Source organism: Macaca fascicularis, chromosome 9 (assembly GCF_037993035.2).
Source record: "Macaca fascicularis isolate 582-1 chromosome 9, T2T-MFA8v1.1".
NCBI classification, from domain to species: domain Eukaryota; kingdom Metazoa; phylum Chordata; class Mammalia; order Primates; family Cercopithecidae; genus Macaca; species Macaca fascicularis.
Window position 1 is genome coordinate 142431390 of NC_088383.1, and position 137145 is coordinate 142568534.

The window sequence follows — 137145 nt, forward strand, 5'->3', positions numbered from 1 at the left end:
AAGGAAACAGGGTGGGCTCTCGTGAGGAAAGGGCTCTACGTAAGTGGGCAAGGAAGAAAACCACAGTCCATGCCTGTGCACGTGCGCAGGGGTGTGTGTGTGCGCACAGAAGTCTCTAGGAAGCCACGAGCCCAGCTGTTCACAGTGGATACCCAGGAAGTATGATGTGGGGCGACTTACTATACAAACCTTTTTTCTTTGAATGTTGTTCCTTACAGTGAAAAAACAAAAAAGTTAAAAAAAAAAAAAACTAACATGACAGAATACTCATTCCAGACATGACCTACGAGGCGTGGTGTCACCTGAATCACTGTCACTTTAATCAGCAGAGCATCTGTGTGAAGGCAGCAGTGTTTCCCTCAGAGCAGCCCCTCTCCAGCCGCAGGGACACAAGGACCTGCAGGCCCTGCTTTCCGCCCAAGCACAGCATGCCCAGAGGGACCAGCAGGGGCTCCTCAGCAGAATCTTAACATTGAGAAGAAGGTGCTCCAATCAGGACGTGAACACGGACCCTCACAGGCTGGGTGAAGAAGGCAGTCATGCCGTGAGAGCTCGGGCCGTGACCACGCAGCAGTCAGAGAGAAACTGCGCACCACGGACGCTGCTCTCGAAAAGAGGATGATTTACTTGCTTCTAAAACTGACAGCAGGCTGCATTTGCCCTCTCCAAGCAAAGGTGTGAGGGAGGGGCGGCTGAGTCTCACTGGTCTTTGAAGTTGGCCTTTCTCTTTTCCACAAACGCAGTCATCCCTTCTTTCCGGTCATCCTGGTAGGAAAAGGGGCAGAAACAGAGCTGGACGCGCAGTCTCCTCACAGAGCCTGATGCCACTGTCCGCCCGTGTCTCCCTGGTCCTGCCTCACTCCTCATGCCCACAGGGGCCCAGGGGGCCAGGCAGGGGACTCAGCGGCAGGGACACCTGCCCAAGCAGAGCTGGGCCTGGGTGCGGGGATTTTCACTGCCTCTTTCTACCAGTCTAGGTGATGGTCATTCAGGAGCTTGTGTATGTCAAACAAGCTCACATCTAAAGAGCCTCAGATGCACCTGTATGGGTCACTCACCAAGTCATCAAGTGGACGATGGGTGACCTGTATCAGGGGCTACCCTGTGTCAGAGCAGGACATGAGAACTCAATTCTGCATCTGCTTTTCTCAAGTTGTGTGCAAGCGTCCCCAGGCACGCACGCATCTGTACCCCTTCCTCAAGTGCCCAAACCACTTTTAATTTTACCGAACAATTAAAATGAGGCGCCTGGCCTCATTTTTTAAAAAAGTCTTTTTTTTGAGACGGGGTCTTGCTTTGTTGACCAGTTGGACGCGAACAACCCGCCTCAGCCTCCCAGGAAGCTGGGACTACGGATGCACGACACCCAGCTGAAACCGCATTTTAAATAAAGTAGCCAGGCCGGGCATGGTGGCTCACGCCTGTAATCCCAGCACTTTGGGGGGCCGAGGCGGGCGGATCACGAGGTCAGGAGATCGAGACCATACTGACTAACTCGGTGAAACCCCGTCTCTACTAAAAATACAAAAAATTAGCCAGGCGTGGTGGCGAGCTCCTGTAGTCCCAGCTACTCGAGGCTGAGGCGGGAGGCGGAGCTTGCAGTGAGCTGAGATCCGGCCACTGCACTGTAGCTTGGGAGACAGAGTAAGACTCCCTGTCAAAAGAAAAAAAAAGGAGCTGCTGCTTGAGGGTGCAATTCCTAAACCTCATATAACAGGAAAGACAAGAAAAGCACCTGTAAGATTTCATACTTTTGAACTTCCACATGCTCTACTTTTTTTCTAACATCAAGACCCACTGATAGAACAAATCTGATCCTGCTGAAGGTGAGGCTGGCAGTTCTGACCAGAAAGAAACGACACTTAATGATAAGATGTAAAAGGAAATTCCCAGCAACTTGTGTGACTGAAATTTGCTAGATTCTCCGCTGTTTACTCACGGTGGCAAAGGTTGAGTAGAAGAGTTTCTTCTCTAACTTACTTCCTTCTGTTAATGTCATTTCAAAAGCTGAAAAACAAAGTCCTAGAGTTATGAACGGAGCTATTCCATGCAGAACTTCTCCTCCCTCCTCACCGACCCACGCACAACTGTGCTTCTGACGTGGCCCGGCCCTGCGCAGGCTTCCACGGCGCTGCCCTTCTCAAAGGCACTGCCCCAGCGGAGACCTGGCAAAACCAACAGCTCTCCTATGGCCCCACACGTCACACTCGGGTGGCCCAGGGCCCCAAGGAAGGGACAGGAACTGGATGAAAGGTGAGATGGCAAACTGCGCCCTTGAGGAGAGGCTGTGAGGCAGCAACAGGGCTGCAAACAGAGAAAAGTAAACAAGGATGAAAACCAGGAAGGACAGCACGGGAGCCAGAGCTGGGCGTGGCTGGCACCAAGAACGCCTTTGGCTCTGCTCATTCCAGGCCCTTCTTTGCACGAGGCCAAGCAGGGCAGATCTGGATGCACAGATGGAGGCAGGCGCGGTGGTTCCAGGGCTGCAGCCAGCATCCTCTCCGAGAGGAGCCCGACCTCGCCAAACACCTTGGGCAACAGCAGCCTCCCTTTTTTTCAAAATGCTCTCCTCACTGTATCCTGCCTCAAGCCAACGGCAAGCCCGGCGGACGGCCACACCCTCGAGGTATACATACTCAGAGAGGTTAGGGGACCTGCCTGGGGCCACCCACACCTGTCCGGACTCAGCCAGCTAACCACCATCTCATTCTCATGCTGAGAATAAATTGTGACAATAAAACTTGAGCATTTCTGAGGAGGGGGAAGATCAGATCCACTTCTCTGGCAGAGGGAGACTAAAAGGGATCCAGGCCAAGAATGAACAGCGTGGTGTTGGCCTGCAAGCCTGCGTAGCCACCTGCCAGGCGCAGACGCGGCCGCCAATCCCAGGTCCCGGGAGGTGAACCGAGCCTCCCCGTGGGCGAGACCATTTTACTTTTGGGACCTCGGCTCCCTTCTCAGCCTTTTCCTGCCATGGTCAGCTCTGTACTGCCCTCACCTCCCAGGCCTGGCTCAGTTCTTGGGCCCTGGTACAAAGGGGAGCTGGGAACATCTCAGCGGAGTTCCTGAGGGCGTGACCAGAAACCACAACTCTAGAGACAGCAGAACTGAGACACTGAGAACCATTTCTGCCCAGGAGGGCTTAAGGCATATCCATTCGGAGCCAGAAAGCCTGCCGCTCAGGAAGGTTCCCCACAGTCACAGAGACGCCTCAGGGATACTCCTGACAGCCCTGGAGACCTCTCTACCTTGTCTTCCTGGCAGGATCCCCTACCTGCATTCACTGATTCTTTGGCCATGGCTACTATAATTTTAGAATTGCTGGCAATTTTTTCTGCACACTGGATGGCTTCTTCCACCAGTGTCTCAACAGGAAAAATCTTGCTTACGAGACCTGAAACACAAGAACGTCGGTGAGTGAGTGCAGACAGAGCGCTTGTCTATTCCTTTTCGAGGGAGTGGCCGCTGGGGAGCAGCGTGCTGGAGCATCCCAGCCTCTGAGCATTAGCAAGGGTGGCTCCACACGGTAAGTGCCGCACGTGCCCCTTCCTGAGTGCTGAGCGCTCTTGGCACCGCAGTCCCTGTGCTCTCAGACACACAGGTCAGGCTGTCCATAGCTCCGACGGCAGAGGCAGCCAGACCCGGGGACCATGATCCCCAACAGGGCAGTGGGAGGACTGGCCAGTGAGGGCCCGGAGACGCCCGTTGCTTACACCGGACTTTGGGGACGTAATTGCTGGGCTGTTCTTCTGCACCAGATACTTATGCGTGGCTCCACTTCTGTGCGTACAGTACTTCAAAACGTAAAAACTAAAGGCAGTCAGTCTTCTCCCAGGTCCTCAGGACCCAAAAACTCATGCAACCACTGTGGAGACACCTGGATGCCGCCCCGGGTTTCCGTGTGGCTTCCGTGGGCAGCCCCAACCCATACCTGCTTGCTTGGCGTCCTGGGCTGAGATCCGGTCACCGGTGAGGACCATCTCCATTGCCAGCGACTTCCCAACAGCACGCGTGAGTCTCTGGGTGCCACCCGCACCTGCGGGGAGGGGCTGGTCATGGCTGGCACCGCAGTGAGTGAACCCAAGAGGACATCGCAGCTGCGCAGCCAGCAAGTTCCAAGGGGCTTAAGATAGGCCCCGAGACAAGGTCCAGGGGTCAGAGGCCGAGCAGCACAGGAGCCCGGCAACATCAGGGGCAGCAGCCCCTTTTCAAGCTCAGGTCCCACATCTGGCGCTCCCCTGTGGGCAAAGGATTACCCAGGTGCCGAGGGAAGAGACTGAAGGCACAAACTGTTTCAGTGTAATAAAGAAAATAGTGGCCGGGCGCAGTGGCTCAAGCCTGTAATCCCAGCACTTTGGGAGGCTGAGATGGGCGGATCACGAGGTCAGGAGATCGAGACCATCCTGGCTAACACGGTGAAACCCCGTCTCTATTAAGAAATACAAAAAAAAAACTAGCCGGGCGAGGTGGCGGGCGCCTGTAGTCCCAGCTACTCGGGAGGCTGAGGCCGGAGAATGGCGTAAACCCGGGAGGCGGAGCTTGCAGTGAGCTGAGATCCGGCCACTGCACTCCAGCCTGGGTGACAGAGTGAGACTCCGTCTCAAAAAAAATAAAAAATAAAGAAAATAGTTAGAACAAGAATAGTCATAATACAAATTAGATATAGAGATGATCATGGACAACTATCAATCATTATTATAAACATTAATCATTAGCTTTTATATTACTCTTTGTTCCATTACTATATAACCCAGGAATAACCAGTGGGCATAGGGTCAGGTGCTGAAGGGACACTGTGAGAAGTGACGAAGAAGGCAAGAGGTGAGCCCTCTGTCACGCCCGCATAAGAGCCGCTTGAGGACTCCTTGGTCAGGTGGTAACACCAGTGTCTGGGAAGGCACCCGTTACTTAGCAGACTGCGAAAGGGAGTCTCCTTTCCTTGGAGGAGTCAGGGAACACTCTGCTCCAGCAGCTTCTTGTGGAAGGCTGGATATTATCCAGGCCTGCCCGCAGTCATCCGGAGGCCTAAACCCCTCCCTGTGGTGCTGTGCTTCAACGGTCACGCTCCTTGTCCACTTTCATGCTCCTCCCGTACTCCTGGTTCCTCTTTGAAGTTCGTAGAGGACAGCGGTAGAAGAAATAGTGAAAGTCTTAAAGTCTTTGATCTTTCTTATAAGTGCAGAGAAGAAAACGCTGACATACGCTGCCCTCCCTCTCTACTTCGGCTACTTAAGAGGGAAGGGCCCCCGTGTCGTGTGATCATGTGACTTGCTTCACCTTGTCAATCACTTAGAAGATCCACCCTCCTTACCCTGCCTCCTTGTTCTTGTATGCAATAAATATCAGCGCGCCCAGCCGTTTAGGGCCACTACCGGTCTCTGCGTCTTGGTGGTAGTGGTCCCCCAGGCCCACCTGTTTTCTCTTTATCTCTTTGTCTTGTGTCTTTATTTCTTACAATCTCTTGTTTCCGCACACGAGGAGAACACCCGCTAAGCCCCGCAGGGCTGGACCCCACACTCCCCCAACACCCTGATATTGGATCAAGGTGTGTGGCTCCGTGGGGCCCTCCCCAGCCTCTGTGGTCAACATCTTAGAAGCTTATAGGCCTCCCTGACCCCAGGCACTGGTCCCTTAGAGCAGCAGCTCTTTTAGGGATCAGAACCTGAACAACGCACCAAGCTCGCAGCTCAAGGCCTCAGAATCTGCCTCTGGTCAAACTCAGAGGGCGGCGAAGAGCGTCCTGAGTGCAGCTGCTCCCCTCAGTGCCCACCCTTCTACCAGGCCCGCCCTCAGGGTCTCAGCTCCCTCCTGGCTGCCCGGCCTGTGCCCACCCTTCTACCAGGCCCGCCCTCAGGGTCTCAGCTCCCTCCTGGCTGCCCGGCCTGTGCCCACCCTTCTACCAGGCCCGCCCTCAGGGTCTCAGCTCCCTCCTGGCTGCCCGGCCTGTGCCCACCCTTCTACCAGGCCCGCCCTCAGGGTCTCAGCTCCCTCCTGGCTGCCCGGCCTGTGCCCACCCTTCTACCAGGCCCGCCCTCAGGGTCTCAGCTCCCCCCTGGCTGCTTGGCCTGTGCCCACCCTTCTACCAGGCCCGCCCTCAGGGTCTCAGCTCCCTCCTGGCTGCCTGGCCTGTGCCCACCCTTCTACCAGGCCCGCCCTCAGGGTCTCAGCTCCCTCCTGGCTGCCCGGCCTGTGCCCACCCTTCTACCAGGCCCGCCCTCAGGGTCTCAGCTCCCTCCTGGCTGCCCGGCCTGTGCCCACCCTTCTACCAGGCCCGCCCTCAGGGTCTCAGCTCCCTCCTGGCTGCTCGGCCTGTGCCCACCCTTCTACCAGGCCCACCAGGAAGACCCTGGGGGTAGAGGGTGTTGCTCTTTGCCAAGAGCCCAGGCCCTTCCCACGGGCATGGTGGGGGGTCTGACTCCCCGCTCTGAACTCAGGCCACGTGACCTCCAGGCCAGTGAGATGGCAGTGGGCAGAGCTCCCAGTGCCACCCAGGGTCACCATGTTCTCTCTCTGGACACGAATCGCAAGCAAGAACTGCCATGGTTAGAAGCCAGTGTTGGCCGGGCGCGGTGGCTCAAGCCTGTAATCCCAGCACTTTGGGAGGCCGAGGCGGGCGGATCACAAGGTCAGGAGATCGAGACCACAGTGAAACCCCGTCTCTACTAAAAATACAAAAAATTAGCCGGGCGCGGTGGCGGGCGCCTGTAGTCCCAGCTACTCAGGAGGCTGAGGCAGGAGAATGGCGGGAACCCGGGAGGCGGAGCTTGCAGTGAGCCGAGATCGCGCCACTGCACTCCAGCCTGGGCAACAGCGTGAGACTCCGTCTCAAAAAAAAAAAAAAAAAAAAAAAAGAAGCCAGTGTTACCCATGACCTGCCTCTCCCAACACCATCAGACGTGCGACCCGGGCACAGTCACAGGAGCCAGACATGGTCCTGGGACTCTGAGGCCACGCCAAGCTCTGTCACAACCACTCCAGCCTCTGTGGCTGTCCACAGACAGACCACTGACCAGACACGGGGCTGTCCATCCAGGGCCTCTGGTCAGATACGAGCTGTGGGCCCTGAGACACAGGTCGATTTTGAGGAATTACCTAAGGCATCTATGCCTATCAGAGACAGTGTTACCCTTTACCTGGGATGGTTCCTAGTAAGATCTCCGGCTGTGCAAACTGGGCCTTCTCGCCGGCATAGATGATATCACACATCATGGCAAGCTCACAGCCCCCGCCAAACTGTAAAACATTCGGCATCAGGACAGTCTTACGAGGGGAACCCAGTCAGAAATCACTCTGCTTGCTTATTCAAATTTTCCATTGAAAAGCAACAGTGTCAGGTGTATGACAAAGACTAACATAGTGGCACCAAACTAGATAATCGTTGTGATAAGTTAACTACAGATGGCTGATGCTGTTTACCAGCGGCCGGCAAACATTCCGTAAAGGGCCATGAAGGTCTTACAGGCTCTGCTGTGACGACTCAGCTCCGCTGCTGGGTGCCGGGCGCGGGGCTCACGCCTGTAATCCCAGCAATGTGGGAGGCCAAGGCGGGCAGATCACAAGGTCAGGAGATCAAGGCCATCCTGGCTAACACGGTGAAACCCTGTCTCCACTAAAAGTACAAAAAATTAACCAGGCGACGTGGCGGCCCCTGTAGTCCCAGCTATTCGGGAGGCTGAAGCAGGAGAATGGTGTAAACCCGGGAGGCGGAGCTTGCAGCGAGCCGAGATCGCGCCACCGCACTCCAGCCCAGGGGACAGAGCGACACTCCATCTCAAAAAAAAAAAAAAAAAACCTCTGCTGCTGTGGCCGAGACGCAGCCACAGAGACTGGGGGGTGTGGCTGCGCCGAGAAAACTCCACCCGCAGACCCCTGGCTTCCACGGAAGGGAGCGCCATGAAATGATCACACTGCTTCCCTGTAAGTCAAGATCAGCCTCAGCACTTCAAACAGTCCCAGGACACAGCTTTTAAGGGCAGCAAAAGAAGCCAGTTTATAGACGTAGCCAAAGCCAGCACCTCTCTTCCACCGCCCTGGGAGAGAAGCTTGCTGGGGAGAAGCTGTCAGGTGAACAGCCATGAAAAAAACAGATGCCAGGAGGTGTCCTCTCTGCACGGTTCCTGGCTCTTTAGCACCATGAGGCAGGAAAGGAGGCTACTGGCCTGGGAACTAAAGGCCTCTTCAAAATAAAAATCTGTTATGCTGTGTATGCACAGCACAGTTCCTTCAGCCACAAGAGGAGACCCTCGGCAGCAATACTCACGGCATAGCCATTGACAGCAGCGATGACTGGCTTCTTCATCTGGGTGAGGTAGTCCCAGTGCTTCAAGAACTTGTTGGAGTAACAGTCCTGGAAACTCAGGTTCTGCATTTCCTTGATATCAGCTCCAGCTAGCAGGAGTGGAAAGGAGGTTCCAGTTACCAGACAGCAGAGAGCCCATGCGTCCTGTATCCCCCAGACCAACAGGCAGCTTCGGAGCACACCAGACACGGGCACTGGGGTTGCTGGGCACGGGTGACACCAGGCCACGCGGACAGCTGTAGGAATGCTGTTATGCCAGCTCTAACAGAGGTCATGAAGAGGGGTTCCGGGGCAGGTGGCAGGTGCGAGGGAGGTGCCCACAGAGGCGGGGCATATTCATCAGGGCGTAAGCCCTTGACAGGCTTTGTGTAAAGCCTGACTGCCAAGGACCTGAATCTCTTTGAAGAAGCTATTTTGCTGGGGGAGCACATGCGGTTCTCCAGCATACGCAAAGCTGCTCATGCAAGCTGTTCCCATGCCCGTCTTCACTGGATATGTGAGGAAGTCCGCACGCGCGTGCCTCCGCCATCACAGGGGTACAAGTCAAAGTCTGGAGGCTTCTCCCAAGGCCACACGTGCCTCCCACATCTGCCCAGACACAAAGGCCTCCGCTGCTGCGCACACCTGCAAAGGCCTTATCCCCGCCGGTGAGGACAATGGCCCCCACGCCCGTGTCCTCCTCGAAGGTCTTCAGTGCCTGGTTGAGCTCCTCAATCAGGCCATCGCAAAGTGCATTGAGGGCCTTGGGGCGGTTCAGTTGGATCAACCCCACGGTGTTATTCTTCCCTCTTTTTTCTGCGATGATGTACTCAAAGTTAGCACCTAGAGCAAGAAGGCAAAAAGGGGTATCTATTCACACAGGTATCAAACTGGGGAGAGTGGGGGAAGGGATGTGGCCCCATCAGTGGATACAGTGTGACCCCAAGAGGCCCTCTGAGGGCTCCCTGCCCAGTCCTCAGTGGCTCCAGGTGTAGCTCTCAGCCACAGCGATAGATGGGTAGCCTTGGTACCTTTCTCTCTGCTTTCACATGTGTTTGAACATGTCCTAAAGAAAATCCCCAGGCCGGGCGAGGTGGCTCACGCCTGTAATCCCAGCATTTTGGGAGGCTGAAGCGGGCAGATTACGAGGTCAGGAGATCGAGATCATCCTGGTTAACACGGTGAAACACTGTCTCTACTAAAAATACAAACAATTAGTCGGTTGTTGTGGTGGGCACCTGTAGTCCTAGCTACTCAGGAGGCTGAGGCAGGAGAATGGCGTGAACGTGGAGCTTGCAGTGAGCTGAGATCATGCCACTGCACTCCAGCCTGAGCGACAGAGTGAGACTCTGTCTCAAAAAAAAAAAAAAAAAGAAAAGAAAAATCCCCAGCACAGAACGCAGACCACGGCCGCTCCCCTTCTCCTAATATGCCTTGGGCAGCTCTTTCCAGGACACCACACTGGAGACAGCCCTGGACTCTGCTAAGGAACCAGGAAACGCCTTCTTTCAACACATGCCAACAGGTGAGGGGGTGTAAGCCTCAAACAGGATGGAGCGCCAGCTCCTTGTACTTGGTGCCTCCCCATTGCCAAGACCTCTGGCCAAATGGACACTGGGTGGGGGCTGTGAAAATCCTGGGTGTTCCTGCGGCATTAAGATCAGGCACAGGTCAGGTCTGGTGCAGCAGGCCAGCCCGAAAACGGGAGACGCAAGTGCATCTCAGCTTGGCCTGCTGCACAGGACCCGTGCCTGCTGGGTGGACAGCAAGATGGGAAGGGGACAAAGGACAATGGCATTCAGGGTGAGAAGGTGAACCTGAAAAGACAAAGGTAGCCTGCGTGTTGGATGCTTGGCTCTCTTGGTGGCAAAGCAGGGATCATAGTCCCTGTCCTGTGGGTTTCTTTTTTTTTTTTTTGAGACCGAGTCTCATTCTATCGCCCAGGAGTGCAGTGGTGCAATCTCGGCTCACTGCAACCTCCGCCTCCAGGGTTCAGGGGGTTCAGGTGATTCTCCTGCCTCAGCCTCCCGAGTAGCTGGGACTACACACACCACCACACCCGGCTAATTTTTGTATTTTTAGTAGAAATGAGGTTGCACTACGTTGGCCAAGGTGATCTCGAATTCCTGACCTCAGGTGATCCACCTACCTCAGCCTCCCAAAGTGCTGGGATTACAGGCATGAGCCACTGTATCCCACCTTATCCTGTGGGTTTCTAGGGGTAACTGGAAGATCACAGGTGAAGTGTCTGGCAGCTATGCAAGATCCAGGAAAGGGCTGCTGTGAGGGTGCAGAAGCCGACGGCCAAGGAGAGCTTGGGGATGAAAACAACACAACTCAGCGGTCCACTGGAAACACAGGGTGAGGGAGGAAGAGGAAGCAAGAGTTCTTCCCCAGCCCAAGGCATGGCCCAAGATTCCTCAGATACTAGAGCGGGTGATGGCCACTGATGAGTGGGGCCCCGGGTGAGCCCCGAGGGAGGAAGAGGGCAGCTCCCTGTGGCTGGGGAGAAGGTGTCAGCTTTTTCCTTAGGACCGTCTGAGGGGCAGCCCTGGTCAGGAGGCACCCAGGACAAAATGAACCTGCATCTCCTGTTCTTGGGCTGGCCTGCTGCACAGGACCTATGCCTGCTCTTAGAGCCGAGGGAACACCTGGGATTTTCACAACCCTCACCCTGCACCCAGTTGGCCAGAGGTCTTGGCATTGGGGCAGTAAGAGCCAGCGGCCAGGCCTCCTGGGCCTCCCGCAGGACGCAGCCTGGTGAGAGTGGCCTCCTGCAGAGGTAGGCGTGGGGGGGGGATGGGGTGTGGGCCAGGGTCAGGTGGATGGTGTTGGTTGCGGGGGGGCGGGTGGTGGGGGGTTGTTAAGGCTGGGTCAGGCTGTTGGTGTGGGCCAGGTTGGGGGTGCAGCACTAGGCGAGGGGGGTAGGGTGTTGCAGGCCTGGGCCAGGCAGGGGCTGCGGGTTGGGGTCAGGTGGTGGGTGCTGGGTCAGGCAGGGGACTGCAGAGTCAGGCCATGGGGCTGCGGGATCAGGCGGAAGAGGGGTGCAGGGTCAGGCCGGGGGTGCGGGGTCAGGTGGGGGGGGTGCGGGGTCAGGCGGAGTGGGGTGCAGGTAGGGGTCAGATGGGGTGCGGGGCCAGATAGGGGTGCAGGATCACGTGGGAGAGGGCTGCGGGTCGGGGTCAGGTGGTGGGTGCGGGGTCAGGCAGAGTACTGCGGAGTCAGGCCACGGGGGTGCGGGATCGGGCGGAAGAGGGGTGCGGGGTCAGGCCGGGGCAGCGGGGTCTGGTGGGGGGTGCAGGGTCAGGTGGAGTGGGGTGCGGGGCCAGGTAGGGGTGCAGCGTCACGTGGGAGAGGGCTGCGGGTCGGGGTCAGGTGGTGGGTGCTGGGTCAGGCAGGGGACTGGGGAGTCAGGCCATGGGGGTGCGAGGTCAGGCCGGGGGTGCGGGGTCAGGCGGAGTGGGGTGCGGGTAGGGGTCAGATGGGGTGCGGGGCCAGGTAGGGGTGCAGGGTCATGCGGGAGGGGGTGCGGGTCGGGGTCAGGTGGGGGATGCGGGGTCAGGCGGGAGGGGTGCGGTCTGGGATCTGGTCGGGGCGTGCAGGTCGGAGTCAGGAGGAGATTCGGGCCGCCCGCTCTCACCGCGCACTCACCCGAGGCGAAGGGACGCCACGCAGGACAGCGAACCGGGGGCCTCAGCGGGCCGCGGAGCCGGGGCAGCAGGACACGCAGGGCGGCCATGGCGCTCCAGTCTACTCTCCCCACCCCGCGGAGCCGCCCCCTCGCCTGGCCTTTCAGGGCTCACCCCGCCCACAGGCAAACGCCGCGAGATCAGGCGGCCCTCGCGAGATCAGCCCGCGCAGAGGGAGCCGGGACCGCCCTCCAGGCCCCGCCCCCAGGTCCGCGCGGCCGCTCGCGGATCTAAGTCCCAGGGGCGCCCCGGGGACCCCGCGCTGGGCTGGGGCCAGCCCCCTCCAGGCCCCGCCGCCTTCGCCCGCGCCCCAGCCATTGGGGCCCCGGGGAGACCGCGCGGATGCAGAGGCAACGGCGGCGCCTGCCGGGCTCTGCGCGGCCTCCCGCGCGCCCGCATCTAAGTCCGCAGCTGCAGACACAGCGCGCCCGGGCGCGGGGCCAGGCACGGTGGCAGCGGCGTGGGCATTGAACGCCACATTAGGAAGAGTTTTATTTTCATGTACACAGTCAAGACTTCAACAGATTTAAATAATAAAATTTTGATTCATTAAAATTATTTTGTTTATAACTTTTATCTATATATGTAACTTTTATATATATGTCTATATCTAGACAAGTATTGTGGAGCATCCTTTCGTGTACTTGCCCGGATTCTGCAAATGCCAGGGTGGAGATAAAACTACCCTGGATAAAATGGAGTGGAAAGCGAAACTGCTATTGTGACCGGTGGAGGGTGTGCAGGTTCTTGACGTCTTGAACAAAGAAGTGGACAAGATGCAAGGAAGGAAGGAAGTAAATAGGCCGGGCGCGGTGGCTCAAGCCTGTAATCCCAGTACTTTGGGAGGCCGAGACGGGCGGATCACGAGGTCAGGAGATCGAGACCATCCTGGCTAACACGGTGAAACCCCGTCTCTACTAAAAAAAAATACAAAAAACTAGCCGGGCGAGGTGGCGGGCGCCTGTAGTCCCAGCTACTTGGGAGGCTGAGGCAGGAGAATGGCGTGAACCCGGGAGGCGGAGCTTGCAGTGAGCAGAGATCCGGCCACTGCACTCCAGCCTGGGCGACAGAGCAAGACTCCGTCTCAAAAAAAAAAAAAAAAAAAAAAAAGGAAGTAAATAAAGCGAGATTTATGGAAAACAAATGTATGACCGGGCTCGGTGGCTCACGCTTACAATCCCAGCACTTTGGGAGGCCAAGGCAGGCAGATCACCTGAGGTCAGGAGTTCGAGACCAATCTGGCCAACATGGTGAAACCCCCCTCTCTACTAAAAATGCAAAAACTAGCCGGGCATGGTGGTGCACACTTGTAGTCTCAGCTATTCGGGAGGCTGAGGCAGGAGAATTGCTTGAATCCAGGAGGTGGAGGTTGCAGTGAGCCAAGATCGCAGCACTGCACTCCAGCATGGGGCGATAGAGCGAGACTTCTTCTCAAAAAAGGAACAAGAAAAGGAAAGTAACTCCACAGTGTGGGAGTGGCTGAGCATAGGGGCTCAAGAGCCCCATTACAGATTTTTTTGGGGGTGTAAATACCTTCCAGAGGTTTCCATTGGTTATTTGGTGTAGCCCTATGTAAATGGAGAGGACAGTTCCTGTCAGCGGGAAGTGTTCCATTCGATTTAGTTCTAGGGAGTCGGCGTGAATTGGCCTCCAGACCCTGTTCTCCTGCCTATGTTCAAGAAAATAATTCAAACCAAAAATGAACACGCACCAAAATTTTATTTCAAGACTGAGGGTAAAATGAAGACATCTCATGTGAGTAGAAACAAATCAACAACAAACCTTTACTAAAAGATGCTCTATATTAGTGTAGTTAAACCTCTGGGACAGACAGGCCCAAAATGAAATGGCTCAAACAGAAAAGAGGTTTATTTCCTTCCTTCCTTCTTCTCCTCTCCTTTCCTTTCTTGTCTCGCTGTCACCCAAGCTGGAATGCAGCGGTGTGATCTCGGCTCATTGTAGCTTGCGCCTCCCGGGTTCAAGTGATTCTCCTGCTTCAGCCTCCTGAGTAGTTGGGACTACAGGTGCTTACCATCATGCCCGGCTAATATTTGTAGTTTTTTAGTAGAGTCGGGAGTTTTGCCATGTTGGCCAGGCTATTCTCGAACTCCTGACCTCAAGTGATCCACCGGCCTCGGCCTCCCACAAGTGCTGGGATTACAGGAGTGGGCCACTGTGCCCACCAAGAGGTTTCCTTTCTAATGACCCAGGAGGCCAGGCAGCTCCCATCCTCCATGAAGCAATTGAGCAACAAAAGCACAAGCAACAAAGGGAGAACATATGTAAATTGGATTTCACCAAAATTTAAAAATTTTATGTCTGAAAGGACACTACCAGGATAGTGAGAGCACTGAACAGACATTCCTCCAGTGAAGATAATCAATGTCAGATGAGCTTAGCATCACGAATCATTAGGGAATGCAAACTGACACCTCAATGATACGACGTCACACCTGCTGTGGTGGCTGCAATAAAAAGCCCAACAGTCACAGTGTTGTGGGGGATGTGAGCAGCGGAACGCTGGTGCACTGCCAGTGGGAAGGGAAAATGGTGCAGTCACTTTGGAAAACAGTCTGTTGTTTCCTCAAAAGATCAAACAGCAACTCCACTCTTAGGCGTATGCCCCAGAGAAATGAAGACAAATGTCCACAAAAACTTAGACATGAATGTTCATAGCAACATTATTCACAATAGCCAAAAAGTGGGAAAAAGCCAGTTGTCCATCAACTCATGAATGGACAAACAAAATGTCATATATCCAAACAACGGATACATTAGAATGAATGAGACTATACAATGGACCGTATTCGGGAGTAAAAAAGAAAGAAGCGCCGATACACATTAAAAAATGGACAAGCTCCAAGATGGTAAGTACCAACCCAGCCACATGTGACAGTTGAGCATTGGAAATGTGCCTACCGTTACTAGGCAACTAAATTCTTAATACTATTTAATTAGTTTAAATTTAAATGTATATAGCCACATGTCACTAGTGGCTACCATACTGGACAGTGTAGTTCCAGAAGATCACATTTCCACCTACACATTAAATCACCTAAAGAGTTTCAAAATATGTCAAAGCCCAGATGCCATTCTAGACCTACTAAATTAGGACCTCAAGCTGCTGTACCCAGGCATTGGGCTTTTTTGTTGTTGTTGCTTTTGTTTGTTTACCTTTTAATTATGGGAAGTTTACTTTTTCTTTCTTTGTCTTTTATATTTAAAAAAAATAAACAAGAAAAAAAAAAAATGGACAAGCCTTGAAAATGTTATGCTCAGTGAAAAAAGCCAGACACAAAGGCCATGCATTGAATGATTCCATTTCTATGAAATGTACAGGACAGGCAAATCCATACAGACAGAGACTAGATGAGTGGTCACTAGGGGCTGGAGGGAGGGGGCAGTGGGGGTGACTGCTGAGGGGTATCCCCATTTGCTTTTTAGGGTGATGAAAACGTTCTAAGCTTGGGGCTGGGTGCAGTGGTTCATGCCTGTAATCCCAGCACTTTGGGAGGCCAAGGCGGGTGGATCACCTGAGGTCAGGTGTTCGAGACCAGCCTGGTCCAACATGGTGAAACCCTGTCTCTCCTAAAAATACAAAAATTAGCTGGGCATAGTGGCATGCGCCTGTAATCCCGGCTACTTGGGAGGCTGAGGCAGGAGAACTGCTTAAACCTGGAAGGCAGAGGTCGCAGTGAGCCAAGGTAGTGTCACTGCACTCCAGCCTGGGCAACAGAACAAGACTCCATCTCAAAAAAAAAAAAAAAGTTCTAAAGTGGATGATGGTGACAGTTGTACAACTCTGTAACTAAACTGAACACCATTGGACACTTTAAACAGGAGAAGTCTTACAGCATGATGTCTGTATCAATAAAGCTATTTTAAAAAATCAGCAAGCTTGATTCAGTCAAAGCCACATGGGTAGTTCCCACCTTGATCACCATAGGTGGCATCACCCAAGGCGCTCTGGAGCTAGAAGCAGCACATACCTTGTACCAATCAGATGGAAAAGAGGTTGTGTCCGTGTATTCCAGCTGGTGGCTCTGGCATGGCAGGATTGTCCAAGACTGGCTGTGGTCACATGCGCTCTCCATTTCAGAGCAAGGGGGACAGGTGACTGAGCCAGCCCTAGGTCAGAGTGCCAGCAGCAGGTGCTATTTGATTCAGGCTGTGGCACTATGTCTAGGGGACAAAGAGTACATCGGTTGTCCCCGACCTGCAGCTCTTGCGGTCCATGTCTTCTCTCCGCGCCATCAAGCCAGAGTTCCCATTTCAGTCACCACAATCACCCCTCCTTGCACCAGGCCTTCTGGCTGTGGGGCATGGGCATGTTTACCTCTGGCCTGTGTGGGCCGCTGTGGGGAGGCTTGGCCAGCAAGTTGCTGAGCCAAGTAGTTCCTGCTTTTATGGGATCCTGCTGCTCCACAAGAGGATCCGGGAGGCTGAACTAGAATTAAGTTAGAATCTCTCAGGTCCCCTTCGGGCTGGGCTCCCTGCAGGAACCAGGAATGGGCTGGCCAGGAGGACATGATGGACCAGGAGGAGGTGAAGCCAGAGGCAAAGCCAGACCCTTCCTGTTCCATCTTGCAGAGGCTGTCCCAATGCAAGGTGAGGCCAGGTTCCTGGGGGACATCGATGCCTGACCAGAGCCCAGACTGGACGGCCTTCCAGCAAAGGCTGCGCCCTGGCCGACCGCAATGGCCCAGGAGAACGAGGACACGGGAGTCTTGGTGCTGGAGGAGCTGGCTGACCGGTGGTCCTGACACTGTACTGAAAACAGGGCAGCAGTCCCCAGAGGCTGAGGGGCCAAAGTAGCCTGTCCACCCAGAGTGGGGAGGCCCAAGCCTGTGCAGGAGGCCCGAGGCACGGGGTGGCATCCCTCACAGTCGTGCCCACCCAGTCGTGTGCAGGGCGATGTGCTCCTGTGTCTGGGCAGTGAGCTGGGCCCTGCGGCCAGAGAAGCAGCTTGATTTCAGACGGTGCCACCAGGGAATGGGCCGTCCCCTTGGCCATAGCCGTGGGGGACCCAGTTCATCTGTGGAATTCAGGACCCCAGAGTATTTAATCTGCCATCTCAGGACTTCCACTGGGGAGCTGGGGCAGGTGGGTGGGTGGTCCTGCTGTGCTTCCGTGGTGCACGCCAGGGACCTCAGAATGAAGCCCTCACTGAGCTGTTGGCTCTGCTTCAGGCCCAAAAGCAGTGAGTAAGAGAGAGGCCTGCTCAGGCAGAACATGGGACACTAGTGGCGGGGGCTGCAGCCCAACACTTGCCATCCGACTATGGGGGTGGGGCAGCCCTTTTTTCCTTAGCCTGGGGATGTCAGGTGGGTCAGCCTGGTGGAGAGCTGGCTCTGCTGACCCGGGAGGCACCCTGGGTTCCCCCTGGCCTGGTGGCAGGAGGAGATGGCCACTGCATCCAGTGTCTCCTCCTGGCGCTGGGGGCCCCTGATGGACAGAGGACGCTCGACCACTGACCGCCACCGCCAAGGGAGTCAGCCCGTGTCCCAGGCACCCGCACCTCTCCCTGCCTGGAGCTCAGCTCGCGGGGTTGGCTAGGGAGGGATGGGGAGTGGAATCCAGACACCAGGTCACCCTTCCGGGAGCCTTTTTTCCAGCTGGGAAGAGAGGGAATCAAAGGAAAGGAAGACACGGCTCTGGGGGTCCACGCCGAGAGCGAAGGGTAAAGCTCACACTGGCAAACTTGAGTGCGCGGCCCCTCCGCAGAGGACCGGGGCTCAGGAGGCGGGGACGCCCCTGAAAACAGGGCAGGAGCGTTTCCAACCCCTGCGGACTGCGATGCAGTAGAAAACGCGGCCGCCTGCACCGGGGGAAGTCTCCAGAAATACAGGCATGCCTGGGTGTGCGCTCAACTTCTCCGGAAGCTGGGAGGGGCCGAGAGACTCAACTTCTCCGGAAGCTGGGAGGGGGGCGAGGAACGTTTCTGCACTTGCCCTCGGCTTCTGAACTTTGTACTTTGCGTGTGTACTTTGTGCTTTGGTCCTGTGTCCCTGCAGACCTGTGACCACACACGCACACGCAGGCGCGCGCACACGCGAACTGAGGGCTCGCTGGCGTTGCTGGAGGCTCTCACAGCCCCTCCGGACGCGTTAAGCTAACCCAGGTCCCATCCTTGACACCGTGGCACCCCCAGGCCCACTGCGCCCTCGCACTCGAAGCGGGTACCTGCGGGAAGCGCTCGCTGCGCCCTTGTCTCCCTTGGAGGAGACTCTGGCCTGGCCGGCCGGCTTCTCCCTCCGTGGGGACGCTAGCGCGCACCGCCCGGCAGCGCGGGACGCTCCCTGACGCCGGTCCTCGCGGGCCTTCCCACTCGGGGAGCTTCCCTCCGACACCCGAGCCCAGTCCCGAGGCTCGCGGAGGCCGAGGCGCACTGTGGGGCCCTCCCCGGCCCCGCCCTTTCCCGCCGCGTCCCCGCCCCCTCGCCCCGCCTCCGGCCTCCTACGAGAGCTCGAGACCTCCCGGCTACTCGGAAGCCCTTGGACCGCCCGGACCGGACGATGGAGGCGACCGGCAGCGTCGGGAAGGCTCCGGGCGGCCCCCGGGTGCTGGTGGTGGGCGGCGGCATCGCGGGGTTGGGCGCGGCGCAGAGACTCTGCGGCCACTCCGCTTTCCCGCACCTGCGGGTCCTGGAGGCCACGGCCCGCGCCGGGGGCCGCATCCGCTCGGAGCGCAGCTTCGGTAACCGCCCCTCCCGGAGCCCCTCCCGGAACCCAACCGGTTGCGCGCGAGCTCGCCGGCCCCCACCAGCCCTGCGCGCAGCTGACCGCCCCGGCCGCCTTACCGGGCCCCCCGAGGAAATCCCCGCTCGCTTAATCGGCCAGAGTTCACCGCCCCAAACTCAAGACTCAGAGTTAGTCAGGAGGGCGCCGGCCAGGGAAGGCGACCTACGGCTCCACAAGGCCTCCCTGGTTGTGCCCCACAGACCCCCCACCCAGCCCCGGGGTACGCCCACCCTGCACCCCTCTCTCTGGTCCAGACCGCCCGACAAGTGCTCTCCTGCCCAGGTGCTCCCCTTAAACTGGGTCTGACAGGGCTCTTGGGGACAGTGTGGTCACATCCTACTTGGGAAGGGCAGCGTGGGCGTGGCCCAGGAGAAGGGCTCGCAGTGACCGTTCTGAGAAAGGAACCCCCAGGTGGCATCTGCTGTCCCCTCGCAGGTGGCGTGGTGGAGGTGGGCGCGCACTGGATCCATGGGCCCTCCCGGGGCAACCCCGTCTTCCAGCTGGCTGCTGAGTACGGGCTGCTGGGGGAGAAGGAGCTGTCCGAGGAGAACCAGCTGGTGGAGACCGGGGGTCACGTGGGCCTGCCCTCCGTGAGCTACGCCAGCTCCGGGGCCCGCGTGAGCCTCCAACTGGTGGCGGAGATGGCGACTCTCTTCTACGGCCTGATAGACCAGACCCGGGAGTTCCTGTATGCTGCGGAGACCCCGGTGCCCAGCGTCGGGGAGTACCTCAAGAAGGAGATTGGCCAGCACGTGACCGGCTGGACAGAGGATGAGGAGACCAGGAAGCTGAAGCTGGCCGTCCTGAACTCCTTCTTCAACCTGGAATGCTGTGTGAGCGGCACCCACAGCATGGACCTGGTGGCCCTTGCACCCTTTGGGGAGTACACCGTGCTGCCGGGTCTGGACTGCACCTTTTCTAAGTGCGTGCCTGAGCCCCTGCCGCGCCAGTCCTCCCACCAGGCTCCCCAGGGCCCCGGGGTTGGCCATTCTCTGCTCTTGCTTGGGTATGGGAGGGACAAGAGACCATTTGTCCTCCCCATTCAGACAGACTGGTTGCTCCTTTCTCTAGTTTTGCTCATTTAAGCCAAAAAAGTTATTTCTGAGAGAGGGTGGTTAAAATACGAAAGGTAAGGCCGGGCGTGGTGGCTCACTCCTGTAATCCCAGCACTTCGGGAGGCCAAGGCGGGCAGATCACGAGGTCAGGAGTTCAAGAACAGCCTGGCCAACGTGGTGAAACCCCATCTCTACTAAAAATACAAAAATTAGCCAGGTGTGTGGGCACGTGCCTGTAGTCCCAGCTACTTGTTAGGCTGAGGCAGAAGAATTGCTTGAACCTGGGAGATGGAGGTTGCAGTGAGCCAATGCCATGCCATTGCACTCCAAGCCTGGGGGACAGAGTGAGACTCTGTCTCAAAAGAAAAAAACAAACAAACAAACAAACAAAAACCAGAAGGAAAGACTTCTCTTGCTCCTGTATTTGTGAGGGGCTTCGACTGCAGAGGGGGCCAGACATCCCTGTAGCAGGGTGGCTGCTGGGTACCAGGTACAGGTGAGACCCTCCTTGGGCTGTCCCCTCACTCTCCTAGACGTCACCCCTGGTGTTGTCCTCAAGGCTCCTGGCCAGGCGATGGGCATTTGTGAGTCAGGAACTCTGAGGTGGTAAGGAGGAAGCCCTGGTTCTGGCAAATTGCTTTGGGAGCTCTGTGCCCACTGAACCCTCCCTTATGGCCTGGAGGGCAGGTATGAGCATCCTTGCGGTGGAAAACCACAGAGTGCAGCTGGCCCCAAGTGATGGAGAGCTCCCTGCAGCTACCTTTGATGTGGGTGGGAACTCCGAGCAGGTATTTCCACCAGCCCTGCCCTTCCAGGGACTGGGCCTCTACGAAACCAGCACTTCTGTCTTCCTAGGGGCTACCAAGGGCTCACAAACTGCATGATGGCCTCCCTGCCGGAGGACACGGTGGTTTTTGAGAAGCCTGTGAAGACCATCCACTGGAACGGGTCCTTCCAGGAGGCAGCCTTTCCCGGCGAGACTTTTCCCGTGTCGGTAGAGTGTGAGGATGGAGACCGGTTCCCAGTGCACCACGTCATCGTCACCGTGCCCTTAGGTAAGTCAGGTTTTCAACCCAAATCCCTATCCCAAGTGCCCCTGCCTCAGTTGGCTCTGGGGCATTTGCTTGTGTACGAAGCTCACATTTTCATTCTAATAATTTCCAGATAGGTGGAAGGAATGATTCTGTTATGTTTTGTAGCAATTGCATGCTTTGGAATTAAGGGTTTCACTGTAAGAAAAAACGTGAGTGAATATGTGTCCTGCTTGCTTGGAGGTAACCGTTAGGATTGGGACGACCTTGGAGATTAACCACACTGCACTTTGCTGGAGACAGGAAAAGGCATGGAAAGCCTGGTCTCAAGGTCAGGCCTGGGGTGACCTGTTGAAGGAGCCATGTGTATAGTTCTGTTTAATTCTAGATCTGGTGATTTAGATCTGTCCTCGAGTAGAGGTGGTTTGAAGCTGTTTTGTGAAAGGTGGAGATGGTTGAAAACAGAGTTATAGGATAATTGCTGTCAACTGGACATTTGCTTCACACGGGTTTCACGCTGCCATGGGTCTCTGCCTGAGTTATCTCATTGACTCCTCAGGCAGCCTTGGGAGGTGTCTGTCACCATCCCCCATTTGACAGATTTGAACATCTAGGCAATTAGAAGTTACTTAATTGCCCAAGTTCACAAAGCTAGCAAGTGCCGGCACTCACTTGGAAATCTAGGTGTGATTGAAGGTTGTGATGAAAAGCAAGAGCCTCTGCAGCCCTAACTCCTGTCTCCAAGGGGTGGCTGTGCCCTCTCCAGGGCAGGGATGAGCACTCAGACCTCACTGCTGTTCCCAGAGATGGAGTCATCGTCCACACATGAACATCTGCTGCTGGCTGGGCGTGGTGGCCTATGCCTGTAATCTCAGCACTTTGGGAAGCCGAGGCAAGCGAATCACCTGAGGTCAGGAGTTCGAGACCGGCCTGGTCAACATGGTGAAACCCTGTCTTTACTAAAAATCCAAAAATCAGCTGGTCATGATGGCAGGCACCTGTAATCCCAGCTACTTGAGAGGCTGAGGCAGGAGAATTGCTTGAACCCAGGAGGCGGAGGTTGTAGTGAGCCGAGATGGTGCCATTGCACTCCAGCCTGGGTGACAGAGTGAGACTCTGTCTCAAAAAAACAAACAAAAAAACAAACCCAAAAATCTGCTGCTCAGTTTGCCTCTTTTTTTTTTTTTTCCTTAATAGAACTTGTCAGTTTTTCCAAATCAGCACACAGAGATCTACAGCAGTCTTTTTTGTTTCCCTCCAGTGACTTTGTTCATTCTTGTTTGGAGTATGTAGTTGCAGGGCCTGCTAAGTGCTGATCACTGGGGACATTTTCAGTAGATACATTGTTACAACTGTGAGCATTTTGTTTATAAGGAGCCAATTCACAAAAATTAGCGGTTGGGTGCTTGTAATCCCAGCTACTCAGGAGGCTGAGACAGGAGAATTGCTTGAACCCAGGAGGCAGAGGTTGCAGTGAGCTGAGATCGTGCCATTGCACTCCAGCCTGGGCAACCAGTGTGAAACTCTGTCTCAAAAAAAAAAAAAAAAAAAAAAAAGGAGCCAGTTAATTTGCCATGCAGTGTTTTCTTGTCATTATTTCATAAGTGCAGATGGAAAGTTAGGTGGTCTTCACGTTTCTATTTCATGTAGTTTTACATGTGTACTTAAAAACACTTGTGATAGCCAGGCAGGGTGGCTCATGCCTGTAATCCCAGCACTTTGGGAGGCTGAGGTGGGTGGATCACCTGAAGTCAGGAGTTCAAGACCAGCCTAACCAACATGGCGAGACCCCATCTCTACTAAAAATAGAAAAATTAGCTGGGCGTGGTGGTAGGTGTCTGAAATCCCAGCTACTTGGGAAGCTGAGGCAGGAGAATTGCTAGAACTAGGAGGCAGAGATTGCAGTGAGCCGAGATCATATCATTGCATTCCAGCTTGGGCAACAGAGCAAGAATCCATCTCAAAAAAAAAAAAAAAAAAAAAGAAAACCCAAAAAACAAAAAAACACTTGTGTGAAAGGTGGGGAACGGTGGCTCATGCCTGTAATCCCAGCAGTTTGGGAGGCCAAGGTGGGAGGATTGCTTGAGCCAGGGAGGTCAAGGCTGCAGCGAGCCCTGATCATGATGCTGCATGCACTCTAGCCTGGGCAGCAGAGCAAGACTCTATCTCAGAAACAAGGAAAAAAAAGTAAAACTGCTTGTGTGAATGTGTCTGTAGGATAAATCCCAGTAGGGGAAATTGCTGGGTCCAAGGTCTAGACAGACAGGACTTCCAAGGATGTAAGTAGAGTCCAATTCTGAATTCCAGGTTTTCTTAAGGAACGTCTGGACACCTTCTTTGACCCTCCACTGCCGGCTGAGAAGGCAGAAGCCATCAGGAAGATAGGCTTCGGGACCAATAATAAAATCTTCCTGGAGTTTGAGGAGCCCTTCTGGGAGCCCGACTGCCAGCTGATCCAGCTGGTGTGGGACGACTCGTCGCCCCTGGAGGACGCTGCCCCTGCGCTGCAGGATGCCTGGTTCCGGAAGCTCATTGGCTTTGTGGTCCTGCCTGCCTTTGCGTACGTTTGCTCCCTGAGAGGCTCTGTGAGTAGCTGGCTCATAGGCCTTCATCTGATGGAGGACGCAGCAGTGTGTCCGTTCACTGCAGGGCATTTCTGGGGGTTTAATGGGTAGGGATCCCATGAGCCCCCCCAGGTGCTGGCTGCACCTGGGCCTGACCCCTGCAGGGACAGATGGCGCCCTGCTGTATGCAGGTTGTCAGCATCCCTCAGGGCCCAGAATGTATCTGTGGACTTGCAGACAGGCTCGGTCTTCAGTCAGTGGGAACGCGTTTATTGGAATGTTGCAGGGAGCTGGGGCTTGTAGATACAGAAGATCTTTGAAACACCACCTGCCCATACCTGGGGAGACAATACTTAACCAGGATGAAATAATTGAAGGAAACATTCCTAGAAGTAATGGAATCGTGGACCCATAGAGGAAGGGCTCACTTGTATGGGCTGGACCTCTTAGAAACAGCATACGTAGACCACGTGGTGATTCAGGAGATAATCCCATGAGTGATGTGGGGATGGAGGGACTGACTTTTCCAGCAAGATTAAAACACAAAGACAGCCTGTTGTAGTCAGATGGCAGATACAATTCCATGTTTCCATTGAGAGATGCTGCAGGAGGGGCACTGAGTTCTTGTTCTGAAAGGCCTGGGATGGGGTGGGAGTGTAGGGCATGCCTGCCAGACGGTTCATAGTCGCCGTCCACTGGGAGCAGGAGGCTGCAGGCTGCAGACCAGCCCTGCACCTGTGATGGGGGAAGCCTGTGTGTCTCCTTCACACTGAAGAGAAAACTAGCATTCCGACCAGGCGTGGTGGCTCACACCTGTCATCCCTGCACTTTGGGAGGCTGAGGGGGTGGATCACCTGAGGTCAGGAGTTCGAGACCAGCCTGGCCAACATGATGAAACCCCGTCTCTACTAAAAATACACAAAATTAGCTGGGTGTGGTGGCGGGCACCTGTAATCACAGCTACTCAGGAGGCTGAGGCAGGACAATCGCTTGAACCTGGGAGGCAGAGGTTGCAGTGAGCTGAGATTGTGCCATAGCACTCCAGCCTGGGCAACAAGAGCAAAACTCTGTCTAAAAAAAAAAAAAGAAAAAGAAAAAGAAAGAAAACTGGCATTCCAGGTGTTGAGATAGGCCTGGGTTGCTGGTGGGCAGCCGGGTGGGTGACTGTGTAGCCACCTGCCCCAGCCCCAGTCCTACCTCCTGTGCTCTCTTGCTTAGGACATCAGTGGGATCCTGAGTGCTTTGGTGGGACCCTGTCTGTGGCATGGGATGGTAGTTATCCCATCCTTTTATATACCTGCAAAGGGTTGGGGATCTCAAAGAGCTTTTGTTTATGTGAGTCATATCTGTAAATGTACCCCATGATAAATTAATTATTATTATTATTTTTTTGAGACGGAGTCTCGCTCTGTCGCCCAGGCTGGAGTGCAGTGGTGCTATCTCGGCTACTGCAAGCTCCGCCTCCCGGGTTCACACCATTCTCCTGCCTCAGCCTCCTGAGTAGCTGGGACTATAGGCACCCGCCACCACGCCCTGTTAATTTTTTGTATTTTTAGTAGAGACGGTGTTTCACCATGTTAGCCAGGATGGTCTCGATCTCGAACTCGTGAACTGCCCGCCTCGGCCTCCCAAAGTGCTGGGGTTACAGGCGTGAGCCCGGCCACCACATGATAAATTAAATTATTATTTGAGATGATAGTAACAAACCTATTCCATGTTAGCATAAATAACATTTTTTAATGAACATTTTCTTAAAATTTAATGAAGGGTGGCAGCAGTTTTGTCTTTTCTGCAAAACCTTTTTTTTTTTTTTTTTTTTTTTTTGAGACAAGTTCTCCCTGTCACCCAGGCTGGAATGCATGGAATGCAGTGGCATGATCTTGGCTCACTGCAACCTCTGCCTCCTGGGTTCAAGCGATTCTCCTGCCTCAGCCTCCCGAGTAGCTGGAATTAACAGGTATGCGCCACCATGCCCAGCTAATTTTTTTTTTTTTTTTTTTTTTTTTGAGACGGAGTCTCGCTCTGTCGCCCAGGCTGGAGTGCAGTGGCGCAATCTCGGCTCACTGCAAGCTCCGCCTCCCGGGTTCACGCCATTCTCCTGCCTCAGCCTCCTGAGTAGCTGGGACTACAGGCGCCCGCCCCTGCGCCCGGCTAATTTTTTCTATTTTTAGTAGAGACGGGGTTTCACCATGGTCTCGATCTCCTGACCTTGTGATCCGCCCACCTCGGCCTCCCAAAGTGCTGGGATTACAGGCGTGAGCCACCACGCCCGGCCCCAGCTAATTTTTGTAATTTTAGTAAAGACAGGGTTTTGACATGTTGGCCAGGCTGGTCTCGAACTCCTGGCCTCAAGTGATCCGCCCACCTCGGCCTCCCAAAGTGCTGGGATTACAGGTGTGAGCCACCACGCCCGGCCTTTTCTGCAAAACTCTTTAGTGTTACACTTAATAGAAGACATCTGGGTTCTCAGGCCTCCTCTGCATTCATTCTGTGGTGATGTTTTATTTTGGTTGAAACATAGGAAGAAAATCTGGATCTACATGGATATGTGGTTGGAAGAAGGAGTGAAACTTATTTATTTATGTAATTATTTATTTATTTATTTATGAGATGGAGTTTTGCTCTTGTCACCCAGGCTGGAGTGCAATAGCTCAATCTTGGCTCATTGCAACCTCTGCCTCCTGGGTTCAGGCATTTCTCCTACCTCAGCCTCCCGAGTAGCTGGGATTACAGGCATGCACCACCACGCCTGGCTAATTTAGTATTTTTAACAGAGACGAGGTTTCTCCATGTTGTTCAGGCTGGTCTCGAACTCCTGACCTCAAGTGATCTGCCCGCCTTGGCCTCCCAAAGTACTGGGATTACAGGCGTGAACCACCATGTCCAGCCAAAGGAGTGATATTTAAACAGCTTTTCAAATGATTGTGGGTATTCTTTGATACTACACCAAAAGTCAAGAAGTAGTAGTAGTTCCTTAAAGGTTGACCAAATATGAAATTGGAGAGCACACCGGTGAATTTTTTGTCTTCTGTGACACTGAAATCTATTTGTCTGTCTTGTACTTCAAATGGATCTTTTACCTATCCATGACTTTAGTCATTTGGAAAATACTAGGCTGGGTGTGGTGGCTCATGCCGGTAATTCCAGCACTTTGGAAGGCCAAGGTGTGCAGATAGCTTGAACTCAGGAGTTCAAGACCAGCCTGGGCAACATAGCGAGACCCCGTCTCTACCAAAAATACAAAAAAAAATAGCCAGACATGGTGGCGTGTGCCTGTGGTCCCAGCTACTGGGAGGCTGAGGCAGGAGGATTGCTTGAGCCCAGGAGGTGGAGGTTGCAGTGACTTGTGATCAAGCCACTGAACTCCAGCCTGGGCAACAGAGCGAGGCCCTGTCTTAAAAAAAGAAAAAATATATATACTGGTTCATGTAGTCTTCCAAATGTTGATACATTTCCTTATACGATATAAAAAAACCAAAATTATTAACATACCACTGATCTCAGAAAAGTCTTTCGGTATCGGGAAGCTGTGATGCTGTTGGTGGCAGAAACAAGCTTTTCTAAAAAAGCTTGTTTTTAGAAAAACAAGCAGTTTTTGCTTGAGAGCTTAAACTTTGTCAGTGTCTATAAATCCTATTTGTTAGTTGTTTTCCTGTGACAGAGACACTTTGCTCGTTTTCAAGAAAATGTCGCCAAATACCAGACCATGGTTTGTCTGTCCGGAGCTCCCCTGAGTTCTGAGCCAGCCCCGCCAGGAGTGAGCTTGTGCAGGGCGAGTCCTCCACGGCCACCGTGCACCACGCACAGCAGGAGTGTTCTACGTGGATCCCGCTTCTCCACACAGATTATTATTATTTTCTGAGACAGAGTCTCGCTTTGTCGCCCGGGCTGGAGTGCAGTGGCGCAGTCTTGGCTCACTGCAACCTCCACCTCCCGGGTTCACGCCATTCTCCTGCCTCAGCCTCCCGAGTAGCTGGGACTACAGGCGCCCACGACCATGCCAGGCTAATTTTTTATTTTTATTAGAGACTGGGTTTCACCATATTGGCCAGGCTGGTCTTGAGCGCCTGACCTTGTGATCTGCCCGCCTCGGCCTCCCAAAGTGCTGGGATTACAGGTATGAGCCACCGTGCCTGACCCTCCACGCAGATAGTTAAAAAGACATGAACTCGAGGGTCAAGATTTAATAAAATTAGTAACTTTTACTGCCTATCAAGGACATTCTCAAGTGAAAGCAGCATTTTTATTTATTTTCTAATGTATATATTTTAACTTTTATATTCAGAGGCAGGGGTACCCGTGCAGGTTTGTTATATAGCTAACCGTGTGTCATGGGGGCTTGTACAGATTCGTTCATCACCCAGGAATTAAACCTAGTACCCATTAGTTATTTCTCCTGCTCCTCTCCCTCCTCCCATCCTCCACCCTCCCGTAGGCCCCAGTGTGTGTGCTCATCATTTAGCTCCCACTTGAAAGGGAAAACATGTGCTGTCTGCTTTTCTGTTCCTGTGTTAGTTTGCTGAGGATAATGGCCTCCAGCTCCAGCCATGTCCCTACAAAGGACATGATCTTGTTCTTTTATGGCTGCAAAAAGCAGCATTTTGTAACCTGCTTGTGTGGCAGTGGGAACGCCTGCAGGCGAGTGTGGGTCCCGTTGCTGTCTCGATTCTGCTAAGGGACAGTTCTTGCACAGGTGGAAATGTTGGCGTGGTGGAAACAGCAAATGCTGTCTTAGCATCTGAAGATGGCTGTGACCTTGAGGGTCCCTGGCAGGGTCTTCGGACCCCCAGGACTTTGCAGCCTGAGGGACGCTCCGTGGGGATGGCTCCTTGTGCCCCTGGGGCCGCTGCTCCATAGGGGGCTCCTTGCTGAGAGACGTGGGCAGAGAGCTGGGCTGGACGCCGCCATCCCACGGGTCTCTTTCTCCATGCAGGTCTGTCCACGTTCTCTGTGGGTTCATTGCTGGGCTTGAGTCTGAGTTCATGGAGACTCTGTCGGATGAAGAAGTACTTCTGTGTCTCACCCAAGTGCTCCGAAGAATGACAGGTACTCACCACACACGCCGGTTCCTGCCTCTGCTCGTTACTGGCTGATCTCTAAACAGAAACTAGGCTTTTCAGAACAGAGAAGAACTAAATTTGGCTGACTCTGTATATCTCCAGGGACCATCCTTCCTCATGTTAGTGGGGTCAGTAACAGTTCTTACCTCCGAGGAACTGAAATGACTTTGCAAACACTTCCTACTTCTGCCACTGAAATAAATGCCGTTGTCCTTGATCAGAGTTTTACAGAGGAGGAACCCAAGGCTCGGAAACAGGAGCATGCTGCTGTCACAGGCTCCTGGGTCCCAGCCTGCTGTTCTCCAGTCAGGGTCGGCAGGAAGGGCCTTTCCTGATGCACTCTGCTGCTCGGTTTTTCTCCTGTGTAGCATCTTTCACGTTAAACTGCTCAATCTTTAAAAATGACACAAACAAGGGCTGGGCGCGGTGGCTCACGCCTGTAATCCCAGCACTTTGGGAGGCCGAGGCGGGCGGATCACAAGGTCAGGAGATCGAGACCATGGTGAAACCCCGTCTCTACTAAAAATAGAAAAAATTAGCCGGGCGCAGTGGCGGGCGCCTGTAGTCCCAGCTACTCGGGAGGCTGAGGCAGGAGAATGGCGTGAACTCGGGAGGCGGAGCTTGCAGTGAGCCCAGATTGCGCCATTGCACTCCAGCCTGGGCGACAGAGTGAGACTCCGTCTCAAAAAAAAAAAAATGACACAAACAGTTGCAGACCTGTGGGTGAGAGTTCTTGGTTAACATGCAGTGTCTCTGTGGCTCAGGAAACCCACAGCTCCCCGCGCCTAAGAGCGTCCTGCGGTCTTGCTGGCACAGCGCCCCGTACACTCGGGGCTCCTACAGCTACGTGGCCGTGGGCAGCACTGGGGGTGACCTGGACCTGCTGGCTCAGCCCCTCCCTGCAGACGGCGCCGGCGCCCAGGTATGTGGTGTGCCCCAGTCAGGGGATGTGGGTCCGGCTGCAGAGGCCCCCGCTGAGTCTCAGTGCTGCAGGAGCACCCACCAGTGACGGGTGGGCTGGGACCCCAGACTCAGAAGCCATTTTCTTGTTGAAACTAAGAATAATTTTTAAATGTATTGTTTTTGTGAGAATTATACACACATATAGCTTAAAAAGCACACTCAGAGAATTCTGCAGTGCTAACAAAATAAAATAAAACCAAAACAGCAGGTGGAGCCCCTTTTGCCCTTCCCAGACTGTGCTCCCAGCTGATTCTGACTGCTAAGTTTACCGCATCTCTAAAAACATGTTTCTGCTACCACTTTTTGAGAAACATTTCCTATGCAAAATGTCAAACATACAAAAGTAGGTAGAACCTTTGAGTGCCCACCAGGCTTCCCCTAAGTCAAGCTTGCTCCCCACCTGGCCCCGCCTTTACTTATTAAGCATGTCTCACACAGGACATTCACCTGGGGATATTTTGGTGCCTGTCTCTAAAAGATAAAGACATGCTCGTAAAATACTTAACTGTGATGCCGAGGGCAGTGGCTCACACCGGTAATCCTAGTGCTTTGGGAGGCCGAGGCAGGAGGTTTGCTGAGGCCAAGAGTTTGAGACCAGCCTGGGCAACATAGTGAGAGTCGGTCTCCACATACACACAAAAAAGTAGCCAGGCACGGTAGCATGCACTGTAGTCCCAGCTGCTCGGGCTTGGGTCCAGTTGAGGCTGGAGTAAGCTATGACTGCGCCACTGGACTCCAGCCTGGGTGTCAGAGCAAGACTGTCTCAGAAAACATACAAATAAAACCATATAACTATGATACTATTTACCCACTTAAAAACTAACAATCATTCCTCAATATGATCCAATATTTAGTCAGTGTTCAGTTTTCCAATCAGCTCATGATCACTCTTCAGTGAGCCTGCTTGGAAATGTTGCTGCGTGCGTTTTCAGTTCCAGGTGTTATTAATTGACTTCTCATTACATCAGATAAAGTTGTAGCTTTCTTCCACCCCTCTGCCCACCCGACTCCCAGATCCGTCCCCAACCCTCCCCATATATGATCCAGTAGTTGTGGCCACATCACTATTCAGTGTTTACACCACCTTGTTTTCTCTAAATGCTGTTCACACCTGAGCTGCGGGGAGCAGCGCTTCCTTTCCCACCCATTGGTGAATGTGTGTGGGCGGTTTTCCTGCCGGTTGATAGATATGGGTGAGCCGTTTTCCTGCCGGTTGATAGATATGGGTGAGCTGTTTTCCTGGCGGTTGATGGATACGTGTGAGCCGTTTTCCTGGCTGTTGGTGGGTACGTGCGCGAGCCCTTTTCTCTCTCGTTGGTGGAGGTATGTGAGCTGTGTTTTCCCACCTCTTGGTGGATGCTCGTGAGCCATTTTCTGTGTGTTTATCTGCCCAGACCCTGCTGTCTGAATTGCATCCCCATTCTAACCCTGGCTCTTCTTTGCAGCTCCAGATCCTGTTTGCAGGGGAAGCCACACATCGCACGTTTTACTCCACGACGCACGGTGCTCTGCTGTCGGGATGGAGGGAGGCTGACCGCCTGCTCAGTCTGTGGGCCCCACAGGTGCAGCAGCCCAGGCCGAGGCTCTAGCTGGGTCCAGCCTGCTCTGTTCTTCCTGTGCCAGGGGAGGCTGGGACCCTCGTTTCCTCTGACAGATTTCAATCTGACTTGATATTTGGGGATGTTAATGAGAGTCCTCTGGTTTTTGGTAACTGGAGCCATCTTCTCAGTTCTTGTGTCTGTTATTGGAGTCTGGCCAGGGTTGACTTGAGCTAAGACACCGGATGCTCATGGAGATGCCGGGCACATAAAGCACATTACAGCCGCAGCGTCCAGAGCCGTCCTTCCTGCCTCGAGGCTGTCCTGTCCTTCCTGCCTTGGGGCTCTAGCATCTGCTGCTGTTGTCTTTGTCTTGCTCCAGGCCCAGGTTACACAGGGCCTTTTGTCTCCAATCCCCACAACCACACGTGGCCCCGCACTCTGGGTTCCCTGAACTCTGGGTCCTGTAGTTGCTTCTCGTCCCCCTGCATTCTCACGGCTGCTGCCTGGGATGACGGCGTAGCTGACAACCCTCCTCTTGCTCATCAGCTGCTGCTGCGTCAGACGCCCACTTCGCAGGTTCGCAGGCACTGGGGAGATGAGGGTGCCCTGTCCAGAGGCTGGGGGTTTTCTGGAGGAAGTGAATACCTAATAAGACCTGAAATGAGAAACAGGGTGCCCGGCCCATGGGAGCTGGGGAGTGTGTGGGGTGTGGGCAGTGCTGGGGTGAGTGTGCTGGGGTGCTGGGGGTGTTGGGGTGTGGGCAGTGCTGGGGTGAAGGTGCTGGGGTGCTGGGCAGTGTTGGGGTGCTGGGCAGTGTTGGGGTGTGGGCAGTGTTGGGGTGCTGGGCAGTGTTGGGGTGCTGGGCAGTGTTGGGGTGAGTGTGCTGGGGTGCTGGGGGTGTTGGGGTGTGGGCAGTGCTGGGGTGAAGGTGCTGGGGTGCTGGGCAGTGTTGGGGTGCTGGGCAGTGTTGGGGTGTGGGCAGTGTTGGGGTGCTGGGCAGTGTTGGGGTGCTGGGCAGTGTTGGGGTGAGTGTGCTGGGGTGCTGGGCAGTGTTGGGGTGCTGGGCAGTGCTGGGGTGAAGGTGCTGGGGTGCTGGGCAGTGTTGGGGTGCTGGGCAGTGTTGGGGTGAGTGTGCTGGGGTGCTGGGCAGTGTTGGGGTGAGTGTGCTGGGGTGCCGGGGGTGTTGGGGTGTGGGCGGTGCTGGGGTGAAGGTGCTGGGGTGAAGGTGCTGGGGTGCTGGGGGTGTTGGGGTGTGGGCAGTGTTGGGGTGAGTGTGCTGGGGTGCTGGGGGTGTTGGGGTGCTGGGCAGTGTTGGGGTGAGTGTGCTGGGAAGCCAGGCCCCTCTCCGGCCCCTCCACCCCAGCCTGGATCTGCAGGGCTCCTCTCTTCTCACCCTCTGGTCTCTGTTCAAATCGCCCTTCCTAGGGCGTTCCCTGACCCCAAGCCTCCCGAGCCCTAGCCTCTCTCTGTAGCAAGCAGCCCCACCTGCATTTGCTGTGTCACCAGACTGGTCTCTCCAGAGACACCTGCCCATCAGACGCCTGTGAGAAAAATTCAAATTCCACAGGGTTTTATTGTGGTTTTGTGCTCCTAGGACCATGAGGGAATGCAGCTTCCTTCAAGTACAAAAATCTTTATCGTTGATATTTAAGGTTTCATCAGTTCTGTATCCCAGGGACAAAGACAGCAAGACCCAGGCTGCCCCCTCTGGGTGTGAGGGACCAGCTTGGTGAGGAGGGGGGCTGGGGACATTGACCTAGCAGGAGGCCCTGACTGTCCCACTCAGCCCAGAAACCACCTGGGAGGAGGCTTCTGTCTTCCGTGGAGGGGCCACGTCTCTCACGCCCAAAAATGTTTGCAGCTAGGCGTTAGGGTATTAGGTGGTTTAAGAACATCAGAACCATGGCAATATTTTTGTACTTAGAATTTGAGCATGTTTGGTATTTTCAGTAGCTTGTTTAAAAAATTCCAGTGGAGGCTGGGTGCCATGGCTCATGCCTATAATTCCAGCACTATGGGAGGCTGAGGTGGGCAGATCACCTGAGGTTAGGAGTGCGAAACCAGCCTGGCCAACATGGCGAAACCCCATCTCTACTAAAAATATAAAAAAATTAGCCAGGCGTGGTGGTGTGCACCTGTAGTCCCAGCTACTTGGGAGACTAAGGCAGGAGAATTGCTTGAGCCCAGGAGGTGGAGGTTGCAGTGAACCAAGATCGCGCCACTGCACTCCAGCCTGGTGACAGAGCGAGACTCCGTCTCAAAAATAAAAATTCCAGTAGAGGAATACTCTTGTAATGCAGTGTGCAGTTGAGCAGTTGCTGACTGCTGATTTAGAGTTGAAATCCGACTACATTTATGTCTAGTCTTGGACAGTGGAGAATATTTCAGCCTCGTTGTATTAATTGGTTTAACAGAACTGAAGTCAGTATTTGGAAATGGTTTGTTATATTAAACCCTGAAGTACTTGAGGCTGCGCGTAGTGGCTCATGCCTGTAATCTGAGCATTTTGGGAGGCCGAGGCAGGTAGATCACTGGAGGTCGGGAGTTCGAGACCAGTCTGGCCAACATGGTGGAACTCCATCTCTACTAAAAATACAAAATCAGCTGGGCGTGGTGGCGGGCGCCTGTAATCCCAGCTACTCCGGAGGCTGAGGTGGGAGAATCCCTTGAACTCGGGAGTTGGAGGTTGCAACCAGCGAGATCGTGCCACTGCACTCTTGAGCAACAGAGCGAGACTCTGTCTCAAACAAAACACCACAAACAAAAACCCGTAAGTACTTAAAAAGAAAATGAAGAGATTACATTTATAAGGTAAATTTAAAGTATTTGAGAGATTTTACCAAATTGTAAAAAGAGATTGCTAAATTTTGTTACACTTATACTCAGGATATGCTTAAGGGAGAGCGATGAGTTTTAATATTTAATGAATGTTAATCTGCGAATTTCTTAAACCCACGAGCCCCGCCCCCCCGGGTCCCCGGGGTCTCCTCCTAGTCCCGCCCCGGCTCCCGGCCCACCATTCGCCCCTCCCCCTGGGCCCGGGGCCCGCCCACTCCAGGCTTCGCCAGGGGCGGAGGCGACGTCGTGCGCACGCGCGGGCCGTGCTGCGGGACCTTGGAGCGCCGGAACCTGAGAGGCGGGTCGCGGCGGCGCACAGGAGGTCGGCTGCGGGAGCGTTTCCGGGGACGGTGCTGCCATGACACTGGCCCCGCGCGCGCTGTGCAGCACCGCCCAGGCCGCCTGGCGGGAGAACTTCCTACTGAGCGGCCGCGACGTGGCGCGCTGGTTCCCGGGCCACATGGCCAAGGGTGAGGCACGGCGGGGAGGGGCAAGGTCATGCCCACGGCCGCGGCGCCTGTGCTACCCTCCCACCGCCGTTTCGGCCGTCGCCTGTCTCTCCCGGTCGTCCTGGGCGGGCGCCCCCTTCCTCCCTCGTCTCCCCTCCTTCCCCGGTCTCACCCGCTCCCGGAGCTGCCGAGACGCCTTCTGCGCAGCTGCGGGAGAGGCCCGTTCCCACGAGTGCCCCCGCAACGCAGCCGCGGGCCCGGGGCCTGCTTGACCTCCGACCTCTGGCCCGCCGCCCCGTCCTCTGTTCCCAGCAAGTGCCTTCTGCCCGTTTAATCCCCCGAAGCCTCCGTTTCCACGTGTTCTTGACAAGATAGACTTCTGAGTCTTTTGGGGACTAAATGAAACAGCGGGCATGAAGGACCTGTTCAGCTTTAACTCATATATTGAGTCGTTTTCCTGCTTAAATAAGTCTTTGGTAATTTCTTACTGTTTGTCACAGTTCGGCCCCGAGAAGACCGCTGGGGCCGGCCCAGCCCCTCTAGGTGTGGTGATGGCCACTCCTGCCTCGGCTCTGCGTGCCCTGGGGGCCGAGCTGGAAGAAGGGTCCGTGTGGGTGTCTGAGGCTGTGTCCTCGGTCTTTGGACAACACTAGAGGGGAGGGAAGCTGGAAGCTTTGTTATCTCGGTTGTGTGTGGTGTTCCTGGTTAGGGGACTGGTCATCTTTCCTACAAGGTGGCAGGGGCCTGATGAGCCAGTGTTACTGTTTTATAGCCCAGATTAAGACCCGTGGAAATGGAAAGGCCCGGCGCGGTGGCTCACGCCTGTAATCCCAGTACTTTGGGAGGCCGAGGCGGGCGGATCACGAGGTCAGGAGATCGACACCAGCCTGGCCAGCATGGTGAAACCACGTCTCTACTAAGAATACAAAAAGTTAACCGGGCAGGGTGGCGCGTGCCTGTAGTCCCGGCTACTTGGGAGCCTGAAGCAGGAGAATTGCTTGAACTTGGCAGGCGGAGGTTGCAGTGAGCCCAGATTGCGCCACTGCCCTCCAGCCTGGGTGACAGAGTGAGACTCGGTCTCAAAAAAAAAAAAAAAAAAAAAAAAGAAAAAAACCCCATGGCAGTTAAATATTCCACCCAGAGTCAGCCACGAGTCAGGTGGTGAAGACCGCATCTGGCTTTTGACACATGGCCCACCCTCTGGCAGGGCGCCTCCCCGTCTCCCATTCCAAGGGTGTGGAACTCAGAGGAGGCACTCAGTGGATGTTACCTGTTACTGTTACTTAGTACGCTTCACTCAGATGTAGACTTTGTAGGTTATTTATGGTGGCGTGTCACACTGGACGGTGCAGCTTGAATCGTTTACTCTAGAAAGGTTGTGAGCTCCTTCGCTGAGGCGTCCTCCTGTTTTCCAGGGCTGAAGAAGATGAAGAGCAGCCTGAAGCTGGTGGACTGTATCATCGAGGTCCATGATGCCCGAATATCCTTTCACAGAGCAGGGGAGGCCCCTCTGCCTGAAGTCATATTACATGTTAGAATTACCTGGGGAGGCTTTTAAAAATAGGAATTGGTAGGCCCCTTTCCAGACCAGTTAGTCGGAATCTGTGGTGTGGGGTCCAGACTGCGTGTCTTTGAAACTTACTTGTTTCATACATGTGTCTGGGTCACTCAAGCCTGACAGTAGGCTGCAGCGGTGGCATTCTCTAGGTAGGCTGTGAAACCTCCGTTTAAATGTTCCTGCCAGCTGGGGCTTTCCTCCTGTACTTGAGGAATGAATTGGCAAGATGTGATGACTCGTTCACTGATGTCAAGAAAAATAGTTGGTTGGCTGGTAAAGCTTTGGTGGAATTTTTACCTTAATTTTGCCACATCCCACTTTCAGGCCGCAACCCTCTGTTTCAGGAAACCCTTGGGCTTAAGCCTCACTTGCTGGTCCTCAACAAGATGGACTTGGCGGATCTTACAGAGCAGCAGGTAAAGGCCTTTCTCGCAGATGCCTTCAGCAGTGTGGCTGTGTTTTCCCTAGGTCGGTTGTTCTAATAGAAGAGTTGCTGGACACATACTCTTGTCAGTTTGCCCAGGCAGGCTCTGCTTTAGAAACAGCCCTTTCTTTGCAGAAGTGTGCCAGCATCGTTCCTCATATGGCGTTCCTCCCTCTAACGTGTGGCTCGTGATCCGGACACCCAGTGAGCGCGCGTCTCTTGTGGGAAGTGGCCAGGCTGTGCTGCCAGAGCCCGAGTGGTGGCCGCGGTGGTGCTGTGGACCTTTCCTTGCTGATGGGGTCTCTGTGTCTCACGTGGTGGCTGCCTGTGAGCACCTGACATGTGTCTACTGCCACATGTGACTTTCACATTTTGCTTGATTAGTTTTAGTAGCCACATGCGGCCATTCTGGTCTGAGGTCTTCTGTGGTGATTGTGGTGCCCCCAGGTGTCCGGTGTGCGGCTTTGAACCAAGGGCTTGTCCACCAGCCAGCTTGTGTACACCTTGGGATTTCAGAAGCAGAGAGCGCTGCTGGGAGGCCCGAAGGAGCTAAAGGATTTTTCCAAAGCAAAGAGCAGAGTCAGGGGTGCAGGTGACCCTGGGCAAGGTGTGTGGAGGTAAAAAAAAAAAAAAAAAAAAAAAACCAGACGTGGAACTGGCCCGTTGTCCCACACAGCTGATGTTTATGGGTTCTTTTGAGTAAACATAGACGTGGACCACCCCCCGCCCCCAGTCTTTTTTTTTTTTTTTTTTTTGAGATGTAGTTTTGCTGTTGTCACCCAGGCTGGAGTGAAATAGCGCGATATTGGCTCACTGCAGCCTCCACCTCCTGGGTTCAAGCAATTCTCCTGGCTCAGCCTCCCGAGTAGCTGGGATTACAGGTGTGTGCCACCATGCCCAGCTAATTTTTGTATTTTTAGTAGAGACAAGGTTTCGCCATGTTGGCCAGGCTGGTCTCAAACTCCTGACCTCAGGTGATCCGCCAGCCTCAGCCTCCCAAAGTGCTGAGATTACAGGTGTGAGCCACCACACCTGGCCTGTTTTTTTTTTTAATTTTACTTTTTAAATCATCACAAGTGCTTTCGCTAGTTAGGTACTTTTACATCACTTCAGTGGCTACTTCTGCCTTTGGAAATGCAACTTTTTGTAGACTGGTGGGTAGCCGTCTAGTACAGGGCACAGCAGTGTCTCGCCTGGTCAGAGAAAGGCCAGTGCTTCTGAAGAATCCAGGGAGAGAGGTTGACTTGCCTCTGGGTGGCCCTGCCTTCCACCTCCCTGAGCAGGGACACCCGAGTGCATTTGCTACCCAGAGTGTGTGGCTTCAGGTGTGTGTCTTGTGCTTGATCTCTCCATCCATGTCATCTTGATGGACAGCTCAATAAAACCAGCTGAACCGGTGAAGGACTTGTTGATTTAAGCATCAGTCATATTTTAGGTCCACTGATGAACAACACTGATGTTTAGAAATATGATACAGCTTTGCACTGGTTTCACTGCATGTTAGGGCTAGTGAATTCAAAAATTAACTGGATGTGGTGGCGCACGCCTGTAATCCCTGCTACTTGGGAGGCTGAAGCATGAGAATCACTTGAACCGGGGAGGCGGAGGTTGCAGGGAGCCGAGATTGTGCTACTGCACTCCAGCCTGGGTGACACAGCCAAGACTCCAATAAAAAAAGTCAAATGGAAATGTTTTGTGTCTTTCAGAAAATTATGCAACGCTTAGAAGGAGAAGGCCTAAAAAATGTCATTTTTACCAACTGTTTAAAGGATGAAAATGTCAAGCAGGTAGGCTTTTTGTCTGTGCTCTGACGTTTCTGCTTCAGTAGGTTCGAGGAGTACTATAAACTGTTTTATGCTTTAGTAAGAAGCAGAGCTTTGGAAAAGATCCTGGGTACTGGTTTCTAGCTGCCACACATGAATGTGACCTCCTGGGGCAAGTGCATCTCCCTGTACTGAGGGCACGAGGTCAGGCTGTGAACACATTCCAGGGTTGTAGGTGGTCAGAGTCTTTTGGAGACTCAGGTAGCTCATGTTTCCAGTTGTACGCGGCAGAATTTTCTGGCTTGATGTACTTCTTCATTAGAAGGTAGTTACAGTCACAGCTGTCCCTGAAGCCCCGGGTCTGCCCTGCTTGTTTTTGATAGGAGGGGACGGGCATAGGTGGTCCTCCGGCCCCAGAGCTCAGTCTGACGTCTGAGCTGGACAGAACTCCAGTTTCCCAGCACCGGATACTTGCGTGTGCTACCTCCAGATGAAGGGCAATGCCCAGTTTGCCTATGAAATGTTGGGTAGAATTCCAGATACAAGGTCTCTGTTTTCCTAACTGATGTGTGAAAGTGGAGACCTGGAATCCCTAATCCTGTTCTGAGGTGGCAGGAGTGGGTCGGTGCACAGACGTCCGACCTCGGGTGGCTCCGTGAGTGGGTGTTTGTTGCAGATCATCCCGATGGTCACTGAGCTGATGGGGAGCAGCCCCCGCTACCACCGAGGAGAGGTTGGTTGGTGGGACCCGGGGCTGGGAGGCTGGCGCGGGATGGGCCAGCCCCTCCTGCTTGGCCTCTCCAAGGAGAAGGTGCTGCGCCCCAGGCAGGGAGGCCCCTCCTTTGTCCTCTCGTTCTCTTCAGTGGAAAGGGCTGAGGCCGTCCCCACTGGGTGGGCAGAGCCTCTGCGTTAACCTCCCGTTCTTCCCTGAGCTGGCCTGGCCTGGGGTCCCCTTGCCTGGGTGGGGTTGGAGAATCTCAGACTCTAGTGGCCAGGGTGGCCCCTGTGACCCCTCTCTCTGCCTCCACAGAACCTGGAGTACTGCATCATGGTCATCGGGGTCCCCAACGTGGGCAAGTCCTCCCTGATCAACTCTCTCCGGAGGCAGCACCTCAGGAAAGGTACTGGCGCGTGCGGCTGGTGTGCTGATACCTCCATCTTTCCCGGAGGGGACGTGCCCGAGGAGCACTGCCAGTCTCCTGCTGACCCCACAGCCCCCAGCGCATCTGGGCTTGTCTCGTTCAGTCCAGTTCACAGGAGGGTTGAACAGTGGGACCAGGTCATTCTGCTGTGAATTTCACACTTAATTTTTCTCTCTTTTAAAATCTTTAATATGAGGATGGCTTTTCTAAACTTCGGTATTTTTTCATTTATTTAAATCCCTTTGATCCAGAGAATTCAAAGCGTGTGAAGTAGACAGGACTGGATTATCAGGCAGGGAGGCCGCAAGGCCATTCCTCCGATGGCGTCCGCCTTGCTGTAGCTGGAGGTTTCCTGGACTCTGGAGTCGCAGGTGGTCCTCTCCGCTCCTCCCTCCTAGCTTTTCTCAGACTCTGATTCAAAGCCAAAGCCCCCAGCACCCCTCAATGCCCCGTGTGCTCTTTTCCTTCAGTGTTTTCAAGTTTAATTCAAGTCCTTATTGGCTTCATTTTTCACATTAATAAGGTATTTATTAACAAACCCATTTGTGATGTGCAAATCTGAAGGCTTTAAACTATAGCGAACCATTATTTTACAGAGAGTGTTTTTGGTGCTAATCGGAGAGTTGTTACAGTCATTTATTCTTTTAAGTTTATTTTTAAGCATGTTATTTTTTATTAGTGGCATTAAGTACATTTATAGGGTTATGCAACCAGCACCACTATTTTCAAATATTTTGGTTACCTGAAAATGAAACTGTAAATATGAAGAGTCACTCCCCAAGCCCCGCACACCCCTCGTTCCACTTTCTGTCTGTGAATGTGATGACTGTAACTACCTCCTCCAAGGGGACTCCCAGTACTTGGCCTTTTGTGACTGGCTGATGTCACTGATCGTGATGTTTCTCAAGGTTCATCTGTGTTGAGTGTCAGAATTTTATTCCTTTTTAAGGCTGATCACCTCATTGTGTGTACAGACCACATCCTGTCTGTCCATTCATCTGGATGGACACTTGTGTTTTTTTATTCTTGCATTGTTTGTCCACAGTGGAGTGGCCTCTCCTTGGGATATCCCCTGAGCTGGGTCCTGGAGCAGCCAGCCCCCTGTGGACAGTGCTGTGGGAGGCAGGCTGACCTTGGGGGTCAGGGGTGGGTCCAGGAGGGGGACCGCGTGGAAGGAGCAGCTCTGGTCTGACCGCCGCAGTCTGACAGTTCCTTTCCAGTCCTGGGGAGGCAAGTTCTGGTGCGTTTGTTGAATAATCTCAGCCTCTGTGTGGCTTGGAAAGTGCCGTTGCTGTGAGCTGGTTTGGGACTGACAGTGAAACAAATCATAGCCTTGGGAAGCTCATTTGGCTTTTAGGTTTTTCCATTTTGGCCAGATGTGTTTGTTACATACGTCTCCCTGCTTGTTCTGCAGCTTCTGTATTTAGTATACATTTGAGCCTCCTTTTCTCCTTTTCCTGCAGGAAAAGCCGCCAGGGTGGGTGGCGAGCCTGGGATCACCAGAGCTGTGATGTCCAGAATTCAGGTAGAGTCCTCAGGGGCCAGGCCCAGCACTCTGTCAGGAGCTGTGCAGGCATCTGTCACCTGCTGACCTCTGCGTGGCTTCCTGCTGCTGACCACGCTTCCCTCCCTCCACTCAGTGTCCCCGCTGAGCACCCCCTGGCAGGTGCTGCCCCCATCCTTACTCCATAGTCCTCATAGTCTTTACGCCAAACCTTCGGGGAAGGCACACTGTTTTCCCCATTTCCAGATGAGGAGGCCACTGTCCAGGGCCACGCAGCAGTCAGGGCAGACCTGAGCAGCACGTCCCCCGCCCTCCACTCCCTTCCTTGTGGTTTGTTTGGGAGCAGAAGACAAGCTGTTGGGACCTGATGCTTTTATTTATTCTCCAAATTAATTGGGAATTAGATCCTCTGGGGAGCCTGGAGCTTCGTGAGAGTGACGCTGCCGTGGGGTTGGGTCCCCGAGGCCTTCCTCAGAGCGCTGGGTGTCAGGGGCTGCCCAGGCTTCCTGAGCAGCCCACCTGGGTGGGAGGCTGCCATTGCAGCCTGATTGTGCCCTCTGTGCCCACACAGGTCTCTGAGCGGCCCCTGATGTTCCTGTTGGACACTCCTGGAGTGCTGGCTCCTCGGATTGAAAGTGTGGAGACAGGCCTGAAGCTGGCCCTGTGTGGTGAGCCGGGGCTGGGCTGGGGCTGGGGCCCTTGCCACCCCACCTTTAGGACTGACTGTGGCACAGGGCCCTAGACTGGGGTTGTTACTGCCTTTGACCTGGTTGCTGCCGGACCTTCCTCGGAGCTTAGTGTGAGAGCTGTAGTAGCGCATAGCTGATGGGCTCTGGTCACCATTACGCCCTGCCCCGTGAGTGGCCCCATGAGCGGCCTTTGCTTTCCTTGTTTGATGGACCGGGGCAGAGAGGTGGGTCGCGGATGCCAGGCAGGAGTTGGACCTGGGACCACAGCTGAGTGCCGTCCTCCATGGGAGCCTCTGTCGGTGGGTGGCCTCTTCCTTACGAGCACAGTGTCTTTGGGCTGAGACTGGAAGGGATGTGTTGGAGCTTGGCAAGAGCATAGATGTGGGCTCTTTCCAGTGCTTACCTCGGCTGCTGCTTCCACAGGAACGGTGCTGGACCACCTGGTCGGGGAGGAGACCATGGCTGACTACCTGCTGTTCACCCTCAACAGACACCAGCGCTTTGGGTGAGTGCAGTGAATGCAGGGCAGCCGAGGCCCCTCCTCCTAGTCACCTCATTAAAAACAAACAAACTGGCACTATAAAGGTATTACAAACACAGTAATCTGCACATTATTTAAAGCGTCCAGTTGGACAAGTTCAGGAGTATGGTTACATCTGTGAAAGCAACACAATCAGAAAACGAGTGTTCCCGTCACCCCCAGTCCCCTGTGCTCCCTCGTGATCACTCTTTCCTGCCCCTGCCCGAGCCCAGGCAGCTGTCTTCTGTCCCTATAGATTGCTTGGAGTTTTCTAGAATTCCACGTAGATGGACTCACACAGGATACACACTCTTGTCGAGCTGTCACTCGGCACGATTGTTGTGTGGTCCCTGTGTGTCGTAGCTGTTGTCTGTAATTCCTCCTTTTCATTGCCAAGCGGTGTCCAGGTGCCTGCAGTTTGTCACCCGTTGACGGATATGTGGGTCGTTTGCAGGTTGTGGCTGTTGCAGATAAAGCTGCTGTGAACCTTCGTGTGCCGACAGGTCTTTGTGTGGATGTGGGCTTTTGTTTCCCTTGGGTAAATACCTAGGAGTAGAGTGGCGGGATCATAGGGGAGGCATATGTTTGGCTTTTTAAGAAACCGCCACATTGTTTTCCAAGGGAGTTACACTGTTTTATATGCCCACAAGCAGAGAATGAGTGCTTCCGTTTCTCTGAGATCAGTCTTTTAACTGTCCCCCGTCTGAGGGGCGTGTGGAGGCGTCGCACAGCATTTGAGTGTGCATTTCCCCATTGACAGTGACGTTGGGCATCTTCATGGGCCCATTTGTCATCCCTCTCTGGGGAAATATCTGTTCGTTTTCTTTTTTTTAGCTGAGTTGTTTCTTTTTTTATTGTTAAGTTTTAATCTTTTTTTTTTTTTGAGACAGGGTCTCACTCAGTTGCCCAGGCTGAAGTGCAGTGGTACAATCTCAGCTCACTGCAGCCTGACCTCCTGGGCTCGAGCGGTCCTCCCACTTCAGCCTCCCAAGTAGCTGAGACTACAGGCGTGTGTCACCACACATAGCTAATTTTTGTATTTTTTGTAGAGACAGGGTTTCCCCATGTTGCCCAGGCTAGTCTTGAACTCCTGTGCTCAGGTGATCTGCCCGCCTCAGCCTCCCAAAGCATTAGTATTATAGGCGTGAGGCACCACGCCCAGCCTGTAATGTTTTTCTAATGTATTCTGGATGCAGGTCCTTAATCAGAGATACGGTTTGTAAATAAGTCTGTGCCTTGTCTTTTCAGTCCTCTTCACAGTGTCTTCCGAGGAGTAGAATTGTTAATTTTCATGCAGTCCAGTTTATCAGCTAGACCTTTTCCGGAGTGCTCTTGTCATATCTGAGAAACCTTCGCCGAAACCAGGGTCGTCACAGGGTTTCCTCACTGAAGATAGTTTTAGGTTTTACATTTAGGGCTATGATCCTTTTTGATTTTTTGGTGTATGGTGCAAGCTACAGATTGAAGTTTTTTTTTTTTGCACATGGAGAACCAGTTGTTGAAAAGAGAAACGTTTGTTGAAAAGACTGTCTTTTCTCTACTGAACTGTCTTTGCATCTTTGTTGCAAATCAGTTGTCCATATATGTGTGGGTCTGTTTGTGGACTCTTTCCTGTTTCACTTATCTGTGTGACCGACTGTCTTGGTAACTGCTTCTGATTTAATATGAGACTTGAAATTTTTTGTCTCTTCTTTGTCAAAATTGCTTTATCTATTCCTGGTTCTCATGAATTTTTCAGTCACTTTGTCAGTTTCTGCAAAACTCCCTGTTTTTCTTGGGGCCAGGCGGCAGATTCCATTGAATCTGGAGAAGAATTGACAATATTGTAACATTGAGTCTCTGACCCATGAATACAGTGTCATCTCTTTATTTATTTAGGTCTTCTTTAGTTTTTCTTTGCAGTGTTTTGTAGTTTCCAGTATTAGATCTTTTATACCTTTTGTAAGATTTGTATTTAACTCTTTAAATTTTTAATGCCAAGATTTATCTTTTATTGATACAAAATAGATGTTTTCAGGGTACCTGTGATGTTTTGATACATTCGTGTAATGTGTAATGATCAGATCAGGGTAATTGGGATATCGATCATCCCAAACGTTTATGTCATGCTGGAAACATTTGAATTGCTCTCTTCGGATATTTGAAATATACTGTAGATTCTTGTTAACTGTTGTCACCTGCCGAACTTTCGCACACTGGGCCTTATTCCTTCTTCCTAACTATTCATTAATCAACCTCTATTCATCCCCTCTTCCCCCTCACCTCTGGCAGTCACCAGTCTGCTGTCTTCATGAAGTTCACATTTTTAGCTCCCACCTTTGAGTTAGAACATGCACTGTTTGGCTTTCTGTGCCTGTTTATTTCACTTAACAGAATGACCTCCAGTTCTGTTTGTGTTGCTGCAAATAACAAGATTTTGTCCTTTCTTATGGCTAGTATTTCATTGTGTTTTATGTACCACATTTTCTGTATCCATCATCCTTTTTTTTTTTTTTTTTTTTTTGAGACGGAGTCTTGCTCTGTTGCCCAGGCTGGAGTGCAGTGGCCAGATCTCAGCTCATTGCAAGCTCCGACTCCTGGGTTCACACCATTCTCCTCCCTCAGCCTCCCGAGTAGCTGGGACTACAGGCGCCCGCCACCACGCCTGGCTAATATTTTGTATTTTTTCATAGAGACGGGGTTTCACCGTGTTAGCCAGGATGGTCTTGATCTCCTGACCTTGTGATCCGCCCATCTTGGCCTCCCAAAGTGCTGGGATTACAGGCTTGAGCCACCGCGCCCGGCTCCATCATCCTTTGATGGACACTTAGGTCTATTGCAAATCTTGGCTATTGTGAGTAGTGCTGCCGTGAGCATGGGAGTGCAGTATTTCTTCAGTATATTGATTTCCCTTCTTTTGGGGCTATACCCAGTAGTGGGATTGCTGGGTCCGATGGCAGTTCTATTTGTAGTGTTTCGAAGAACCTCCATACTGTTTTCCATAGCAGCCGTGCTAACTTACATTCCCACCAACAGTGTACGACAGCTCCCCTTTCTCCACATCCTCAACAGCATCTGCTATTCCTGGTCTTTCTCATAAAAGCCGTTTTAACTAGGGTGAGATGAAATCTTATTGTGGGCCGGGCGCGGTGGCTCAAGCCTGTAATCCCAGCACTTTGGGAGGCCGAGACGGGCGGATCACGAGGTCAGGAGATCGAGACCATCCTGGCTAACACGGTGAAACCCCGTCTCTACTAAAAATACAAAAAAAATTAGCCGGGCGAGGTGGCGGCGCCTGTAGTCCCAGCTACTCAGGAGGCTGAGGCAGGAGAATGGCGTGAACCCGGGAGGCGGGACTTGTAGTGAGCTGAGATCCGGCCACTGCACTCCAGCCTGGGCAACAGAGCCAGACTCCGTCTCCAAAAAAAAAAAAAAAAAAGAAAAAGAAAAAAAAAAAAAAAAGAAATCTTATTGTGGTTTTGATTTGCATTTTTCTGGTGATTAGTCATGTTGAGCATTTTTCATACACTTGTTGGCCATTTGTATGTCTTCTTTTGAGAAATATTTATTCAGATCTTCTGTCCATTTTTTAATAAAGTTATTTGTGTTTTTGCTGTTGAGCTGAATTTCTTATATAATCTGGTTATTTATGCCTTGTTGGGTGGATAGTTTTCAGATATTTTCTCCCATTCTGTAGATTGTCTCGTCACTGCTTTGATAGTTTTGTTTCTTGCTTCGGGTCTTGTTGTGTCATCCAGGCTGGAGTGCAGTGGTGCGATCATAGCTCACTGCAGCCTCGAACTGCTGGGCTCGAGACCCTCCTGCCTCAGCCTCCCAAGCGTCTGGGATTACAGGCCTGGCTTATTGATTATTTCCTTTGCTGTGCAGAAGCTTTTCAACTTGATGTAAATTTTTTTACTTTTGCCTATTTTTTTTTCCCCTTTGTTGCCTATGCTTTTGAGGTCTTACACAAAAAAAATCTGACCCAGACCAATTTCCAAAAGAATTTGCATTTCCCCTTTGTTTTCTTCTAGTAGTTTTGTAGTTTCAGGTCTTAGATTTAAGTCTTTTTTTTTTTTTCCTTGAGACGGAGTCTTGCTCTGTCACACAGGCTGGAGTGCAGTGGTGCGATCTCGGCTCACTGCAACACCTGCCTCCCGGGTTCAAGCAGTTCTCTGCCTCAGCCTCCCAAGTAGCTGGGACTACAGGTGCCCGCCACCATACCTGGCTAATTTTTGTATGTTTAGTAGAGACAGGGTTTCCCGTGTTAGCTAGGATGGTCTTGATCTCCTGACCTTGTGATCCACCTGCCTCGACCTCCCAAAGTACTGGGATTACAGGTGTGAGCCACCGTGCCCAGCAGTAAATGGGATTTTCTTAATGTCTTTTTTTCTTTTTCTTTTTCTTTTTTCTTTTTTTTTTTTTGAGACAGAGTTTTGGTCTTGTTGCCCAGTTTGGAGTGCAATGGCGCGATCTCGGCTCACCGCAACCTCTGCCTCCTGGGTTCAAGCGATTCTCCTGCCTCAGCCTCCCGAGTAGCTGGGATTACAGGTGTGCACCACCACGCCGGGCTCATTTTTTGTATTTTTAGTAGAGACGGGGTTTCTCCCTGTTGGTCAGGCTGGTCTCGAACTCTTGACTCAGGTGATCCGCCCGCCTCAGCCTCCCAAAGTGCTGGGATTACAGGCATGAGCCACCGCGCCTGGCCTGATTTCTTTTTCTAATTATTTGCTGTTGGCATGATACATGCTGCTGATTTTTTTATGTTGGGTTTGAATTCTGCATCTTTACTGAAACCTTTTTGTAAGTTCTAACAGTTTTTTGGTGAAGTCTTTCAGTTTTTCCAAATAGAAGATTTTGTTATCTGTGAATAAGGATAATTTTGACTTCTTCCTCTCCAATTTGGGTGACTTTTATTTCTTTCTCTTGCCTAATTGCTCTGGGTAGGACTTCCAGTATTCTGTTGAATAAAAGTGGTAGAAATGGGCTGTGTTGCAGATCTTAGAGAAAAGCTGTTTTTCCTTGTTCAATACACTGTTATCTGTGGGTTTGTCATATATGGCCTTTATTGTTTTAAGGTATGTTCCTTCTATATGCAGTTTGCTGAGAGCTTTTATAATGAAGGGATGCTGAATTTTATTGAATGCTTTTTCAGCATCTGTTGAAATGATTGTTTTTTTCCCTTGGTTCTGTGTAATGTTATATGTTGATTGATATGCATATGTTAAACCATCCTTGCAACCTTGGGACACATCCCACTTGATGGTGGTGAATGATCTTTTTAATGTGTTGTTGAATTTGGGTTGCTAGTCATTTGTTGAGGATTTTTGCATCTGTGTTCATCAGGGATGTTGGCCTGTCGTTTTTTTTTTCTGCTGTGTCCCTGTCTGTTTTTGTAGCAGGATAATGCCATGTACAATGACTTTGGAAGTATTCCCCCCTTCAGGTTTTTTGAATAGTTTGAGTACAGTTGATACTAGTTCTTCCTTAACTGTTGGAAGTTCAGCAGTGAAGCTATCAGGACCTGGGATTTTCTTTGATGAAAGACTTTTTATTACTGCTTTGATCTTGTTACTTATTGGTCTGTTCAGGTGTTTTCCATTTCTTCATGGCTCAGTCTTGCAGGGTGTTTGCACCCAGGAATTTGTACGTTTCTCCTGGTTTTCCAGTTTGTTGCGGTATAGTCGTTCGTAGTGGTTCCTAACGATCCTTTGTATTTCTGTGGTATTGGTTGTAATGTCCCTTTTGTTTTCTGATTTTATTTTGATCTTCTGTTTTTTAAATTTGAGCTAAATGTTTGTGAATTTTTATATATTTATTTATTTATTTATTTATTTTTTGAGACGGAGTCTCGCACTGTCGCCTGTTGGGGAGTGCAGTGGCATGATCTCGGCTCGCTGCAACCTCCACCTCCCAGCTTCAAGTGATTCTCCTCAGCCTCCCAAGCAGCTGGGATTACAGGCGCCCGCCACCACGTCCGGCTGATTTTTTGTATTTTGAGTAGAGATGGGGTTTCACTGTGTTGGTCAGGCTGGTCTCAAACTCCTGACCTAGTGATCCGCCCGCCTCGGCCTCCCAAAGTGCTGGGATTACAGGAGTGAGCCACCGTGCCTGCCTTGTCTATGTTTTTGAAATAATTTTTTGTTTCATTGATCTTTGGTATTTTTTTTAGTCTCAATTTAATTTACTTCTGCTCTGATCTCCTGATCTCTATTATTTCTTTTCTTTTACTAATTTTGGATTTGGTTTGCTCTCACTTTTCTGGTACCTTGAGGTTCATGGTTGGGTTATTTGAAGTCTTCTGCTTTTTTTACTGTGTTTGTTGCTATAAACTTCTGTCTTAGCAACGCTTTTGCTGTATCCCATAGACTTTGATATACTGTGTTTCTATTTCCGTTTGTTTCAAGAAATTTAAAATTTTTCTTATTATTAACCCATTGATCATTCAGGAGCCTGTTGTTTAATTTCCATGTGTTTGTGTAGTTTTTGAGGTTCCTCTTATTGCTTTCTAGTTGTATTTCCTTGTAGTCAGAAAAGATAGTATGATTTCAACTTGTTTGAATCTGTTGAAACTTGTTCCATGGCCTAACATATGTTCTCTTCTGGAGAATGTTCCGTTTGCTGATGAGAAGAATGGGTGTCCTGCAGCAGCTGGGTGAAATGTTCCATAAATGTCAGTTAGAGCTGCTTGACCTAGCGTGTGGTTTCACTCCAGTGTTTCCGTTGATTTCTGGCTGGAAACACCCTACAGAGTGTTGAAGCCCCTACTGTTACTGTGTTGCAGTCCGCCTCTCACTTTCAGTTTCTCAGTGTTTGCTTTATGTATCTGGGTGCTCTGGTGTTGGATGCATAGATATTTATAATTGTTATATCTTCTTGCTGAATTGACCCCTTTATCATCATATAGTGATTTTCTCTGTGTCTTTTTACAGTCTGACCTGTAAGTCTATTTTCTGTAAGTATAGCTGCTCCTGCTGTTTTTACAGTCTTTGACTTTTAGTCTGTTTTGTCATCTATAAGTACAGCTATTCTTGCTCTTTTCTTTTTGGTTTCCATTTATGTTTTTCCACCCTTTGACTTTCAGTCTGTGTGTGTCTTTATAGGTAAAGTTGGTTTCTTATAGGTAGCATAAGTTTGATCTTGTTTTTTAATCCATTTAGCCACTCTGTGTTTTTGCTTGTTTTTGAAACAGGGTCTCACTCTGTTGCCCAGGCTGGTGTGCAGTGGTGTGATCATAGCTCACTGTAGTCTTGAACTCCTGGGCTCAAGCAGTCTTCTCACCCCAGCCTCCTGATAGTTAGGACTACAGGCATGTGCCACCACACCTGGGTATTTTATTTATTTATTTATTTGTAGAGGCGAGGTTTTGCTATGTTGCCCAGGCTGGTCTTCAACTCTTGGCCTCAAGTGATCCTTCCACCTTGGCCTCCCAAAGTGCTGGGATTACAAACATGAGCCACTGTGCCTGGCCCACTGTTACGTCTTTTAGTTGGAGAATTTAGTACATTGGCTTTCAATATTATGGATAAAGACTTAATATTGCCATTTTGTTGCTTGTTTTCTGATTGTAACTCCTCTCTTCCTTACTGTCTTCCTTTGCATGTGGTCAAGAGATTTTCTCTGTTGGTATGTTTTAATTTGTTGCTTTGTATTTTTAGTGTATATATTACATGTAGTGTACCATCAGATGGCTTACAAAAAGCATTTTATATTTATAACAAATTATCTCTGTGACTGTACCCTAGGTACTCAGCAGGCTGAGATAGGAGGATTGCTTGAGCCCGGGAGTTTGAGGCTGCAGTGAGCTGTGATCATGCCATCGCACTCCAGCCTGGGTGACACAGTGAGACCCCTCTTAAAAAATTATTTTAAACACATGACGCCTTATCTTTGATCACAGAGGAAAGTATAGAAACAAAAAACTAAAAAATTCTGTACTTTAGCTGCATCTTTCCCCCAAATTTTCATTTGTTATTTCGATTTATTTGTTTTTATATTGGCTATCTCTTTACAGATTGCTGTAGTTATGATTTTTGGTACATTTTTCTTTTAGTCTTCATACTAGAGATGTGAATGAATGCACACCACATTCACAGTATTATTCTGAGTCTGTGTATTTACTTTTCCCAGTGGGTTTTATGCTTCACATGTTTTCCTTTTGTACATTAGTGTCTTTTTCTTTCAGATTGAAGAACTTTTTTTTAGCATTTCTTGTAAGTTGGGTCTGATGAATTCCCTCAGCTTTACTCTTTCATGTTTGAAAGTGTGTCCTGAGTTGACAGTTGCATTTTTTTTTTCCTTTAGCACTTTGAATATATCATCCCACTGCCTCCTGGCCTATATGGGTTTCCTAGTGAAGTCTGTTGCCAGATACATTGGAGCTCCTTTATAAATATATTTGCTGCTTTTCTCTTACTACTTGTAGGATTCTTTCTTCATCCTTGACTTTTGAGAATTTGATTATTATATTCTGTAGGGTAGTTTTATTTGGATTAAATCTGTTTGGTGATCTCTGACCTCCCTGTACCTGGACATTTACGTCTTTCTGAAGGTTTGAAAATTTTTCTGTAATTATTTCTTTGAATAAACTTTCTGCCTCTTCCTCTTGCTCAGTTCCTTCTTGAACCCCAGTAATTCTTAGGTTTGCTCTTCTGAGGCAGTTTTCTGTATTTTGCACGTGTTCTTCATTCCTTTTAATTCTTTTTTCTCTTTTGTGTTCCCTCTTCTGTATATTTTCAAATAGCCAGTCCTCAGGCTCACTGATTGTTTCCTCTGCTTGATTCATTCTGCTGTTGAGAGCCTGTAATGCGGTTTTCAGATCAACAAATGTATTTTTTAGTTCCAGGATTTCTGTTTGTTTTTTTTTTTAAATTTCAATCTCTGTTAAATTTGTCTGACAAATTTGTGAATTGTTTTTCTATGTCAGAGTTTGCTGAGTTTTTTTTTTTTAACTGTTATCTTGAATTCTTGATTTGAGCACTTGACATGTTGCCATCTCATTAAGGTTGGTCATTGGCTCTTGCTTTGTCTGTTTGAGAAGGTCACGGTTTTCCGTTCGCTGTTGTTTCTTGTGCACATATGTCTGTGGTTTTGCATTCAAGGATTTGTTATCTCGGCTTTCCTGTCTGGCTTGTTTTGTTTTTTCTTGGATGTTTGCTTAGAGGTTCTTTGCAGCTTACTGTCTGCCTGGAGTTTTTTCACTTCTCTGGTCTCATCCTCAGATTTGAGTTCTGGAATATTGCTGGTGATATTCTTGGTGCTGGATGTTTGGTTTTGGTTTTGAGAGGGTGAGTGGAGCCAGATTGCTTCTACTTCTCTATTTGGTCATGTCATTCCCTCTATTAACTCTTTTAATATTTTTGATGCTATTGTAAATGGTATTGTTTTTATATTCACTTTTGATTTTTCATTGCTAGTATATAGAAGTAGAATTGAGTTTTGTATATTGATCTCGTATCTTGTAACCCTGCTAAACTCATTTATTCATTCTAGTAGCTCTTTGTAGATTCCAATAGATTTTTTACCTAGACAATTACGTCATTTGCAAATAAAGATCATCTTACTTTTTCTTTTCCAGTCCAGATGCCATATTTTGTTTTCTTGCTTTATTGCACTGGCCACAGTCTTCAATACAATTGGCAGGTTTTTTTAGTGCTTGAGATGTGGTACATCTTTTTTTTTTTTTGTTCCTGATCTAAGGTAGGAAGCTTTTACTCTCTTACCATTAAGCGCAATATTAGGCATGGGTGTTTCTTAGATGCCCTTTTTCAAGTGGAAGAGAACTGTCTGGATAGAGGCTTATTAATTTTATTTATTTTTCCAAAGAATCAGCTTTTGGTTTCATTGACTTTCTGTTGTCTTTGTTTTTATGTCATTATTTCTGTTCGATATTTATTTTTTTATTTCTACTTTGCTGACTTTATGTTTGTACTACCAATTATTGTGAGGGGGGTATTGAAATTTCCCACTATAACTGGATTTCTCTATTCTTGTTGTTCAATCAGTTTTGGCTTCGTGTATTTTGAAGCTCTGCTGTTAGGTACAGAAATGCTCAGGAGATTGTTACGTCCTCTTGATGATTTGATGCCTTTATCATTATCAAATGATTTTTTTTATCCTTCAGAATATTCTCTGCTCTGAAATCTATCTTGTCTGATATTAATATAGCCATTCCAGTTTGTTTTCTTTTGTTGTTGTTTTTTTTTTTTTTTTTTTTTTTTTTTTGAGACGGAGTCTCGCTCTGTCGCCCGGGCTGGAGTGCAGTGGCGCGATCTCGGCTCACTGCAAGCTCCGCCTCCCGGGTTCACGCCATTCTCCTGCCTCAGCCTCCCGAGTAGCTGGGACTACAGGCGCCCACAACCGCGCCCAGCTAATTTTTTGTATTTTTAGTAGAGACGGGGTTTCACCGTGGTCTCGATCTCCTGACCTTGTGATCCGCCCGCCTCGGCCTCCCAAAGTGCTGGGATTACAGGCGTGAGCCACCGCGCCCGGCTTCTTTTGTTTTTTTGAGATGGAGTCTCACTGTGTTGCTCAGGCTGGAGTGCAGAGGTACAATCTTGGCTCACTGCAACCTCCGCCTCCTGGGTTCAAGTAATTTTCATGCCTCAGCCTCCCTAGTAGCTAGGATGACAGGCATGCGCCATCATGCCTGGCTAATTTTTGTATTTGTAGTAGAGAGGGGGTGTCGCCATGTTGGCCAGGCTGGTCTTGAACTCCTGGCCTCATGTGATCCGCCTGCCTCGGCCCCCAGACTGCAGGGATTACAGGTGGGAGCCTCTGCATCTGGCCCATTCCAGCTTATTTTGATTAACAGTAACATGGTGTATCTTTTTCTGTCCTTTTATTTTTAGCATATTTGTGTCTTCATATTTAAAACATGTTTCTTATAGTCTGCTTCTGTGTATTGTTGGATTTGGCTTCTTACCCAGTCTGACAGTCTCTGCCTTTTAGGTATTTAGGCTATTTACATTTAATCACTTAATGTGATTATTTATGGATTTAAATTTATTATCTTGCTATTTGTTTTCCATTTGTCTCAATTTTTTTTTTTTTTTTTTTTTGAGACAGAGTTTTGCTCGTCACCCAGGCTGCAGTGCAGTGGTGCGACCTCGGCTCACTGCAACCTCTACCCCTCGGGTTCAAGTGATTCTCCTGCCTCAGTCTCCTGAGTAGCTGGGGTTACAGGCACGCGCCACCACGCCCAGCTAATTGTTTTTGTATTTTTAGTAGAGATGGCATTTCACCATGTTGGCCAGGCTGGTCTTGAACTCCGGACCTCAGGTGATCCACCCACCTCCCAAAGTGCTGGGATTTCAGGTGTGAGCCACCATGCCCGGCCTATTTGTCTCAATTTTTGTTTTCTTTTGTCTTCTCTCTTGCCTTTTTAGGATTGGATATTTTTAAATGATTCTACTGTATCTTATTTGTTAGCTTATTGTCTACAACTTTTGGGAGACGTTGCTTTAGGGTGTATAGTATGTCTTTAAGTGATTTTCTATTTTTCTTATCCTGATCCTTGTGCCATCATCATGATGATATATTTTACCTTTACATATTTTATAACCTCCAGATACATGTTTTTTCCTTCATACAATTATCTTTTAAAGAAATATAAAATCCCAGAAAAAAAGTTTTATATATTTTCCCATCAGTTTACCATCCACACCTTCTAATTTCTTTGTGTAGGTCCAGGTTTCCTTCTGGTGTGATTTTACTTCCGTCTGAAGGATTTCCTTTAATATGTATCGTAAGGCAGGTTTGCTGGTGGTGAATTCTTTCAGCTTTTGGTTGTCTGAAGGTGTCTGTTTCACCTTTGTTTTGCAAGATATTTTCTCTATGTATAGAATTCCAGATTGACGGGGTTTTTTAGTGCTTGACAGGGGGTGGTCTCCCTTCATCACTCGCGTGGTGTCTGATGAGCTGTCTGCTGTCGTGTTTGTTCCTCTGCTGCCTCCAGGATTTTCTCTCTTAGTGCTTTTGAGCAACTTGATTACGATGGACCTTGGTATGGTTTTCTACCTTCTGCTTGTAGTTGTAGTTCATTGAGATTTTTGGATCTGGGGCTTTGTAGTTTTCATGAAATTTGGATCATTTTGAACCTTTATATCTGCTGACTTTTGTTCTGTCCCTCTCTTCTCCTCAGGACCTCAGGCACGCAGGTACCAGGCTGCTTGGCCTCGTCCCACCGCGGCTCAGTAAAGCTTTGTGCCTGTTTTGCGGTTTCTGTTGCTGTGTCTTCGGGTTCACTCATCTTTTCTTCTGCAATGTCTAATCTGCTGTTCATCCCACTCAGTGTTTTTCATAGTTTTCACTTCTGCAAGTTCAGTTTGGATTGTTTTAAAAAATATCTTCCGTGTTTCAGCTTAGATTTAATGTCTTGTCTGCTAATTCTAACATTGGGTCAGTTTGAGTTGACTGATTTTTCTTCTCATTAAGGGGTCTGTTTTTCTCCTTTGTAGGCCTGGCAATTTTTGGATTTTATATATATATATAAAATATATATTAATATTTTGGATTATATATATATATATATGTATTTTTTTTCTTTTTTTGAGATGGCATCTCACTCTGTCGCCCAGGCTGCAGTGCAGTGGTAGGATCTCAGCCCACTGCAGCCTCCGCCTCCTGGGTTCAAGTGATTCTCCTGCCTTAGCCTCCCAAGTAGCTGGGATTATACGCGTGTGCCACCACACCTGGCTAATTTTTGTATTTTTAGTAGAGACAGGGTTTCACCATGTTGGTGAACAGGCTGGTCTCAAACTCCTGACCTCAAGTTATCCGTCCACCTTGGCCTCCCAGAGTGCTGGGATTACAGGCGTGAGCCACCGTGCCTGGCTGGACGCCATGTATTTTGAGTTTCACCTTGTGAGGTGATGGATGTCTGCATTCCTGTAAAAATTCTTGAGCTTTGTTCTGGGATAGCTCGGTTATTTGGAAACAGTCCTGTGCTTGCAGGAGTTCTCACCCATTGGCAGGTCTCGGGAGTGGGCAGGGGTCTTCTCCAGGCTTGCTTCTCTCTCCTGGGACAGCTTTTTTGGAGCACCAGGGGCCCTTGAGGCTGCTGATTGAGAGCTCACGCTTGCTGCTTCCCAGAAGTGAGATTTAGAACCGTGTTACTCAGGGTGCTGATGCCCCCGTGGGCTCTGAGCTCACCCAGAAGTGAGACTTAGAACCGTGTTACTCGGGGTGCCGACGCCCCCGTGGGCTCTGAGCTCACCCAGAAGTGAGACTTAGAACCGTGTTACTCGGGGTGCCGACGCCCCCATGGGCTCTGAGCTCACCCAGAAGTGAGATTTAGAACCCGTGTTACTCGGGGTGCCGACGCCCCCATGGGCTCTGAGCTCATGTCTTGCTTTGCTGGGCCTTGAGTCCTGTGTTACCGGGTCATGCTGTGACCAAGTCGAGGGCTCCAGCCTCCTCAAGGTTGAGCCTGTCCTCGTGGGAGCCATGAGACAGGCTGCCCTCACCCCTGGCTGTCAGGAAGGTTGGGAAAGTGTTGGGTCTGGGTTAGTTGGGCTCCTGAGGCTTAGGGTGGTGTCTGTCCCTGTGAGTTGCTGCTCTGTGCTGGCCTTTCCCTCCAGGCCTCTCTGCCCAGAGTCTGCACTGTGAGGAGTCCGAGTGCCCGTGAGAACCACTGGGTGGCGCTCAGCAGTGGTGGGTGCCTAGTCAGCCCGTGCTGGTCCGTGTGCTAGGAAACACCGCTCAAACACCCAGCCGGGGGGAGAGGATGCAGGCGTACTGGCTGCCTGGAAGTCACCGAGTGCCATCCTTAGCAGCAAACAGTGTGTTTGCAGATGGTCTGCTGTGCTACTCTTTTAGTTTCCAGGACCTGGGCCTGCACAGAGGCCTGCCTGTCCCTGCCCCCGGATAGGGTGGATGAAGCCTGTGCATGTGAACAGCTGGTATTCCTCCTGTTGCAGCAAGAGCTCCAGTGGTGGGAGCCACCCTCCATGCTGCTGGCCATGGCCACACAGGACAAAGCTCAGGGATGGTTCTTAGACAGTGGCTCTCCCCCGGGGCTCAGCACCAGTCACCTCCAGTGCCATCTTCGTCATCCACAGCACTGCAGTCACTGTCACCCACAGGAGTTGCCTAGCCATGGCCTTTGTGGCATTCAGGAGGAAGGGCCCGGCCTGGCTGGCTGTGCACCTGGCTGTCTGCGTGGTGTCAGTGCTGGGCCCCCTGGTGCTGACCTGCAGCCTGTGTGCAGGTACGTGCAGCACTACGGCCTGGGCAGTGCCTGTGACAGCATAGAGCGTGTGCTGAAGAGTGTGGCTGTGAAGCTGGGGAAGACACAGAAGGTGAAGGTGCTCACGGGCACGGGTGAGTGAGGTTGCTGATGCGGGCACTGGAGCCTCACCCCATCACCCAGGGGGACCCCGGCCGTCCCCAGAGGAGGCAGGGAGGAGAGGAACGTCTGAAGGAGCATGCGGGCGGGTCTTCTGGGACTGGGTTTCAGGGCAGGGGAGCTACAGAAAGTTCTGGAGAGGAAGGGCTCGTAGTCCAGGCTTCCGAGGGTCCATCAGCCCTGCCGCTTGATGGGCAGTGCTAGGTGGACACCTGCAGGCCTCATGTGCCTGGCCTTGGAGGCTCCAGGCAGCGCAGCTCCAGCTGGTTTCTTTCTGAGTGTGATCCTGTTCCCTGGGCTTCCCTGATGCCACCCTAGAGTCTCTTAGGGCTGGTCCCTCAGGTGGGTAAGGGCTGGGCCCGTGCTGCTATGAAGGCTCCTTCCTCACTGATCCCTCCCATCCCCCAGGTGACGTGAACGTTGTTCAGCCTGACTATCCTGCGGCAGCCCGTGACTTCCTCCATACCTTCCGCCGCGGGCTGCTGGGCCCCGTGATGCTGGACCTCGACATCCTGCGTGGCCACCCCCCGGCCGAGACTGTGCCCTGAACTTGTCCGGGTGGGGAGGGCCACGAGTGGCCTCCCAGACCTCCTCACCTGGGTGGTTGAGGCTCAAGACAGCTCACCTGGTCCAGGAGCTCCATGCTGGCCACTAGGGTGCTGTGCTCTCTGGTGCCCCCACGGCCCGGCTAGCTCCAGGGGCCCCAGTTCCAGGGGCCAAGCAGGTGGGAGTGGACAACAGGCTTCCCAGGTGACGTCCCTGAGCAGCTCCGCATGCTTGGTTCTCCCGGAGCTTCCTGCTCAGGCCTCTTGAGAAATGGATGCTGTCTCAGAAGGAGTTAAAGCTATAACCTGTAACCTTTAAAATCTCCAATTAAAGGGCCTGTTTCTTACTGGCCTGTGAGGTGTACCGTAGTGCCTTGGGCCTGTGTATTAGAGCCGCTCTCACCAGTGGAACCTAAGAAAGGAGCAGGTTGGCAACCAGGGCTTGGTTGGGGGCTTTCGGTCCAGTGTCCTGCAGTCCCACAGCAAGTAAGAGGCTGGCTGCCGGCAGAGAGGTTTATTTCACACTCACAGGCGCACGCAGACACAACAAGACTCCCAGCCAGAGCCCAAGCACTGGCTTCACCCCTCCATGCCCTGGGGCATGTTCCAGGGCAGAGTTGAGGGGGGCGCCCTGCACATGGCTTCGCTGTGCACAGACGGGAAGGCCGCCCGTTACAGGCAGTGGAGACCCCCTGGCCGCTGAGCACCTTCTAGCTCACGGGTAGTGGGTTTCTGTATTAGTGGGGCTGAGAGGTGTGGGGGCCCCTCCAGCCCCATTATCAGTGCACCTGAAGGTCCACAGCCTGTGTCCTAGAAGAGGGAAGAGGAAGGAAGGTGAGTGGGGCTGGGGATATGGACTGAAGTGCTGCGGGGCCTGGGGCCAGGGACATCCTGTGCAGAAGCTCCGGCCGATTTCCGGTCGTGGCCTGGCCTTCCCACAGCAGCCTCCACCGCGGCCCTGGTGGTCAGCGGCCCCTCCTTGCTGGCTGGCTGCCTCTGCTGCCCCGTACCCCACACTCATCAGCCTGAAGTTAGTCCCCGCGTGCCACCTGCATCCTGCCATAACCCTGCCCGCCTGGGCCGGAAGTGTTCAGATTGGCTGTGTCTGAAGTTAGTCCCCGCGTGCCACCTGCATCCTGCCATAACCCTGCCCGCCTGGGCCGGAAGTGTTCAGATTGGCTGTGTCAGAGGCTAATGTACTGAGTACGCAGATCACGATGTGTCCATCACATCTGGAACACTCCACCAGCTTGCAGTGCTGTAGTGTGTGAGGGTCTGGTGCAGCTCAGCCCATTTTCTAGGTGGGCATCTGCGAAGTCGAGGGGGCTCCGCTGGGTCTCCCTGCTTTGAGGAGACTCAGACCACTCCCTGCCTCCTGGGGAAATGGCAGATCTGGGGCAGGGCCTGGCCTTGGCCTGCTGGTCTTGGTGGCACTGAGCTTGGTCTGGAAGGGGTGGGGGAGCGTCTGGGCTCACTGGGCCGGGGCATTGCTGGCAGTGTGGATGGGAGGCTGCAGGGTGCTGCCTCCTGTGGCTTAGTGCCCCGGAGCTAGAGAGCAGTGCTTGGTTGAGTCCTGCCAACAGCTTCCAGATCCTCACCCTGGCCAGCACCCAGGCCAGCTGGGGAAGGCAGAGGCTGGCAGGGCCCATGGGGGGTGCTGTTCTCAACTTTGGTGTCCACTGAGTCCAGAGGCTCCGGCCCGGGAGGGATGCAGCCTGGCAGCGGCGAGGCTCTCACCAGGGCCTGGAGAGGGTGAGATCCTAAGGCCACGGGGGGCCAGGGAGAACCCATCCTACCTCGGATGAGTCGGGTGACCGGACAGCTAGAGAACGTGGTAGACCCAAGACCCCTCAGTGCTGAGCCCATGGAGGATGCCCCAGGCTGGCAGGGCTGGGGAGCAGAGGGCCGGTCTTAAGACAGGTGTGTCCAGTGCTGGTGGCAAGTCCTTGTGGCTGCCCGGTGCCACTCCGTGTGTCTCCTGTCCTTGGGTGGTCAGAGCTCTTGGAGATGTTGGGGGCTCAACCTCTTGCATGGGTGTCCTGCTGGGCGCCGGGGCCCGCCACTGGCCCCTGCTTGCTCCGTGGTCTGAGTTAGCTCCTGATCCACTGAGCAGGCCGTCAGCTGCCGATCTACCACGCCTCGATACCCAGGCCCTGTTCCGAGGCCTGGAACAGCTGCTTCCGAGGAAGGGGCTGCCTGCAGGGAAATCCGCGTGCTGTGCAGCCTGAGCTGTGCCCAGGGAGGGCTCTTCAGTGGGATTGGCAGTTGCCGTGCCCTGAGTACAGGCAGAACTGTGTGATGCCTGAATGTGAACCTAAAGTTCAGAAGATTTGGAAAGCTCTGGAATGTGTTGGGTTTTTTCCCCCAAAATGGGTCCTAAGGAGGGTAAAGTGACATGTTTCAAGTTGTTGGAGCAAAGTGGGTCTCTGACGGATCTCGGCCTGAGGGTGTGGGGCACAAGGCCTGGCAGCCCTTCCAGGGCAGGGTGTGTTTTCCCACCAACTGCAGAGCCAGGATGGACGTTCCTCGGAGGGACAGTCCTGCTTGGGAATGTTCCTGGGCTGTGAGATCCACTCGTCTCTTCTGGGCAGGTGGTTAGCACCTATCGTTTTCCCCTCACTTCCCCCCAAATCCTTAAGTCCTTTGGTCCATTTCATTGCTGCTTTTGGGAAGGGCCAGATTCCTCAGGGCCTCAGTGGCAGAACCAGCCTGAGGTCGCCTCCCTGCCCATGCGTCACCACAGCCCCAGGGCAGGTGAGGGGAGCCGGGGTGGCTTGGGTTCCTGGCCTTGGCACCTCCCTTTGGGCGGCTCTGGAGCGTGGCTGGGCGGTTGGTACAGGAGCCACAGGCCACTGCCTTTCTGATTGGGGGGACCCTAACATCCTGGAGCGGGTTGGGGCAGGATCCATGGTCCCCTCGAGGTGGGAGGTGGGAGGCTGAGGCGGCGTGGGCAGGACACTGGATGGCGGGTTCACAGGGACAGCCTGCAGCTCCTGCCCCAGCTGGGGCCCAAGACCGTGGGCAAGGGAGGAAGGGGGAGCCTAGGCCGGGGGATCCTGGGGACGGCACGGGCCGGGGGCCAGATGTAGTCCCCGAGCCCAGCCAGGCCTAGGGCCACAGCAACCCCAGGGCGCCAAGGGCGCCGCCCAGCACGAGACAGAGACTAGGGCTGCGCGTGGGTCCAGCGCCTGAAGTCCACGCCCGGTAGCTGTAGATGCCGGGGCCGGTCCCGTTGCCTCCAGGCACCCCGTCCTCGTTGTCCTCCAGGCCGCGCTCCCCGGGTCCCGCGGCCCTTCTCCAGCCCGAGCCCGCCGCCAGGCCCGCGGCTGCTCCCGCCGCCGCCCCAGCCGCCGCCCCTGCCGCAGCCACGCGCAGGGAGGAGCCAGGGGCACCGTAGCGCGGCGCCGGCCTCACGCGCACCCTCGAGGTCCCGCGCGCGCCCCCGCGAACCCCTCCCCGGGCACTGCCCCGCGCCCCTCCGCGGCCACCCTTGGCTGCGCCGCTGTCGCAGAGGAAGGCGGCCGCCAGTAGCAGAGCCCAGCACGTTGCGGGTGCCCAGTTCATCTTGGTGGAGCCAAACCTGCGGGAAGAGCGGGAAAGGGCCCTCAGTTTCCATGGAGATCGGGCCCCCAGGGGCGGAGGGCTCGGCGCTGGAGAGCAGAGGGACCCTCGGCTTTTGTGGGATCAGGGTGCCCCCAGCATCTTGGAGGCCCACGCAGGCCTGGGGGGCGCGGTTTAACCTCTAGCATCAGGGACTTAGGCCTGGGGGAGGCGCTGGGAAGTGGCGGGTGGGGCAGGAGGGTTCTGCAGCTGAAGGTTGTGCACCTGGATTGGGGGCGTTGAAGCGGGGCAGGAGCGCCGCGGTGGGAGTGTCCAGGCCTCGGGGGGCGTCCAGGTCCGGGGGGTATGGGGCAGGCCTGGGGGAGGGCCGCCATGCTCCTGGGCTCTGCACGCGTTGCTGGGATGCGAGGTGGGGGGAAGCATGGGGGCAGGGGTGTTGTGTTTGGAGGATGCGGTAGCGGGGACCAAGTGCTGGCTCAGATAAGGGTCTGGAGCGGGGACGGGCCGTGCCTGGGCCTGTCGCCCACCTTTGGGGCCAGAGCCTGGGTGCGGGCCTTGCAGGTGCTGCGGCTGTCAAGCGGCTGCTGACACCGTGCGGACCCCGCCCCAGCAGGCCCGTACCCCAGGGACGGTCCCTCCCGCGCACTCCCAGCGCTCCATGCCGTCCCCGGTTGCCTAATTCAGCACCTGGCGGGGGACAGGATGGGGTCGAGTAGCGGGGTCGCCTTCGGACGCGGCTATCCGGGCGATAGCTGCATCCCCTGCCTGCGCCGCCCCTCGCTCCCCGGCTCTGTACCCGCCCCAGCCTCCCGGCCTTACCCGCCACGGACCTCGGTTGGAACCGCGCGCCGGAGTATCCGCCCAGGGGCCGCAGCCAAGCGGGAAGGAGCGGGCGGGCGGCGGCGCAGATCCTCAGCCTAAGCACGGAGCCGAGGCGCCTGGGTTTTGCGCGAGGCCTCCGCCCTGGGATTGGGGCGGGCAGTCGCGGAGGCGCATCCCCGGTGAGCCGGTGGGAGGGGAAAAGGACGTCCCCATTCCCCATCCTCGCGGCCTCCCGTCCTCCGTCACCAGCCCCCTCCGTCTCCTGCATCACAAGGTCCCTTCCCCGCGATCCCCCGCGACCCCCGCACCCGGCCCCGTTCCACCCGCCCCGCTTCCTTCCCCTCCACACCCTGGTCCCCACCTGGGCCCATCCGCCTGTGAGTCCCGGTGCCCGGGGATGAGGGCCGAGGTCCTGAGAGGAGACGGTCCCTGTGCCGGCCCCACGGAGGCCCGAGCCCACCCCGCGGTCCCTACCCCGGCAGGTGCGGCTTCTCCCCTTGTTGTCAGCTGCGGGGCCGGGCAGGGACCTCCTCAACCTCGGACCTTGTTTCGGGGAGGATGGGATCGACTCTCGCGATCCCCAAAGGCCTGCCCCGACCCCTCCTGGGCCAGCTGCCTCCCTCCTGTGGGTTCTGATGCCACCTGGGCCCACGGCGTCTTCCCAGCCCAGGGCGGCCGCGCCTCCGGTGAGTTTCAACTGAGCCTGGCTCCGGGTGCAGCGCCCGCGTGGGACCTCTGCTGTCCCGTGTAGGGTTGCCCTGCAAATATGTGATGAATAAGTAAATAAATACTTTCTGTCTTCTAACTTGCCGGATATTAGAAGGAAACCAAGCTGTGCTTCTCATTTATAGCTACCGTTAAGGACTGAACAGAAGCTTAGCTTTCTGGGTGAGAGGGACAACAGTGTTTTTAGAACCTCTGGAAAGAACATGTATTTGAAAGTGACTGACAGGTCTTCTGGCCCTAGGGGGCCGCCTGAGCAGGTCCACCCAGCTTCCCTCCAAGACAGAAAATAAATTAACAAGGAGAACAGGAAGGGCCCCGGGAGACTCCAGACCGGACCGGGGGTGCTGCCCATCAGGCAGGACGAGCTTGGAAGGGAGGGGCCGCGGCCATGGGATGTGGAGGTGGAAGTGGGGGTCATCATAGATCTGCACACTCTGGTCGAGTCTCCCTTTCCGGTCACACAAAGAACAGCCAGCAGTGAGCTGCTTACTCTAAGGAGTCAAGGGGGTTCTTGGGCAACCGCTGGTGCTGGAGCCGGCAGTGGACAGCGCCACAGCCAGACCTCGCTTATTTTTGGCTCATGGGGAAAGTCTGTGACTGTTCCCTCCCCTGGCCCTGGGAGCGGATGTGTGACCACTCAAGACAGTGATGCGGCTCCTCTGGCTGTGGGCGGGAGGGGATGTTTCCCAGCACAGGCCCAGGACTGCCAGCTGAGAGGCTGGGAGGGGCGCCTCACCCCTAGGCTCTGTGTGAGAGGCCAAGTGTGGAGTCTCATGGGGAATCTGCCATGGGAGCCAGCGAGGTGGGGGCAGGACCCAGAGGGGAGAAGGGGTCCTGGGGATGCTGCGGGTCTGGATCCAGGGGCAGGAGCTGAGGTTCTGGAGCGAAACACTGCCTTTCATGGAAGCACGTCTTCCTGTCACCCATTGGCTTCATTGAAGGATGAAAAGTATCAGACATTCAAGGAGAGCTGCATCACATAAAAGAAAGACCAGGCAAAGAAACAGAAAATAAATGGATTGAGAAATTTGAATGACTCAGAGGAAAATTAAAAAAAAAACATACTCCAATCCATAGACTCAGACTGGGGACATATATTTATATAATAAGAACAGGAAACTGTGAAGATGGAATAAGACAAAAAAGGCACTTTTAAAATTAAAAAAATTATTGCCAAAAAAAAAAAAAAAAAAAAACCCAGAAGGATGGAATTGTACATTTAAGGAAATCTTTCTGGCAAAAAGGCAGCAAATATGAAAGAAAAGGAGATAGACCCAGGGGATCTGTTTTGGGCTCTAACATCTGACAGTTGTTCCAAGGCTGAGAGCACAGAATGGGAAAGGAAGGGGGAGGCGGTGCTCCAGCTGATTTATGATTCCGGAAGCCTTCTATCTTAAGATGTATAGGATGTATCTTAGGGTGTATAAGAGAAGCACAAGAGAAACATTTAGGCTGTGTTATGTTTGAGTAGAGACATGAAAGTTTTAAATAAAGCAGTAGCAAAATGCATCGAGCGGCGCATCAGAACAAATCACCATGATCAATCATGTTCAGGGTGGTTTTACATCGTAAGATATGTCAATGTGCTTTACCTATTAGTGGACCAAAGGTGAAAAATACGGTTTTCTACAGAGGAAGACAAAGCATTTGATTTCAATTAACATTCGTTTGTGGTGAAACATGTTGAGAAAACTCGTCATAGAAGTGAAATTTTTTCCTTGACAAAGGCTAATCTCAGAAGACATATGTAGTGGAGAGCTTTTAAATGTATTTTAAAAAATACGAACCAATGAAAAGATTGCCTACTTTCACCACTTCTGTTTAACACAGCATTGGCAGAGCTGCCACCAGGAAGAACACAGCACGTTGAAGGCACGGTGGCTCCTGCAGCTGCAGCCCTGAGGCCTGATTCTACCATAGAAGGCACAGTGGCTCCTGCAGCTGCAGCCCTGAGGCCTGATTCTACCATAGAAGGCACGGTGGCTCCTGCAGCTGCAGCCCTGAGGCCTGATTCTATCACAAGTGCTGCAGCTGGCAGAGGCCACAGGACATAGGCATAGCTGGTGAAACTTGCAACTGAGGGTGCCGGGGGCTCCTGGGAGAGCCTTTGTCCCCCCTAAGGCGAGGGGCTGTTCAGAACCTGTGTGCTCTTGTCCTTTCCCCCTTTTTCCTGCTGGGAGTGGGACTGGACTGAGGGTGGCTCCTGCCATTGGAAGCCCCCAGGATGCTGGGTCAGCAGCCAGGCGGGTGGAGGGCAGGGTCGTCCCCGGCACACAGGGTGCTGCTCTGCACTGCTGGGTGTCTCACCTCTCGCCCCTGTTTTAAGTAGGTACTCCCTAGACTTGCAGCCAGATGTGTAACTTAGACTTAAAATGGTAGAATTTCTCTACCAGAACAAAAAATAGCTTTAGAAAATATAAGATAAAAAGCCACTGATAGCCTGGCATGATGGCTCATGCCTGTAATCCTAGCACTTTGGGAGGCCAAGTCAGGCAGATCACCTGAGGCCAGGAGTTTGAGACCAGACAGGCCAACATGGTGAAACCTCATCTCTACTAAAAATACAAAAATTAGCCAGTCGTGGTAGCATGTGCCTGTAGTCCCAGCTACATGGGAGGCTAAGGCACGAGAATCACTTGAACCGTGGAGGTGGAGGTTCAGTGAGCTGAGATTGTGCCACTGCTCTCCAGCCTAGGCAGCAGAGAAAGACGACTCCTCTGGAAGAGAGAGAGAGAAAAAAAAAAGCCATTCACCACAGTCCACAACGTAAAAGACCTCTATGGAGAACATCAAAAAGTTATTAAAGAATATAAAAGAAAATCTGCATAAATGGAGCATGAACAGGATATTGCAAAGGTGACAGTTCACCACAAATTGAGCCATAAATTTAGTGAAATTACAATCAAAATCTTGGCATAATTTTTAAAAGGCTCTGTTATAAGCTGAACTGTGTCTCCCTCAAATTCATGCATTGAAGTCCCAACCCCTAGTACCTGCATTTGGAAATAGGACCTTAAAGAGGTGACTAAAGTTAAATGAGGTGAGGTGAGCTTGATGTCCTTAACAAGAGGAGCATAGGACCCAGACACCAATTGAGGCACAGCCCTGTGAAGATAGGGAGAAGACAGTGTCTACAAGCCAAGAAGAGAGGCTGCAGAAGAAACCAACCCTGCCAAACTGAGAAAACAAATTTCTGTTGTTTAAACCACCCTGTCTGTGGCGCTTTGTTATGGTAGTAACAAAATAGTACAGAACCCAAACGTTTCTAAAGTCTGTATGGAAAAATAAAGGCCTAAAATAGCTATTAATAAAATAATTTTGAAAAAGAAGATCAAAGAAGAGCAAATCACCATGTCATATTCAGACATTGTAGAAAGCCATCGTTATAAAACAACCCAGTCTTGGCAAGGATTAGACAGAGACCAACACGAGAACAAGGATACCATTAAGAAACTTGTGTAGGAACCGGTCCATGTCTACAGAATAAAACAAGATTGAGAATTTTGGTAGAGAATGGGAAACTAAAATGACAAAAAGGAAAGTCTAGAATAAAAAAATACATTTTGAAACACAGAAGATTAGACATGGCTAGAGAGAGAATTAGTAACCTGGAAGATCAGAAAATAATCCAGAAAAAAAAAAAAAGAGCATGCAGAATAGGATGTTAGGAGGCAGAGGGTACACTATAAAAAGGCCTGACGTGCCATGTAATATTAGAACCAATGGAAGAAGAGGAAGAATGAGGTAGAGGTAATATTCAAAGAAGTAATCACCAATAATTTCCAAAAACTGATGAAAGAAATTAAATCATGAATTCTAGAAGCATTAAAAACTCCAAGTGCAATAAATACAAAATGAAGCATACCTAGGTAAGACAGCTGTAAACCAAACAACTTCTAGAAGCAGGGGAAACTCAAGTTACTTGCAAAAGAGTAAAAGTAAGACTGGCAGCTGACGTCTCAACAGAAAGAGGGAGTGGGTGGCAAAGCAGAAATGCAGTTTGTCAAGTCCATGTTCCAGTGTCACAGAGCTGACTGTGAATGGTGGTTAGAAGCTAAGAGGCAGCAGATTAATAATTGGCATGGATAAAAAATAGATACCATGCAAATACTAACTAAAAGGAAGCCAGTGTAGCTATATTAATGCCAAAGTAGACTTTATGACTTAAAAGTTGAGGTAAGGTTTATGACTTAAAGGTTGAGCATTATTAGGGACAAAGAGTAATGCTTCTTAGTAATGAAAGGTTAAATTTTCCAAGGTTAAATGTTTCCAAAACATTTCTAAATCTGTATGCATTTCATGACATAACCTCAACATATACAAAACAAAAATAGTAAGAAAAAAGATTTACAGTGAAAACTCATTGACATAAATTTAAAACTCACACACAACATCATGCATCTGTTGAGTACCTCGCTCTCCAAGTACACGTGCTGAATGCATCACACTGGGTGGCTGTGATGAGGGAGGTGGGATGGGAGCATGGAAAAACCGTGAAATCAAGCGAGGGATACCTCCCCACAACCAGGTGCTGCAGCCCAATAGTAAGAGACGTGCTCGGTCAACTTAGTTTCTGCCTTCAAGCACCAGAGAGAAAAGGCACAGAAACCTGGTAAGGGCACGTCATCTATTCATTAGACCCATCAAATTTTCAATAAATGGACACAAAATGACGTTCTTGTTTCTGAGGAAAGGGGGCACCTATGTGTTTGGTGGTGCTACCTGGATGTGCCGGAGCCCTTTGCTGACCTGGCCTCAGGTTCTGCTCTGAGGAGCTGGGACCTCATGGCAAGGAGACTTCCCTGTGGGCCCGGAGGACCGGGCTGAGTGGCTGGCCTCCACAGCAGCTGTTCATCTGAGAGGGTCAGGTCCGTGAGAGGGGGCTTCCTGTGAGCTCCAGGCCCAGCTTCTCCTGGGCCGGAGGCTCCCGGCTGCCATGGCGAGGCACTGTTCTGGCAGTGCTGAGGCCCAGGTCTGGCATCTCTGCCCCTCCCCTTCTCATGGAGATGCTTGCCTACGGCTGCTCTGTGCTCTTGGCAACTCTGACTCTGGGTGATATGGGCGAGGGTGGGGCTTGCTGACTGCCCTGGTGGGAGAGGGCTGTGGCGGCCTTGGGGGGTCACCAGTGTCTGTGAGCACAGGGAAGGAGGAGGAGCTGCAGCTGGTGCTTTAAAGGCGCAGGGCCTGGAGGAGTTTGGCCAGGGCCTCCCTGCAGTTCCCCAGGCAGATGATGGGTTTGAGCAGAGGATCCCAACCAAGTAGACCCCCGACACTGTAGCAGGATGAGCCACAGACAAAACTCCTCAGACACCGGATTAAAGAAGGAAGAGGTTTTTTTATTTGGCCGGAAGCATCGGCAGACTCGTGTCTTAAAAGCTGAGCTCCCCGAAGATAGAGTTCCTGGCCCTTTTAAGGGCTTACAGCTCTAAGGGGTTCCACGTGAAAGGGTCGTGATAGATTGAGAGCACATGTGGTTAGAGTGGGGGGTTAATCTTTTAACCTCAGGCCTGGTCATCAGTGGCACTGGCTGGTCTCGCCACTGACTTCATTCCTGTTGTTTTTCAACTTTTACTTCCTCCTCTTCAGAGACAGTAAGAGAAATGGCTTCTCTCCTCAACACCAGCTTGATGAGGTCAGAGGAGCCGCCACCCCAGGTGGGAGGCATGGGTGGGGAAGGCCTTTGGCTGCTGGGCCTTCCTGGAATCCTCAGCGACCTGGCCAGGATGTGGGCGTAGGACACCGTGGTTGCCTGCAGGGAGGCCACGAGGATCACCGGGGCTGCCTCAGAGACCAGCATTTCTATGGCAATGGTGCTGGAGCAAGACAGCCATAGTGGGGGTGAGATATCACAGAAGTGGTTGAGGACATCGGGGCTGCAGAGCTTCTGGCTGGAGTTGAGAGCCATGAACAAAAAGAAGCCTGGAGCTGTTGAGCCGGGCACTCTGGTGGGACTCCCAGAGCGATTTGTAAGGTGCTCTGCAGGCCCATGGAGGGACCCACCGAGCTGGGAGGCCTCCCCACACTCTGCTCAGTTGCAAATAGGGCTTTCCACGCAACCTTCCGTCCCGGTGACCTGACCCTGGGGACGCCAACCCGGGACAGGTCGCAGACTCAAGGCCCTTCCATTGAGGTTGGGGGCTGCTGAATGCTACCCAGCAGCTGCCTTTGGAACACCCATTTCATTTTCTTTCTTTTTCGATGCATGGCATTTATTCATCTATTTATAAAATAATACAAAGAGCACATAAACCCCTCAGCACAGGACATAGACAATTACCAAGCGATGAGCTTAGCTCCTCCCCTCTCCCACTCTCAGAGGTACCATTCCTTGGGATTCTCTGGCGGCTTTCTTGAAAGCACGTTGATGACCTGAAATACAGGCGGAGCTTTGCTGGGATTCAAGCTTCATAACCCAGAGCGCTGGGCTGTGCGCTGTCCTCTAGGTCTTGCTCTTTGGTGTCAAGGCTCTCCCTCTTCTCAGCAGCTGCACTCCGCTCACTTGGACACCTGTGTAATATTCCGTGGTGTGACTACACCCCAAGTCATAACACATTCTTTGTTCACCGACACCTGGAACGATCCCCAGTCCTCTGTCATTGCGAATGGCACTGGGTGACGTTCCTGTGCCAGGTTCCTGGTTGTCGTGTGTGAATATTTCTCTTGTAATCCACCCGTAAGAATGGGAATGCTGAGGTCAAACTTTACTCAAAACTTCCTAAGAAAATACCAACTTCTTTTCCCTATGTGGCTTCACAGCTCCTGTGGATCTCCCACCCTCTCCAGCAGGTGGTGTCGTGGAATTCTCAGTCTTGGCCACTTCAGTGGGTAAGAAGCAGCGTCTCATTGTGTTGGTGACTCGTATGTTCTTGCTTGTCCCACAGGTTTGGTATCAATGCGTGTTTCTGCTTCTGTGTGTCTTTTCCAATGGTGTCATCTTTTAGTAATTGATTTGTAGGGATTCTTTAGCCCTGTCTAAATTTCTTTGTGGAGGCAAAGTTTACACAGTAATGTGCTTAGTGTTGAGGTGATGGGTTTTGATAAATGTGTGTGTGCCTGGAAACCAGACGCATCAGGATGCCAACTTCTGTCACCCCACAGACATCCTGCATACCCTTTCCCAGTTAATCCCTGACTCTCGACCTTGAGGCAACCACTGCTGAGATTCTTTTCTTCATAGGTTTCGTTCATTCTAGAATGTAATATAAGTGGAACACACAATGTCCTCTCTTTCAACTCCAGTTTCTGCTCAGCGCAATGTTTTTGAGGCATATCCAGAGTTTGAGTGTTTGTTCCATTATTATATAGTCTCCAGATTATCTGGAAATGTGTTATTTAGTTTCCAAATGTTCAGAGATTTTCTGGAGACATATCACTGTTGTTCACTTCTATTTTAATTCCATTGAGATTAGAGAACATACTTTGTTTTAAATTTGAGATTTATTTTATGGCCTAGAATATGGGTCTCCATTGGTGATTGATCTGTGTTCTCCCAAAAGAATGTGCATTTTCTGTCGTTGGATGGCACATCTTGGAGATGTAAATCAGGGAAGCTGGTTAATAGTGATGTTCAATCTTTATTGAAATCTGTGGTTCTAATTGTGGATTTGTCTATTTTTCCTTGATGTTATATTGTTTTTGCTTCATGTATTTTCAGGTTGTTACTAGGTGCAAACCTCTTTAGGATGATTTTGTCCCTCTAAAGCATTAACCCCTTAATAGTTATGAAATGATTTCCTTTATCACTGGTAATATTTGTTATTCTAAAATCTACTTTGTCTGTTATTAACTCCAGCTTTCTTTAAATAGTGCACGATATATCTTTTACCATTATTTTACTTTAAACTTACCTGTGTCTTTCTTTTTAAATTGTGCTTTTTGTAGGCAGCATATAGTTAGGTCTTGCATTTTTATTCAATCTGATAATCTCTGGCTTTTATTTGGGGTATTTAACTATTTACATTTAATGTGATTATTAATATGATTACACTTACATCTACCACCTTACTATTTGTTTACTGTTTATCCTGTCTGATTTTTGTTGCCTTTGTCATGTTTTTCTTCCCTTTTTATGATCACATTTTATCTCCTTTGCTGACTATGACCTGTAACTCCTTTTGTTACTTTAGTGGTTGTTTTAGGGTTAGTGTATTCCTTTAACTTACCGTCATCTACCTTCAAGTGATATGTTATTTCTTCATGTATATTATACAAGCTATACAATAGTGTACTTCCATTTCTCTCCTACTGGCCTTTGTGCTACTGTGGTCATGCATTTTATGTTCATGTATTATAAATTCCACAATAAATTGTTATTATTTTTGTTTATACAGATACTTATCTTTTAAATAATAAGGAAAAGTGTGGTGTGTTTATTCATATTGGCATTCACTGTGCTCTTTATTTCTTTTTATAGATCCATATTTCCATCATTTGCCTTTTACCTGGAGGAATTCTCTAAATATTTTTTTGTAATGCTGGTCTGTTTGTGATATATTCCTTCATCTTTTGTAGGTATGAAAATGTCTCTATTTACCTTTTGTTTTTGAAACGTATTTTTGACCTGGCATGGTGGATCATGCCTCTAATCCCAGCACTTTGGGAGGATGAGGCGGGTGGATCATCTGAGGTCTAGAATTTGAGACCAGCCTGGCCAGCATGGTGAAACCCTGTCTCTACTAAAAATACAAAAAACTAGCCAGGCAGGAAATCTCTTGAATCCGTGAGGCAGAGGTTGCAGTGAGCCGAAATCTTGCCACTGCACTCCAGCCTTGGTGACAGAGTGAGTCTGTCTCAAAAAAAAAAAAAAATTTTTTTCCTGTGTACAGAATTCTAGACTGACAGTTTTTTTTTTTTTTTCTTACAGTCTTTAAAAGATGTGGCTCCACTGTTTTCTTGCTTGCATTACTTCTCTTGAGAGATCTGTGGTCACATTTATTTTTGTTCCTCTGGCTACTTTTAAGATTTTCCCTTTATCACTGGTACTGAGCAATTTAATTATGATGTGCTTTGGTGTAGTTTTCTTTATGTTTCTTATCTTGAGATTCATTGAACAACTTGGACTTAGGAGTTTGTAATTTCCATCAAAGTTAGAAAAATTTTGGTTATTAGTTTTTCTTGTTTTTTTTGAGACGGAGTCTCGCTCTGTCGCCCGGGCTGGAGTGCAGTGGCCGGATCTCAGCTCACTGCAAGCTCCGCCTCCTGGGTTTACGACATTCTCCTGCCTCAGCCTCCCGAGTAGCTGGGACTACAGGCGCCGCCACCTCACCTGGCTAGTTTTTTGTATTTTTTTAGTAGAGACGGGGTTTCACCGTGTTAGCCAGGATGGTCTCGATCTCCTGACCTTGTGATCCACCCATCTCAGCCTCCCAAAGTGCTGGGATTACAGGCTTGAGCCACCACGCCCGGCCTGGTCATTAGTTTTTCAAATACCTTCTTTGTTGATTCAGTTACATGTATATTAATCTGCTTGGAGTTGTCCAACAGTTGTCACTGATACTGTTTCACTTAAAACATTATTCTCTCCTCTCTCTGTTTTGTTTTTTGGTAGTTTCTATTGCTGTACCTTTAATTTATGTTTCCTTCTGCAATCTCTAATCAGATGGTTTGTTGTTGTTGTTGCTGTTGTTTTCTTGAGATGGAGTCTTGCCCTGTCTTCCAGGCTGGAGTGCAGTGGTGCAGTCTCGGCTCACTGCCACCTCTGCCTCCCAGGTTCAAGCAATTCTCCTGCCTCAGCCTCCCAAGTAGCTGGGATTACAGGTGCCTGCCACCACAGCCAGCTCATTTTTGTATTTTTAGTAGAGATGGAGTTTCACCATGTTGGCCAGGCTGGTCTCGACCTCCTAATCTTAGGTGATCTGCCCACCTTGGCCTCCGAATGTGCTGGGATTACAGGCATGAGCCACTACACCTGGCCCCAATTTCATTGATATTTTCCAAGAACCAGCTTTTGTTTTCATTGATTTTCTCTATTGCTATTTTTGTTTTCTATTTTATTGATTTCTGCACTGATCTTTAATATTTATTTTAATCATTTTCTGCTTAATTTGTTATTATATTTCTAGTTTCTTAGGGTGGAAACTGAGGTAACTGGTTTAAGACCTTTCTTCTTATACGTGTTTGGTGCTATACATTTTCCTCTAAGTACTACATTAGTAAACTCCAGTAATTCTTTTGATATATTGTGTTTATTTTCATTTCAAAACATTTACTAACTTCTCTTTTGATTTCTTCTTTGACTAATGGGTTATTTAGAACTGTATTTTTCCCAAATATCAAAATATTTCCCATATATCTTTTTCTTCTGTTGATTTCTATTTTTATTAATGTGGGCGGCAAGCCACCCAGGCGCCGAGGCAAGAGACTGAGGGCACAAGCTGTTCCAGTATAATAAAGAAAATACATAAAATAAGAATAGTTGTACTAGAAATAGATTATAGGTATAATGACATATGAATATTATTAATCATTAGTTTGTAGCAATTACTCTTTATTCCAGTATTATAATAATCCTCGCTCTACAATTATAACCTTGGAAAAACCTGGCCATACAGAGACGGAGGGGCACGTTGAGAAGTGACCGGAAGACAAGTGTGACCCCTCTGTTATGCCCGGGCAGGGCCACTAGAGGGCTCCTTGGTCTAGCGGTAACGCCAGCACCTGGGAAGGCACCCGTTACTTAGCTGACCTTGGTCTAGCCGTAGCGTCAGTGCCTGGGAAGGCACCTGTTACTTCTCCCTTTCCCCGGGGAAGTTAGAGAAGACTCTGCTCCACCACCTCTTGTGGAAGGCCTGACTCAGGCCCGCCCACAGCCATCCAGAGGCCTGAACGTCTCCCTGTGATGCTGTGCTTCAGCAGTCACGCTCCTGTTTGACTTTCATGTTCTGCCCTGTACACCTGGCTCTGCCTTCTAGATAGCAGTAGCAGAATTAGTGAAAGTACTAAAAGTCTTTGAAATGCATAGAAGAAATAATGGCATAAGCTGTCCTCTCTGTCTCTCCCTGCTTCAGCTGCCAAACAGGGAAGGGCCCACTGTCTGGTGGACACGTGACTCACGTGACCTTATCAACAATTGGAGATGACGCACAGTCCTTACCTGCCCCCTTTGCCTTGTATCCAGTAAATAACAGCGCAGCCTGGCATTCGGGGCCACTACTGGTCTCCGCGTCTTGGTGGTAGTGGTCCCCTGGGCTCGGCTGCTTTTCCTTCTATCTCTTTGTCTTGTGTCTGTATTTCTACGATCTCTCGTCTCTGCACACGAGGAGAAAAGCCCACAGGCCCTGTAGGGCTGGTCCCTACAAATTAGTATGTGTTACTTTCAATTCTTTTAAGTTTGAGACAATTTCTTGGCCTAGAATATGGGTTTATTGGGTAAATGTTCTGTGTGCTTGAAAAGAATGCGCACCCTGCTGTTTTTGGATGGAGTGTTCTGTAAACATCAGTTAGGCCAAGGTGGCCGTGCCGTTCATGCCTTCCATACCCTTCTGACTTGTTGCTTGTCCTGCCTCCTTGGATCTTGTAAGTGCAGCGGTTTTGAGTCTGTCTGTGGTGTCCGATGCCTGCGCTTCCCTGTCTCTAGGCCTGATTATGTTCCGCTGTGTGCTGAGCACTGTGATTAGAGACTGATTAGAGCTTGCTTTGATGCAGCCTTCCTTGAGTATCTTTGCTTGTTTTTACTTCTTCCAGACACATGGTGGGGGTGGTTGTCCAGAACCATGTGGCTCAATTCAGTCTACACTTGATGTTCCAACTGAAGGTTCAGGGTTGTCATGGTCACAGGGGCTGGGGCTTGTCGGGTTCATCCTCGTTCCTCGGGGGCATAGATGTGGGTTTCCAGGGCCACTGTGTTGGGAGGACCTGGGCTGGAGGGGCTGGCACGGGGCCCGAGTGCTGGGCTTGCCTCATTGGTGCCCGTGGGTTCCTGCCCGCAGCCCGGCAGCTCCTCGCTCACGTCTACCCCTGGCTGCTTTTGAGAAGATTAGACTCATCCTGTTGTCCTCCTGGAAAGGGAAGTTGTTTTCTCTGGACGTGTGGAACTCTCTCCTGCTTAGATATTGGATCTACTGGGCTAATTGTAAAACATACTTAGTCTCCATTTTCCATACCACATTTTGGTTTAACTTGTTGAGTGATTTCTTCCAGTCCTTCTTGAGTTTATTTCTGGCATCCTGTTTCCAATGTGTGAGTTATCTGTCTTTTCTTTCTCTGACTGTCTTTCTTTTCTTTTCTTGTAGTGTTCTATCGTTTCAAGGGTGCAAACTACATGTTCTGCTGTCCGTGAGGATATTCACGGATTTCACTGCCCTCTGTCTCCGTGTCCTGCAGCCTCTTCTCAGTCTCTCAGCCTCTGTCTGTCTCCCCTGTTAGGGGCTCTCGTCTGATGTCCGGTGACCCTTGGCTCTCAGCCCACACTGGAGAGATCCAAAATGCTGACCAGGCCCCGGCAGAGTCATCTCACTGGGGAAGCCCCACCCTCGCCTGCCAACATCACGCAGATTCCTTAGAGGAATGTCGTCTGGGGTCCTGCCTGGAGGAGACGGTGGCTGTTGTCCACCATCTAGGGACCTGGTGGGGCTGGGGTCTCTCTGTTCAGTGCAGGGGCCTTCAGGCAATTCCCTGATGTCTGTCCGTCTGCTCTCAGAGGTCTGGGTGAGTCCAAATCCAGGACCCCCTGGCTTCCCCTGAGCTCTCAGAGGTCTGGGTGTGTCCAAGCCCAGGACCACCACAGCTTCCCCTGAGCTCTCAGAGGTCTGGGTGAGTCCAAATCCAGGACCCCCTGGCTTCCCCGAGCTCTCAGAGGTCTGGGTGAGTCCAAATCCAGGACCCCCTGGCTTCCCCTGAGCTCTCAGAGGTCTGGGTGTGTCCAAGCCCAGGACCACCACAGCTTCCCCTGAGCTCTCAGAGGTCTGGGTGAGTCCAAATCCAGGACCCCCTGGCTTCCCCTGAGCTCTCAGAGGTCTGGGTGAGTCCAAATCCAGGACCCCCTGGCTTCCCCGAGCTCTCAGAGGTCAGGGTGTGTCCAAGCCCAGGACCCCTTGGCTTCCCCTGAGCTCTCAGAGGTCTGGGTGAGTCCAAATCCAGGACCCCCTGGCTTCCCCTGAGCTCTCAGAGGTCTGGGTGAGTCCAAATCCAGGACCCCCTGGCTTCCCCGAGCTCTCAGAGGTCAGGGTGTGTCCAAGCCCAGGACCCCTTGGCTTCCCCTGAGCTCTCAGAGGTCTGGGTGAGTCCAAATCCAGGACCCCCTGGCTTCCCCTGAGCTCTCAGAGGTCAGGGTGTGTCCAAGCCCAGGACCCCCTGGCTTCCCCTGAGCTCTCAGAGGTCTGGGTGTGTCCAAGTCTGGGACCCCCCAAAGCCGCCCCTGGTTCACAGAGGAGGTCTGGGTGTGTCCAAGTCCAGGACCCCCTGGCTTTCCCTGGCTCACTGTCTTCAGAGTTCTACTGGGGTCATGGCTGGCTTTGCCACCTTCTGAAAATCCCTACCTTCACCCCACCGGCATCTTGCTTTCAGAGCACCTGGCTGTTTCCTCCCTCTGCTCCTGCTCTGTGTCTCCTGTAGACAAAGGCATCCCAGACACCCCCAGGCCATGCACCACCCCGGGGCAGCCGGGCCACCCTGGGCTTGGACGGCCCTGGCATCTGTCCCTGTACCCGTGTGTCTGTGTGTCTATGCCTGTGAGCCCTGCGTGCAGGGGCCCCACGGCCTGCAGGCTTTCAGTCAGCACGAGGCCCCTCCAGACGTCCGGGCCAATACCTGAGTGTGGAACAACGCCTCAGCCTCAGCCTCTGTGTGTTTCTACTTCGGTCCCGAGAGTGAAGCTCAGGACTCCCGAGCGTCCACTGCACAGGATGAACGTCCTCGGTTTTTACCACCTTGCCAGCAGGATCGACAGTCATTACTGAAGCAGTTGTTGCAGATCCACATGGTTCTGACCTACACGCAGGCTGCGTCTGCGGCTCCCAGCTGTGGGTCCCTGTGACACTTGAAGGTCACCGTAGACACATGGCATCACACAGCTCTGCCAGCCCGGAGCCACTGCCTTCGACGGGGAACTGGAGGCTCCTGCACCTGGTCTGCCGCCCTCCCTGTCCTCACAGCCTCTTAGGAGGAGCAGAGGACAGATTCCTCCGGGAGGCCAAGGCTGTCGCTCCCGTTGGCCCTGCAAGCTGGGCTGTGTTCAGCATGGCAGCCTCGTCCTGTCTCCGAGCCTGGCTGTCCACAGAGGCCCGCCCTGCAGTGGGATTGAAGGATATTTGCCTGGAGAGTGGCTCAGCCTCTCCAGGGGCTCCTTGTGCTACGGTCTGGGGGCCGGTTAGGGAGGGATGCAGGGAGGGGCCTAAGGGTGGGGCACCAGGTGTGAATCCCTGTGGGGACCCCCAGTGCCTGGGACTGGGTTCGTGAGTGCCTGGGTCAGCGTCCATCAGGGTCTAGGTCAGCGTCCATCGGGGCCCGGGTCAGCATCCGTCGGGGCCTGGGTCAGGGTTCATCGGGGTCTGGGTCAGCGTCTGTTGGGGCCTGGGTCAGGGTTCATCGGGGTCTGGGTCAGCGTCTGTCGGGGCCTGGGTCAGGGTTCATCGGGGTCTGGGTCAGCGTCTGTCGGGGCCTGGGTCAGGGTTCATCGGGGTCTGGGTCAGCGTCTGTCGGGGCCTGGGTCAGCATCTGTCGGGGCCTGGGTCAGCGTCCATCAGGGTCTGGGTCAGCGTCTGTCGAGGTCTGGGTCGGGGTCTATAGGTGTCTGGGTCAGTGTCTTTTGGGGTCTGGTTCAGTGTCTGTTGGGGTCTGGGTCAGCATCCATCGGGGTCTTAGGTCTGGGTCCTTTGGGGTCTTGGTTGGCATCCATCGGGGTCTAGGTCAGTGTCCATCGAGGTCTGGGTCGGGGTTTATAGGTGTCTGGGTCAGCGTCTGTCGGGGCCTGGGTCAGTGTCTATCGGGTTCTGGGTCAGCGTCCATCACGGTCTGGGTCAGGGCCCATCGGGGTCTAGGTCAGAGTCCATCGGGGTCCAGGTTGGGGTCCATCGGGGCCTGGGTCAGCATCCGTCAGTGTCTGGGTCAGCATTTGCCAGGGTCTGGGTCAGCGTCCATCGGGGTCTGGGTCAGGGCCCATCGGGGTCTGGGTCAGCGTCCATCGAGGTCTGGGTCGGGGTCTATAGGTGTCTGCGTCAGCGTCTGTCGGGGTCTGGGTCAGGGTCTGTTGGGGCTGTGAGCTCAGGTTCCAGCCTCCCTTACCCACTGGCTCCCAACAGAGCCGGGGACCAGCCGTCCATGGAGACTGGGTCATGGGTGGGCAGTGGGTGACCCAGCAGCTTGGTTTTTGTTTGGTAACATTCTTGGCCACCTGAGTCCTATATCCTGTTTTCCTGTTTCTCCTCTCTCCCCACCCCGTTTTAAAGTAAATCTGTTTGTGTGTAGTGTGGTTGGGCTTTTCCTGCTTATCTGCACCGTATGTGCCTCTGGTAAGCCCTCCATGCATCCTCCACTTAACCTCAAGGTGAAGCTCAGCCAGTTTGATAAACAAGCTGCGTAATTTTGTGAACGCATTTGGGCCAGGAATGGCTGACGACGAAGCACCACAGAGCTGAGCTTGAGGCATGGCGGGTGGTGTGTGTGGAGGGCTCCTCCAGCCCTGGGCCATGGCAGCCTCTGAGGCTGGCCAGCTAGTAGATGCTATGAGGGGGAGCAGCTCTGCCCACCCTGCCACTCCCCAAGGAGGTCCCTGGACCAAGAACCCTGCAGGATGGACTTGGGAGGGCAGCCCCCAGCCTCGGCCCCCACCCTCACCCTGCACTGCTCGTCCACTGCGTCTCCTGCCTCTGCGCCTGGGCTGCCCAGACCCTCTGTGCCTTTCCCTCCCCAGCCGGCTCAGTGCCTATGTGAGGCCAGCAGAAATGTGCAGTTTTGTCCTGAAAAGACTATGGGAGGCAGCAGAGCTCTTCAGAGTGTGGGCTCTGGGACAGGGGCTGGAATTCAACTTCCAGACCCATCCTTGCTTTGTGACCTTGGACCTGTGGATTGGGAGGGGTCAGGAGTCTCTGCGGTGTAGCCCCTGTGCTGGTCCCCCATGGACGAGCTCGCTCTGGGGCTTCGGTTGTCCGTCGGGGGTGGCATGAAGCTGTGCACCAGGAGGTTTTGGGTCAGATCTTAGCGAGGTCAGACCCAGTGTGGCCAAAGCCCTCACCTTTGCACAGCCGCCATCCTTGATGCTGCCATCTCCCTGGTGATCTAGGCCTCTCACTGCCCACGGCTCCTGTGACTTGTGACCACCAGCTTCCTCTAAAAGCTGCCATTCAGCAGCCGTGGGGCTTGAGGTGCACATCTATCTCTTCTGGTCTCAGGTTCCCTCTCGAAAGATGCAGCCCCCGTTGCCTTATCTGATAGAATCTGAGGCGGAATCTGCAGCGGAGACCTTGAGTTCTCGTCATTTAGGTATGTGGAGCACCCTGTGCTCTGCTGCCGTGGGGCCGTGGGGTGTGAGGGACCCCAGCTGCTGCCGAGTGTGGAGCCGGAGAGCTTCATGCCCTATACACAGAGGTGCCCACGGACAGCCTAGCATGCAGGCCCTGCAGAGATGCTCTCACACAGCCCATATGCCCCCCACACCTGCCGTAAGTGCAGAATCGCATCCCCTACCCCACACTTGGCTTCACTCACAGGGCACCCAGGTACCTGCATCAGAACTATACCCATCCCCACCCGGACACATGTGTCCCCAGCACAGGCCCCCATGCAGACAGAGGCTCCCAGCAGGCAGACAAAAACACGCACACAGCAGATCCAGACCCGGCACACAGACATCCATGCAGACATGCTGCCCCTGCCCAGGAGACAGGCAGGCATCACTCACCCCGGCCTCTGGGGCACCGTGCTTCCCACAGAAACAAGTGGATAAACAAGGCCATGAAACAGGGACAAATGTGAAACCACAGACATGCTGCCCCTCCTCATGGCCGCCTGCTTCAGGGAAGCTTGTTGACCAGCCCACCCCAGACAGCTCGCTGCCCGATGTAGTTACAGGCACAGGCATGTGCAGATGTGCTGTGGTGCAACTGCCAGGGCCGAGCAGGCCTCCTCCCTGTTCTTCAGAGGGTAGGAGTCAGGGTGTGGGGGAAGCCTACCTGCCTGGGCAGGTCCACGCAGGTCCTGTACCCTTGATGCAGGGAATGTGGCCATGTACTGGGCAGCCTGGGAGCTGAGGCCCGTCTGGACAAGGCCAGAGTCAACTGTCCTCCACCCTCACTGACACTTATCTCAGAAGAACTCACAGAAGAGAGAAGCTGTTCAGATGGGGCTTCTCTCAGAGAGCTGGGGATGGGCGAGGGAGCAGAGGCTCTTCCCACCTGTCCTGGGGGTGGCGCACACATGTCCCTCTCACCTGCCCAAGGGACCTGCCTCCCCTGTGACCAGGCCCATCAGCCAGAGTGGCTGGAATCGGAACTTGAGGCGGAAGGGAAACCTGCCCACTGGCCCCGCCCCAGCTGCCTCTGTGGGACAGGGCAGGTGTGATCTGGCCTGAGCAGGATGTGGGGCACTGACGGACATACCTGCACACCCCAGCAGCAGCCAGAGGAACAGAGGGGGACCAGGAAGAACCCACCTGGGGATCCTTGCATGCCTCCCAACCCCTACATCCCAGAGCAGAGGGCGCCGGTCCCCCAGGGCCTCCCACAGGAGGGCTCCGCCTGCCCACTCAGAGCAGAGGGTGCCAGTCCCCCAGGGCCTCCCACAGGTGGACTCCGCCTGCCTGCTCAGAGCATTCGGGGCTAAGATTGGAGTTTGACTCATTGTCTGTCCCTCACCTCCTGATCTCTGGCCAGGCCACTGTGAGGGGCACAGGGTTAATTGAGGAAACCTTTTCATGGTTGGTGAAAGGGGCAAAGGCACCTGAACCCTCTGCCCTCGTCACCTAGACCCGTGAGGACCATGGCCCTGGGACAGAGCCCTCTCCCTGGACACCAAGGTCCTCTGACTGCTCCCCGCCTGGTTGGCTGAGCCTGGCTGATGCTCCACAGAGGGGCGGTCCAGGCTGGACAGCTCAAGCTGGCAGAGGGCAGTGGGAGGTGAGGAGAAGGTGTCCAGGACCCACTGTGAGGGGTCTTTGGTCCCCGCCTTCTGTGTGTGCTTGGAGAAGGGACTTTGTTGGCCCTGGGGACAGCAGATCAGTCCATACAGCCTGGCCTGGGGTCCTGATCCACGCAGGCCACAGACCTCCAGGGCTGCTGGAGGCAGATGCATTGGTCTGTGTTCTCGTGCCCCAAAGCCACATTCATAAATGTCACATCTATTCACATTCAGCCATGTCTGCGGGTCCTTCCTGGGTCTCTGCACTGGCTCCCGACCCAGCAGTGGACCGATGAGTTTTTGCCTGGGGGATCAGGTGTTGGAGGGGGACAGACAACAGCTAATGGCGGTCAACTCTGCCACACGTGGGGGTGGAGCGTGGCATGGAGAGGCAGGCACGAAAAGGAGTGGGATCAGGGCCACTGCTTGGACAGAAGACCCAAGGCCAGGTTCCACCCTGGAGGGGTCAGAGAAAAGAGTGCTGGGAAAAGGGACGGTTCCTGCAGAGGCGAAGGTGGGCATGGGCCCTGCGTGGTGGGGGACCCAGCAGTGGGCAGGAAGGGCTGAGCTCAGCGGTGGGGGGCAGCACACAGGCCTGTGGTGTGTCCTTGACTGTCACCGACTGAGCGGCTGCGGGGTGGTGAGCAGAGTGGGGACTGATATGACTTTGTTTTCATGGATCCCCCTCGACCTGTGGACGCTGGAGGAGCATGCGTGGGGCAGGGCCCAGTTGGGGGCAGCCCTTGCGGCTGAAATCATGCAGACCCTGCCGGGGTGCAGTCCGATGGATTTGCTGATGGATCGGATGTGGGTGTGGAACAGAGAAAAGCGGAAGGCTCTGGGGTCAGCGTGGTTTTGGGGGCTGGGGGAAGTCGGAAGTAAGGTTTTGGGGTGCAAGTTCAGAGATGGAGGAACAGTTGGGCAGAGGCGTGGACACAGGCGTGTGGAGCAGGGGCCAGGGCTGGAGGTGGGCATTGGGTGCGTCAGGACCGAGCCGGGGCTCCAAAGGCCGGTGCTGTGGGCTGGGGGAGAGCGGAGGCTGGGTGTCCATCGGTGAAGGTGCCATTCTCATCTCCTCTAGTTTTGTGCCGGGGGCAGCCCGGGAGCTTCACTGGGTCTGTGTCCGCCGCGCAGCCCCGCTCCGCCCTGCGGTGCCCACCAGGAGGCTTTGCCGGGGCGGCCAGGACCCCTGAGGGCACAAACACCGCAGACTCGCGGCTCTGGCCCTGCCCAGTCCCGCCAGCCCTGCCCTGGCGCGGCCGCTTCTCCCGGGGCAGCTTTCGGGGCGACCACCCACCCACAGGCAGAGCCCCCGCGCCTGGAGGCCCCGGGCTGAGGCCTGTGCACGCGCCGGAGGCTCTTCCTGGACGCAGCGCACAGCGTGGCGGCGCCGCCCACCCAGCCCTGCAGCCCCACCGCGCCCCCTGCCTCGGGCGGGTGCGGACTCCAGGTCCCGCCCGTTTCTCGGGGTCTCTCCCAGGGCTCCGGGTCCGCCTCACTGAGAGCCCAAGACAGGGGCGCCACCGCTTCAGCGACCCCCACCCCCTCCCCGCCCCGGGGACCCCGCCCCGCGCAGCGCCCGCATCGCCCCCCCGCCCCGGGCAGCCTCCTGGCTGTGTCCGTGCGCGTTTGGGGTCCCATCCACGCGGTCCCCTCCCTCCCACGCCGGGCTGGCAGGGAGGAGCCCACGCCCACCGCGGCCCCCGGACGCCCCCACTCCTCAGCACCGCCCAGGGAGAACCCGCGGCCGCCTGGCTGGGAAACCCACGGCCTTCTCCGCCCTGCGCTGTGGGCTGGGTTTCCAGGGAAATCTTAAGTCAGTTCGTCAAGTCCTGTCTCCCTCCCAGAGTTTACTCTGGGGGAAATTTCACATCTTTGCAACAGGAAAGCTTCCAACCCAGAAACGTGGTGCGTTTCCGCGTTTGCTTAGATCTTCCTGTGACGCCTCTCAGCTTTCTGCATTAACGCCTTCCACGTCTTTCACTAGATTAATTCCTAGATCGTTGGTAGTTTTGTTGCCTTTATACGTGGTAGCTATTTTTAAAAAGTCATTTTCTGTTCATTGCTTATATGTAGAAAAACAAGTGACTTTTGTCTATGTTCAGTGAACTCGCTACTGTCCCGTGTGGCTAAGTGATCTGCGGTTCCCGTGGGTCTTGGCATTCCCAGCGGCGTGTCTGTGAGTCCTGCTGGTCTTCACTTTCATTCTCCAAGCATCGTGCCTTTTCCTTTTCATCTTTCTGCACTGGGTTTGGCCCCCAGGGCAAAGTGGGCCGCGGGTGGGGCGGTGAGAGCTGGGACGGGGACGCTGCTGTGAGCTGCGTTTCTATGCTCTTGTTATCAGATTAAGGAAGTTCCCTCCTATTTCTAGTTCGCAAACACTTTATTATCAGAAACGGATCCTGAATTGTATATTAAAAATTTTACGTCTCTTCAGATGACAATATGATTGTTCTCCCTTAGCGTTTCAGTGTGGCAAATTACAGTGACTGATTTTCTAGTGTTAACTTTTTTTCTAAATGCAACTTTGCAGTCCTGGAGAAAACCGGCTTTGGCGTCAGTGGTGTGCTTTGCACGCATTGCTGATTCTGTGGGTCCTGTGTCTGGATTCAAGACAGGCAAACATTTAGAGAATTCATCATCACTAGCTCAGCCCTACAAGAAATGCTTAAGGGGGCCGGGCGCGGTGGCTCAAGCCTGTAATCCCAGCACTTTGGGAGGCCGAGACGGGCGGATCACGAGGTCAGGAGATCGAGACCATCCTGGCTAATATGGTGAAACCCCGTCTCTACTAAAAAATACAAAAAACTAGCCGGGCGAGGTGGTGGGCGCCTGTAGTCCCAGCTACTCGGGAGGCTGAGGCAGGAGAATGGCGTAAACCCGGGAGGCGGAGCTTGCAGTGAGCTGAGATCCGGCCACTGCACTCCAGCCTGGGCGACAAAGCGAGACTCCGTCTCAAAAAAAAAAAAAAAAAAAAAAAAAGAAATGCTTAAGGGAGTCCTACATCTAGAAGTGAAAGGATGTTAACCACCATGATAAAAACTCACAAAAAAATAAAAATCACTAGGAAATCAGATACACAAATGAGAACAAGAAAGAAATAAAATCTTATCATTATAAAAACCCACCAAACTGCAAAGATAGACAATAAGAGAGGAAGAAAGGAAAAAAGGATATACAAAATGACGAGAAAACAATTAACAAAATCACTTGAGTAAGTTTACACCTATCGTTAACAACTTTGAATGTAAACAGTTTAAATTCCCCAATTAAAAGATCTGGAATTGCTGAATGGATTAAGAAAACAAGACTCACCTATATGCTGACTATAAGAAACTCTCAGCACCTGTGAAGACACATGTGGATGAAAATTAAAGGGATGAAAAAATATATTACATTCAAATGAAAAACAAAAATGAACAGGAGAAGCTATATTTATGACAAATAAATCAGACTTTAAGACTAAAAAAATAGGCCGGCGCGGTGGCTCAAGCCTGTAATCCCAGCACTTTGGGAGGCCGAGACGGGCGGATCACGAGGTGAGGAGATCGAGACCATCCTGACTAACGCGGTGAAACCCTGTCTCTACTAAAAAAACACAAAAAACTAGCCGGGCGACGTGGCGGGCGCCTGTAGTCCCAGCTACTCAGGAGGCTGAGACAGGGGAAAGGCATAAACCCGGGAGGCGGAGCTTGCAGTGAGCTGAGATCCGGCCACTGCACTCCAGCCTGGGCAATAGAGAGAGACTCCGTCTCAAAAAAAAAAAAAAAAAAGACTAAAAAAATAAAAAGAGACAAGGTGATTAAATAATGGCAAAGGGCTCAACTCAGGAAGAGGATATAGCAGTTGTAAATATAGATGATCCCAACACCAGAGAACCCAGATATATAAAGCTAATATTGTTTGAGCTAACAGGAGAGATAGATCCCAATATAATAATTGTTGGGACTTCAGGACCCCACTTTCAGCATTGGACAGATAGTGTAGACAGAAATTCAATAAATAAACATTGGATTTAAATTGTACTATAGACCAAATGGACCTAACAAACATTTACAGAACATTTTATCCAGCAGCTGCAGAACACACATTGTTCTCATCAGCACATAAAACATTCTCCAGGATAGGTCATATGTTGTGTCACAAAACAAGTCTCAACAGATTTTAAAAAATAAAAATCACATCAAGTATCTTCTCAGACCACAGTGAAATAAACCAGAAATCAACACCAAGAATAACTTTGGAAGCTATACGAACACCTAGAAGTTAAACAACTTGCTCCTGAATGACCGTGGAGTCAATGAAGAAATTAAGGAGAAAATAAAAAATTTCTTGAAACAGGCCAGGCGCAGTGGCTCAAGTCTGTAATCCCAGCACTTTGGGAGGCCGAGACGGGCGGATCACGAGGTCAGGAATCGAGACCATCCTGGCTAACCCGGTGAAACCCCGTCTCTACTAAAAAAAAAAAATACAAAAAACTAGCCGGGCATGGTGGCGGGCGCCTGTAGTCCCAGCTACTCGGGAGGCTGAGGCAGGAGAATGGCGTAAACCTGGGAGGTGGAGCTTGCAGTGAGCTGAGATCCGGCCACTGCACTCCAGCCTGGGTGACAGAGCGAGACTCCGTCTCAAAAAAAAAAAAAAAAAAAAAAAAAAATTTCTTGAAACAAATAAAAATAGAAACACAACATACCAAAACCTATGGAATACAGCAAAAGCTGTACTCAGAAGGAAGTTTATGGCAACATGCAGGTTCCAGCCCCACAGGGTCGGTGGGTTGTTCTCCCCGTGTGCGGAGATGAGAGGTTGTAGAAATAAAGACAGAAGACAAAGAGATAAAAGAAAGGACAGCTGGGCCCAGGGGACCACTACCACCAAGACGCAGAGACTGGTAGTGGCCCTGAATGCCAGGCTGCATTGGTATTTATTGGATACAAGACAAAGGGGCAGGGTAAGGAGTATGAGCCATCTCCAATGATAGTAAGGTCATGTGGGTCATGTGTCCACTGGACAGGAGCCCTTCCCTGCCTGGCAGCTGAGGCAGAGAGAAAGAGCAGAGAGAGACAGCTTATGCCATTATTTCTGCATATCAGTGACTTTTAGTACTTTCACTAATTTGCTACTGTTATCTAAAAGGCAGAGCCAGGTGTACAGGATGGAACATGAAGGTGGACTAGGAGTGTGACCACTGAAGCACAGCATCACAGGGAGACGGTTAGGCCTCCGGATAACTGTGGGCAGGCCTGACTGATGTCAGGCCTTCCACAAGTGGTGGAGGAGTAGAGTCTTCTCTAAACTCCCCTGGGGAAAGGGAGACTCCCTTTCCCGGTCTGCTAAGTAGCAGGTGTTTTTCCTTGACACTGACGCTATCTCTAGACCACGGTCCGCTTGGCAACGGGCATCTTCCCAGATGCTAGCATTACCGCTAGATCCAGGAGCCCTCTGGTGGCCCTGCCCCAGCATAACAGAAGGCTCACACTTATCTTTTGGTTACTTCTCACTATGTCCCCTCAGCTCCTGTCTCTGTATGACCTGGTTTTTCCTAGGTTATGATTGTAGAGCAAGGATTATTTTAATATTGGAGTAAAGAGCAATTGCTACAAACTAATGATTAATGATATTCATATATAATCATATCTATTGTCTATATCTAGTATAACTATTCTTATTTTATATATTTTATTATACTGGAACAGCTCGTGCCCTTGATCTCTTGCCTCGGCACCTGGGTGGCTTGCCGCCCACAGCAACAAATATCTACAACAAAAAAGATAAGTATTTCAAATAAATAATCTAACATTGAACTTCGAGGGACATAGGAAAGCAAGAGCAAAACAAACCCAAGATTAGTAGCAGGAAAGAAATAATAAAGATGACAGCAGAACTAAATGAAATAGAGACTAAAAAAGAATACAAAAGATCAACAAAACAAAGTCAGGCTTTTGAAAAGATTATCAAAATTAACACATCATTAGCTAGACTAAGAAAAATAAAGATAACTCCAAATAAAATTAGAAACAAAAAAGGAGACATTATAACTCATACCACAGAAATACAAAAAAACATAAGAGATCATTAAGAACAGCTATATGCCAACAAGTTTGAAAATCTAGAGAAAATGGATAAACTCCTGGACACATATAACTTACCAAGACTGAACCAAGAAGAAATACAAAACATGAACAGACCATCAATGAGTAATGAGATTGCATCAGTAATAAAAAGTCCCCCAACAAAGAAAAGACCAGGACTGCATGGCTTCACAGCTGAATTCTACCAATCTTTAAAAAGAAAAAATAGTAACTCTTCTCAAAATATTCCAGAAACTTGAAGGTGGGGGGCGGAGGAGGGAATTTGTCCAGACTCATTCTATGAGGCCAGAATTGCCCTGACACCAAAACTAGGCAAGGACACAACCAAAAGAGAAAACTATAGGACAATATCCCTAGTGAAAATAGATGTAAAAATTCTCAACAAAATACTAACAAACCAAATCCAACAGCATATCAAAAAGATTATACAGCATGATTGAGTGGGATTTGTTTCAGGAATGCAAGGATGGTTCAATATATGAAAATCAATAAATGTGGTATATCACAACAGCAGAATGGACAAAAGTCATATGATCATCTTAAGAGATGCAGAAAAAGCATTTAATCAAATCAACAATCCCTTCATGATAAAAATTCTTAACAAATTAGGTATAGAAGGAATGTATCTCAATACAAAAAAAGGCCATATATGACAAACCCACAGCCAAAATCATACTGATTGGGGGAAAAGTAGAAAGCTTTTTCTTTAAGAACTGGAACAAGACAAGAATGTCTACTTTCAACACTCTTATTCAACCTAGTACTGAAGGTTCCAGCCAGAACAATTAGAGAAAAGAAATAAAAGGCATCCAAATTGGAAATGAGGAAGTTGAGTTGTCCCTGTTTACAGATGACATGATTTTATATATAGAAAAATCTTAAGACTCCACCCAAAACTTTTCATACTGATAAATACATTCAGTAAATTTGCAGCATACAAAATCAACACACACAAATCAATACCATTTCTATGCAACAGTAACACACTACCTAAAAAAGAAATTAAGAAAGCATTCCCATTCACAATAGCTACAAACCCCCATCGCCAGGAATACATTTAACCAAGGAGGTTGAAGATCTCTACAATGAAAACTACAAAACCCTGATGTAAGAAATTGAACATGACACAAAAGAAAGAAAAAACATCCTATGTTCATGAATTGGAAGAATTAATATTGTCCAAATAACCATATTATCCACACAATCTGTAGATTCAATGCAATTCCTATCAAAATATAAATTACATTCTTCACTGAAATAGAAAAAAGACTCTTAAAATTCCTATGAAACCACAAAGACCCTGAATAGCTAAACAATCCTGACCAAAAAGGGCAAAGTTGGAGGAATCACACTACCTGACTTCAAAACATACTACAAAGCTATAGTAACCAAAACAGCATGGTACTGGTATGAAAACAGACACACAGGGCAATTGAACAAAATGCAGAACCCATAAACAAATCCACATAATTACAGCCCTAACTGACTTTTGACAAAGGTGCCAAGAACACATTTGCGGAAAGTATACCTTCTACAATAAATGGTGCTGGGAAAACTGGATATTCATATGCAGAAAATAAAACTAGGCCTCTATCTTTCACCATGTAAAAATCAGCTCATGATGGATTAAAGACTTAAATGTAAGATCCAAACTATAATACTACCAGAAGAAAATATAGGGGAAATGAGTCAGGACATTGGTCTGGGCAAAGATTTTATGAACAAAACTTCAGAAGCACTGGTAATGAAAGCAAAAATGTACAAATGGGCATATACCAATCTAAAATCCCTCTGCACAGCACAGGAAACAAATGACAAGGTGACAACCAACAGAATGGGAGAAAATATTTGCAAATTATACATCTGACCAGGAGTGAATAATTAGATTATATAAGGAATTCAAACAACTCAAGAGCAAAAAAAATTAAGTTGATTAAAAAATGGGTGAAAGTTTCTGAATAGGCATTTCTCAATAGAAAACATATAAAGAGCCAAAACATATGGAAAAAACCTCAACATCACTAATTACCAGAGAAATGCAAATTGAAACCACAATAAGATATAATCTCAACCAAGTTTGAAGGGCTTTTATCTAAAAGACAAACAGTTAACAATTGCTGGTGAGAATGCAGAGAAATGGTAAAACTTACACACTGTTGGTGGGAATGTAAATCAGTACAGCCATTATGGAAAACAGTATGGGGTTTCCTCAAAAAAATAAACATAGAATGACCATATAATCCAGCAATCCCACTACTGGGTATTTATTCAAAGGAAGGGAAATCAGTGTATTGAAGAGATGTCTGTACCCCCGTGTTCACTGCAGCACTATTCACAAAAGACAAGACATGGAATCAGCCTAAGTGTTCATTAATAGGTAACTATATAAAGGAAATGTAATATACATACACAATGGAATACTATTAAGCCATAAAAAAGAATGAAATAGGCCCGGCATGGTGGCTAATACCTGTAATCCCAGCACTTTGGGAGGCCAAGACGGGTGGATTGCTTGAGTCCTGGAATTTGAGACCAGCCTGGGCAACATGGTGAAACCCCATCTCTGCAAAAAATGCAAACAAATTAGCTGGGTGTGGTGGCATGCACCTGTGGTCCCAGCTACTAGGGAGGCTGAGATGGGAGGATTGCTTGAGTCCAGGAGGCAGAGGTTGCAGTGAGCCAAGATCATGCCACTGTACTCCAACCTGGGCCACACAATAAGACCCTGCGAGTGTCTCAAGAAAAAAAATAAAATAAAGAAACCTGTAATGTCAGCACTTTGGGAGGCCAAGGCAGGTGGATCACCTGAGGTCTCTGGTCTGAGGTCAGGAGTTCAAGAATAGCCTGGCCAACATGGCAAAACCCCGTCTCTACTAAAAATACAAAAATTAGCTGGGTGTAGTGCCATGTGCCTGTAATCTCAGCTACTCGGGAGGCTAAGGCAGAAGAATCGCTTAAACCTGGGAGGTGGAAGTTGCAGTGAGTCGAGACTGCGCCATTGCACTCTAGCCTGGGCAACAAAAGTGAAACTCCATCTCAAAAACAAAAACAAAAACAAAAAAAACTTGCCATTTGTAGCAGTGTGTGCATGTAGGACATTATATTAAGTGCAATAAATCAGGTAGAAAAAGTTCAATACTGCAATACTGCTAGTTGTTACTCATATGTCAGCACTAAGAAATTGACTTCATATTAGAAGAGTAAAATTAGAGTTACTGGAGACTGGGAAGGGTTAGGGGAGAAGCAGATAGGGAGAAGTTGTTTAATAAATACAGTTACAGAGGAATAAGTTCCAGTGTTCTGTAGCTCTGTGGGGTGACTGTAATTCACAGTAACTTGTGTATTTTCAAACAGCTAGAAGAGAGGATTTTGAATGTTCCCAACAGATGAATGATAAATGTTTGATGGGCTTGGTAATTACCCTGATTTGATCATTATGCATTGCATACATGTATCAAAATATCACTCTGTATCCCATAAATATGTAAAATTCTTACATGTCAATTAAAATTAAGGCACTTCCTACTTGCTTCCATTTCAGATGAGAAATTAGCTGTAATTCACATGACTATTTTTTATAGTCAATGCATCCTTTCTGTCTGGCTGTTTTTAGGATTTTTTTTCCTTTAGTTTCCAAAAATTTAATTATGTGTCTTGGTGTGAATGTCTTTGAATTCATCTTATTTGGGATTTCTCAGCTTCTTGAATCTGTAGTTTTGTGCCTTTAACCACATTTGGAGAGTTTTCAGTAATTGTTACTTTAAATACATTTTCAGCCCCACACTCTCTTAACTTTCCCGGATTTCCCATGATACAAAGATTAAGTCTTGTTATTACTGTCCCACAGATCCCTGAGGCTCTATAAATTTTTCTATTTTCTCTCTGTTGTTTGCATTGAGTAAATTCTATTGATGTATCTTCAAGTTCACTGGTGCCATCCTCTGTCATTTCCATTCTACAAGTCCGTTCATTGAGTTTTTAACATTTCGGTTATTATATTTTCAGTTCTATAATATTCATTTATTTTAAAAACAACTTGATTGAGGTTCATATATCATTAAAGTGTGTGGTGCAGAGGATTTTAGTATATTCAGGATTATGCAACCATCACCACTAGCTAATTTCAGAACATTTTTATCACCTTATGAAGACATCCTGTAGCTGGCTGCAGTGGCTCACACCTGTAATCTCTACACTTTGGGAGGCCAAGGTGGGAGGGTCATATGAGGCCAGGAGTTTGAGACCGGCCTGGGTACATAGCAAGACTTTCCAGCTCTACAAAAATTTTTAAAAATCAGCCAGACATGGTGGCATGCACCTATAGTCCCAGCTACTCAGGAGGCTAACGTAGGAAGATCACTTGAAGCCAGGAAGTTGAGGCTGCAGTGAGCTATGATCATGCCACTGCACTCCAGCCTGGACAAGAAAGTGAGACTCTGTCTCCCAATAAAAAATTACATAAATAAATAAAAATAAAAAATAAAAACACTATACTATTTTCAGTCCTTTTCTCTTTCCTCCTCCTTTAGCCCCTGGAAACCACTAATCTAATTTGCATGTCTATTGATTTGCCTATTCTGGAAACCTCATATGAATGGAATTGTACCCAGTATGTGGTCTTTTAAGTGTGGCTTCTCTCACTGAGCATGTTTTCAAGGTTGATGCACATCTAGTCGGTGTGGGTGCCTCGTTCCCTTTCTACAGCTCAGTGACGTTCTGTAATATGGACATACTGCATTTTCTTTATCCATTTATCAGTTGATGCACACGTGAGCTGTTTTCATCTTTATTATGAATAATGCTGTGTGAACATTCATGTAGAGATTTTTGTTTGCACATAAGTTTACATTCCTCTCAGATATGTACCCTGCAGTGGAACTGCCCTTCCTGGGCTCAAGTGGTATCTTCCTGGAATATCTCTATTTAACATGTGGACAAACTGCCAAATTTTCTCAAAGCAGTTGCACCATTTTGCAGTCTACCAGTAAAATCTGAGAGTTCCCATTTCTGCACATCCTTACCACTGTTTCATTTTTTTTTAAGACAGATTCTTACTCTGTCACCCAGGCTAGAGTGCAGTGGTGCAATCTCAGCTCACTGTAACCTCCGCCTCCTGGGTTCAGGCGATTCTCCTGTCTCAGCCTCCCGAGTAGCTGGGACTACAGGTGCACGTCACCATGCCCGGCTAATTTTTGTATTTTTAGTAGTGACAGGGTTTCACTATGTTGGCCAGGGTGGTCTCGAACTCCTGACCTCAGGTGATCCACCTGCCTCAGCCTCCCAAAATGCTGGGATTACAGGTGTGAGCCACCGCGCCTAGACTGTTTCATTTTTATAACTTCTATTTCTTTGCTGAGATTTCTATTTTTCCATTTGTTTCAAGGGGATTTGCAATTTTTTATGGAAACAGTTTTACGATGCCTGTTTTAAAATCCTTGCCAGATAATTCTGACACCCGAGTCTTCCTGGTGCTGGCCTCAGTTGATTGTCTCTTATTGAAATGGTCGTGTCCCTGGGTCTTCATATCATGAGTGATTCTTAGCTGTATCTTCTCTCAAGAGTTTTGGTTCCAACGACAGTTCAGTTCTCAGAGTTCTTGCATAGTTCTTCCGTGTCATTCTTCTGGTGCTGCTGGGACTCCCACTCAAACCCTCACCCTACCCCTACCCCTAATTCTACTAGTGCCATCTGGCAGCACGGAGGGCGCCTCCCTGGCTGTCTGGCGTCACTGCCTTCTGTGGTGGTGGCATGGCTGAAGCCGACGGGCCCAGGTGGAGGGCGGAGATGCAGGGCTTCACTGATGCTGTGCTGTGGGCAGGTTGGACCACCTGCCTGGTGGTTGCATCTAGTCCCATCAGCAGCTATCAGTGTGGGAGGAAACCCACAGCCTGCACCCTCCCCATGTCTGGTGATGCTCAGGCCAGCAAGGCATTGGCTGCTCTGCTCATGGCTGAGAGGCAGAGCTGCTGATTCGCTCTGGAAAGGCTGTGGCTGTCCCCATTGGCCCCAGGACGTCCTTGGCAGCTCCCACCTCTGTGTATGTGACTCTGGGCTGTGACCTCCACTGTTGCCCCAGCTAAGCAGTGAGGGCTTGCTGAAGCCCAGAGGGCTGTGGGACCATGAACGCAGCTCTCTGGATCCTGGGACTCGGGCCCCTTCTTCTCAATCTCTGGGCAGTCCCCACTGGTAAGTTTCTCCTTCCTTCATCCATGGAACTTTCTGGAGGCAGCAGCTCTGTCGATGCCCAGGCCCCGGGGCATGAGGGTCCCTGCAGTGACCTGCTGTCTGTCTGGGTCTCACTCAGCCCAGAGTGCATCGGACATGCTGGGGCAGGAGGGAGGTGGCTCCACATGGCTGGATCCCTGTGACCTCAGGGCCCCCAGCCCCTAACCCCACTGCTCAGAACCCAGGGCACAGGGCTGGGTCAGGCCCTGGACAAAATGAGGGACACGGCCCAGTGTCTGGTCCCAATGACCCCGATCAGCAGAGTCCTGAGGGGTCCTGTGGGGGCTGCTCCATCCATGTCCCCTGGAGCAGGGCTGAGGTCCTGGGAAGGAGGTGGGAGGGTTGGCTGCATCTGGCAGTGAGGTTGAGCATGGGGTCCCACAGAGATGCTGCGGCCAGGTGGGGACACTGTGGTGTGGGGCCATGTGGAAGGGCTGCTGGGTCAGAGCAGGCAGCTGTAGAGAGGGAGGTCCGGCCAGAAGGAAGAGCAGGAGAGGCTGGAGGTGAGGGAGCCCTGGGGACCTGCGTACATGGGCACGGAGCCATGACATGAGTGTGGGGCTGGGCGGGAGGCACGGGAGGGTGCCCTCGAGGCTGAGGAACACTTCACTGGCAGGGCTGGTCCAGGTGCCCAGCAGGGCGGTGACCTGGTGCCGGATGGAGCCGCACCCCCAGTGGTGGGGTGGGAGTCTGTGAGCAGCTGCAGAGAGGGCAGAGGAGGTTGGGATTTGAAGGAAAGGCAGCAGTGTGGCCACAGATGGATGGATACCTGGGGTTGAAGGGATTTGCTTTTGTGTTAAGGATTGCAAGCACAAGGGCCGGAATTCTCTACTACAACAAGAAATAAGCTTTAGAAAATACAGTATAAAAAGCCATTCGTAGCGGGCATAGTGGCTCATGCCTGTAATCCCAGCACTTTGGGAGGCCAAGGCAGGCAGTTTACCTGAGGTCAGGAGTTCGAGATCAGCCTGGCCAACATGGTGAAACCCCATCTCTGCTAAAAATACAAATATTAGCCAGTCGTGGTGGCGTGCGCCTGTAATCCCTGCTACATGGGAGGCTGAGGCAGGAGAATTGCTTAAACCCTGGAGGCGGAGGTTGCAGTGAACTGAGATCGTGCCATTGCACTCCAGCCTGGGTGACAGAGCGAGATTCTGTCTCTAAGTAAATCAGTCAGTCAATCACAGGCACCAGCACACATCCATGTCCTGAGGAGAACCAGGTGGGAGGGTGGTGAGGAGGCTGGGGGGTGTGGAGGGATGGAGGAAGACTGACAGGGAGGGGATTCAAGGCTCCCCACGAGGTGGGAGGGAAAGGTCTTCATCTTGGACCAGGCAGGGTCCCGCCTCTGCTCCTGACTGCCATCTGGGAGGCTCTCTTCTGGGCGTGGAAAGTCCTCCAGGGGCCCTGGAGGCTGCTCTGGGACCACAGCGCCACCCACATGGAGTTCCTCCTAGTGGTGCTTCCTCTCGGGGTGGCTGTGTTGATGTGGGGGTGCAGAGGCCTGGAGAGGGTGGTTGGGGTGCCTCCGTGGGGGGTGGGAGAGAAGGTGCTGGGGCATCTGAGATGCTCGGAAACCATGGAGACTGAGATCCTGGCTGGAAGGCTGGTGTGGGTGGGGTAGTGGGGCTGGGTTTGGTGTGGTGGCAGGGCAGGCAGGGGGTGTTTTCCTGGACGCTCAGGGTTGCACAGGACAGGAGCGAGGGGTGAGCAGAGCACTCCAAGGGGTGTGGACAGTCACGTGGGCGGGGCAGGGGTGACAGTGGTGGGCTGGAGACCACAGGGCCTCCAGTGGAAGCGGCGGAATGATGCTTGGGAGGCAGAGAGTGGGTGGGAGGACCCGCCCAGCTGCAGACCCAGGAGGACAGGGGACATCCTTGCCTGGGGGTGGGGTCCTCCATGATGTTGGGGCTTCAGAGGGCCGGGGAGGGGAGCAGCCCCGGGGGAGACACATGGGGTGAGGGTTTCTGTGTGAGCCGCGCCCATCACCTCTCTGGGACTGCTTCATGGGATGAGAGGAACCCGACTTGCCGCTGAGGCCTCACAGGCCGTTCCCTGCTGCCGCCAGAGCTGCCATTGCTGCCAGCTTCCTCCTGAGCCTCTGGTTGGTTCTGGCCCCTCTAACTGGACCTGTCTGTCTGAAGGTGGACCAGGCGCTCTGAGGCTGGCGTACAGACACAGCACGTGCGACGGAGTGGTGCTGGTCCGACACCACGGGACGTGGGGATACGTGTGCAACCAGGAGTGGACGCTGGCAGAGGCCTCTGTGGTGTGCAGGCAGCTGGGCTGCGGTCCTGCCGTGGGCGCCCCCAAGTATGTCCCGCTGCCTGGAGAGATGGCCCAGCCCTGGCTCCACAACGTGTCCTGCCGGGGCAACGAGTCCTCCCTCTGGGAGTGCAGCCTTGGCTCATGGAGCCAGAGCCCGTGCCCCCACACGTGGGTGGTGGTCGCGCTGTGCTCCAGTAAGTAGGGAGGAGTGAAGGGGGAGGGCTGGGGAGGAGGAGTGGGAGGACAGGGAGGGTCTCCGAGGTGGGCGGGGAGGCCGTGGGTCTGGAGCTCTCTCTGGGAGGGGGCTCCTCGCTGGGCACCGGAACCATCCTGACTGTAAGATTCAGCTGTGGAAAAACCACTGCCAGGGACAGTCAGAGAGTACACGAAGGAAGCAGAGTGAGGCCCAGGCATGGGGAGGTAGCAGCCGAGAGGGGGCGGGGTCTGTGGACGCCTGAGGCCCACACAGGTAGCTGATGGTAGTTTCTTACACAAATGACAGAAAGGTACACGCTTTGCCTTTGAGATCTGGCCTGAGGGTCCTCAGCTGTCCCTCAGACTTTGTGTGGCTGTAAGGACCCCTCATAGCGTCCTGCCTCTGAAGCGGAACCACCTGGCCAGGACCTCCTATCATCTGGGGGCCCAGTGTGAAGGGACCCTGTGGGGACCCTTGTTTCAGGAGACCGGCAGCAGAGCATGAAGCTGGGCACAGGGGGCCTCTCTGAGCCCCGGGCCCTGTGTGACTGCCCGGTCACCTGCCCCTGAAGCTGGCCCTCCGCAGCGCAGCACCGTCCTCCCTGAAAAAGGAGCTGCCAAGTGACCATGTGGGCAGCTGGGTCCATACCTCACAGAAGACGGGCCTGTGCTCCACAGACGGCACATTCCGGGAGCTCCGGCTGGTGCAGGGCCGCAGTCCCTGCGCGGGGCTCCCCGAGATCAGAAACGTGAACGGGGTGGACCGCCTCTGTGGCCTGCACATGGAGGAGGCGATGGTGTTCTGCCGGGAGCTGGGGTGCGGCCCTGTGCTCCAGGCCCCCCGCCGGGACGTGGGCGTCGTCAGGAAGTACCTTGCCTGCAGGGGCACCGAGCCCACCATCCGCAGCTGCAGACTGGACAACAACTTTCGTGGCAGCTGCGACCTGCGGCTGGATGCAGAGGTGGTCTGCTCAGGTGAGGCTGCCACGCGATGTTCCCAGTGACCCTTGGGATGATGCTGGGCCTGGACCTGGGGAGAGCAGGGAGAAGGGGTGGGCGTCCCCACGGATGGGGCTCCTGTTCCACATGAGACATTGGGCGCAGACGTGGTGCATGTGCAGCCGGAGGGAACGGGACTCAGCTCTCACACTGGTTCTCAGCTGAGCGGAGCTGAGTTTCTGGTGGCCCCACAGAGGTGTCCTGGCTCAGAACCCGCCGGCCATCTAGGGGTCCTGGCTGCTGGTGTAAGTCGGAGCTGCCTCAGCTGTGATCTCTGCATGTCTAAGGGTTGGGGTTGGGGAGAGGTCACGTCCTCCCAGCCCTGCCTCAAGTGTGTGTGAGCTGCACTGGCCTCACAGCTCCTGGCCTTGTATGAGGAGCAGCTGAAATGAGGTGGATAGTCTGCTTGCTGCAGTACCCCAGAGAGGGTGGTGCTCAGTGGACCAAGGGGTGCCCTGATGCCGCCTCCCAATCGCCTCTGGGATTGCAGAGAGTGTTGCTGTCATGGCCCCGGACAGGCAGAGGCTGTGAAATACGTGGGCACCTGCAGCAGGTGACCCTGACCCTGACCTTGGCGATGCGGCCAAAGACGCCTGCTCTTCTCTGGGTGCAGGGGGGAAGGGCCTCTGGCTGCAAGTTCCTGCCTGTGCTTGGCAGACCCTCTGCCTAGATACAGATGATGGCTCCTGGCTGAAGCCTTCTGCAGTCTAAGGCTCAGGGCCAGGCAGTTGACCTGAGAACACCTGTCTCGTGCCTGAGAGGACGTCTGCCCCCAGGACACACCGAGGCCCGGCTGGTAGGCGGCGAGCACCCCTGCGCCGGGCGCCTGGAGGTGAGGCGGGGCCTGACCTGGGGCACCATGTGTGACACAGACCTGGACCTGGCCACGGCCCACGTGGTGTGCCGGGAGCTGCAGTGCGGGGTGGCGGCGTCCACACCCAAGGGTTCCCGCTTCGGCCGGGGCTCGGGGCCGGTGTGGACGGAGACCTTCCGCTGTGCAGGCGACGAGTCGCTGCTGTTCCACTGCCCGCGGGGAAATGGGAGCCAGTGTGGGCCCGGCCGTGACGCGGGGCTCAGGTGCTCAGGTGAGGTCCTGTGTGTGGGCTCTGAAGGCTCATCCCTGCCTTGTTCTCTGCCAAATCCCTTCATGCCCTAAAGGTGCCTCTGGCCAGTAGGTGTGTGTGCTTTGGATGTTTGCTTCAGTTGGTTGAAAGAAGCAGGGAAGAGACTGGGTGTAGAGTGATGTGCCCTAAGGCTGCAGCTAAGATCAGATTCTTCTGGAGAGCTGTGTGAGCTGCATGCTGAGGCAGAGGAGGGCAGAGGAGCTGGTGAGAGCAGAGCTGGGCTCTGTGCCCACCCCTCTGGGTGTGAAGGAAGGAAATGACCACAGCCAGCCATGTGCTGGGTCTGCCATGTGCGAGCCACGCTGACTCTTCCTCTCCCCCAGAGTTCAGGCTGGTCAATGGCAGCAGCAGCTGTGAGGGCCGCGTGGAGCTCCAGGTGCAGGGGTCCTGGGCGCCCCTCTGTGCCACCCACTGGGACATAGCAGATGCCACCGTCCTCTGCCACCAGCTCAACTGCGGCAACGCGGTGGCTGCACCTCGAGGAGGCCATTTTGGGGACGGGGACGCTGCCATCTGGCCTGACGCATTTCACTGTGGGGGGACAGAACCCTACTTGTGGAATTGCCCAGTAAGCACCCTGGGCGCCCCGGCCTGTGCCCCGGGAAACTCAGCCTCCGCGGTCTGCTCAGGTGGGTGCAGCCAGGACGGTGGAGGAGGAGGGTGGGTGAGAGGCATGGACAGAGGGGGCGGAGAGGGAGGGGCCCTGCTGTGGGGTGGTTCCGGGTCCCTCCCGCTGACACCCTGGGTCCCCTGTGGGTCCCCATCCCCAGGTCTGCCCCACGCCGTGCGGCTGAGGGAAGGACAGAGCCGCTGTGATGGCCGCGTGGAGGTCTCCCTGGAGGGCGTGTGGGGCCGCGTCCTGGACGATGCCTGGGACCTGCGCGGCGCGGACGTGGTGTGCCGGCAGCTCGGGTGCGGAGCGGCCGAACAAGCCTATGACGCACCTGCCCCCAGCCGCGGGTCCGTCCAGGTGTCTCTGAGCCGCGCGCGCTGTCTGGGCACCGAGACCCGCCTGACTCAGTGCAACGTGTCCGCGACCCTGCAGGAGCCCGCGGGAACCTCGCGGGACGCCGGCGTGGTGTGCTCTGGTGAGGGCAGAACCGCATCCCCGATGGCCCGTCGCCGCGGGGTCCTGGGCGCCCTGACTCTGTCTCTCCACAGGGAGCCTCGGGGTGCGGCTGGCCGCGGGGCCGGGGCGCTGTGCGGGGCGCGTGGAGGTGCTGCACGGGGGCACGTGGGGCACCGTGTGTGACGACGCCTGGGACCTGCAGGACGCGCACGTGGTCTGCAGGCAGCTGGGCTGTGGCCGCGCCCTGAGCGCCCTGGGGGCCGCACACTTCGGAGCCGGGGCGGGGCGCATCTGGCTGGATGAGCTGGGCTGCCAGGGCCACGAATCTGCGCTGTGGCAGTGCCCGTCGGCGGGCTGGGGCCAGCACGACTGCAGGCACAAGGAGGACGCTGGCGTCCTCTGCTCAGGTGAGTGGCGGTTGGGTATCAAATGATCATGCTGTTTTATTACGTACAATCATGCCTACTTGCTTTCCAGAATTACATTAAAGTATCAGGAGCTGTTGTCTTCCTTCACAATGTATTGGGTGAGGTTCCTCTTGGTGTAGTAAATGGCACCGGACAAAGCGCTTTGGTTTCCTGCACCTGGAGCTTCCTGGAGCAGCCCCGCCTGGGCTCATTTTCCACCATCACCAGCTCAAGTGAGCTTGAAGTTTCCATCCGGAATTCACGTATATATACATTTATTTTGAGATGGTCTCACTGGGTTGCCCAGGCTGGAGTGCAGCGGCCCAATCACATGTCACTGCAGTCTTGACCTCCTGTAGTCCAGGGATCCCTCAGCCTCAGCCTCCCAAGCTGCTGGGACTACAGAAGTGAGCGCTGCCACTGGCTTCAGAGTCTTAATTTTGATCCATATTTTGGGGGACTGGAGAACTTTTTGCAAACTGTTTTTTTTTTTATTTTTTTTATTTTTTTATACAAAGTCTTGCTCAGGCTAGAGTGTAATGATGCAATCTTGACTCACTGCAACCTCTGCTTCTCGGGCTCAAACGATCCTCCTGCCTCAGCTTCCAAAGTAGCTGGGACTACAGGCATGTGCCACCATGTCTGACTAATGTTTATTTTTGTAGAGATGGAGTTTCACCGTGTTGCCCAGGCTGGTCTCAAACTCCTAGACTCAAGCAGTCTGTAGGGTCCAGCCCCACAGGGTCAGTGGGTTTTTCTCCCCGTGTGCGGAGATGAGAGGTCGTAGAAATAAAGACACAAGACAAAGAGATAAAAGAAAGGACAGCTGGGCCCAGGGGACCACAACCACCAAGACTCGGAGACCAGTAGTGGCCCCGAATGCCTGGCTGCGCCGTTATTTTTTGGATACAAGGCAAAAGAGGGCAGGGTAAAGAGTGTGAGCCATCTCCAATGATTGATAAGGTTATGTGAGTCACATGTCCACCGGACGGGGGCCCTTTCCTTTTAGGTAGCTGAGGCAGAGAGAGAGAGGACAGCTTACGTCCTTATTTCTTCTATGCTCTTTTCAGAAATATCAAAGACTTTAATACTTTCACTAATTTTACTACTGCTATCTAAAAGGCAGAGCCAGGTGCACAGGATGGAACATGAAGGTGGACTAGGAGCATGACCACTGAAGCACAGCATCACAAGGAGACCGTTAGGCCTCCGGATAACTGCGGGCAGGCCTGGCTGATGTCAGACCCTCCACAAGTGGTGGAGGAGTAGAGTCTTCTCTGAACTGCCCCGGGGACAGGGAGACTCCCTTTCCCGGTCTGCTAAGTAGTGGGTGTTTTTCCTTGGCACCGACGTACCGCTAGACCCCAGTCCGCTTGGCAACGGGCGTCTTCCCAGATGCTGGCGTTACCACGAGACCAAGGAGCCCTCTGTTGGCCCTGCCCAGGCATCACAGAAGGCTCACACTTGTCTTCTGGTCACTTCTCACTATGTCCCCTCAGCTCCCATCTCTGTATGGCCTGGTTTTTCCTAGGTTATGATTGTAGAGCGAGGATTATTATAATATTGGAGTAAAGAGTAATTGCTACCAACTAATGATTAATGATATTCATACATAATCATATCTATGATCTAGATCTAGTATAACGCTTGTTATTTTATATATTTTATTACACTGGAACAGCTCGTGCCCTCAGTCTGTTGCCTCGGTGCCTCAGTGGCTTGCCGCCCACAGCAGTCCACCTGCTTCAGCCTCCCAACGTGTTGGGATTACAGGTGTGAGCCACCGTACCTGGCCATTTTGCAGACTATTTTTGAGGTGGTGGATGAGATTTATTATTATTATTATTATTCACGCATACCCGAGATCCTTTGTGTTCTCATCTTGTCCAGGTGTGGTCATTCTTGGGTGATGGAACTTTGTCATTTTGGGGGATGGGTTCTCCAGAGAAGCCTGTGAGCGAGTGGGTCATGGGCTCCCCACCTGACCTGCGGTCTTTCCAGGCAATCCCGGGGGGAGAAGCTGGATGCCGGCAGAGTCTCCGGCAGCTCATCCAAGTGTGGGCTCTTCTCATTGATTTTGGTTTATATTGTACTTTAGAAACGTTTTCTTCAGTGGTATCTTGGATTATTACATTTATTTCAATTATTGCCTTCTTTGTATGCAATGCTGGAGTCTCGTGAGTTTGGGTCTTCTCTATGTTTCTGAAATTAATTTTGGCGTGGCTCCTTCCCCAGGCATTCTTGGGGCATTTCTCCAGGTGGCACACCACAATCTGCGTTTCTGTCGGTTCTGCTCTTCGGTCCTTTGGTGTATTATTTCGCCCTCCTCACCTCGTCTGTCACCTCATTTTTGTGTCTTTATTCTCAGCAGCTTGTTTTCTCCTAATGACATTATGCTCCACTCTCGTAAAAGGTCCATCTTTTTCTGGCATCTCAGTGAGAATGGCAGGTCATTTTCTAGAACATTCTGCTGGTTTCTGTGGAAAGCGGCTGATGTTAGCCCTTCCTCCGCATCTTCCATGTGGTCGTTGGTCTCTGGTTTGCAGCATTTTCCTCTGGTGGCTACTTTATCTGTTTGTCTGTGAAGCTTCATCCTGGGGACCCCACCTGAGCCGGCATGTGCAGGCATCTGGCCGTCAGACCGTCTGCTGGAGCCAGCACGTTGGACGTGGCCAGTTCAATTCCCGGGGCTGCCTCTTTTCCACCTGGGTCTCAGCTATGCCTCGGTCACTTCTGGCCCCTCCAGGCTCTTCAGGGTCCCTGCCTGACAGGACTGCATCCTCAGGGTGGGGTGGGGCGCTCATGGCTCCTGCTGTCCCACTTGTGGGCAGGTGGACAGGCAGGCCACGGAGCCCTGCTCAGCTCTGGGCTGCCCACATGGCCTGTGTCTCCTGCCTGTGCTGCTGCTTTGCCCAAGGTCCTGTCCATATGTCCAGGGTGCAAACTTTAATTGTTTTGGGAAAGCAGATGGGACTTTTCATATCTGAGGGACAGGAGCCATTTTAAAGAATTAGAACACTAATTTCTAGACATAGGTAGAGGATATCTCTTGATAGACTTTACAAAAATACTATATTGCTAATATTTTTGAGAGAATGAAATATAAAGTTTTACATGGTGTTAAAATTTGAGCCCAAAACATTTGAAAGAAAAAACCATCTGTAATTGCAACAGCCGGAGATAAAGCCACCATGAATATGTAACGTACGTGAAATTGATGCTGAGTAACCAGCCCCACCACAGGCAGCAGGGATGTGTGTGGCTCCAACTTCTGTGGTCACTGCCTTTGGCTGTGCTCAGCCTGGTGGTTCTCTGTCCCAGCCGGGCTCCCTCAGTGCCTTCGGTCACTTGATGGTTAGGTGGAGCCCTGGCTGAAGGCAGGAGTGGTGGAGGCTCTGTTTCTGTCATGATCCAGCCTTGGTTCTAAAAATGATAGCAGTGTCAGCCTAGGAACAGGCACAGAGTCTCAGACCCTATTCCTTGGCCCAAGTCCCAAGGCAGCCAGGACTCAAGGACTGGGGCACAGACTCAGTGAGAGGGTGTGGATCAGGCAGGGGATACTTGTGGACACTTTTGTATTCTATTACCATGAATTTCTTTCCAGTACTTTTTCTTAGCTTATTTTAATTAGATATGATCCTTTCAGTTGCAATTTATACCCAATGTTCTCCAATTATCCTGGTACAGGTATTTTTAAAATGTTATTACAGTGCTTCATGGCATAGCTTTAAAGAATTGTCTAACATGCCATTAGGTGACCATATTAGTCTGTTGGACTCTACACTGCTCCAAGGGTAACACTGAACATATTTGGGCACTGATCAGTCAGGACCGAAGCTATCTCTGAACATGGGGCTGAGGTACACACACACACACACACACACACACACACACACACACACACACACACAGAGTTAAATAATTACTACAGTCAAGCCAATGAGCATTCCACCATCTCGCAAAGTTACGCTTGGTTTTGTGGTAAGAGCACCTAAAATCTACTTTCCTAGCAAATTTCCAGTGTACAATCCAATATTATTAACTACATTCCTCCTGCTGTATGTTGGGTTTCTAGATTTATTCATCCTGCACAGTTGTGTACCCTTTGACCTACTTCTCCCCATTCCCCCACCAGCTGCCCCGATAACCACATTCTATTGTTTTTATGCAGTTGACTTTTTTTTTTTTTGCTCCCATATGTAAGTGGGATCATGCAGAATTTGTCTTTCCATTCCTGGTTTATTTCATTTAACATAACGTCCTCCAGGTTCATCCATGTTGTCACGGATCACAGAATTTCCTTCTTATTTGAAGCTGAACAGTATTCCATAGCATCCATGTACCACATTTCTGTTTTACTTTTTTAAATCGACAATCTTCGTACATCTGTATGGGGTACATAGTGGTGTTTCAATCCGTATAATGTGTAGTGGTAAGATCAGGGTAATTAGCAAACAATCATCTCAGACATGTTTCATTTCTTTGTGTTGGGAACATTCAATATCCTCCTCCCAGCGATTTGAAACCAAATAATAGACTGTTAATTACGGTCACCTACAGTGCTATAGAATGCTAGATTTATTCCTCTTATCCAGCTGTGATTTTGTATCTCCACAGATCTCCTCCTATCCCTCCCTCCCCCACCTCCCAACCTCTAGTGTCCTCTGTTCTGCTTTTTACTTCTAGGAGATCAACTTTTTTAAAGCTTCCATTTATGAGTGAGAACATGGGGTGTTTAACTTCTGTTCCTAGCTTGTTTCACTTAACACAGTGTCCTCCAGTTCAATCCGCATTGCTGCAAATGATGGGATTTTATTGTTTTTTGTTTTGTTTTGTTTTGTTTTTAAATGGCTGAGTAACTGCCGTATTTTCTGTGTCCGTGTATCTGTTGTTGGACATTTACACGGATTCCACATCTTGGCTATTGTCAGTAGTGCTGCAGTGAACCTGGGCGTGCAGATGTCGCTGCTGTGCTGATTTCATTTCCTCTGGGTCTATACCCAGCAGTGGGATTGCTGGATTGTGTTGTAGCTCTGCTTTAAATTTTTCAGAGAAGCTCCACACTCTTTCTATAACTGATCTCAGCGCTGGGACCCCCTGAGTCTAGCCCCCTCCTTCTGAGACTGCCCGTGGTGTCCAGGCAGGGCACTCCTTGGCCTGACTGTGCTTGCCTTGCAGAGTCGGTGGCTCTGAGGCTGCGAGGCCGGACCTGCTGCTGTGCTGGGTGGCTGGACGTGTTCTACAATGGGACCTGGGGCGCCGTGTGCAGCAATGCCCTGAAGGACCTCTCCTTGTCCATCATCTGCAAGCAGCTGGGGTGTGGGGAGTGGGGCTGGCTGGAGAACAGGCCCTTCCCCTCTGCCGGCACCGGGACCGCCTGGGTGGACAACATCGAGTGCCGTCCGCTGCGCAACTCCACCCTGTGGCAATGCCCCTCCCATCCGTGGCACCCGCATTCCTGTGACCTTCGGGAGCAGGTCTGGATTACCTGTGCAGGTGGGCATTAGAGGTCTCCGGGGGTGCCCGGGAAGAGAGTCATCTGTCCTGACAGGTCACTGGCAGGGGATGCCATCGAATCAGAGCTTGGGCCTGGGGGTCACTGGGATCCACAGCCTTCCTTCTGAAGCTTCTCCGGGCACCGATGCTCTCAGAGCTGCTCTTTAACCTGCAGGATTGTCAGAGGACAGGCCACAGGCTGCTGGGGAGCCCCTCAACTGCTCCTCCTCGCTCGGCTGCCCAGGTACCCCTCTGTCCTTGTCCCTGTCCTCCTTCCCATCCCGGTCCAGCCCCCGCAGTGACAGCAGCCCCCGTTCCAGAGGAGGGCGCGCTGCGCGTGCGCGGGGGCGAGGACCGCTGCTCCGGGCGCGTGGAGCTCTGGCACGCGGGCTCCTGGGGCACCGTGTGTGACGACGGCTGGGACCTGGCGGACGCGGAGGTCGTCTGCCGCCAGCTGGGCTGTGGTGGGGCCGTCGCCGCCCTGGGGGCCGCCGCCTTTGGCCCTGGCTCCGGACCCGTGTGGCTGGACGAGGTGGGGTGCCGGGGCAGCGAGGCGTCCCTGCGGGGCTGCCCTGCGGAGCGGTGGGGACGCGGAGACTGCGCGCACAAGGAGGACGCGGGCGTGCGCTGCTTGGGTGAGTGGGGCCGGGGGAGGGCTGGGAAGAGGGGCGCTGGTTGAGTCCTGTGGTGGTCTCCGGCCCCTTTCCCCTCAAGCGGATCCCCAGCACCCAGCCCTGAGGCTGCCCAAGGCGTGGTCCCTTGTGGGTGCTCCTGGCCGGGCTGCCGGGGACCAGTCCTGTCCGCTCAGGCTGCGTGGGCTGGGTGAGGGTCTGTGCGGCTCAGGGCTGTAGCTGCCTCCCCATCCCGGTCCTCACCTGCCACCGTTTACTGCAGGTTCCCCGGAGACCACTGTGCTGCCCCTGCCGCCGCTGGGTAGGTGGCTCTTTCTCATGCTCACCCCACTCCTGTATGTCAGACCCCGCAGGGACCTGCACTGGGGCTCAGGGCTGACCATCACGACCAGGACACCCCCCCCTCCCTGTGCCCACCTGAGTGAATATTTGGGGACCCCCCCCCTCTCCCTGTGCCCACCTGAGTGAATATATGGGGATCCCCCCTCTCCCTGTGCCCACCTGAGTGAATATATGGGGATCCCCCTCCCTCCCTGTGCCCACCTGAGTGAATATTTGGGGATCCCCCCTCTCCCTGTGCCCACCTGAGTGAATATATGGGGATCCCCCCTCTCCCTGTGCCCACCTGAGTGAATATATGGGGATCCCCCCCCTCTCCCTGTGCCCACCTGAGTGAATATATGGGGATCCCCCCTCTCCCTGTGCCCACCTGAGTGAATATATGGGGATCCCCCCTCTCCCTGTGCCCACCTGAGTGAATATATGGGGATCCCCCCCCTCTCCCTGTGCCCACCTGAGTGAATATATGGGGATCCCCCCTCTCCCTGTGCCCACCTGAGTGAATATATGGGGATCCCCCCTCTCCCTGTGCCCACCTGAGTGAATATATGGGGACCCCCCTCCCTCCCTGTGCCCACCTGAGTGAATATATGGGGATCCCCCCCCCTCCCTGTGCCCACCTGAGTGAATATATGGGGATCCCCCCCCTCTCCCTGTGCCCACCTGAGTGAATATATGGGGATCCCCCCTCTCCCTGTGCCCACCTGAGTGAATATATGGGGATCCCCCCTCCCTCCCTGTGCCCACCTGAGTGAATATATGGGGATCCCCCCCCTCTCCCTGTGCCCACCTGAGTGAATATATGGGGATCCCCCTCTCCCTGTGCCCACCTGAGTGAATATATGGGGATCCCCCCTCTCCCTGTGCCCACCTGAGTGAATATATGGGGATCCCCCTCTCCCTGTGCCCACCTGAGTGAATATATGGGGATCCCCCCTCTCCCTGTGCCCACCTGAGTGAATATATGGGGATCCCCCCTCTCCCTGTGCCCACCTGAGTGAATATTTGGGGATCTGGGGATGTGGAGGACAGAGACCCCAGGCCTCACACAGCCACTTCTCCGGGGTCTTTGCCTTGGTGGCTGCGGGGGGCTTGGCCCTCGAAAGCTGTGGCCCCTTGGACCCTAGGTCTGTGTTCAAGGCAGAGCTGAGGGCAGTGGGCAGTCAGGATGCTAAGCGCATTCCACAGGCCTCACCCCCTCCCAGATCATCCTCTGATGCTCCTATCTGGGCCCACATACCTGCATTTTCCCACCTGTGCCTTCCGCCTCAGCCCTGCACTCATGCCTCCCCACCTGTGCCCTCCCAACTGTAACCGCTCTCTGGGCCTACACAGCTGGATTTGTCCACCTGTGCCCTCCCACGTGGGCCTTCCTCCCTGGTACCCACTATCTGGGCCTACAGGCCTCCTGGATTCTCCCACCTGGGCCCTCCACCTGGGCCTCTCGTGTGGTGGCCTCGACCTCCACGGTGTCTCTCCACGGGAGGAGCGCCCGTTCAGGCAGCACAAAGGCCCACCTCTCCTGGGGTGGCCCCATCCCTGTGAGGCTGAGGTCCCCCAGGGCCAGGGTCACAATGGCCCAGGCAGCCCAGGTGCACAGCAGGCCCCGCCTCTCACTGTGCCCCACAGCCCCTCCCTTGGCCCCTCCACCTGCCCACAAGGCCTGGGCCCTGCCTGAGATCACCTGCCTGGTCCTTGGCTCCCTCCTGGGCATCATCTCCCTGTTCCTGGGCACACAGTGGTGCCGCCGCAGAGCAGCCTGCAGGGGTAGGTGGGTGTGCCCAGGTGTGGTGAGCAGGGGCCTGGGGGGCATGCTCTGTGGGCCCTGTCATTGCAGACCCTTTCTGTCCTGGTCACTGCCCTGCATGCTAAGTGGCCTTCCCCATGGTGACTGCTCAGTGACTCTCTGTGTGGGCCTCAGGGACCCTGAGTCTGAGTCTTGCTTTGCCCCCGCGATGTGCTGGATCAAGGAAATCCACACTCCCAGGGCTGCCTGGAGTGAGAACGGGCTTCAGGATTCTGCTGACCCTTAAGACTTATGTCCAATGGGGGCCTTCCTGGGTGTGTTCAGAGGCGGAGGCCACCGGTCCCACCCTAGGACCGCATTCCTGGGGTCCCTGAGTAGAAAGTGGCCTCTGGCTGGGGGGTCTTTGCCGTCTGTGGGGGCTGCTGACAGAGGAGCCAGGGGTGCTCCTGGTGTGCATGAGAGACCGCAGGGGCCAGACACGGTGGGCTTGGACTGCAGGAGCATTTCTTCTAGAACATTCTGGTGGGGCCTTTGCAGGTTGGGACATGTCAGGCCATCTGTCCTCAGAGGGTGTCTATGAGGACATCGGAGCCTTCCCCATGGAGGAGAAAGACGAGGGACCTGCAGGATCCGGGGACCTGGGCCTGGAGGAGGACTATGACGATGTGGGAGAGCCTGAGGATGGTGCTGGGGAGGAGGCGGAGGAGGCCAGGGTGCTGCTGAGCCCCGCAGGTGTGCACCTCTGTGTCCTGGCATCCATGGTGCTCTTCCTGCTGTACTGCTCCTATGCAGAGGGCTGTGCTCTGGCCAGCGCCTACATTTAAAGAACCTGAGAGCTGCTTCTCACGTGTCCGTGACTTTCTCTCCTGTCTCGGGCCTGGGGCATTAGGACTTCTAGCTGTCCTTTTGAAGCTGCATCTCCCAGGGGTAGATGTGGACTTAGGGAGGTCATAGGTCTATATTTGGGTTGCTTTTGCAGCTGAGCAGTGTCCTTCCAGCACCTTGTCCCGGTCGGCTGCAGGAGGGGCGCTGGGCAGCCCAGGTCACTGTGAGAAGCCATATCACTGTCTCCCGACCCACTGTGTCCCATCCTTGTCCCTTTGAGGCTTTGCTTCCCAGCAAGAAACCGGGAGATGGGAACTCCTGGGCTTTGAGAAATCGCTCAGCACCCCAATGGACCCTGTGTCTGTCTCCCTAAACACAGGTGGGGCTCCTTTCAGCCTGGGCCCCGAAGCTGAGGCTGGGATGGAAGACCATGGTGGCCTCTGCCCCAGGATGTGATGACCTGGAGCTGACAGTGGGGATGTCAGTGTGTGGAGAGAGTGGGATACACCAGGGAAGGCTGGGGTCTTCCTTGTCCTCACTCCCAAAACAGATGTTATTAAACTCTCTTTGAATTCACTCATTCGTCATTAATTAGATCCAGAAACGTTCAACAGACACCATGATGGTCCAGGTTCTGTTCTGGGCCCGGCTGTCTGCCTTACCTGGTCCTTTGTCTTCTTGTCTGAGGGCGACTGTGTGTGTCTCCAGTCCACATTGTTTTCACTGTTTTACTGAGTCGGGATGTGGGCTACTCCTCCTGGAACTCAGGCAGGAGGGTCAGGGGTCTCCCAGTCAGGCAACCTCTTGGATCGTTTCTTGTCTCTGCTGCCACCTGACTTCCAAGGTTAGGGGCCCAACCTTCAGTGTGGCTCCCTGATGAACCACCCCTGGGTTCCTGCCTTTCATCTGCACACACAGTGCTGAGGGGGATGGCGAGGGCTCCGCTGGGCGCTTGGGGTCAGAATCTCCATTTCTTACAGCTGCATTGCTCTGATGGGCCCCGAAGCTTTCCCTGACCATCCTCATTGCTGACCACACCCTCCCAGGACCTAACCCACCAACAATCCCACCCACCCAGGATTCCACCACGCAGGACCCCGTCAGGCATGTTTAGATCTTTTCTGACTTCTTCATCTCAGGTTTCAGCATACTGGGAACACCCAGGTCTAAACATCCAGTGAGTCGTCACCTGTAGGGTCTTTCGGCCTCTGTCTGGCCTCTGTGTTTGCCCTGGCGTGTGGGCAGCGTGCTGTTGGCCTCACTGACACTGGCTCCGTAAGCAGTGAGGACCCCAGCTGCACCCTTGGGGTCTCTCTGCACGCTGCCTGCCATCCCCCAAACCCCTCCTCTGTTCCAACTTCCTGGGATTGTGAGGGGGGCCCCTGCTTGGGTCCAAGGACCACCTCGGGCGGAGAAGATAAACCAGAAGCCCCTTCCTCAGACAGGAAGCCCAATGAGGGTGCTGAGGGGACGTCCAGAGAGCGTGGGCAGGGCCTCCGGGCAGAAGTGTGGTGCTGAGGACGTGTGGCCAGCTTCTTGGGGTGCAGCTGGAGCAGCTCCTGATGGAGCTGGGGGCAGAGGCTTACCTACCGTCTGAGCACACCTTACCCTCCGAGAACCGGCAGGGCCTGCTCTCAGGCAACAACCCCTAATCGAGGGTTGGCCAACCTGGCTTGACTCTGTGCGAGGCGTGTCCTTAGGGCAAGGTGGGGGGTAGGGGATGTGGGTGGTCCCTGGGGAGGGTGAGGGTAGGGAGGCATGAGGTGTGTGGAGGGGCCGTGGGGGAGAGAGCAGCGAGGTGGCAGGAAATGGGATGAGGTGTGAGCATGAGACACGGACCTGGAGGACACTTGGGGAGCAGAGTGAAGCTGTCAGTGCCACGGGGAGGACCCTGGTGTTGCTGCCCACTCCAGCCTTGCCGTGTGTGCCGGCCTCGCTCCTCCCAGACTTGCCACATGTGCCTGCCTCGCCCCTCCCGTTTCTTCCCCCCGGTCTCCCAGCAGCAGCGTTTTATGAGTTTTTTTTTTTTTTTTAACAGCGATTGGCACAGACACGGGGACCTAGAGCTACAGACCCTCCCCCAAGGCCTCCCCAGGGCTTTCACCTTCCTGACTCCATGTGCAGGGCACTAAAGAGGCCCTTTGCAAGTCAGAGTTCGGGGAAGCACCTGAGGCAGCGGCAGGTCCCAGGCACGGGGCTCCAGCACACACAGCCTGGCGGACGGGCCTGTGACCTTCTCTGGAAATCTGGTTCCCTCTCACTCTCCTGGTCTCCACATAGAGGTATAGAAACCGGAGTCACCCTGTTCTGAACTGGTTCTCTGGCAAATCTACTGGAAATTGACCTTTATTGATATTATGCTGCTTATAAAATAATACCATGCTTAATTATTGTACATGTAAAAACAGGCCAGACGGGGTGTGCTGATGCCTGTAATCTCAGCACTTTAAGAGGCCAGGGCGGCCAGGCGCGGTGGCTCACGCCTGTAATCCCAGCTCTTTGGGAGGCCGAGACAGGCGGATCACAAGGTCAGGAGATCGAGACCATCCTGGCTAACCCGGTGAAACCCCGTCTCTACTAAAAAATACAAAAAACTAGCTGGGCGAGGTGGCGGGTGCCTGTAGTCCCAGCTACTCGGGAGGCTGAGGCAGGAGAATGGCGTGAGCCCGGGAGGCGGAGCTTGCAGTGAGCTGAGGTCCGGCCACTGTACTCCAGCCTGGGCCACAGAGCGAGACTCCGTCTCAAAAAAAAAAAAAAAAAAAAAAAAAAAAAAAAAAAAAAAGGCCAGGGCAGGCGGGTCACTTGAGTCCAAAAGTTCCAGACCAGCCTGGGCAGCATGGTGAAACCCCGTCTCTAAAAGCACGTAGCTGGCGTATTGACTTGCCCAAATGCGAGTGTTTATCCAGCCCTGCATACACGCTGCCCCTTTCTGGCCTTGCCTCAGACGCCGCATCATTGATTTAATCCTCTGTTGGATTTGGCGGCTTCCCAAGGACACAGCCTCACAGGGAGGCCGTGCATCCCTTACGAATTCGGGTCGCAGGCACGCACGTTTTTCAGAATTTTGCTCCCATTGCTAGGTCTGTGTGTTCACAGCACATGAGCTTGGCACGACCCTAGGTCTTCAGCTGCACCTTTTGTGAGAGGCAGAGAGGGTCCATCCCTCCGCTGCCACGGGTGCTGACACCAGGGCCTTGCTGAGAATGGGCCCTCACTGGTCCATCTCACACCTGGGGCTGCATTGGGCACCAGCTGCAAGAAGCCCAGCCTGGCCTCACCACACGCTGCTGGCACCGTCTGGGCTGAGGCACGGGTGACAGATGACAGCTCTGATATGGGGGGAGGAGGCGAGGGCGTGCACGGGTTTCCTTCTCAGAAAGGTGTCACACTGAGTCGGCGTCCACCTTCCGTCCGGGGGCGGAACACACGTCCCTGCCACGAGAGCATCAGCTTGGGGCACGGCAGCAGCAGAGTGGCCAGGCATGGCATTGTTCCCTCTGGGACTGTGGCCCCTGCTCCTGGCCTGCGGGACCCGCCCTCCCGGTGAGTGTGTGCCCCTGCCTGCAGGGCGCTGGGGGTCAGAGCCCCGGTGTGCAGGACATTCCATGGGGGCGGGGGCCATGACACCACAGTGGTCCCGTCTGCTCCTTGCTGTGAATCCTGGGAGCCTCAGCTGGTGACCAGAGAGGGCTGGGGTGTCCGCTGCAGGGCTCATGAGTGGGCAGAGTGATCACAGTCTTGTTTTCTGGGCCTTCCAAATGCATGTGAAAGGCTGGGACCTTCACTTCATTGAATTTCCTCAGAAAATGGTCCTTAGGCTGTTTTTGTTAACATTTTGTTCATTTTTGTTGATATTTAAGTTTGTTCATGTTATTGGTGACATCCAAATAATGCGTGAGAAAACTTGGGAAAATCAAGAGTAAGGTGCAAACTGGGCTGGAAGGTGACAGTTAGATTTCTAACTTCGGAAGTTCTGGGCATAAAGTACTCAAGGGTACCTTTGCCATGACGCCTTTCCTATGTTCTTGTCCCCGAAGCTCCCGCTGCAGAGTCCCTGGCCCTGGTGAGGGGTGGAAACCGCTGCGAGGGCCTCCTGCAGGTGCAGTCCCTGGGGCAGCAGGGCCTGGTGTGTGGGGACCACTGGGGCCTGCGGGAGGCGTCTGTGATTTGCAGGCAGCTGGGCTGCGGTCGCGCCCTCTATGTCCCCACATATGTGGTGTGGCCGCAGGAGGCTCAGCAGTCCTTGCTGCAGGGCGTGCAGTGCCAGGGTGTGGAGGCCTCACTCTGGGACTGCTCCCTGGGGAAGTGGGGGTCACTGAACGGCTGTGAGTGTGAGTGCATCGGTGCAGTCCACTGCTCAGGTAGGACGGGTGCCCCGGGAGCCACTTCTGCCAGTCTGTGGCCCTGTCCCCGCCCACGACCTTCACTTTGGGGAGGAGGGGTGTTGCCTGAGTCCCCCCGGGTGGAAGACAAGACCCTTCTTCCTGGGGTGACTGTGACTCCAGTGCTGTGACCCTCAGACCCTCATGGCACTGTATGACCCCACGTGTGTCCCCTCCAAAGGCCCAGACGGCACAGCACAATTGAGGAACATATTACACACCGAGGCCATCCCTGGCCGGGACCCCAGCCCGAGTTCAGTCCTTTTGGGTTCAATTGACTCATGGCAACCATCAAACATTGGGGGCCAGTGGTGACCACGGGACCTTGTGGGGTGAAGGGTCCCTCTCTTCCTCCCCTGAGTGGCTGGCACGAGTGGAGGCACCGGCCTAGGGGCTCAGGCAGGTGCAGAGGCTGGTGCTGAGTGAGGTGCTCCCTCCTGGCCCTCATCTCGGCTTTCTGCTCCTGTGCTCTCCCTTGTCAGGGCCCACTCAGGAGGCTCTGAGCTCCTGGATCTGCCCCAGATTTCAGCAGCCCTGTCCTGCTCAGGCTCTGGCGGGGACCCTGCCCTTTCCCCTCTGCTGGATTGTTGGTGGGAAGCAGAGGCTCAAAGTGGCATGTGTGAGGAGAGAGAAATGAGGGGCATTGACACAGGCAAGGAGAGGCCACTGGCACCAGAGGGCCTTGGCCTGCAAACTCTAAGGCATGAGCTCCAGAACCAGAGACAGCTGGCCCTGTGTGGAGAGCACTGTGGGGGTATGACCAGGCCTGGGATACTGGCCTGCAGGGCCTCTCAGAGAGGAGCAGATGGGCCGATCTCCTATGTGCTGTCCTCCCCACTTGATGGGCCCTCACTGTGGGCAAGGCCCCAGAAGCCAGAGGGCATGGAGCTTGTCCTGCCATCTATGCAGGTGGCCTCTTGGGCACAGGGTGGTGGGGAGAGGGGACCTAAAGTGGGCAGGTATAGTCTCTGGCTGCCCCCTCTGGGGTCCTGGGCCCGAAAGAAAGGCCTCTGCTGCAGACCCCCACACACCTCATCCTTCAACAAAGGCCACTGCCTCAGTCCACACGTTAGGGGTGGGAGGACCAAGCCCCAGCAGAACTGAAGTGGAACCAGAGTGGGCACCTGTGTGTGCAGGAGGAAAGCTGGCCTCCCTGGGGCTGCGTGGTGGAGGCAGCCCCTGTGCGGGGACCCCTGTGATCCGGATAACGGAAGGCCCTGTGATAAGCTGTGGCTTGCACCAGAAGGAGGCCAGCGTCTTCTGCGGAAGGCTGGGGTGCGGCCCAGCGCTCCAGGCATCCAGGCCCCACCTCACAGGGCACCCAGGCTGGCTGGGCTCGAAAGTCATTTCCTGCCAGGGAACAGAGTCCAGCATCTTCAACTGCAGGTTCAACCTGAACTTCCTAGACCACTGTGACCTCCCAACAGACTCTGAGGTGGTGTGTGCAGGTACGGACGCCCTTTCCTGAGAATCTCTGAGACGGGAGGTGTCCACTCAGAGCAGTGTGCGGGGACTGACGGGATGGCCCTGGCCTACAGGGTGTGGGGGTCTTGTCTCCTGGGGCTTCAGCACCTGCCCAGCGAGGCCCCTATGCTGCTGCCCTCCTGTACCCCTGTCCGGGGGAGGGAGAGGGGCTGGTGGCCCAGGGGTCACCTGGGGAGATGGCTGACACGGATGGCAGCTCCTCCCTCGGGGCTCTGGCCAGGGTGTGGCTGGGCACTGGGCTTAAAACTGACCAGGTGGTTACAGTGGCCTGCCAGGGTCCAGGTCCCAGCCTGGGAGTGGGCTCCATGACACAGATGTGGGGGCCCCAGGCCCCAGGAAAGACATCCTTGTTTTGGGGTGGGGACTGTTGCTGTCCGAATTCTGCCGGAGCCAGGACCTCAGGGAGATGGGAGGATGGCAGAGGCCTCCGCCTGCCCACCCCAGGACCTCTCCTGCCGCTTCAGAGCCCCAGGGGCCGGACCAGCCCCGGTGGTCCTGAGTCCTCCTGCATCGGTCCTTTCCGTGGGACCCGAGGGCAGCGGTCAGGTCGCTTCATCCCAGAGGCCTACACCGAGCCGGTCCTGCCCTGTGCTCCAGCCCTGCGTCTGCCCCCAGGACACACCGAGGCCCGGCTGGTGGGCGGCGAGCACCCCTGCGCCGGGCGCCTGGAGGTGAGGCGGGGCCTGACCTGGGGCACCGTCTGCCACGCGGACCTGGACCTGGCCACGGCCCACGTAGTGTGCCGGGAGCTGCAGTGCGGGGCGGCGGCGTCCACGCCCGAGGGCGCCCGCTTCGGCCGGGGCTCGGGGCCGGTGTGGACGGAGGCCTTCCGCTGTGCGGGCAACGAGTCGCTGCTGTTCCACTGCCCGCGGGCGCGCGGGAGCCAGTGTGGGCCCGGCCGTGACGCGGGGCTCAGGTGCACGGGAGAAAGTAAGTCACCCGGGTCCGGGCAGGGAGGCTGGGTCGGGGCAGGGAGGCTGAGGCTGTGGGGCGGGGGCGGCGCTCAGTGCCCTGTGGGGCGCGGGCACGGCCACTCCCTGGACACCGAACCCGGCGCTCGCGCCCTGGGCCTGGGGCTGCTGGGACCCCAGCTTCCTTCCTCCCTCCCTCCCTCCCTCCTTCCCTCCTTCCTTCCTTCCTTCCTCCCTCCCTCCTCCCTCCCTCCTTCCTTCCTCCTTCCTTCCTCCTTCCTTCCTCCCTCCCTCCCTCCTCCTTCCCTCCTTCCTTCCTTCCTTCCTCCCTCCCTCCTCCCTCCCTCCTTCCTTCCTCCTTCCTTTCTCCCTCCCTCCTTTCCTCCCTTCCTCTCTCCCTCCCTTCCTTCCTCCCTCCCTCCCTCCTTCCTTCCTCCCTCCCTCCCTCCTTCCTTCCTCCTTCCTTTCTCCTTCCTTCCTCCCTCCCTCCTTTCCTCCCTTCCTCTCTCCCTCCCTTCCTTCCTTCCTCCCTCCCTCCTTCCTTCCTCCCTCCCTCCCTCCTTTCCTCCCTTCCTCTCTCCCTCCCTTCCTTCCTTCCTCCCTCCCTCCCTTCCTTCCTCCCTCCCTCCCTCCTTCCTTCCTCCTTCCTTTCTCCTTCCTTCCTCCCTCCCTCCCTCCTTTCCTCCCTTCCTCTCTCCCTCCCTTCCTTCCTTCCTCCCTCCTCCCTCCCTCCTTCCTCCCTCCTCCCTCCCTCCTTCCTTCCTCCTTCCTTTCTCCCTCCCTTCTTTCCTCCCTTCCTCTCTCCCTCCCTTCCTTACTTCCTCCCTCCCTCCCTCCTTTCTTCCTCCCTCCCTCCCTCTCTCCCTCCCTTCCTTACTTCCTCCCTCCCTCCCTCCTTCCTCCCTCCCTCCCTCCTTCCTTCCTCCTTCCTTTCTCCTTTCTTCCTCCCTCCCTCCCTCCTTTCCTCCCTTCCTCTCTCCCTCCCTTCCTTACTTCCTCCCTCCCTCCTTCCTCCCTCCCTCCCTCCATTCCCTCCCTTCCTCCCTCCCTCCCTCCTTCCTTCCTCCCTCCCTCTCTTCCTTCCTCCCTCCATTCCCTTCCTCCCTCCCTCCCTCCTTCCTTCCTTCCTCCCTCCCTCCCTCCATTCCCTCCCTCCCTTCCTTCCTCCCTCCCTCCCTTCCTCCCTCCATTCCCTCCCTCCCTTCCTTCCTCCCTCTCTCCCTCCATTCCCTCCCTCCCTCCCTTCCTCCCTCCCTCCTTCCTTCCTCCCTCTCTTCATTCCTTGCTGCCTCCCTCCCTCCCTTCCTCTCGCAGGTGTTTGTTGACTTTGAGTTGCTCATCTTTGGAGGAATGTTTATTCAGGACCCTTCTCCATGCGGACCCTACATCCCTTTCAATATATCATTGGCAAATATTTCCCCCCGTTCTGTGGGGTGTTTTTCACTTCCGATAATGCCCCTTCAGGCACAAGCTTCTAGTTTTGAGGAAGTCCTGTTTACCTATTTATTCCCCTTTTGTTTCTTGAACTTTTAGTGTCATATCTAAGAATCCAGTCTCTAATCCAAGGTCATGAAGACTACTCCTGTGGTTTTTTCTCAGTTGTATAGTTTCAGCTGTTATTTGGTCTTTGATTGACTTTGACTTACATTTTGTATATGGTATAAGGAAAGGGTTCCATTCATTCCTTTGTGTGTGGCGCCCAGTTGTCCATTTGTTGAAGACATTATTCTTTCCTTATGTTTTGAACGTATGTATTTATTGTTCTAAAATGACACATAATAATTGTACAGTGTGATGTCTCAGTACATATATACTTTTGTAATGATTAGGTGATCTTTCCTATTGAATTTTCTTCACACCATGTGAAAATCCTTTGCCCCACATGGATACACTTATTTTGGGACATTCAATCTGTTCTGTTGACTTATATGTGTATTTTCATGCCAGTGGCATGCTGTGTTGATTACCATAGCTCTGTAGTAGTTTTGAAATAGGGAAATGAGTCCTGTAAGTTTTTCTTTTTCAGTATTGTTTTGGTTATTTAAGGCCCCTTGAAATTGCATCTGAATTTTAGAATCAGTTCTATCTCTGAACAAAAAATAGTTGTTGGGATTTTGATAGGGATTTCATAGAATCTGTGGATTGGTTTGGGAGTATTGCCGTCTTAACAATATTAAATCTTTCAATCTATGAACATAGGATGTCTTTGCATTTGTTTAGGTTTTCACTGATTGTTTTCAAAAATGTTTTGTATTTTTCAGTGTATAAGTCTGTCTTGGGCCTCCTTGGTAAACATTATTATTATTATTTCATTCTTTTTTAAATTGACACATTTTGGATACATACTAATTGTACACATTTATGGGGTATAGTGCAGGGTTCCAGTGCATGTATATATTGTGTAATAATCAAATCAGGGCATTCAGCATATCCATCACCTCAACATGATTGTATCTTTGTGGTGAGGACATTCAAAATTCTCTCTTCTAGCTATTTTGAAATATATAGTACAATACTGTTAATTGTATCCAACCGCCTGTGCTGTAGAACACCGAAACTTCTCTCTCTGTCTCTACCGTTTTACCAGTTGACCAGTCACCCCCATATCTCCTCCTCACTACACTCCCTAACTCTGGTAGCCCCCATTCTACTGTCTACTTCTATGAGATCAACTTTTCAAGATTCCATGTGCAAGTGGGATCCTCTGGTGTTTGTCTTTCTCTGACTTATTTCACCTAACATAAGGTCTGCCAGGCCATCCACATTGCTGCAAATGACAGGATTCCATTCTGTTTTTAAGACTGAATAAGATTTCATTTTGTGTAATATATAGACCACATTTTCTCTATTTACCCATTGATGAACACAGGTTCAAGTCCATAGTTTGGCTATTGTGATTAGTGTTGCCATAAACATGGGGGTACAGATATCTCTTCAACTTACTGATTTTCTCTCATGTTGTCAATTGTTTCCTTTGCTGTATGGAAGGTTGTTAGTTTTCTGTAAACCCATTTGTCTATTTTTGCTTTTGTTGCCTGTGCTTTTCAGGTATTATCTGAAAAATCCTTGCTAGACCAATGTCCTGAGCACTTCCCCTGTTCTCTTCTAGTTGTCTCTATCGTTGTGGGTCTTTCATTTAGGTCTGTAATAAACCTTGAATTGATTTTTGTATATAGTGAGAGGCAGGGGTCTAGTTTCATTCTGCATGTGGATATCCAGTGTTCTCAGCACCATTTGTTGATGAGACTGTCCTTTTCCCAATGTGTATTCTTGGCACCTTTGTTAAAAATCAGGTGACTGTAAGTACATGGATTTATTTATCTTCTCTCTCTGTTTCACTGGCCTATGTGTCTATTTTCATATCAAGTACCATGCTGTTTTGGTTACTATAGTTTTGTAGTATACTTTGAAATCCAGTAATGTGATGCCTTCAGCTTTGATCTTTGCTCAGGATTGCTTTGAGTATTCTTGGGGTCTTCTTTTATTATTATTCATAGTTAGAATATAGAAATGCAACTATTTTTTTATGCCCTCTTTTTTCCTGAAATTTCTTATGGCTTTAAATAGTTTTTTGGTGGATTCTGTAGGATTTTCTATATGTAAGATCATGTACCTGTGAATACAGATAGTTTTTCCTCTTCCTTTCCAATACAGATGCTTTTTATTTCTTTTTTCTTGCCTAATTTCTCTGGCTAGAACTTGCAGTAGAATGTTGAGTAGAAATGGTGAAAAAGTGTATATTTGTCTTGTTCCTTATCTCAAGGGATAAGCTTTCAGTTTTTCTTCATTGAATATGATGCTAGTTGTGGGTTTTTAATAAATGTTCTTCAGCACATTGAGGAAGTTCCCTTCTATTCTGGTTTGTTGAATGCTTTATCATGACAGTCTGTTGGATTTTGTCAAATGCTTGTTCTGCATCAATTGAAATTATCATGTTTTATTTTGTTTTATTTTTTTTTCCTTCATTCTAGTGAAGTGAAGATACCTGGTGCTTGGCTTTTCTTTGTTCAGAGGTTTTTGTTTACTGATTTATTTCCTTTACTTTTTATAGCTCTGTTCAGATTTTCTGTTCATTATTGGGTCAGTTTTGATAATTTGTGTATTTCTAGAAATCTGTTCATTTCATCTAAATTATCTAACTGGGGGGTGAATACTATGAAATTAGTCAAGGTGTTCATTTACACTTCTCTTTTATTTGTATAGATTTCATACCAAGTACCCCCCACATTCATTTCTGATTTTGGTAATTTGAATGTTCTCTCTTTTTTTTTTTTTTGAGATGGAGTCTCACTCTGTCACCCAGGCTGGAGTGCAGTGGCGCGATCTCAGCTCACTGCAAGCTCTGCCTCCCGGGTTCACACCATTCTCCTGCCTCAGCCTCCCGAGTCATTGGGAGTATAGGCACCCGCCACCACGCCTGGCTAATTTTTTTTTTTTTTTTGTATTTGTAGTAGAGATGGGGTTTCACCATGTTAGCCAGGTTGGTCTCAATCTCCTGACCTCGTGATCCACCCGCCTTGACCTCCCACAGTGCTGGGATTCCAGGCATGAGCCACCACGCCCAGCTGGGTGTTCTCTTTTTTTATTGATCAGTCTAGCTAAATGTTGTCACTTTTGTTGATCTCTTCACAGACTTAGCTTTTATTTTTGTTATTATCTCTATTGTTTTTCATTCTATATTTCATTTAGTATCTCCTTCCTTCTGCTAGCTTCAGGTTTAGTTTATTCTTCCTTTTCTAGTTTTTTAAGGTGTAAATGCCATTATTAATTTGAGATATTTATTTGCTCCTAATATAGATGTTCGTTACTATAAAATTTTCTCTAAGCATGCTTTCATTTCAATCCATAAATTTTGTTATGTTGTGTTTTCACTTTCATTCATCCAAAAGTATTTTCTAATTTTCCTTGTGATTTCTTCCTTGACTTATTGGTTGCTTATGGGTGTGTTCTATTTGATAATTTCCCAGTTTCCCCTTTTAAATTTATTTCTAACTTCATTCCTTTATGGTCAGAGAAGATGCTTTTTATGATTTCAGTTATTTAAAATTTATTCGGACTTGATTTATGCCTCAACATAGTGTCTACCCTGATGAACATTTCATGGACACGAGAGAAAAATGTGTATTTTGCTGAGTTGAGCACAGTGTTTCGCATATGTCTGTGAGGTCTAGTTGGTTTATAGTGTTCTTCCAGTGATTTCTTTCCTTATTAGCTATATGCATAGATGGTCTATCCATTATTAAAAGTGAGATGTTTTTGGTTCTAGTTATTATTTACAGTCATCTATTTCTGCCTTCAATTTGGTCAATTTTTTTCTTTATTACTTTTGGCTCTGTTATTAGCTGCACGTATGCTTATATTTGTTGTATATTCTTTTGATGGACTGACCCTTTAATAAATATATAATCCTTTTCTTATCTCTCCTCACAATTTTTAACTTAAAGTCTGTCTTAGTCCATCTAGGCTGCTATAGAAAACACTGTAGACTGGGTAATTTGTAAATGACAGAAATGTATGTCTCAGAGTTCTGGAGGCTGAGAAATCCAGGGTCAGGGAACCAGCAGATTCAGTGTCTGGAGGGACCTGTTCCTCACAGATGGGGCCTTCTTTGTGTCCTCACGTAACAGAGGAGCAAAAGAGGAAAAGGGATGAAGTTGCTCCCTTGAGCCCTTTATGAGGGCTAATGTCCTTCATGAGGATGGAGCCCTCATGGCTTAACCACCTCCAAAAAGCTTCACCTCTTAATACTGTTGCTTTTCGGATTCTATCTCAGCATGAATTTTGGAGGAACATGAACATTCAAACTGTGACTAGGTCTATTTTGTCTGATATTTGTATAGCTACTTCAACTCTCTTTTGGTGACTATGTGTATCTTTTCCAAACTTTCACTTTTAACCTAATGGTCTTTTGATCTGAAGTGAATTTATGAAGAGAGCACATTTTAAAACAAGTTTTTAAAAAAATCCATTTTGTCCCTTCCTGCCTTTTATTTAGATGGTTTAATCCCTTTACATTTAAAGTAATTACCAATAAGGAGTATTCATTTCTGCTATTTTTCTATTTGTTTCCTACATGTCTTATTTTTTTGTTCCTCAATTCCTCCATTACTGCCTTCTTTTGCATTTAATTGACATTTACAGTGTACCATTTTCACTCCCTTCCCATTCTGTTTTTTTATTTTTTGGTATATTTCTTAGTTTTCTATCTAGTGGTTCCCCTGGAGATCATAAGAAATATTTTAAATTTACAAACCTCTGGTTTGCACTAAAACCAACTTAGTTTCAATAGTATACAAAATCTCTGCTCTTATATTGTTATTGTCACTAATTCATCTTTACACATTGTCCATTAACATACATGTATAATTTTGTTTCATGCCTATTTTTTTAAAGCATGTACAAACAAACAAAGGTATAATAAACCCCAAATACAATACTGTTGGCCTTTATATTTTCCTATGTAATTATCCTTATCAGTGTTATTAATCATTAGGCTTTGATTTACTGTTTAGTGCCTTTATTTCAGCCTGAATTAAACCCTTTAGCATTTCTTGTAGGACAAGTCTACTAGCAATGAATTTCCTCAGCTTTTGTTTAAAGTTCTTCATTTTTTTTTTTTTTTTTTGAGACGGAGTCTCGCTCTGTCACCCAGGCTGGAGTGCAGTGGCCGAATCTCAGCTCACTGCAAGCTCCGCCTCCTGGGTTCACGCCATTCTCCTGCCTCAGCCTCCCGAGTAGCTGGGACTACAGGCGCCTGCCACCTCGCCCGGCTAAGTTTTTGTATTTTTAGTAGAGACGGGGTTTCACTGTGTTACCCAGGATGGTCTCGATCTCCTGACCTCGTGATCCGCCCATCTCGGCCTCCCAAAGTGCTGGGATTACAGGCTTGAGCCACCGCGCCCGGCCAAGTTCTTCATTTTTAAGGATAGTTTTGCTAGATACAGAATTTTGGAGTGACCAGGTTTTCCTCTCAGCACTTTAAATATACTACTCCACTGCTTTCTGGCTTCCGTGGTTCCTGCTGAGAAATCAGCTGTTGGTCTTATGGAGGATCCCTTGTACATGACGAGTCGCTTCTCTCTTGCTACTTTCAAGATTCTCTTTACATTTGTCTTTTGAGAGTTTGATTTTGACGTGTCTCAGTGCAGATATTTTTAAGTATAACCTACTTGAAATTCGTTGAGCTTCTTGGATGCAGACTTATATCTTTCATCAAACTTGGAATTTTTTTACCATTATTTCTTCAAATATTTTTTCTTTCACTTTCTCCTCTCTCTCTTAAAATTTTTTTTTTTTTTTGTTATTCTGTGGAAGAGCCAGTGTTCTCTCTTTCTGTGATTCTGATTATGCATCTGTTAGTATCCTTAATGGTGTCCCACAGGTCTTTTGGGATCTATTGATTTTTTTAATTCTTTTTTCTTTCTGCTCCTCAGACTAGATAATCTGAATTGACTTATATTCAAGTTCATAGATTCTATCTTTTGCTCACTCAAGGGATTTGCTGTTGAACCTTTTAGTGAATTTTTCATTTGTTATTGAACTTTTTTAAGCTACAGAAAAATCTACTCAATTCCTTTTTATAATTTATATATTTTTATCAATATTCCTTATTTGGTAAGATATCATTATCCTGGTTTCCTATAGCTTTTTGAGCATATCTAAGACAGTGTATTTAAAGTATTTGTCTAGTAAGTCTGATAACTTAGCATCCTCAAGGACAATTTCTATTTCCCTTTTCCCCCTATAAATGTGTTATAATTTATGGTTACTTTGCATGTCTCATCTTTTTTGTTGGAAACTGGACATTTTGAATTATTATACTGTGGCAACTCTAGAAATCACATTTTTCTCTATCACCAGGGTTGGTTGTTGCTGATTTTTTTTTTTTTTTTTCTTTGAGATGGAGTCTCGCTGTTTCATCTAGGCTGGAGTGTAGTAGTGTGATCTTGGCTCACTGCAACCTCTGCCCCCTGTGTTCAAGCAGTTCTGCCTCTGCCTCCCGAGTAGCTGGAATTACAGGCATCCACCACTAATTTTTGTATTAGTAATTAGTAATAATTTTGTGCCTGGCTAATTTTTGTATTTTTAGTAGAGACAGGGTTTCACCATCTTGGCCAGGCTGGTATTGAACTCCTGACCTCATGATCCACCCGTCTTGGCCTCCCAAAGGGCTGGGATGACAGGCATGAGCTACCGTGCCTGGCCCTGTTTAATGACTTTTCTAAACTCCTTTTGTAAAGACTCTTTGTTGCATGTGACCACTAGGGTCTCTTTTCTGTTGATTAGTGGGGTTAGTGATTAGACATGTTTCCTTAAATGCCCATAGTAAAAAACAGACAAACAAGCACTCCCGACTCTTCCAGTCTTTGCATGTTAGCTCTTTGTTGGGGCACACCTTCAATACTAAGGCATTATTCTTCACTCGTTCCTTATGCAGAATCAAATTTGCCACTTCTTTCTTCCTTAAGTGGTTTCAAGTTGTTCCCAGATACTAGAATTTCAAAAAAGTTGGTTATGAGTTTTACCACCTAGTCATTACATTAGAGGGAGATGGAGCTTTGGGGTTCCTTACTCTGCCACGTATACTGTTGTTGCTACTTACCCTCAGGCATTTCCTCTGACGTGCAGGGTGTGGGGTATGTTTGACTAGGCTCACACCAAGAACCAGGTGCAGCAGCATGTGTGGGGCCTGGGGACTGGGGCCAGGGGTGCTGCCCCGTTTCCCAGAGCTTTGGCTGGCAATGAGAAGCAGGATCTGAGAGGGTGTGTGGAGCTCTGTCTTGGTGCTCACTGCCTGCTTATTGGAGACAACATTCAGCAGCTTCACCTTTATTAGCGTTCCCCTGTGTTGGGTGCATTCCAGAGCACTGACAAAGTGTATTTCCATAGTTTTCCCAACTTAATCACTGCCTAAGTGAAGGGATGATGCCCTTCACTTTTTGATTTCCCAGGCAATTGTGGTGACGTCACTCGCCAAAGCTGTTTTCATGCCCTCAGTCTGGTCCCCCAAGTACTGGACTGTGTAACCAGGCTCAGGCTCACATGAAGGAAAGTGCAGACAGTGTCTGCCACGTGCGAGCCACGCTGACTCTTCCTCTCCCCCAGAGTTCAGGCTGGTCAATGGCAGCAGCAGCTGTGAGGGCCGCGTGGAGCTCCAGGTGCAGGGGTCCTGGGCGCCCCTCTGTGCCACCCACTGGGACATAGCAGATGCCACCGTCCTCTGCCATCAGCTCAATTGTGGCAGTGCGGTGGCCACACCTCGAGGAGGCCATTTTGGGGACGGGGACGCTGCCATCTGGCCTGATGCGTTTCACTGTGGGGGGACAGAACCCTACTTGTGGAATTGCCCAGTAAGCACCCTGGGCGTCCCGGCCTGTGCCCCGGGAAACTCAGCCTCCGCGGTCTGCTCAGGTGGGTGCAGCCAGGACGGTGGAGGAGGAGGGTGGGTGAGAGGCATGGACAGAGGGGGCGGAGAGGGAGGGGCCCTGCTGTGGGGTGGTTCCGGGTCCCTCCCGCTGACACCCTGGGTCCCCTGTGCGTCCCCATCCCCAGGTCTGCCCCACGCCGTGCGGCTGAGGGAAGGACAGAGCCGCTGTGATGGCCGCGTGGAGGTCTCCCTGGAGGGCGTGTGGGGCCGCGTCCTGGACGATGCCTGGGACCTGCGCAGCGCGGACGTGGTGTGCCGGCAGCTCGGGTGCGGAGCGGCCGAACAAGCCTATGACGCACCTGCCCCCAGCCGCGGGTCCGTCCAGGTGTCTCTGAGCCGCGCGCGCTGTCTGGGCACCGAGACCCGCCTGACTCAGTGCAACGTGTCCGCGACCCTGCAGGAGCCCGCGGGAACCTCGCGGGACGCCGGCGTGGTGTGCTCTGGTGAGGGCAGAACCGCATCCCCGATGGCCCGTCGCCGCGGGGTCCTGGGCGCCCTGACTCTGTCTCTCCACAGGGAGCCTCGGGGTGCGGCTGGCCGCGGGGCCGGGGCGCTGTGCGGGGCGCGTGGAGGTGCTGCACGGGGGCGCGTGGGGCACCGTGTGTGACGACGCCTGGGACCTGCAGGACGCGCACGTGGTCTGCAGGCAGCTGGGCTGTGGCCGCGCCCTGAGCGCCCTGGGGGCCGCACACTTCGGAGCCGGGGCGGGGCGCATCTGGCTGGATGAGCTGGGCTGCCAGGGCCACGAGTCTGCGCTGTGGCAGTGCCCGTCGGCGGGCTGGGGCCAGCACGACTGCAGCCACAAGGAGGACGCCGGTGTCTTCTGCTCAGGTCCTGCAGCGCTTCCACCTTTTCGTCCCCACCCGCACTCCGAGCTGGGCCTTGTTGACTGGCCTCTCTCTCTGCAGAGTTCACGGATCTGAGGCTTCAGGACCACAGGCAGCCATGCGCAGGGCGGCTGGAAATTTTCTACAATGGGACCTGGGGTGGCGTCTGCCGGACCCTGAGTGCGGCCTCCCTTGAGGTCCTGTGTAGGCAGCTGGGCTGTGGGTCCCACGGGCAGCTGCAGGCCAGGAGAGGAAGCTGGTCTGCTCCTGAGTTTCTCTGGGTGGGTTCCATCCAGTGCAGGGACAGGCATGACCGGTCCCTGTGGCAGTGCCCATCAGCCCCCTGGGACCAGCATTCATGCTCCAGTGGAGAGGAAGCGTGGGTCCTGTGCACAGGTGAGTGGGTGGGCCTGTGTGGGGGGGGAGTGGTGGTGGAGAGGGGCCTCTGAGGGGCCCCACACTGTGTCTGCCTGGGCCCTTTCCTGGGAGATGAAATGTCAGTTTCCCTTTTCCTTATTCTGGATGAGTCTGCCCTGTGCTGGTCCAGTCAAAGGTGGGGGGTCCCTGCGCTGAGGCTCTGGGCTGGGTGGGGAACATCTGGAGTCTTCCCAGACCCGGTGATCTCCTCAGTGAGGGAAGCAGGACCCCTGCACTTCCCGGTATGGTCTGAGGACGTCCCACAGGGAGACGTCCCCCTTGGAAAAGACTCCAGCACAGTTTGTGGAATCTGTAATCCCATGTGGAGATCTCTTGCTTAAACAGAGGGTTCTCTCTTTAGCAGAAATTGGTGTGTTGGGGAGACAGAGGGAAAAAGGAAACGAAAAATATTTTACATAATTTAGCTGCTGAGCTTGCAAATACAGAAACGGGTCCCCATTTCCTGTGCAGAAAAGGCAGGAGAAGTTCCTGAGGACCCTGGGGAGCCCCTCAACTGCTCCTCCTCGCTCGGCTGCCCAGGTACCCCTCTGTCCTTGTCCCTCCTCGCTCGGCTGCCCAGGTACCCCTCTGTCCTTGTCCCTCCTCGCTCGGCTGCCCAGGTACCCCTCTGTCCTTGTCCCTCCTCGCTCGGCTGCCCAGGTACCCCTCTGTCCTTGTCCCTGTCCTCCTTCCCATCCCGGTCCAGCCCCCTCAGTGACAGCAGCCCCCGTTCCAGAGGAGGGCGCGCTGCGCGTGCGCGGGGGCGAGGACCGCTGCTCTGGGCGCGTGGAGCTCTGGCACGCGGGCTCCTGGGGCACCGTGTGTGACGACGGCTGGGACCTGGCGGACGCGGAGGTCGTGTGCCGCCAGCTGGGCTGTGGTGGGGCCGTCGCCGCCCTGGGGTCCGCCGCCTTTGGCCCTGGCTCCGGACCCGTGTGGCTGGACGAGGTGGGGTGCCGGGGCAGCGAGGCGTCCCTGCGGGGCTGCCCTGCGGAGCGGTGGGGACGCGGAGACTGCGCGCACAAGGAGGACGCGGGCGTGCGCTGCTTGGGTGAGTGGGGGGCGTTGGGAAACGGGTCATGAGGCCGGCAGAGGCCGCTGGGATGGGGTCGGTCTTGAGTGTTGCTTCCGTCGCTTCGGTGGGCAGGAGAGCACGCCCAGGCTTTAGCGGGCTGGTTTCCACCCTGGGATTTTTCTGGGATAAGCTGATTTGCTGTGGAGGCCTGTTTGGGACATGCACCCCCTGGGGTTTCCCCCAATCTTTTTTGGGAATTCCCTTTTGTTTATTCCAATCCTTGTCCATTTCGGGTATGTGTCACCTGGGTGTTGGCAGGTTCAGTTGTTCCCAAAGCCTGCACCTCATTCTCTTTGCAGCAAACAAACAGTTAACCACAGCGATGACCTTAGCACAAATAGCAGCAGTGGGTAACTTTCCCTGAGCCGCCCCCATTCTCTGTGCTCTGGTCACCTCTTGTGACTTGCCCTGGCATCTGCTTGGGGGCCATGTTTTACCAAGGAGGGGGGCTCTCCCTGGAAAGCAGACCCCCCCAATGGACACTAGTCATTCTGGGGTGCTCTGCGCAGCTGAAAGCAGCAGATGCCCCCCCAGCACTTCCAACTCGCAGGTCCCCCATGAGGGAGGGGTGTGGCTGGGCCCTTGGAGCCACCCTGTCCTGCGGAGGGTGTGCAGGTCCCCGCTGGCCACTCTGCTGGCTCAAGACCTCTCCTTCCTCAGAGCCTGGCCCAGGCTCCCCGCTGCCTGCAGCGCCCTTCCGGACACTCTGGGTGGTCAGTGTCATCCTGGGAGCCCTTCTTGGTCTTCTCCTTCTGGGCCTCATGGCCTTTCTGATTCTGCCTCGAGTCACACAAGCCATGCAGAGGGGTAAGCGTGACCCCACCCTGATCCCATCAGCTGGTGTGTGGGAGCAGGAGCAGCTCACAGCTCCAACCTGGCGTTGGGGTCCGGGCAGGTGGGATGCTCCATAGGTCAGGCCTGTGCAGAGCTACCCCCACAGTCCAGGGAAGCTGAAGAGAGACAGACAAATCCAGTTTCTTAGGAAGAAACGCTTAAAAGGGACTTATGAGGACAAGCGATGTCCGTGCCTTGGACGGCCTTTAGCTGAGACGGTGGATGCCCATATGATCATCCCTCACAACTAGAAGTTTTATACCCCAGGGGAAGGGGACGTGCAGGACAATTGCTTAAGGGCAGGATTTACGGTAAATGCATGCTCTTATGCAAGGAACAGTAGATAAAATAGAAATCTTAGAGGCCTTCCCGGAACTCGAGTTGGTCAGAAGTCAACATGGTGGGTCCGCATCTAAGGCAGTTGCTTCAGCCTGCAGGCTGGTCTCGCTTAGGGCTTTTTTTTCTTTTTTTGTTTTTGAGACAGAGTCTCGCTCTGCCGCCCAGGCTGGAGTGCAGTGGCCGGATCTCCGCTCACTGTAAGCTCCGCCTCCCAGGTTCACGCCATTCTCCGGCCTCAGCCTCCCGAGTAGCTGGGACTACAGGCGCCCGCCACCACGCCCGGCTAGTTTTTTGTATTTTTTAGTAGAGACGGGGTTTCACCGTGTTCGCCAGGATGGTCTCGATCTCCTGACCTCGTGATCCGCCCGTCTCGGCCTCCCAAAGTGCTAGGATTACAGGCTTGAGCCACCGTGCCTGGCCACTTAGGGCTCATTTTATTGGCCAGAGAGAGTGGCAGACATCTGCCTCAGCCTCCAGCCCTCAAGACTGAGCTGAACCCTAGAAGGTTCCCCCAGGCAGCACACTGGGGCTCACTGGGAAGCATCATGTGGTTGACTGACAAGGGACGGTGGCCAGGGATGGGAGGGCACTGGGGGTCTGGCTGTGTTCCTGTGTCCCCCCCATCCTAGCCAACAGCGTCCTGCCTTTCTGCTGCCTGGGTGGGGTTCCCGCCTGGAGTCGCTGCCCTCCCTTGCCTGTGGCCACGTCCACACTGAGGGCCTGCGTGTGACCATGTTCACCTTGCTTCAGGTCTGGGAAGATCTGAGGCATCTCCTGAAGAAGCGATCTATGATGTCATTGGGGAAATGCCTCTAGCAGGACTGTACGAGGAAATCATGGAGGCTGAGGCCGTGCCCCAGGATGAGGAGGACGCAGGTGTGGTGAAGGGGGACACAGAAACAGCAGGTGGGTTTGTGCTCCAGCTCAGGGGTGAGCTCTGGGGTGGGCTATGGATGCTGACCACAGGATGCAGTGGAAAGGGACTCTGACCACAGGAGCCTGGCTTCAGAAGGGCTGTCCACAGGGTTCATGGATGCAAGGGGACCCGTGGGCAGGGGAGAGCAGGGCCACACTAATGAGGGCAGAGTCAGTGGCTGGAGTCCCCATCGGAGAGGCCTGCCCTGGGGTGGGAGAAGAGGGCTGTTGGGGGCGCTGGGAGCCGTGGGTCTGGCAGGGGCCTATGCTGCAGCTTGCTCAGCCTGTTTCCTCACCTGTGGGAACTGCGCTGCTGTTGCAGGTGCTTGAGGTGCTTCAGTGTCAAGATGCCTTGAACGTTGCCAGGTGCTTTCCGGTTGACATGTTTGTGCGTCCCTATCTTATGGGCTTGCCAAATGTGCTTTGGGGACAACTTGTACATGTGCCGATTTGGTCATGCAGTGTCTCCTGCGCCAGTTTCAGGGGAGGCGTCTAACCTCCTGGAGGGACAGTCTACACGTGTGGAGGGAGGAACCAACAGACCCGTTTCTCAGGGATATGACGAGGCTGCATTTCCGCTGGAGGGGATGACATTGTAAAGCACCCTGAGGAGGAGATCCACCAGCTGGCTGTCGAAATCACAGCTCTTCATTCTCTTGTACAGTTGTAGTGGATTTCGTGAGAACGCCTTGGATGCCTTTCTCTTGCAATGTCCTCCACATCCGTATAAAATCCAGTCTTTCCAGGCCCTGCCTGGCTCTAATCCCCATCCCCTTCGAGGGCCATCTGCTGTGGACGGTTGTGCTGGGTAACCTTCAGATTTCTCACACATTACAGCAAATGCAAATATGTATAGAAATCAGTGGTTACGTTTGTGGTTTAGAGACACGTGGTGCCATCTTCATCTTCTGCACCCAGCAGTGCGTTGCAGAGCTCCTCACGCCAGAACATTCCTCTTTTTTTCTTAAAATCTCTTCTTAATTGAATCCAAAGTATCTTTTAGATGTCTACTTGTGTAATCATGTCATCCGTGAATATTCAGATTTATCTTCTCCTTCCAATCCATGTACCTTTAATCTCTTTTTCTGTGCTTTGTTTTGTGGACTGGGACCCTTCAGTCCAGTGTTGAATAGAGGTGGCCAATGGGGATCTTATCTCATTCATGGCCTCAGAGCAAACGTGTTCCACATTTAATTTCACTATTAAATATAATATTTGATGTTCGGTTTTGTAGATGCTATTTATCAGATCAAGGAAAGCCCAGTCTATCCCTAATTTGTTAAGGGTTTTGCTTTTTATCATAAATAAGTGTTGACTTTTATGAAATTCTTTTTGGTATCTATTAAGATGATAGATGATTTGATTTTCATATGTTACATTAACCATGGGTTAAACAAACTTACCTTTATCATGATATATTATTCTTTTTGTATTTCACAGGAATTAGTTTGGTAATACATTGGGTCAATGTTTAAAAAAGAAAATGATGTGTGATTTTTTTCTTTTGTTGTAGTATTTCTGTTTAATTTTTGCTACGAGGATTATTCAGGTACCGTAAGAGTTAGGAGTATATTATCTTTAAAAAAATATTTGCTAATTTAGGCTCCCACCAACAATGTAAAAGTGTTCCTATTTCTCCACATCCTCTCCAGCATCTGTTGTTTGCTGACTTTTTAATAATCACCATTCTAACCGGCACGAGATAATATCTCATTGTGGTTTTGATTTGCATTTCTCTAATGACCAGTGATGATGAACTTTTTTTTCATATGTTTGTTGGCTGCATAAACATCTTCTTTTGAGAAGTGTCTGTTCATATCCTTCACCCACTTTTTGATGGGGTTGTTTGCTTTTATCTTGTAAATTTGTTTAAGTTTCTTGTAGATTCTGGACATTAGCCCTTTGTCAGATGGATAGATTGCAAAAATTTTCTCCCATTCTGTAGGTTGCCTGTTCATTCTGATGACCCATCAATGATAGACAGGATAAAGAAAATGTGGCACATATACACCATGGAATACTATGCAGCCATAAAAAAGGATGAGTTCATGTCCTTTGCAGGGACATGGATGAAGCTGGAAACCATCATTCTCAGCAAACTAACACAGGAACAGAAAACCAAACACTGCATGTTCTCACTCATAAGTGGGAACTGAACAATGAGAACACATGGACACAGGGAGGGGAACATCACACACTGGGGCCTGTCAGGGGGTGGGGGGCTAGGGGAGGGATAGCATTAGGAGAAATACTTAATGGGTTGATGGGTGCAGCAAACCACCATGGCACCTCTAGACCTGTGTAACAAACCTGCACATTCTGCACATGTATCCCAGAACTTAAAGTATAATAAAAAAAATTTGCAAGAGTTTATTTATGTAGCATTGGTTTTATTTCTTCTTAAACATTTGGAAGAATTCACCAGTAAAGCTCTCTATCTAGGCTTGGAGTTTGCTTTTTAGGAAGGTTTTTTTTTCCCAGATTTAATTTTTTAAAATAATAATTGAAGTATTCAGATTCTGTATTTCCTATTAGATCTGCTTTGTTCAGTTCTTTTTAAAATGAATTGGTACATTTAATCTAAATTTTCAAGTTTGTCGGTATAAATTTGTTAGTAGTGTCTTTCTACTAGCCTTAATGTCTACAAAATCTGTAGTCATATGCATTTTTCAATCCTGATAGTGGCAATTTGTCTCTTCTCTCCCCCCACCCCCTTGTTTTTTTGAGACCAGGGTCTCACCGTGTTGCCCAGACCAGACTCAAACTCCTGGGCTCTAGCGATCCTCCCTCACAGCCCCCCCGCACAGCTGGGACTCTGGGCGCTCTGCTCTTCTTGACCGGTGCTGCTGGTGGCTTATTCATCTCATTAGTCTTTTCAAGGCATGTGGAGCTTGTGCCTTTGGTTGTCTTGATTTTTCTTAGTGAACATCTGCCTTCTAATTCATTTCTTTCTGGTCTCATCTTTGTGATTTACTTCTGCTTATTCTAGCTTTTTTATATGGACATTCAGATTGTTTATGTTCAGCATTTTTTCTTTTTTAATGCATATATTTTAGGTTATAACTTTCCCTTTAGCATGGCTTTAGCTGCATTCCAAGAGTTTTGATATGTTGTGATTTTGTTTTAATAGGTTTATTGGGGTATAATTAGCATACAATAAACTTCACATATTTAAAGAATATATTGCAATAAGTTTTGACATGTGCATGCACCCCTGAAAGGATCTCAGCGTCTATGAGAATGGACGCATCCATCACCCCCAACGTTTTTCATCTATGTTTGAATGTCTGCCCTGTCCCTTCCTGTGCCCTGTTCGTACTATTTGAATTTTGTGTAAATGGATTATATAGCACGTACTCTGTTTTGGGGGATGAGAGTCTAGCTTTTTTCGCTCAGCACATTTACTTGCGATTCATCCATGTGGTGAGAAACCATAGTTCATTTCTTCCTCTTGGTAAATAGCGCTCCATTGTGCTGTTCACCTGTTCACTTGTTGATGGACATTTGCATTGCTTAAAGTATCGGGCCATTGCAAAAAAGTCTGCCACAAATATTCATGTACGAGTCATTACAGGGACATGTGCTTTCATTTCTCTCGGCTGCCTAGGAATGGAACGACTGTGCGGTAGGTGCAAGTTTAACATTCCACCCTTTCTGGAGTGGCTGCATCATGTCAGATCCCCTGGTAATCTCTGAGTGTTCTGCTTCCTCCACAAGGTTCCAACACTCGGTTGATAATGTTTGACATTCTAGCAGATATACGGTGCTGTGTCCTCGTGGTTTTAATTTGCATTTACCTAAGGACTAACGATGCTGAACACCTTCTCACGTGCTTACTTGCCATCTGTTGAAGTGTCTGTTCACAATGTTTGCTCAGGCTTTCTTGGGTTGTTTGAGTTTTGAGTGTTCTCATGAGGTCCTCTGGGGTGGTCCTTTCCCAGCTGTGGCCCTGGTACTGAGGGGTTCTCCCCACAACAGGAACACAGGAAGCGAGTGTTCAATCAAGTCCTGCAGGGTGGCCTCAGCCAGGCCCGGATGTGGGCATGGGAGCCAGGCCACACTAAGCACCCAGAGCCCCTCTGTACCCCGTTCCTGATGGCACCAGCCCCCAGGTTGAAACAATGGGCAGAGCTTGTCTGTTTGGTCGTTTGCTGCCTTAACAGCCCACTGAGCACGGCTCAGTGCCAGCTCCCTGACAGTCTGTAAACAAGGTGGGAAAGGCAGGGCTCAGGGAGCTCCTCACGGAGGTCGAAGACAATTAATGAACACACCAGAAAAAGGACAGACAATGATGCAAATAGTACATGCTATACGGAGATTTACAGTGGGGAGATGAGGAGAGAGCCCCGGCGACCACTTTGAGTTGGGCCCTGTCTCAGTCCTCTTGTGACCTTTAGACCAAGGCTTTATCGATGAGGTGGGACCAGACATGCAGAGCCTGGAGCCGGAAGGAGCTGGGTGCCCACAGAGGCAGGAGGATGGTATGAGGCAGGCCAGAGAGCGCAGCAGGCCCCGAGGACACACACGACCTGCCCCCTCTCACCTTCCCTACAAGGTGTGGGGTCTCCGCGGACTAAGACAATATCCTTGCCTCTCCAAGGGTTAACATTCTTTTTAAATATCCATAGGATATTTGAAAAACCTGATCATGCTTCAATTCTCATGTTTAACTGAAAAAGACTGAGATGACACGTGCAGCTCACACAGACCGGTCAGCGTGGGCCCCGGCGTTTGTTGATGGATGTGCACTGGGCCACAGGAAAGTCTCAGCCAGGTTTCAAAAGTAGACCCAATCTACTTATGCCCTTTGACTGCAAGTCCACACAGTTAGAATTGACAACACAAGGATGACTTCTACAATGAACAGTCTTGATACTTAAAAACATTCGGCCAGGCGTGGTGGCTCAAGCCTGTAATCCCAGCACTTTGGGAGGCCGAGGCGGGTGGATCACGAGGTCAGGAGATCGAGACCATCCTGGCTAACATGGTGAAACCCCGTCTCTACTAAAAATACAAAAAACTAGCCGGGCGTGGTGGCGGGCGCCTGTAGTCTCAGCTACTTGGGAGGCTGAGGCAGGAGAATGGCGTGAACCCGGGAGGCGGAGCTTGCAGTGAGCCGAGATCGCGCCATTGCACTCCAGCCTGGGAGACACAGCGAGACTCCGTCTCAAAAAAAAAAAAAAAAAAAAAAAAAAAAAATTCATTCAAGTAATTTGGGTCAAAGAGAAAGTCAATATTGATATTACAGACCATGTAGAAATCCACAGTCACAAGGTCACTGCCCTCAGTTTCTGGGGTCTGCGTAGTTGGAAGCATTTCACTGTCTCCTCTGTGTGAAGTTTATCCTGGTGTCCGGCCTGAGGGTGAGTTTCTGCCTGAGTGCCTTGCAGGGGGCTCAGCTGAGGAGGCCAGGAAGGGGATCCTGGGCTGAGGGCAGCTGGAGGCTGGGTCTCCCTGCCAGGCCACAGGCCAGCGAGTGGTGCAGATTTGTGGCCACCCCTCCTCAAAAGCGAGAAACTAATTATAGTCGCAAAATACGCAGGAATAGCTGATCGTGCTAAACTGGACGAGAGCCTGTGTTCAGGGCTGCAACTTTATATTGCACACATTCATTACTGTGACTTCTGTTAATATTTTCAGTATTTTTTAAAAAATGAATTAAAGGGCCGGGCGCGGTGGCTCAAGCCTGTAATCCCAGCACTTTGGGAGGCCGAGACGGGCGAATCACGAGGTCAGGAGATCGAGACCATCCTGGCTAACACGGTGAAACCCCGTCTCTACTAAAAAATACAAAAACTAGCCGGGCGAGGTGGCGGGTGCCTGTAGTCCCAGCTACTCGGGAGGCTGAGGCAGGAGAATGGCGTAAACCCAGGAGGCGGAGCTTGCAGTGAGCTGAGATCCGGCCACTGCACTCCAGCCTGGACGACAGAGCCAGACTCCGTCTCAAAAAAAAAAAAAAAAAAAAAAAGAATTAAAATGTATTACTATTTTGAGCTCATGACCAGAAACACAAGAGTCCCAGCAGGAGGCAGGTGGCAGGCCCAGAGAGGGGTTGAAGAGAGTTTGGTGAAGGGCCTGTCAGGAGGGTGGGGCAGGGTGTAAGGAGACTACCCTGGCATCCCCTGAAGTGTGGAGTGAGGACTGCCGCCAGGGTGGTGGGAGGCCGACTGGCCTCCGAGGAGAAAACTAGCACTGCCCAGAAAGGGGCCCAGCAGGAAGGGAGCCCGTGGCCACTGCCTTGTTTTTTGGCCTCCTGGCAGTGCTGGGCGAAGGGCAGAGCCAGTGTCCGAGGGCAAGACAGATGTGTCCCAGGGCAGGACCCCGAGCTCCTCAAACCCGGGGAGGACGGGGGATACAGGAGAGGTCCGTGAAGGCGCCTGAGTGACTGATTCCCGCCTACCGGAGCTATGGAGTGAGCCTACTGGATGTGTCTGGATTTATGATGGTGTCAAATGTGTTGAAACTATTACCGCATTTTGATTTGTACAAGAAAGAATTCCAGCCACAACCGTCCACTTTTATCTCATTTCATTCTCTAGTTCTGAATTCCGTTTTTCTCTGGCGATCATGACTAAATGGAATCCCAGGGATTTTTAACATAGCGACTGTTAGATGGGAAATGTTTTACAGGGAACATATCGGTCCCCAAGGACTGAAACTTGGCTCAGTCACGTGAACACAATTAACACCCAGAGCCCCACCCCGGGCAGCCCCAGGACCCCAGCTGGGGTGGACCCGCCTCTTACCTCACAGGTAGAAGAAAGCATAAAGCCTGATTATTTATTCAACTGAGTAAAAAAAGTTCAGCCTTTTTCTGGCTGTGGCTCTAGGGCCCCCAGCCCCTCCTGGCCCCGAAGGAGAAGGGCGGGTGGGATGACAGCAGCTGCTCACCTCAGTGGGGAAGGGCCCTGCCTTAAGAAGTGGGCTCTGGGGCCTTCCCTTCATGCCTGTTAGTGGTGGGACCTTGGACATCTTTCCTGACCTCCCTCTGCCTCAGTTTGCACACCTATAAATGGGGTTATTAGTAGGATGAAGGTTGCTGTTGGGTTTAAAGGGATTCGAAGAACGTTCTGCACATTGTGAGCTCCATAGGAGTGGGCTCACCTCCTTCTCCTTACTGTCATCACCGTTGTTCATAGATGATTATTTTATTCTCCTTACTGTCATCACCGTTGTTCATAGATGATTATTTTATTCTCCTTACTGTCATCACTGTTGTTCATAGATGATTATTTTATTCTCCTTACTGACATCACTGTTGTTCATAGATTATTATTTTATTCTCCTTACTGTCATTACTGTTAATAGATTATTATTTTATATTATTTTATTTTCCTTACTGTCATCACTGTTGTTCATAGATTATTATTTTATATTATTTTATTCTCCCTACTGTCATTACTGTTGTTCATAGATTATTTTATATTATTTTATTCTCCTTACTGTCATCACTGTTGTTCATAGATTATTATTTTATATTATTTTATTCTCCTTACTGTCATCACTGTTGTTCATAGATTATTATTTTATTCTTCTTACTGGCATTACTGTTGTTCATAGATGATGATGATGATTTTTTTTATTATTATACTTTAAGTTCTAGGGTACATGTGCACAACATGTGGATTTGTTACATAGGTATACATGTGCCATGTTGGTGTGCTGCACCCATTAACTCATCATTTATATTAGGTATATCTCCTAATGCTATCCCTCCCCCCTCCCGCTCCCCACAATAGGCCCCAGTGTGTGATGTTCCCCTTCCTGTGTCCAGGTGATCTCATTGTTCAGTTCCCACCTATGAGTGAGAACATGCAGTATTTGTTTTTCTGTTCTTGCTGAGAATGATGGTTTCCAGCTGCATCCATGTCCCTACAAAGGACATGAACTCATCCCTTTTTATGGCTGCATAGTACTCCATGGTGTATATTTGCCACATTTTCTTAATCCAGTCTGTCACTGATGGACATTTGGGTTGATTCCAAGTCTTTGCTATTGTGAATAGTGCCACAATAAACATACATGTGCATGTGTCTTTATAGCAGCATGATTTATAATACTTTGGGTATATACCCAGTAATGGGATGGCTGGGTCAAATGGTATTTCTAGTTCTAGATCCTTGAGGAATTGCCACGCTATTTTCCACAATGGTTGAACTAGTTTACAGTCCCACCAACGGTGTAAAAGTATTCGTATTTCTCCACATCCTCTCCAGCACCTGTTGTTTCCTGACTTTTTAATGATTGCCATTCTAACTGGTGTGAGATGGTATCTCATTGTGGTTTTGATTTGCATTTCTCTGATGGCCAGTGATGATGAGCATTTTTTCATGTGTCTGTTGGCTGTATAAATGCCTTCTTTTGAGAAGTATCTGTTCATATCCTTTGCCCACTTTTTGATGGGGTTGTTTGTTTTTTTCTTGTAAATTTGTTTGAGTTCTTTGTAGGTTCTGGATATTAGCCCTTTGTCAGATAAGTAGATTGCAAAATTTTTCTCCCGTTCTGTAGGTTGCCTGTTCACTCTGATGGTAGTTTCTTTCACTGTGCAGAAGCTCTTTAGTTTAATTAGATCCCATTTGTCAATTTTGGCTTTTGTTGCCGTTGCTTTTGGTGTTTTAGACATGAAGTCCTTGCCCATGCCTATGTCCTGAATGGTATTCCCTAGGTTTTCTTCTAGGGTTTTTATGGTTTTAGGTCTAACATTTAAGTCTCTAATCCATCTCGGATTAATTTTTGTATAAGGAGTAAGGAAAGGATCCAGTTTCAGCTTTCTACTTATGGCTAGCCAATTTTCCCAGCACCATTTATTAAATAGGGAATCCTTTCCCCATTTCTTGTTTTTGTCAGGTTTGTCAGAGATCAGATGGCTGTAGGTGTGTGGTATTATTTCTGAGGGCTCTGTTCTGTTCCATTGGTCTATATCTCTGTTTTGGTACCAGTACCATGCTGTTTTGTTTACTGTAGCCTTGTAGTATAGTTTGAAGTCAGGTAGCATGATGCCTCCAGCTTTATTCTTTCGGCTTAGGATTGTCTTGGCAATGCAGGGTCTTTTTTGGTTCCATATGAACTTTAAAGCAATTTTTTCCAATTCTGTGAAGGAAGTCATTGGTAGCTTAATGGGGATGGCATTGAATCTATAAATTACCTTGGGCAGTATGGCCATTTTCATGATATTGATTATTCCTATCCATGAGCATGGTATGTTCTTCCATTTGTTTGTGTCCTCTTTTATTTCACTGAGCAGTGGTTTGTAGTTCTCCTTGAAGAGGTCCTTCACATCCC

At 51.8% G+C, this 137145-nt stretch overlaps 6 protein-coding genes and 1 long non-coding RNA gene across 30 annotated transcripts; 5 read left to right on the plus strand and 2 right to left on the minus strand.

The window, feature by feature from the left end:
- Positions 1-298: 298 nt before the first annotated feature.
- On the minus strand, positions 299-12036 carry ECHS1 (enoyl-CoA hydratase, short chain 1). 2 transcript variants are annotated; one of them, XM_045361789.1, is made up of 8 exons: positions 11930-12036; positions 8924-9121; positions 8261-8388; positions 7134-7233; positions 3932-4036; positions 3275-3394; positions 1940-2007; positions 299-765 (listed from the first exon to the last, which is right to left on the minus strand). In XM_045361789.1, exons 1-8 carry the CDS (start codon positions 12015-12017, stop codon positions 700-702), a joined length of 873 nt encoding a protein of 290 aa, XP_045217724.1. In that variant the 5' UTR covers positions 12018-12036; the 3' UTR covers positions 299-699. The 2 variants fall into 2 exon arrangements, with proteins under 2 accessions (XP_045217724.1, XP_045217726.1); XM_045361791.1 differs by lacking the exon at positions 3275-3394.
- A 6391-nt stretch (positions 12037-18427) lies between these two features.
- Positions 18428-31207, plus strand: PAOX (polyamine oxidase). Of its 2 annotated transcripts, XM_065521675.1 has the most exons (8): positions 18428-18663; positions 19143-19629; positions 20618-20817; positions 23101-23353; positions 25207-25314; positions 28291-28403; positions 29182-29339; positions 30826-31207. In XM_065521675.1, exons 1-8 carry the CDS (start codon positions 18483-18485, stop codon positions 30967-30969), a joined length of 1644 nt encoding a protein of 547 aa, XP_065377747.1. In that variant the 5' UTR covers positions 18428-18482; the 3' UTR covers positions 30970-31207. The 2 variants fall into 2 exon arrangements, with proteins under 2 accessions (XP_065377747.1, XP_005566852.3); XM_005566795.4 differs by lacking the exon at positions 25207-25314.
- Positions 31208-31405: 198 nt separating this feature from the next.
- Positions 31406-57043, plus strand: MTG1 (mitochondrial ribosome associated GTPase 1). 16 transcript variants are annotated; one of them, XR_012418320.1, is made up of 12 exons: positions 31997-33691; positions 35624-35688; positions 36078-36182; positions 37897-37977; positions 38630-38686; positions 38984-39232; positions 39347-39466; positions 40559-40620; positions 41171-41267; positions 41712-41793; positions 55997-56109; positions 56543-57043. XR_012418320.1 is itself a non-coding variant. In XM_074003137.1 (12 exons), the coding sequence occupies exons 5-12, from the start codon at positions 37903-37905 to the stop codon at positions 56680-56682; spliced, it is 717 nt and encodes a 238-aa protein (XP_073859238.1). In that variant the 5' UTR covers positions 34089-34229; positions 35624-35688; positions 36078-36517; positions 36638-36797; positions 37897-37902; the 3' UTR covers positions 56683-57043. The 16 variants fall into 16 exon arrangements, 9 of the variants coding, with proteins under 9 accessions (XP_045217732.1, XP_065377748.1, XP_073859238.1 ...); XR_012418318.1 differs by lacking the exon at positions 31997-33691 and adding an exon at positions 34089-34229 and having other exon boundaries at positions 39347-40335; positions 55707-56109; XR_012418316.1 differs by lacking the exon at positions 31997-33691 and adding an exon at positions 34089-34229 and having other exon boundaries at positions 39347-40335.
- Positions 57044-57178: 135 nt separating this feature from the next.
- SPRN (shadow of prion protein) lies at positions 57179-61226 on the minus strand. The gene is made up of 3 exons (XM_065521679.2): positions 61071-61226; positions 57809-60259; positions 57179-57728 (listed from the first exon to the last, which is right to left on the minus strand). The coding sequence occupies exon 2, from the start codon at positions 60241-60243 to the stop codon at positions 59788-59790; it is 456 nt and encodes a 151-aa protein (XP_065377751.1). The 5' UTR covers positions 60244-60259; positions 61071-61226; the 3' UTR covers positions 57179-57728; positions 57809-59787.
- Positions 61227-61559: 333 nt separating this feature from the next.
- On the plus strand, positions 61560-72995 carry LOC101866276 (uncharacterized). Its single transcript, XR_001493677.4, has 4 exons — positions 61560-61748; positions 68545-68613; positions 70202-70299; positions 72795-72995. It is a non-coding gene; the product is annotated as an uncharacterized lncRNA (long non-coding RNA).
- An 18973-nt stretch (positions 72996-91968) lies between these two features.
- Positions 91969-107827, plus strand: SCART1 (scavenger receptor family member expressed on T cells 1). Of its 7 annotated transcripts, XM_074003122.1 has the most exons (14): positions 91969-92111; positions 94295-94612; positions 95292-95588; positions 96389-96697; positions 97060-97365; positions 97507-97824; positions 97898-98212; positions 103391-103708; positions 103884-103952; positions 104029-104343; positions 104603-104641; positions 106309-106446; positions 106964-107158; positions 107631-107827. In XM_074003122.1, exons 1-14 carry the CDS (start codon positions 92045-92047, stop codon positions 107705-107707), a joined length of 3081 nt encoding a protein of 1026 aa, XP_073859223.1. In that variant the 5' UTR covers positions 91969-92044; the 3' UTR covers positions 107708-107827. The 7 variants fall into 7 exon arrangements, with proteins under 7 accessions (XP_073859223.1, XP_065377742.1, XP_065377741.1 ...); XM_065521670.2 differs by lacking the exon at positions 107631-107827 and having other exon boundaries at positions 106964-107372; XM_065521668.2 differs by lacking the exon at positions 91969-92111 and having other exon boundaries at positions 94069-94612.
- A 2872-nt stretch (positions 107828-110699) lies between these two features.
- Positions 110700-130234, plus strand: LOC102145001 (scavenger receptor cysteine-rich domain-containing protein SCART1-like). The gene is made up of 13 exons (XM_074003124.1): positions 110700-110794; positions 111289-111612; positions 112770-113081; positions 113734-114048; positions 123135-123440; positions 123582-123899; positions 123973-124287; positions 124365-124679; positions 125172-125240; positions 125437-125751; positions 126436-126582; positions 127699-127854; positions 128341-130234. Exons 1-13 carry the CDS (start codon positions 110734-110736, stop codon positions 128460-128462), a joined length of 3075 nt encoding a protein of 1024 aa, XP_073859225.1. The 5' UTR covers positions 110700-110733; the 3' UTR covers positions 128463-130234.
- Positions 130235-137145: the final 6911 nt, after the last annotated feature.

Excerpts from the sequence above, each read along its gene's own strand:
- ECHS1 (XM_045361789.1), bottom strand. The coding sequence starts at position 12,017 with ATGGCCGCCCTGCGTGTCCTGCTGCCCCGGCTCCGCGGCCCGCTGAGG. Across the intron at positions 7,234-8,260 it reads CTGCTGTCAATGGCTATGCC|TTTGGCGGGGGCTGTGAGCT; the intron begins GTGAGTATTGCT and ends AATGTTTTACAG. Across the intron at positions 4,037-7,133 it reads CTTACTAGGAACCATCCCAG|GTGCGGGTGGCACCCAGAGA; the intron begins GTAAAGGGTAAC and ends CCCTCCCCGCAG.
- PAOX (XM_065521675.1), top strand. The coding sequence starts at position 18,483 with ATGGAGGCGACCGGCAGCGTCGGGAAGGCTCCGGGCGGCCCCCGGGTG. Across the intron at positions 25,315-28,290 it reads CGAGTAGCTGGAATTAACAG|GTCTGTCCACGTTCTCTGTG; the intron begins GTATGCGCCACC and ends TTCTCCATGCAG. Across the intron at positions 29,340-30,825 it reads CAGACGGCGCCGGCGCCCAG|CTCCAGATCCTGTTTGCAGG; the intron begins GTATGTGGTGTG and ends TCTTCTTTGCAG.
- MTG1 (XM_005566794.3), top strand. The coding sequence starts at position 34,118 with ATGACACTGGCCCCGCGCGCGCTGTGCAGCACCGCCCAGGCCGCCTGG. Across the intron at positions 35,689-36,077 it reads TCGAGGTCCATGATGCCCGA|ATCCCACTTTCAGGCCGCAA; the intron begins ATATCCTTTCAC and ends TAATTTTGCCAC. Across the intron at positions 37,978-38,629 it reads AGGATGAAAATGTCAAGCAG|ATCATCCCGATGGTCACTGA; the intron begins GTAGGCTTTTTG and ends TGTTTGTTGCAG.
- SPRN (XM_065521679.2), bottom strand. The coding sequence starts at position 60,243 with ATGAACTGGGCACCCGCAACGTGCTGGGCTCTGCTACTGGCGGCCGCC.
- SCART1 (XM_065521667.2), top strand. The coding sequence starts at position 94,162 with ATGAGAGGAACCCGACTTGCCGCTGAGGCCTCACAGGCCGTTCCCTGC. Across the intron at positions 97,825-97,897 it reads CGCCGGCGTGGTGTGCTCTG|GGAGCCTCGGGGTGCGGCTG; the intron begins GTGAGGGCAGAA and ends GTCTCTCCACAG. Across the intron at positions 104,344-104,602 it reads CGCGGGCGTGCGCTGCTTGG|GTTCCCCGGAGACCACTGTG; the intron begins GTGAGTGGGGCC and ends CGTTTACTGCAG.
- LOC102145001 (XM_074003124.1), top strand. The coding sequence starts at position 110,734 with ATGGCATTGTTCCCTCTGGGACTGTGGCCCCTGCTCCTGGCCTGCGGG. Across the intron at positions 123,441-123,581 it reads AGCCTCCGCGGTCTGCTCAG|GTCTGCCCCACGCCGTGCGG; the intron begins GTGGGTGCAGCC and ends CCCCATCCCCAG. Across the intron at positions 123,900-123,972 it reads CGCCGGCGTGGTGTGCTCTG|GGAGCCTCGGGGTGCGGCTG; the intron begins GTGAGGGCAGAA and ends GTCTCTCCACAG.